General features: G+C 31.9%; 2 protein-coding genes and 2 pseudogenes across 4 annotated transcripts; 2 read left to right on the forward strand and 2 right to left on the reverse strand.

Annotated features, from left to right (window-relative positions):
- Positions 1-24,937: 24,937 nt before the first annotated feature.
- LOC129944226 (uncharacterized) lies at positions 24,938-118,906 on the forward strand. Of its 3 annotated transcripts, XM_056053525.1 has the most exons (7): positions 24,938-25,894; positions 60,811-60,846; positions 78,220-78,278; positions 110,739-110,947; positions 111,066-111,292; positions 116,198-116,685; positions 116,834-118,906. In XM_056053525.1, exons 4-7 carry the CDS (start codon positions 110,753-110,755, stop codon positions 118,561-118,563), a joined length of 2,640 nt encoding a protein of 879 aa, XP_055909500.1. In that variant the 5' UTR covers positions 24,938-25,894; positions 60,811-60,846; positions 78,220-78,278; positions 110,739-110,752; the 3' UTR covers positions 118,564-118,906. The 3 variants fall into 3 exon arrangements, with proteins under 3 accessions (XP_055909500.1, XP_055909501.1, XP_055909502.1); XM_056053526.1 differs by lacking the exon at positions 78,220-78,278; XM_056053527.1 differs by lacking the exon at positions 60,811-60,846.
- On the reverse strand, positions 83,138-88,486 carry LOC129944975 (uncharacterized). The gene is made up of 2 exons (XM_056054634.1): positions 87,368-88,486; positions 83,138-87,199 (listed from the first exon to the last, which is right to left on the reverse strand). The coding sequence occupies exons 1-2, from the start codon at positions 88,484-88,486 to the stop codon at positions 83,138-83,140; spliced, it is 5,181 nt and encodes a 1,726-aa protein (XP_055910609.1).
- Positions 114,659-114,831, reverse strand: LOC129948631 (U2 spliceosomal RNA; annotated as a pseudogene).
- On the forward strand, positions 115,551-115,661 carry LOC129948653 (U5 spliceosomal RNA; annotated as a pseudogene).
- Positions 118,907-122,915: the final 4,009 nt, after the last annotated feature.

The following is a 122,915-nucleotide window of genomic DNA, read 5'->3' on the forward strand; positions in this document are numbered from 1 at the left end:
TCGTTTTACAAAATTCTACTAACGGTGAGTTATTTGAAAAATAAAACACTTTGAAAATTCAAAATTTTTAATAACAGCAGATATTTAAAAGAAACTGAATTTTCATAAATAAAATTTAAAAAATTGAAAATTGTAAACATTGTTAATAAACCTTTGCTAAACTTTTGTACAAAAGGGAAATTGAAAATTGGTTCATTTATACAATTTTGCAATATATAAGTTAATAAAAATTCAGAATACTTTTTAACAATTCTGGTGAAATTCTCAGTTGAATTTGTGAATGGTTCTTTTGAAATGAATAAAATGACGTTATCCAGCCAACATCACCTCTTTCTGAAACCGCCTACACACTTCACTGTTCCTCCTCTCTATATCCGAGGACCTACCTGTGATGATGTGATGAAGTGATAAACGTATTAGCACAACTTGGTCTTAATTCTCAAATCTCCAATCGGTCAAAACATGTAAATCTCCTCGATTGCAAAAACAGATGTTACCGTGCTAATGCTAAAGCAGGAAAAAGGATTTAAGACAACGGCTACGACAACGACGACGTACGCAGTGTATACCGTTGTTTTGCGGAGGATTTATTTAGTTGCAACTGACTGCGACAACGAAGTATCAAGTATATACCTTACATACATACCTTCATACATAAATACATACATATAAGATTGAAAGCAAGAGAGAGATTTGTCATATCCTATTACGGTGTCGGGTTTTATGGGGGATTTGTTGTCAGCTATCTTAAGAAGATACAATTATTTTTAATTATGAATAGGTGCCACAAACTTAGGAACAGGTATATGTATATGCATAGGTAGGAAAATAGTAGGTAAGTATAATATAAGCATAGGTATTTACCAACTCAAAACATACATATATGAATCAAAGAGTGTGATGATGATAGATGTTTTGAGTCGATACACTTTCGCACCTGAACAGTTGTGGACATTCTGCTTTCTGCATCTTAAGGATTACACCTGAATTAATTGAAATTCATAATCTTCATCAAGTAAAGGCCAGACGAGTGACATCTAGTATTGGTGGAGGGTGGTAATAGTAAGCATTTATAGGACAAAAACCAGAAGAAAATATGGAGATTGTTTTTGAAATCTTGGTAAATATTTTGAAATCTTAACCGTGAAAACAAGTTATTTAGTGGAGTAATACAAATATCCAATAGAACGCTATATTCACTATAGTATAACTCACTTTAATTATTATATTTGGTATCTCTATCAATATGAACACAACAAATGTTAGCTCAAACGTCAATTTTGTAGGGAAGTTTCGGAAGTTTTTTAAGTGACCCTTGCATAACCAAGCATACATGAGTGTTTGTGAAAATAGAATTGCACACATTTGATACATTTTTATTGAAGAAAGTCAAACCACTTTCGATTTAGCTTGACGATTGATCACTAGTCTTAACGAGTGAAATGACCTTTTTGACATTTATTCTTAAGTAGAGATAGATAGATAGTTTCTTTATTTTAAGATATAAATTATAAACAAAAGTTTTTCTTTGAGAATAAAATGAACATGGCAATACTGGCGTCTGCCTGATCGATATTTCATAACAGAAACACAATTTATGTAAAGAAGTTAAGATTCAAATAAATAAACATAAGTTCAACTAATTATATAAAAAAAAGAAATAATAATAGTTAAGGCATCAAGTGCGAATTCAACAATTTTGAGATTATTTTAAAATAAATAATATATCAATTTTTATAGAATTTTAAACATAAAATAATAAACTTTGTTTGAAGCTTCAATTGTAATTATTGGTTCTAGAGTTATGGAAAAGTATTGCGGTAATTTAGAGCATGTTTGCAGTATCTATAGACAGTTGACCATCCAAAGTCTCCATTAAGGATTTCATATAGCCGAGTTGGGGAAGAAAACTCAGTTCGAAATACAACCCTCGAATCTCTTGGATTAGATGAAACGATGCAAAGAAGGGCTTAATGTCTTCTTGTTCTCCGGTATTACAACCGCTACAGATTTTACAGAAGTTCGATGCGGCAAAGAGTTAAGATTCAGTATTTTAATTTGGGCTCTAAATATGTAACTAACAGCCTCAGAAGAAAAGTCGCTACATGAAATAATTAGCCTGTAATGTTATTTGGTGGTTGAGGTTTCTATACACACTTCTTGATAATGTTGTTGAGGCTCTTGAAAGATGTTCACTGAAGATATGTTCATCAGTTCTGCCGATCATATCATTGAACAAGTTGCGCCATTGATTCAAATTGGAGCCCAAAAAGAATAGATTACTGCCATTTGAAGAAGCTATCTGGTGCCATTTTTTAAACGGTTAGGCATTTGTTTGCATCATAAGCCTTGTCATAATAGATTTGTGAAGGCTTCTTTGTTGCCTCCTCATAACTTTTAATACTTTTAACCTAGTGATTTTTTATTTGATAGTTGATGTAAACACATACTTTTTATTTCCTTAAGTCTTACAATTGGTATTTCACTTTCATCTATCTTATCAACAAACTGTAAGCTCTTTTCAGCCGCGTTTGATGAGTATGGCTTAAAACATTCGCAAGATGTTCATCAAAAAGGTTAGCTTTTTCTTTCCGGTTACCGATCCATTTCCCATCTTGAGATTTCAAGGGCGGGTTTTGTAACTGCTGTCTTTTCAGGCGCTTGGCTGCTTTTCATTGCGAAAAATCGGTTGAAGCATCAGACGTTAAATTCCTTAGGAATGTACTGAGTGAATCATTTTTGAATTTGTAAATTTGTTTTTAAGATTGTTGCTTATACGGTTGAACGTTGTTTTATTATCTGGAAATCTAGTGTTTTGCCATTTTCTTCGAGCTCTTCTTTTCTCTATTATCAACTCTCTTATCTCTAAAGGATATTTTATTTCATTTTGTCTTCTATTAGAAAATGTTGGAGTACTTTCTTCAGCGGCCTGTTGCATATCAGCAATAAATTGTTCCACTTCATGGTCAATTTGCTCGATTGTATCCATGGAAGACCTTAAATTTATAAGACCTAAAAGCCTTTCTCTAAAATCACTATAGTTTGTTTTCTTATTTACAAGCTTTGGATTACTTTTTTCTATTACTTTCGATTCACTAAGTGATAGAATCACTGGAGTATGATCTGATAACAGGTCATAATTACCTTCGACACTAATGTGATTTCGTTTGATTGCTTTAGCTTCGAAAAAGTCAAAAAGGTCTTGTATTTTGTTAGTATCGGAAGGCCAGTAAGTTGGCGACCTGGAGGAATAGAATTCGAAATTGTATTTAGGGCCTGCTTGGAAAAGTGTTTGCCTTTTGTTGATATAAGTCTTGAACCCCAATGGGTGTGTTTCGCATTGAAGTCTCCACCAATAAGAAAGTTATGCCCAAGAAGATTAAATAGATCTGTATAGTCATCTTCTGTCGGGGAGCGCCTTGGTGGGCAGTATATAGCTGCTATCTTAAACTCTTTCCTTTTTTATACCAATACTAATAGTTGTTACTTGGATATTTTCGCTAGTAAATTTGGTTACTTCATAATGTTTTAAGCTTTCTTTGCCTTATCAGCTGGATGTGGAGCGTGGTAACATGAATAGTTTTCTATTACATTATCTAGACTTTGCCCATTGGAGAAATGAGTTTCGGACACCAGGCAAGTATCGATATGGTCTAGGTCTAAAAAGATTTTTAGTTCGGATGAATGTTGTATAAGACCGTTTGCATTCCATGTAGAGATTTTAAGTGTTCTCTCCATCATTGTTTTTTAAGAGCGACTTTTTCCCTTAGCTGTTTGATATTCAAATCCTGTTTATCAATTCTTTGATGAATAAGTTGGAGCATTTCTTTTATGGAAGTCTGTTCATTTTTCCGCATATTTTTAACAATCTGAGAATAGGCTTTCTATTCATCGCTTTAACTTTGAACAGCCTTTTTAGGCGGTTCCTTCTTAGTATTGTTTTCAGCAGTTAAATTTCAATTTGTAGTCTGAGTTGGTTTTAAGGTTTGTAATAAAAAGAGGTGTTATGTCAGATTCTACATACGAGTATATAGCATGTTGGCGTTGAAGAATGAAGAAAGAGTAAAACTAAGGCAACATCAAGTTTAAAGCTACTTGACATCCTGGCTTTTTTCCTTAACGTATTTCGAAAAATTTAGATTGTAAGACAGCAAAACCCCAAGATATTGGAAATAATGAACGACCTCATTATGCGCGGGGTTTTTATAAACCAGTTTTCTTCTGCGAGTCTTCTTCTCTGACGCTGTTCATTCATTACTTTTGTCTTGTTCGTCTTGAAGCAGACACTTCCGGGATTCACAAGATATACTAAGTTTGTTGATTTGTAGCTGAAAGGTAGATGGATTGTCAGCCAATAAAGCTAAATCGTCGGCGTAGAGCCCCGGAAGTGCATCACAAACTACATCAATAAACAAGACGAATAATCCCCGTGTTTTTTGTAAAATCTATCCACAGTATAGTAGGATTTTACACGTATAACAACAACAATATCCATAGTATGAATAACACCGATAAAAGTTAGAGTAGAATCTTACTACGGATGGGTTTTTGACATTAATACGATTCTCGAATGAACCTTAAGTGATTTCGTTCTCAAATGTTGTTACGATTGATATTGCATTTGTATATCGATGGCTGTGTTCATTGAGCAGTTGGGCATTTGGAATCATGTTTGTATTCCATTGGGGAAAAGAATCAATCTATTACTGTTTATATTATTTGGTTTTGTTAGTGAAAATGTACTAACTGGGCTTATTTTGCAAGTGAAAACAGTAGAAAAGATATTTATGTTGTTCTAATTTTCCACTAAAGGTTTACCTCAGTTTAAATTAAAATGATTAAGTTTGACAGCAATTTTTAAAATGCAAATGGTGTTTCGATGTTTCTTATGAAGTGCAATTGCGATAGTTTGATTCGTGTTAAACAATGAAAAACTGAATAGATTAGCACTATATAAGAATATGCTACCTACACCATTTGCATTTTTTTTAATTTGATTAAACCAAAACGATATTTTATGTACACAAACATGCAAATAAACATGCCATAAAGAATTATCTGTAAAACCCACTCTTTCACACAGGTTTTTCTTCAAAAATTTTGACGCGACTCCGATCCCCGACAGGAATCGAGGCTAATCAAGAATTGAGGCACGCTTTCTTCTTAAAAATTGTCTATTTTATTAATTTTATTTAGCTTTTTTTTGTTGAGTTAATTTTAATTTTTGATTTCCACAAAACTTTCTTGTATTTGTGTTTTTGCATTATTATTGTGACAGATCTTCTTTCAGTTGTACCAATTTTTAAATACAAAAATCTGGCTGATGCGGATCGTTTTGTTGGTAATTTCTCACTGTACTATACGAGTATATGGAATACCGAAAAAGTGATAAAGTGGTAAAATTTTGTTTGTATTTATTTTTAACATTGATTCAAAATATATGCTATAAATTAATGTGAAAATAAGGAAAATGTCTTGGGCACACGAAACACAAAGTAGAATAGCCGTGTTTTTCTGGTATTCCGTATATAGTACAGTGAGAAATTGCCAAAAAAAAAACAATCCACAGTAGTGCAGTTTTTATATTTGAAAGTTGATACAATTAAATATTTGCAAGTATAATTTATCAAAAAATTACAAAAAATAGCAAAATTCAGACCAAGGATTGAAATCAGGTAAGTTGCTTTTTAATAGTTTACTATCAAAATTAAGAAAATACATCTGGGGAGTCATTCCGTAATTTCTGAAACTATAATCTTCAAAACTATTATCATTAACGATGTCGCCAATAATTGGCTTCACGTAACTTTATCACTATTGTCTCGTTCAATCGTTTTCAGTGTAAGATCGTTGAGTACATTCAAAATGTCAAAATAAACTCAACGAAAGTCAATAACTTGAAAATGTTATTAAACTTGGTTTTTCTCTATGGGAAATTTTAAAAATTTGCAAAATATATATTGTTAATAAACATGCCAACTATTTTGTGATGTTTATTGTTATTGTCACTTTTTGTGTTTTCATTTGTTGCCGCCGAAGACAAAACTATAATATCAAAATGTCTGATATTTTTGTAAATCAGCTGGGAATCCATAGGGAACATAACTTAGCTTCAAAAATATTTTTTGTTTTCAAAACTACTTTGGATTAGTGCTTTGTGCAAGAGCGATACTAACATCGTTACATTATGTTTGTAGAACGACAACCGTCTTGCAAATTTATTGTTTATAATATAATCAATTGTTGTTTTTATTTATTTAACAACAATTAAGTCAGATTACTAATGTTTTGTATATACAAAAATGATTACATATGGGTTTAAATAGATAGAAGGTACCATTTATTTCTTAATTTTCTTCGTAACCGAATTCATTGTATTTTTTTGAGTTTTATTTTCATTTTGTAAAAAAAATGTATACATGAATCGAGTTGATGATGAATCGAGTTGAAATGAGCTTGAATCCCCGATCGGGATCGAGTGTTTTAATCAAATAAAAAAAAAAATCACATGTCATCAGTAGGTAGCAAATTCTTACATGGTGCTGAACTATTCAGTTCTTCATTGTTTAACACGAATCAAGCTATCTCACTTGCACTTCATAAGAAACATTGAAACACCATTTGCACTCTAAAAAGTGCTATCAAACTTAATCATTTTTCAATCTTCTTGTTCGGTGGACACATCAAAAAGATTTATTTAATCTTTAACTGAGAAAAACCTTTAGTGGAAACATAGCAAAACTTAATTATCTTTTCTATAGTTTTCTCTTGCAAAATAAGCATAGTTTGTCTGTTTTCATTAACAAAACTAAAAAACAGTTACAGATTAATTTGTTTCCCAATGGAAAACACATGATTCTAAATGCACAACTACTCAACGAACACTGCCATCGAGATACGAATGCAATATCAATCGTACCAACATTTGAGAACGAAATCACCCATCCGTAGTAAGATTCGCCTTTAACTTTTTATCAGTAGTATTAGTACTACGGAATTTGTTTTTGTTATTCGTGTAAAATTCTACTATACTATTAACAGATTTTCCAACAAAACACGGTTAATATGTCCAGGAAAAACGTCACTTACTCAAGAAACCGTTGTGTAAAAGTGATGGTTCTGAGCTTAAAAATGTACTTAAGTTTATATCAATATCGAGTGATTGGAAATGTATATGTAGTAATTTATAAATGTTTATAAAACGTTTAAAATAATGTAAATGTATATGATGACTTAATTAAAACATTTTTATACACAAAATCATTGGATGTTTCTGATTTGTTTTATTTACATTTTTTTAAATTTTTGACTTAAAAAGGTTTCTATGTTTTTAAGTGCTATTGAATATCAAAAATGCATTCATCATATTTAATGATTTCTGACATAACCAACTTGAAACATAAATATCTAGAAAATATCACCAACACCATTTTACAAATATTTGACATTGCTATATATCTTTATTTTTGAAGCGGATGGTGACTTACGACGAAGAATGGATCACATACGACAGTATCAGGGATAAACGGTCGTAGTCGAAGACCATAAAATAGTCTCAAACATTGGCCAATCCGGGATTGACGACCAGGAAGATTTTGCTGTGTGTTTGGTGAAATTTTAAGGGAATTATCCACTATGAGCTGCTCCCATGGCCAGATGCTTAATTCTACCATCTATTGCGACCTACTGCACCGCTTGTGCCAGGGAATCCACCAAAATCGTCCAGAATTCGGCAGCACCAATGGTGTAGTGTTCCACCAGGACAACGCCAGGCCACACAACGTTGAATAACTCGTCAGAAGCTACGGGAGCTTTGATGGGAGGTTTTATCGCATCCACCATAAAACCCGGACATAGCGCCAAGTGCAAACCGCCTGTTCCTGTCCATGGCGAAAAACAATATTTGAACTCAAAAGAGGCTTGTGAAAATTGACGGTCTGAGTTCTTCGCAAATAAGCAGGCAGATTCAAAAAAGGGGGTATTATGAAGATGGAAACAGATTATCCAACAAAACGGCGTATTTTTGAACTAAATCCGATCACTGTAACACTTCTTATAAAGCATTAAATAAAGAGCAAGTGTAACTTTTATAAAGCATCGAATAAAGAGCAAAAAACCGGAGGGGGGATATTTTCCAACCTTTTATTGAAATGTATCGAAAAACAACTGGTTCCTGCTTCTTTTGTTCATGTTTTTTAATTTTTGTTATGAAAGTTTTTTTTGTTTTTTCTTCTAAAAATTTTTGTATTCCAATTTTTAGAATTTATTTCAAAAATACGAACAAAAACCTTCTTAAAAGTTCTTCCAACTTGAAAAAATTTCCAATAACATTAGAAATTTGATGAAAAAAACATGTTTTATATTGGTAGCCAAAATAAATTTTCTTAAATATTTATCACAATCTAATATTGTATTTAATTAATATTATTCCGATGGATAATAGATAATAAATATAAATGCTACTAACATGTTAAAAAAACATTTAATTTGCATAATTTTATGTTAAAATTATAGCTGAGAGAAAATAATTGTATTTACTTATCGAATACCGTGAAAATAAAAGAAGACTATCGTCTATGATCCTTTTTTCTTAAAATAATTAACATTTAAATTAATATTTGTTAATTGACAATTGCTTGCTATGGAGACTATAATTTGATGAAGCATACGTAAAAGCTGCAACATCTATTAGAATTTTTCTCAATCCGACATGGAACATGCAACATTTCCATGTCTAGGGCTGTTTTTGTATCTTTGATGATTAAATCTGTCTATATTAGCAAAAATTATGTTAATTATATAATTTTCTTATTTTACACTTCAAAATTAACCAATTTGTTTCGCCAAAATGGAACAAATGGCTATTGTGTAGTAATTTGTATACAGGTATGTTATTTGGTCAAAATATGAATAAACATTGTTAAGGAATAAAAAAAAGAAAACAAATTAAAACAAAAACGAACGAGACTAATGATTTATGAATGACGTTTAACATTTTTGTTTTTTTTTTCACAGTAGTGCCGCCAATAAGTTGTTTCTTTATGCACAGGATCTCTTCTTTTGGAGATGCATTTTATATATTTTTCGGTTTCGGCTCATTATTCAAGTGGAACGAATGTATAGGCTTATCGCCTCATTGTTTGAATTTTATATTTTTAAAATCTGTGCGTGGATGGCTCATCCTTTTGTCTACTGCCACATAAAAGAAGATCAAGAAGATGAGAATGAAAAGTTATAGATATAAGATATGTAGATATACCTTAACAACCGGATGCTATACAACATGTACGTATGCTCCCAAAAGTAACCCCATCAGAATCCCAAGGGAGAAGATACACCTTCTTTTTGTTACTAAAAGCGGTTGCGATCGATTTAATGAATGAATATCCCTCTTTTAGGGATCCATCTAATTTTTTGTTTTTGTATTTTTGAACTTAAGCTTTTTCGTTTTTATCCCAAGACAACCAGAAGGGCTTAACAAAAAAAACACATCAGCAGACCTTAACTGGTTGGAGCTCACAGGTTGTTCATTCATAGTTGATGTTAACCATCATACCATGAGCCAAAGAGCAACAAATAAAAATAAAACTAAATTTGTTTTTTTTTATAAACGAATTAAAGGATGGCATCCGTTGATTTGGCTTTTGATTACATTTCATACAAACAAACAAACGTACATATTATTATGTGTTATCGTTTCTTCACCATAAGCGTGCTGATGAGAGCAATACAAGACATCAAAACACCAACATATGAATTCTGGAACAGCCAAAAGAAGAATATTCAGAGACATAGGTACTCCACATCATCAGAACGTGAACGAACAGCAGGAAATCACAAATCAAAAGCGATTTTGATTAATTTTTAATATTTCGCATAGCACAAGCGAAATGAATGCAAATCGAAATCTTAAAACATTCAGACCGATATTATGCCGATGAGGTGCTGAGATTGTTTTGCATTTGTGTATATTTTTGTTTTGTATTTATTTTTTTTTAATTTGAAAATGAAAACGATATGTAATGCTGACAATATGCCTCGGGAAAATAAAAATAATCCTTTAAAGGAAATTAAAAATAACTAATTGCAAATGCGGTCAAGTGTAAGATAGGTAGGTGTGTTTTTGGAATCAATCAGATTTTTTTTAGTTAATCGCATACGTTCGTTCTCTGTTGAAAAGCATTGGCTTTGAATTCCTGAATATTGCAATGACAACTAAAAACAGAGTGTGTAAGGCATTCCACATTCGCGTAGTTTAGCTAAAGAACGAATCTCTGTACTTTACAGTACGACCGAAGTTGGGCTCGAGAGTATACTGATGAGAATTACTTGAAGCGCGAGTATTACGGTTAAACTGTTTAAGGGGAAGGATGCAACTGGCTAGTTCTCTAAACCAAAAACAGTTCAAAAAACGATCAAAAGGAGCTAGGGATAATGTCAAATGGGGTACGAGTATACTCGTATCATTAAAGCATTAAATTTCAGGCGGTTTTTTATTCCTTATTGTACAATGCTGTTTACGTCGGAATTAAATGAGCTTTTCATATTTTGTCGACGCAGTTCCTCATCGGAGGAAGAGGGATGTGAGTCTCAAAACGAATATGAAAAGCTAAGAGTACTATCGTCAGCAAAAAAATGTATTGGATTAGAAGTTGCAGACAAGAGATCATTGATAAAAATAAGAAACAGTGGTGGAGATAGAACAGGGTCCTGGGGCACATCAGCATTTAACTTGTGGCTTCCAGACTAGAACGCATCCAATACTTTTTGTATTGAACGAACCGAAAGATTAATTGAAAAATTCATGGAGACTGGATCCGTTGGAGACGCCAAACACACTGGTCGTCCAAAAACAAGCCGTTCAAATGTGAATGTCGAATGCTGACAATCCAGGAACCTCAATTCGACGTCGTGGACAAGAATTGCAAATTTCAAGAACCTCTCTACAGCGTATACTCACCAAAGATCTGTGTCTTCATGCTTACAAAATTGCATTAACACAACAATTGAAGCCTAATGACCATGGACAGAGAAGAGAGTTCGTTGAATGGATTATTGAACATTAACAAATGGACCCTGATTTTTCGAGCGAAATCATCATAAGTGATGAAGCACATTTTCATCTTGATGGCTTTGTCAATCGCCAAAATTGCCGCATTTGGGGTTCGAAGAACCCACATGTGATTGTCGAAAAACAAATGCATCCACAACGCGTGACTGTATGGTGTGGATTTTAAGCTGGAGGCATAATTGGGCCATATTTTTTTGAAAATGATGCTGGTAAAGCAGTGACTGTTACTGGTGCTCGATATCACGACATGATTACACAGTACTTTCTGCCAAAATTGGATGATATTGAAATGTCCAATATGTGGTTTCAACAAGACGGTGCCACATGTCATACAGCCCGTGAAACAATTCAATTACTGCATGCGACATTTCCAGGTCGTGTACTCTCTCGTTTCGGTGATCAAAATTGGCCTCCTAGATCGTGTGATTTAACACCATTAGACTTCTTTTTATGGGATTATTTGAAATCACAAGTCTATGTCAACAAGCCCACAACCACCCGTGCATTAAAGGAGGAGATTCAACGCTGCATCAACGAAATTCAGCCACATTTATGCAGAATGGTCATGGAAAATTTTAACAAAAGAGTGCGCTGCGCATGTGCATGCAAAGCCGTGGAGGCCATTTGTCCGATTGTTATTCCATACATAAACTTATCCTATGTACTTTACGAGTCAATAAAAATATAACTATCAAAAGACTAAAAACGGCGTTTTCTATTTAATTCAAATCTTGCGTTAATTTTGGGACACCTTTTATAAGTGTTAAGAATTTTTTAAGCGCTCTTGCCACAGTACGAGCGCGAAAAAAAAATCACTTAAGTACAGGCGAAGTCTTAACACTCACTGGCAGCGTAGAATTTGAGGAAAAGTGCCTACAATGACCAATAAAAAAATTTGAACAAATTTGGTGAGTGAAATATGGGCGTTGCAGGCCTTCCTGGCTTTCCTCAGTAGGGCTGGCTTTATATCAACGAAAAATTACTTCTTTGGCCCTAATAACCTCTTTACATCTCGCATCGAACCATGTGTTCTTCCTAGTTGTCAAACGGTTCTCTTAGGAGCTCTATCTTTAACTGAAGAGTTTTTACACGAGAAATTTGCAGATATAGCACAATGGTCAGATGCGCATAGAGGAGATAGAACACTACACAAGAGTGTTTTCTACTCGACCTTCCACGTCCGATATTCGAGTGGGTACTTTGAGCAGCTGAGCTAGGTGGTTCAACTCAGCAAAGATCTCAGCACAAACACCTTCAAGTGTTGTCTGCCCCGAATGTTGAAGCTATGAAGAATTGTGTACATTTAAATCGCTCGTATGACGAAGCAATTGAAGTTGATAATCTGTACCTTCCGAAAATTCATTGCTGGTTTGAGACTAATTTTTCGTCCCTTGTTAAAAAGAAGAAGAACTTATTTATACAAAATTAAAGATTGGAAACGGCAACACCTACATATATGCACATACATTATTGTGCTCAAAGCTAGAAATCCATTTTCAGGAACTTTTTAAAAACTGTTGCTTTTGTTTATAGTATTAGACATAAATAATTTTATGTCTCCAATTGAAAAACAACAGAAAAACTATTTTAACAAACAAATATTTTATGTCACTTTTCATGTTATTGGCAAATAAATGTCAAAAAACCAATTCTAAAAACATATTATTGTTTTGAAAACATTGGAAACAATTACACCTACTACACTATTTTTTAGTCAAGTTGTTTTTTTTTTCCTGTAGATCCTATTTGTGTCTAGGTATTTTTGTCGTTGACCTTACAAAAAAGTTTTCGACTTCAATACAATATGGCAAAAAATCGACGAAACCGCAAAAAATGTAAATTTTTCTCAGGTATTGCCGATTTTAACCCTGATGGGTTAGTTTCTTTAATTTTAAGCTAAATTCATTTTCTTCATTTTGGGGCCAATTCCGTCTCTGCGTACACAACACTTTCCCAAATAAAAATAAGGAATGAAATTGTTTTTAATATAATAATAATTTTATTTATTTTCAAGATAATCGGTTCGAAAATGTGTATTTTTTAGTTTTTCAAGTCTACTCCTTGTAATGAGTGAGAAATATATGAGCCTGGTAAATCATTCCACATTTGTGTAGGGTGGTTAAAGAAAGAATTCATGTGTTTAAAGGAACCTTCGAAATTGGGATGGGCATTCCTGGCAGTAAGAGTATTATGGTTGAATTGTTTAAGGGGAGGTATGCAACTGGCTATTTTACTAGAGCATTGTTTATACAAATAACAATAAAACAATGATAGACTTTGCGGCGGTGTTTAAGAGAAGCAAATGTTTCGCTAAGAAAACGATGTTATATAATTTTAAAAGTGCTCTTTTCAATTCTATCCAGTAGATTTAATATCGTTATAGGGGCTAATCACAAATATGAGAATTATACTCGGGTTTTAGAAGAATAAAAGCTTTGTAAATTATAGCCAGATCAGAAGAGGTAAAAACTTCTTGCATCGTCTGAGAAAAACTTAGCAACATTTTTGGCAATGTCGAATATGTGATCACTCCACAAAAGATTGTTTATAAAAATAAGAAAGAGCTTCGGAGACAAAACGGAGCCCTGGGCACACCAGCGTTTATTTTGTGCATATCAGATATTTACCTATCTCAAAAACATATTTCTAACAACATTTGATTTAGAATCTAGGAAATTAAAAAGTCGAGAAATTTTCAATTTGGGAATTCAAATGATTACAATATAACTTTCTATGGAAAGTAAAAGTAACACAAAACAAAGGAAAAGCTCAGTTATATTTCTGGTTTTAGTCTAAGTAAAATAAAAAAGGTTTCGAAAGGGCGGAATACAGTTATTAACTTCCCATAGGAAGTTATTGTATGGGTCCAATTTTTCAAATTGAAAACTTTGACATTTCTCGACGTTTTAAGGTCCCTAGAGTCGAAATAAAAGATTTTTAGAAAGATGTCCGTACATCCGTACGTCAGATAATAAGGCAAAAAGATGCAGAAAGGGCTCTCAAGAAAATTGCGTGGGTAGTTTTTTTACCATAGCAGTTTGAAAAAAGGTGAACATTATATCTAAATATCTTACGAACCAAAAATGCTAGAGACTTGAATTAGATTTTATATGATAAATAGCGTGATACCAAAAAAGTATATTTTTTGGAACAACTCCATTTAACGTTTTTTTTATAAATCAAAAAAACTGAAAAAAAATGTGTCACCTCCAAAATTTTAAGACTAAAATATGATTTCATCTCCAAAACAATTTCATGCAATGAAGAATAATTTTTTTTAAATCTGATAAAATTTTGAGAAAAATCGAATTGACAGTTTTTTTATAAAAAATAAAAATAAAAAAAAAACATCACTCAAAATTGGTAAAAATTGAATATCGATTCAAATATCTTTTCGAAAACTTGAAATTTGGGCTTCAAACTTATTTTATCTTATAATAAATATTGTTTTCAACATTCAGTAAAATTTTGAAAAAAAATCGAATTGACAGTTTTTGTACAAAAAATTAAAAACCTAAAAAAATGTAACAAAAGTTGGTAAAAATTGATTTTCGACTCAAACATCTTTTCAAAACTTTAAGATATTTGCTTTAATTTACTTTTTTCTTTCAAAAAATATTGTTGTCAACATTCAGTAACATTTTGAAAAAAATCGAATTGACAGTTTTTGTACAAAAAATTAAAAACCTAAAAAAAAATTTAACAAAAGTTGGTAAAAATAATTGATTTTCGACTCTTTTCAAAAAATTTAAATATTGGCTTCAAACTAATTTTATCTTATAAGAAATATTGTTCTCAACATTCGATAAATTTTGAAAATGAAAATCGAATTGACAGTTTTTTACAAAAAATAAAACTAAAAAAAAAAACAATACTAAAACTTGGTAAAAATTTACTTTCGACCCAAATAACTTTACAAAAATTAAAAATATTGGCTTCAAACTTATTTTATTTCACAGAAAATATTGTTTTCGATATTCAGTAATTTTTATATAAAAATCCAACAGTCCGTTTTTTCATAAAAAATAAAATCTACAAAAATAGTACGCAAATTTGGTAAAAATTGTAACCAGTACATGTGGACAAACTTTTAAGCAAGACAAATCGACAGACGAGATGGGAAGTTATCAGTGTGGGTCGCATCCCAGCCTCTATTTATATATAAAACAAACGTCCATTACAGACTTCGTACAATATTAACATGAAATCAATAATTGATCAAAACAAAGAAGGTACATTGTGTACCATTGTAAACCATTGTGGTTTATAAAACCTTGACGTTTCCAATGACAGAAATAAGTATAAACATATAATAATATGTTGCACTAAACTTTACTGCAATTTTTGCTCAAAATATTGCCTAAGTATAACCTAGCGTAGAACTTATTTATTCAGTACATTTCAACGAATTATTAGTGTACTTTTCACCGTCAATAATGTTTTAAGAAAATAAAGCTTTAAGAAAATGTTCTTGTTTTTGAGTGAGCAACGCTTACTATCCCCCAAATAATTTGCCATAATCTGTCATTTTTAACATTTGACAGATCAAAACTACACAGTTTCTAATTTTGTATTTCCGGAATTGGAAGATATTGATGTTAGACGAATTTTATTTTCAACAAGATGGCGCTACGTGGCACATTAATATCGAAACAATCGCAATTTTTCAGAAAAAAAGTATCCTGAACGTGTTGTTTTGTTATTTAACACCTTAACACTATTTTTTATAGAGCCTCTTGAACGATAAAAGGTCAAGTCCTTAAAGATTTATGTTATGAAGCTATCGAGTCCATATACCCACAAATGTACGAATAAGTCAACGAGATTTTTCTTTAAACAATGCAGAGCTGTAACGTAGCCGTGACAGCCATTTGACTGACATTTTTTTCATTGTTTGTGGCATGGAAGTAATGGAATCCTCTTAAAAATACTGGTTTCATTATTATCAAAATCTTATTGGAAAACCCTAATATCCTATACAAAAACAGAAACTAGTTACAACTTTTAATTGATTGTACCTATCTTTTTTTGAAAATAGTCAGTGATTGATCTTTTAATATAAACTACATTAAAATAAAACAAAATTTGTTTGAACATTTTATGTGTTCGATTGTGATTTTTTGAATTTAACAGATTTTGGAAAGGTTATTTTCATTGAGACGAGAATGTTTACGTACATTACATGTCCTATGTATATAGAAGAATGTTGCTAGCTTAACACGACAAACAAACATCTCTTTAACCATACAAATATTTTATGGTAACTAATTTCTATGAGTTTTGTACACAATTATGGGATTGTGAAGATGTGTAAGCCCAGCATATTATTCATCTTTATACATTTTTCAACGAAAATCATAAAAATATTTTATAAATCGTGCAGTTTTTTCGTTAAAATGTTGATTCTTGTACATGATTTTTCGTAAATTTTAAGGTTTGTGTATTTGCTTATTTTTAAAAGGATTTTATTTTTATCTGCAAGAATAAAAAATTTCCTAAGGTTTATTTTTCTGATTTCGAATATGAATTAATTCGAAAAAAAAATGATTTTGCATTGTCGAACTAAAGTTCCAGTCAAAAGATGTCGCTATAATTCTATGTAGCTAATCCTCAAACCATTTTTTGAACTTTAGTATTATAGCTTTGTATACATAGATTATAGCTTACAGTTTCACTTCTTTATTAAACTGTGTAATTTAATGCAAAAACAGGTGTATTTATTTTTTCGCCATTTGGTACGGAATAAGATGGTTGATGAAACAAATCATGAAACATAATTATAATTGAGAAACTGAAATCTCAACCCTAGCTAAGCTTAGTATAGTTCTTCATAAATTGCTAATCTAACTAACAAAAAATGCAACTGACAGTCACAAGGCTTAAATGTAAAATTCAACTACAATTTTTTTTATAAATACTTAAAATTGTTTTATAATAATTCTATAAGACTGTAGGAGTTTCCATTGCCTTAAAAGGGACAAGTAGGAAATTAAAAGGAAAAGCAGAATTGTTATTTGTTTATTAATTTCAGAGAACTAATGTCACAAAACATAATAAAATAAAAAAAGTAAATGTATTTAATTTATTTATTCATCCCTACTATGATTTTTAGGCCTATTGAAAAATAAAATAAATCGAGTCTAACTAACTGACATAGTCAAAAAAAAAGTATATATTGTAAGTGAGTTTTTATCCCACATAATACAGAGTTATCCATTTTGCGGTTTCAAAAGTAAGCGTAAATACAAAACATAAAATATTTGTTTTCATAATATTTCTTTTTTTATTATAAAGTTTGAACGTTGCCATTATGTGTGAAATGCTACATCAACTAAATGACTACCACGCGAATTGTTGCAATCATCGATTCTTTTGAGGTAATTTCCGACCACTTCTTAACACATATTTGGCTGTATCTCAGCTATAACTTGACGAATGTTATTTTTAATCAGTGTTTTTCGCGTTGCCCTACAAAAAAAGGCCAGTCAGTGGTGTCAAATTGGTGGTGGTGTGGCATGTGGCACCGTCTTGATGAAACCACATATTCTCCAAGTCGTGTTCTCCAATAGCAAGCAAAAAAAGTCGGTTACCATATAACCATAACGCTCTGGACTGAAGGTGACAGTCGTTCAATCTTCGTCGTTTTCGAAGAAGTAATGGCCTCACTTCAATAACTTGAGGATTCTCGGAACCCCAAATACCAAAATTTTGTTTATTAACATTTCGGCGGAGCAAAATCGCATCGTCACCTCCAAGTGGTGCCCGCTGGATAACCGTAAGGTGAACTAACGACGAGCGTTGGATCTATTGAATCCAAGAGCTGAGACACCTGAGCTACCTTCTCAGGAATTAGGAGCAAAAGATAAGATAATCGCTCTGAAGAACCAGTTCTGCAAGAAACCTAAATAGAAGAGGTAACTGAGCTATTTATGGAACTAAACAAAAGTTACAAAAATAAAAACAAATATGGCAATGAGTAAAACAAATAGATATAATACCCCAGGTGGCAATCCAGATAAACTGGTAAATCCACTCTCTTCGGAGATCGGTCCTATGGATTCTGGGGAGGACCAATTATTGCTTCTAGGAAATAGACGGAGTTCAAAAACACTAAGAACTCCACCAAAAATATCACCAAGGGTTACTCCATCGAAACCCCCAACGCAAAAATCAAATGACATAGAAGTCATTAACGAAAAAGGAACCATCCATGAAAAGATCGAAACAAAAGATCAGCAGTGTTTCACAAAAAACAACGAGATCCACCAAGTTGAATCCGAAAATTATTTCGATAAATGGCAAATAGAAATCTTAGCCAGAAAACAACTTGAAGCCCTTGTTGAAAGTCTTCAGCAACAAGTGAAGAGACTCGAAGAAAAAGTCAGCTTGCTCGATAAAAAGTCCGTGAAAGACAATATATCAAGTCAAAAGTCACCAGTAGTGAAAAGCCCACAAAAAACTGCTAATGAGTTTCATACTGATGAGGAAGAGCTCCTCCTTGAAACTGAAGGAAACCGAAATAAACGTAAGTCAAAGAAACGAAAAGCAGAGAGTAGCCCAGAGGCTGTTATAAAATGTCAGCAAACAGGTTCAAAATCAGATACTGCTACAAAAATGAGAGCATCCAATAAAGAAATAAGAGATTTACCCCAAAATAAGTCTCACGTTAAAGGTACCAGGCAAACTGCCCCACCCCCAATTATGATCTCCGGATTGGCAATGTTTGGCGAGCTAAAGGGCATAGTAGAAAAATGCACGAATAAGGCATGTAAATATACATCATACAATAAAGACAATTGGAAAGTCATTGTTGAAGACGCCGATGCGTATAGATCTGTCACTGAAGAATTGAACAAAAAGAAAATTCAGTGGCACTCGTACGAAAATAAAGCTACAAGATCGATAAAAGTAGTAGCAAGAGGCCTTCACTCTTCATGTGTTGCCAAAGAAATTGTCGAAGACCTTATACAAAAAGGCTTTCAAGCTCTCGATGCCAATAACCTTATTAAAAATGAGATAGTAAAAGACTCCACTGGGGTATCAACGACAAAAAAGAGATCTCTACCTTTATTTATGCTCACGTTTGAAAATAAAGAAAGTCTCGATAAGATTTATAGTATTAAATCAATTATTAGCATAGTTGTCAAAATTGAACCACTGCGAAAGTCGAAAAGTGTTCCACAATGTAAGCGCTGTCAAGCCTTTGGGCATACACAAAAATACTGCAATCGCGAGTTCGCTTGTGTTAAATGTGAAGGCAGACATGCAACCAAAAACTGTCCCATGGGCAGAGAACAGAAAGCGAAATGTGTTAATTGTCAAGGCAATCATCCTGCAAGTTACAGAGGATGTCCAGTAGCAAAAAAGTTCCAAGACACAAAAAGAAAAAACAAAACTGGGAACAAGTTTAGAAACTCAACCAACACAAAACCAGTAGTTGAAAGCAAAAAAGTAACGGTCGATAACATTACTAAAAAATCAACCGGGAAAAGCAATTGCACTAAGCAAAAGTGATGAAAATAAATCTTATTCCCAGATTGTAAAAAAATGTGCGGAAGAATGAGGAAACTTCTATAAAAGAAATGCTGGAACTCATCCTGAAAAGGATTGACCAACAAGATTTAAACATAAAACAGCTAAGCGAAGAAGTCGCTCTTAAAAAACAATGATGGACAGAACACTCAAAATCGCAACATGGAATGCAAACGGTCTCTTACAGCATGTATCAGAACTAAACATCTTTTTAGACATAGAGCATATAGACATTTGTTTGGTGTCCGAAACCCACCTCGCTATTGAACAAAATCTTGATAATAAATTACCAAACTATACATGTTATCACGCTCCGCACCCAGCTGACAAAGCTAGGGGAGGATCAGCAATACTTATAAAAAAGTGCTTAACACACTTTGAAGAACCAAAGTTTACTAAAGAAAACATGCAAGTAACAACAATTAGTATTGGTATAAAAAAGAAAGAATTCAAAATAGCAGCTATATACTGCCCTCCGAGGCGCTCTCCAACTGAAGAAGACTATGCAGAACTCCTACATTTGTTAGGACATAACTTCCTTGTTGGTGGCGACTTCAATGCTAAACACACCCAATGGGGATCTAGGCTCATAACAACAAAAGGTAAACGGCTATACCAAGCAGGCCGAAAATACAACTGCGAATTTTATTCTTCTGGTTCGCCAACATATTGGCCATCTGATACTAACAAAATACCAGACCTTATAGACTTTTTCGTAGTTAAAGGTATTAAACGAAATCATATAAGTGTCGAAGGTAATTATGATTTATCATCAGATCATACTCCAGTAATTTTATCACTGAGCGAAACAGAAATAATAGAAAAAAGTAATCCCAAGCTCGTGAATAACAGAACAAACTGGAACGAATTCAGAGACAAACTTGAAAATTTTATAAACCTAAGATCCCCTATGCAAACAATTGAACAAATTGATCATGAAGTAGAACAATTTATTGCTGATGTGCAGCAGGCTGCAGAAGAAAGTACTCCAACTATTTCGAATGCGAGAGAAAAAGAAATAAAATATCCTATCGAAATAAAGGAGTTGATATTGGAAAAAAGAAGAGCTAGAAGAAAATGGCAATCCACGAGATTCCCAGATGATAAGGTAGTTTTTAACCGTCTTAACAACGAATTAAAAAAAAGAATCTGTGAGTTTAAAAATGATTCACTAAGTAGATTCCTGAAAAGTCTGACGACGGATGCTTCTACAGAATACTCCTTATGGAAAGCAACTAAGCGTCTAAAAAGACCTCAGACACAAAACCCGCCGATAAAATCTCAAGATGGTAAATGGATCGGAAACCCGAAACAAAAGGCTGATCTCTTTGCTGAACATCTCGCGAATGTTTTCAAGCCATTCCCAGCAAGCACAGCTACAGATCCCTTACAGTTTGTTGACAGAAACGACGAATGTGAAATACCTTTTGTCACGCTCAAAGAAGTAAGAAGCATGTGTCAACATAAGCTGTCAAACAAAAAATCACCAGGGTACGATCTTATAACTGCTCAGGTTCTGAAAGAAATGCCTCTTATAGCCTTCAAGAAACTCCAATTTATAATAAACGCATGCCTTAAACTAAGATATGTGCCACATCATTGGAAAATTGCGGAAGTCATTGTTATACCTAAACAAGGTAAGCCACCAACAGAAGTTACATCTTACAGACCAATATCGCTTATACCAATCATGGCAAAAGTTTTTGAAAAACTGCTACTTAAAAGGCTTAACAAAATAATTGAAGAAAGAAGACTAATTCCGACCCATCAGTTTGGATTTAGAAATAAACATTCCACGATAGACCAAGTGCATCGAATTACGGATGTTGTGGAAAAGGCACTTGAAGAAAAACAAGTATGCTCGTCTGTATTCTTAGATGTTGCTCAAGCTTTTGACAAGGTTTGGCACTTGGGACTTGAGTACAAACTGCATAGGGACTTCCCCAGGCAGTACTACGAAATACTGAAATCCTATATTACGAACCGACTCTTTAGAGTACGGTACGACCAAAATTACTCGGAACTTAAGAAAATTGAAGCCGGTGTACCACAAGGAAGTGTCCTAGGACCAACCCTGTATCTGTTATATACAAGGGATATTCCAGTGGACATCAACGCTATCATGGCCACCTTTGCTGATGATACTGCAATATTGGTGCCAGATAAATCCGTTACGAAGGCTACACAAAAATTGCAAAATGCAGTCGATAAAGTTAGTGATTGGACGCACAAATGGCGTATCAAATTAAACGAAACAAAATCGACGCATATAAACTTTACAAACAAAAACATAAACAATGTTCCAATTTTTATAAACAGTACAGAAGTACCTTACTCCAATACCGCCAAATACCTTGGAATGAATTTGGATGCAAAGCTTAAATGGAAAGAACACATCAAAAAGAAAAGAGAAGAACTAAACTTGAAGTACAGAAAAATGTACTGGTTAATAGGAAAGAACTCTGACCTTTCTATCCAGAACAAACTAATGTTATATAAGCAAGTATTGAAACCCGTTTGGACATATGGCATCCAACTATGGGGCTGTACAAAGAAAACAAATGCTGAACCCATCCAAAAATTCCAAAGCAAGGTCCTTCGTGGAATAATAAATGACCCTTGGTATATAAGAAATAGCGATCTACATCGTGACCTTCAAATTGAAATGGTTACAGAAGTGGTTAAGAAACACGCTGTATCACACAATAAGCGGCTGCAAAGTCATACTAACTCTGAAATGGAGACCGTATTAAATGTACGAGACAATGTTCGGAGATTAAGAAGAACCAAGCCTCATGAGCTGATGGGCTAAAAGCTACGGGAAAGTGTTATAACCTTAAACTTCCCCCAATGCGATTTTAAAAATTAAGAAATAAAAATCATTTGTCGATCTTTCATAGATTGGTCCTGATTCACCGGTGGTTTTAGTGCGGTAAGAGTCCCACACTACTCGGTACCGATTCTTACCGAGTGTCTTTTGAAGATTTCCATCGGATATAAAAAAAAAAAAAAAAAAAAAAAATTAACATTTCGACCTAGTGAGAAATATGCTTCGATGCTGAAGAAAATATTGTTCTAAAAATCGCCGTCCACTGCCTGTTATTCAAGCACCCATTCGACGTATCTACGACGATGAGAATGGTCAGCTGTATTCAATTGTTGTGCGAGCTGAACTTTATATGGATGTAGGTATAGATATAAATGCATAGTTTAGTTTATTTGTTGACCAATTTGTGTAATAATTGTGATTAGAGGAAGTATAGTTTTCTGTCGGCTTTTTTGGTCACTGTAATTTTCGCAATGAAACAATTACGTTACATAAACTTTCCCAACGTTTCGGCAGGAGTTGCTGCCTTCTTCAGGTTAACTTTATTAACGCAAAAAATATACAAATGATCTTAGTTATTTCAATGGGAAACAAATACAATAAAGCTTACTCACTCAAGAAAAACTATTTAATATTAGTTATATTAATTAAAATAAATTAAAAATAAAACTATGAATGTAATTAACACTTCTAAAAATGAAGTTAAGTCAAAATTGAATAAGGCACAAATTACATTTAAGAAGAAAGAAGAGAGCAATATACAGCAGAAATGTTTTGTGTGCCTTGTTTTCGGTTCATGTTGTTCTTGTTATTGAGAATATGTAATGTTTCTACGCCTTCAAAGTTTGGAGAATGACAGCTTTCAATTTTCTGAATTTTTTAGTTTTGTGTCTAAGCAGTTGTTTTGATGTTCCAATATAAAACAGGTTACACGGTTTGATTTACCATTGCATTTTGTAATTTTGTAGATAACATCTGTTTATTTGTTCTTATCAGGTTTGGTCTTGAGTTTAGTAAAACAATGGTCAAGTGTTTTGTTTGGTTCGAAAGCAAGACGAACCTCTGTCAATTTTTGGGAATTGTATTTTTTGAAGTTTTCAGATAGAATTGGGACGTAAATCATGGTTTTGTGGTGCGTTCTAACGGGTTCATCAATATTTTCTCGTGGAATTTGCATTTTGTATTTTAAAAGAAGACTTCGAATTATGGTAGAAGGATAACCATTATCACTTAGAATTTTGATGACTTTTTTCTCGTTGGCCACGTGGAATCGTACATCACTTATTTAGAAAATTTTATTCACGAGATTGAACGCAGTATTGATGATAATATGCCTTGCTTGGTTTGATCGGAAATTAATTAATGTTGGTTTTTGATACCAGTCGAAAAGCAAACCATTTTCTTCACGGTAGATTTTTATATCTAAAAAAGATATTGTTTTGTTAAACTCATTTTCGATTGTGAATTGAATTTTTGGGTGGAATCCGTTTAGAATTTTTAGTACTTTGTCTATGTTTCTTTTATCCATTATTTATAATATGTCGTCAACATATTTTGCTATGAACGTAGGTTTTTCTTCGATGTTATTTAAAAATTCATCTAAAACGTGTCCAAAACCAGAACTGCAATGGTTGGAGATAGTGGGTTGCCCATTGGCATCCATAATACGCTATTATGTTCCGTAAGACAGTTCTAATTCCTGAGAACGACGAGAAATCGACACATTCGTGCTTTCCGCATCACTTTTACTTTACAATATCTGTAACCAATCCACTCTTTTCAAATTTCTTCACAATTTTGAAAACTGCTTGGGATTATGTAAACCATAATCTCTCTTAAAGCACGACATGTGGCTGTGGCAGGATCAACATTTTTGGAGTTTTAAAAATAGTTAAGCGGCAGACGGCAGAAGCCATGTTTTAATGATTTATGTATAAAAATAACAAAAATGTTTGTATCATAATGAAGAAAAAAATAAAATCATCTATCTATCTATCAATAGTTAAGCGATCCATTTTCGTAAATGTCAGACTTTTAACTAAAAAATTGGTCTAACAACTTAGTTTGACAGACGTCGAATTTCAGCCTTATAGTTCTAAAACCGAAAAATTGATAACCCGTTTTAATATTTTAGTAAGTATACAACTGGAAAAATCTTACATCTGTTATTTAAACATTTACTCCTATGTTATTATATATTATATTATTAATACAAATTATTAAAAAGAATATCTATTGAAAAACAAGTCATAATGAATTAAAAACAAAAAATGATGTGAGAAAAAGACAAATAAAGTTGAGTCTTGCAGTACACATCTAACATGCGCACAGAAAGCAGGTTTCCTATCATCAACAATATAAATACACCAACCCCAACGAACCACATTTGCTGCGCTATCTTAAATCTAATATAACGATACATACATATAGAAATATATACAAAACCTACGAAGTAACCATGGCATCGGCAAAATGCTAAAGGTAGTCGAGGTGTAACGTTAGCCAGCCAGCCTGACTCTGCTTAATGCCTGAATCGCAAAACCGAGTGCACCCACCATACCACCACTGCTCCCAATGTTGTCTACAAACTTAATAATCTTCATTGCTGTTGTCGTCGTCGTCGTCCGTGTGGTACGAGTATTTTCTTGATGATATTGTATCGTACAAAGTTCGTACCTCAACTCTTTCGTTTTTAGTACAATTTCAATGGTCGACTGTTGCGGTTGTGTTTTCTTTTGTAAAGTATTTCAACGATTGTTTGTTATTTGAATTTATTTTCTCCTTACCGTTGGACTATAAACAATCTTCGTGTGTTTCACCTTACGAATAATAATAGTTGGTGTTTGTTCTATTTTAATGTTGCCGATTATTTTGAAGGAAACATAATTATAACGAGAAGATAAGGATACAAACTTGTTCTGTTTTTATGTTAATTTTAAGTTTATATTGCATTTGGGATAATTTAATCGAAACAATTTATTAAATTGACACTAAAAATAATCAGTTCATTCAAAAGGTAACCCTATTAATAGCCTTGCAGAGCCACACAGCAAATAATTTGCCAACGTAGTATTTAAACTGGGCAAAGAGAAAGAGAGAAATCATCGTAGATTCTTCTTTGATGCCATCTTACAACCTAAATGTGTTTTGTTCTTCTTCTTTGCGGTTAGAGAAAAATATTCTAATATTGTGAATTGCTTGTTATTCGAGTGTGTGTGAAAATTCTATTGTATTCGTGTGGTACTATTCGACCATTGCCTCAAGTGTTGTTTCTTTTTTTTTTGTTGATAAAAAAAAATAAAACTAAAAAGGGGGAACTGCTAAAATAACAAAAAAAAAATATAAAAATAATAAGAAAAACAACAACATACATTCCAATTAAAGGGATACTTTGTGGGTTTCATCATCTTTTCTGTCTTCTTCGTCTTTGACTTTGGATTATTAAACAAAAATTACATATCTTGGTAAGTGTATACGCAGCTATTTAAAAAATACTTTAAAACAAAAATGTATAGCTATGAATATTATGATTTATTATTCTTATCGAGTTAATTGACACTAAATGCATGTTTCTATGACCTGATGCACTTTGCAATCATGAGAATTATCGTACTAAGTGAAAGCAATTAAAAAATATACTTAACTGTGGTGTCTGAGCACATTTAAGATCTTTAATAGTTTTGAAGATCAGTATTATAGTTGACACTTTAGCATATTTTCACATAATTCATGCCGGAAAAAAAAACAAAAGAGAAACAAATAATATATCACAAAAGTAGAAAGTCATTAAAAAATATATATACTAATCTTTTCCCAGACTTGTGTAGCTCTGTGACTTAAAATAAGATTCTTTCACAGATTTCTCTAAAATTATAATTCAGAAGACTATACAAACATTAGACATTTTTGATTAACTCTTCTTCTTCGTTTGAATGGGGATTTTTGTTTGAATTCAAAAAAATAATAAAAAAAAAAACTAACGGTTGATGATTTGTTCGCTTCCGTTTATTTAGTTCGAGGAGTGATAGTGTTAGATGTTGGGCGTTTTTTAATTAATCAATTTTAATATAATACAAAGATTTGGAAACAAATTACTTGGAATTTATTCATGATATACATAAATTATATATTCTTTGTAGATTTGAACTGACAACATGAACTAACTTTTGCTTTTAACAATCGTATTTTTGGCAAATTTTCAAATTAAAAAAAAAAAATTCAATAATAATAAGATATGTTTACAAAATTGTTTAAATTTTGTTCAAACTCTATGCATGCAAATATTGTTCTTGCTCTTTCTTGGATAACCAATTTTATTCCAATACCCGCTGTTTTTTTTTGAATTTTTAACACACCACAATCTAATAAATTTAATTCATATTTTCACTTTAACAATTTAGAGAAAATATTGAATTGGAGATTTCGTACTTGTATAAAGAAATGTGTATTGTCAATTGGATTATTTTAAAACATCACGTAAATAATTAATGATTATTAAATTTACTAGATTTGCCAAATTGCAAATTTAATTTTTAAAATAATTTTAAATTTAATATTTAATATTCTTTTTAAAAAATTATTAATTAAGGTTAACATTTTACGTCAAAATAATTATTATTATTATAATTATTGATTTCTAAAAATTCTTTAATTTTGTATCAGTTAATAAAAAACAAGTAACACGGATGAAAAAAAGTAGGCAAGACTTAAAACATAAACACTCAACTCTTCACAATTTTAAACAGACAAAATTCAATAAAACCGGAGGGAGCATAGAATTTCTCTTAATCAGTTAAGAACAGCATTTGATCTTTTTTTTAAAAAAAAGGAGTTGAATGAGTACAACTGGTCCTTAGAGTTATAAATAAAATATCCTTACGAAATTTAATTTGTACCAGAAGGTACAACTCTTTGAAACTACAAAGTTTGACCAGGTTCACTGATTTAATCACCTGATAGATAATATTAATAAGACAATGTTAAACAGAAGAGTTTGTAAACTCTATGTTTCCAATAGATTCATTCATTTTACTTAAATAATTAATAAATGTATTCTATTCTTTAACAACTTTTTAAAAATCTTCATATTAAAGAACTGGCTATATTTTGCACAAATTTAAAAACAAAACTTTTGTTTAAATATGGACATTTAATAACCCTGAAGAATTCGAATGTTTTTTTATGACTCACTTATAGGCTTTTAAATTGAAATTATGTTTTATATTAATTTAAAAAGATACCAAACAGGCTTGCTTACTAACCTGTAAGTTAACTGTTTTCGACGTATTGGTATGGAAAATAGTATAAATAATTTTTTCTCTTAAATATGTATTTTTGTTCAGCATAAAGAAGAATACATTTTACATTTATTAAAAAAATGGAATTTTTGAATTTAAAATGAAATTAGCATCGATTTAGTTTTAGAAATTTGATCGTATTAAGGCGCCAAAAAAACAACCTGAAAGAATTTTTCATTCCATTGAATTTATAAGTAAAAAATGTGTTGTCAAGTACAAATAAATAAATTCAATAAAACTTTTAAACTTAATTTACATCCGAAATTTTCTATTCGCTTTTAAATTGTTGTTAATTATGGTCATTGAATAAGGTATTTGTTCGTTTACGATTACATTTCGTCATTTTGGGATGCAATTTTCGATATCCCAAGATTCACAAATGAAACAACAATTGTAGCAGACTTTAAGTCCTGAATTCTTTAGATTAGACATTGAAAGAGTTGGTTTTTAATCCTGATATAAAGTGTATTCTTAAGGTATACCTCAAATACAACACTTGCTTGCAAATTTTTTTCTCTCCTAAATTTTGAATAGCTAATATAACTTTAAACAATTTAAATTCTTTTCGTTAAAAAACAGTGAAATCCAATAAATGAAATTCTTTTTTTTTTATAAGATTTAATATATACACTAGGTGCAGCATTAAACCTGCTTCCTTGGCGGACTTTTGATCTTCAGCACTCGTGAGTTCTTCTCTTTTCATGTTAACCATAAACCATTGGGCTGGTATAGCATAACCCACTATCGTCTCTCTTTTTATACATTTACCTGTTTGCAACTAAAATAAAGCTCTCGATCCTACGAAGTGTGGATATGTTGTATATTTTACTTTTCTTTGACTATGGAAGAAAGTTTATAAGGCCGAGACTATGTTGCCGTTTTTTACCTACTTAAGTTTTAAGTGTGTATAGTGAGTAAAATTACAAGATTCGGAAAATTCACAATTCACGTCTTTGGTAGGAGACACAAAAAAACACACTAAAATACAAAATATCCAAACCAATCTCAATGTCCATTAATACTTGTTATAGGGTTACCAATTTTCTTTTATCTATTTATTAGGAGTCCTTAAAGAGTATATGGATTTTTAATTGAAAATGCCAAATATATGCATTCAAAATTTAAGTTCCCCTTAATTTTTCATAAAGTTACTAAGACGTTTGGATATGATAACCAATGTTGAGTAACCAATGTTAAAGTAAGCTTTTTACATTATCAAATTTTATTTTGAAGAGTTTGGTTTTAATTAATTATCTGATAAAAAGTTCCTTCTTTACCAGAACAAATTACAATAGCTCAATTTTCGTATAAGGCTATATGCAGCATAATGGCAACCCTAGATACTATAAGAATAACTAGTTCCACATGATTTATCTGCAATGTTTGCCTGATGTTGATGTTACTGTTTTGCTGCCTTTCAGAACATGCTGCCAAACTCGTTCTGCCAGAGCAATAGCAGTCTTCTATCTGCATCTGTATGGTCTATGCACTTAAGTCGATAGTATAATAATATTTTACTATTGGTCACTATATCCACCAAATCTATAGGCAGCGGCTTAGGCTAAGGCTAAGGCACTAGACGGCAACAACTAACAATAAATTCTCCTCTCTTTGCGAAATCATTCACAGGGACCGATGATGCTGATGCTGATGCAAAAAGTGTTCCCACTTAATAAATTCTAATAAAAATAAAAATAACAGTGAAAAGGCACTTAAAATAGATGAAAGACATTAGATTGTTGAATGTTGATAGGTGCATGATGCGTGCGGTTCTTCACATGGAAAAAGGATACGCGCAGAAAAAAACATTGATGGACCAACTTTTTTTTTAAATTTTTAAATAAAATACAAGATATAATTTGCATCCATCCTGCGTGGACAAAGATGATAATGTTTATACTTAATCACATCAAGGGGAAGGATTAATGTGTGAAGTTAAATATCATCATATAGCTGCTGAGACCTGTATTAAGGCGGACTTGTTGTTTTAGTGTAGGTTTGCTTATGAGGTTTTATTAATAACAATACGAGTAGGAAGGTTTATATGGACGTATCTACTGATTTGTTGGCAAAATAAAATTAATGTTTAATACAACTTTTGTACAGTGTTTACATTTTTGACTTAACCACCCACGGTTTTTCATGCAAAAAATAAAAAAAAATAAGTTTGCTCTATTTGCAAATACATATGAACAAGACTAGGTTCATTGAAACAATCGGTTTTTGTCGATGATTTTGATGATGTGATCAACGGAGGGTCAAGGTTCGCATATTATATAATACATATAACTTAATTTATGTACTTTAATCTCAGTTTAGTATCTCTTAACTTCAATAAAACTAAACAAAAATAGATTCCAGACCAATCTCTATATGCAATAGGCTTATAACCTTTATAAAATAAACATGCTTTAAAAAAACAAAGGAATTATAATTAAAATTCAATTAATATTTTTTAACAAAAAATAAGTGTTAGACTTAAGTTTGCACTTAAATCAAAACTCTTTTAAGCTCTTTTTACCTTCAAAATTTCTAGACGAGTGTGCAGACCTTGTCTTTAAATATGTTGTAATGTGCAGCCGGGTGACAAATGAAGCCCTATGGAATCTCAGTTATGGTGAATTTCCATCTTTCATTATTTGCGATCACTTTCAGCTCAGAATTATTGCTCTCCCTCTGATCTGGCTGTTATCTACAAGACTTATATACGTCCAAAGCTTTAGGGTAACTTAAATCTCTGGACTGGTGTTCCCGCAGCTTACTTAAGCCTCTTGAACAGTGTCGAACGTTAAGTATTTAGATTGATTGGTTATATCACGATCATTGGACCATTTACGTTGCTTCAACATGGTCGTAAAGTGTGTTGCGTCACCTTATTTTACCGTTATTTTAGTTCTTTAGCCGTACTACCAGTCATTGCAATATTCAGGAATTCAAAATCTCAAAATCAATGTTCAACGACACCCCCTATCAAACCCTTTCTTCGGTTCCTAATGCGTTCACTGTATCTTTGCATAATAAAGGTAGTAATTATATGGAAAACAAGACATTTATCATAAGTCTAGTTAACATTTCGTTAACCCAACATATGTTTACCCCAATTGATAAGACTATAAACTAAAGGTCTATAAAATGACTTAGAAATAAATAATAATTTTTTGATTAAGACCCTGTTGCTGATTCATATCATAGATCTTGTTAATAGCTTATTCAAACATAACTTTAAAGTTATGTTTTTTTTTTATAATAAGCGCACACTCAAGGGGATATATTACCCTTATTATGTAGACACAGTGTGAGCACTAGGAAAGGGAGAGAGGGGTTGAAAGGAGATGTCGGTGCACATTGGTTTTGAATTCCTGAATATTGCAATAAATGGGAAAGACAGAGTGTGGTAAGGCATTCCACATTCGCATAGTACGGCTAAAGAACGAATCTCTATACTTGACAGTACGACCGAAGATGGGCTCGAGGGTATATTGATGAGCATTCCTAGAAGCGCGAGTATTACGGTTGAACTGTTTAAGGGGAGGAATGCAGCTGGCTATTTCTCTAGAGCATAAACCATTAAAATAACGGTAAAACAGGGTGAGACAAGAAACATTTCGACGATGTTCAAGTGACGTAAATGATCTTATGATGGTAATATCACCAATCAATCTAAATGCTCTACGTTCAATACTATCCAAGAGGCTTAAGTAAGTTGCAGGAGCACCAGCCCAGATATGGGAGTTATACTCAAGCTTTGGACGTATATAAGACTTGTAAATAACAGCCAGATCAGAGGGGGAGAAAAACTTCTTGCATCGCCTTAGAAAACCCAAACATCTTGCGGCATCTTTGGCGACATCGCGTATGTGATCGTTCCACAAAAGGTGGTTGGTGATACACATACCAAGAATATCCAGATGTTCAGTTTCTTCGATGCAAGTGCCATTTATGGATAATGGCAGCGGGGGTATATTTCGCTTTAACGATACAAGACAGCATTGCGTTTTCGAAGCATTAAATTCCACGCGGTTTCTTATTCCCCATTGTACAATGCTGTTTAGGTCGGAATTTAATGAGCTTATCATATTTTGTCGTTGCAGTTCCACATCCGAAGAAGAGGGGTGTGAATCTGAAAACGAATATGAAAAGTTAAGAGTACTATCGTCAGCGAAACAATGTATTGGATTAGATGTTGCAGACAGGAGATCATTAATAAAAATGAGAAAGAGTGTTGGAGATAGAACAGAGCCCTGGGGCACACCAGCATTTATTTTGTGGTTTTCAGACTTGAATCCATCCAATACAACTTGTATTGAACGATTCGAAAGGTAATTACTAATCCAATGAAGGAGGGATTCATGCAAACCGAAAGCACGCATTTTCGATAAGAAAGCCTGATGCCAAACCCTATCAAACGCTTTTGAAATATCTAGTGCAATAATCTTACTTTCTCCAAAGCTATGTAAAGATTTGTTCCACTGTTCGGTGAGATGAACCATGAGATCACCAGTGGACCTATTGCTACGAAAGCCATACTGTCGGTCATTAAGAAGCTTCCGTTCTTCAAGATATTTCTTGAGCTGATAATTAATCAGCGTTTCCATGACCTTGGAAAGAAGGGACGTAAGTGCAGTCAGTCGATAACTAGACGGTGAGGAAGATTCGCCTTTTTTGGGAAAAGGCTCGGAACGAGACCTGAGGAGTAGGACAGATGAAAAAGCTTACGAAGTGGTTTTGCCAGCGATGAAGAACACATCTTCAGAACAATAGCGGGGATACCATCCGGACTAGCAGATTTGTGTATGTTAAGATCTTTTAGGACCCTCACTACGGTACGAGTGCGAAAAAAGATTTGCCCCATAGAATCATTAACTCGCTCAAGTACAGGCGGAGTCATAACACTCACTGGCAGAGTTGAATTGGTGGCGAACTTCCTAGCAAAGAGATTTGCTTTCTCTAAGGAGCTAACAAATGGAGTGTCATTCACAACGAGCGTAGGAACCGAGGAAGAGGAAGAATTCCTCATATTTTTTACAAATGACCAAACATTTTTACTGCCTTTGGGACATTGCAGTATTTTTTGCCGTAATTTTTGGTCATGTAAAAATTTGGTCCGTCGAATATGGGCGTTGCAGGCCTTCCTGGCTTGCTTGAACTTATTCCGGTTTTCCTCAGTTGGATTGGCTTTAAAACAACGGAAACTTACCTTCTTAACCCTAATAACCTCTTTACAGCTCGCATCGAGTGGGCTCGTTGACCAGCTGAGTTAGGTGTTTTAAGTCAGCGAACACTCCTTCTGGTGTTGACTGGTCCGAATGTTGAAGCCATGAAGAATTGTGTACATGGAAATCGCCCGTAACAACGATTTCAGTCAGGATAGGACGAAACAATTCTTTGGATGGAATCAGACAAAGCATCAAATTCACGAGAAGTTGATACTCTGTCTAGATTTGGGCTTCGATAAAGGAAGCAATAGTGAATGAATGTTGCACTTAAGAACTTATGTATGTGGAACTAAGGCCGGCCATTCAAGACACAAAATAACTGTCCGAATTGATATTTTACACAAGTCAGTTTTTGCAAAACACGATACAAGTTATCTGTACAGTTTTCAGTTTAAAAAAAGTTTTGTTTCAGAGAACATGTCAAAAAAGTTTTGGACAGCTGAAAAGAAATAGTCATGGAAACATGGGAAAGCATGTTTATATCGTCCGTTCCAAAACCAGGCTTATGACCGCTTTTGATTTTCTTGAGCTGTTTTCGTTAATTTGCAATATTTTTGTTCCGTGCAGTTGCATAGATTTTGATATTCAAGTCACAAAATATCTGCACAAGTTGACGAATCTGAAAAAACCACAAAGCGCAGTTAATTGTACAAACTGCACAAACAATCTGTACAAACCCCAATTTGAGAAGTTATTTTGTGTCATGAATGCCCGGCCTAAGTCAAAATTTAAAAATGTATGTATTTATACAAACTAAGTTAAAAAACTTGAAAGTTTTATGAAGTCATTCAAACTGCAGAGACATGCGTTCGTCTAAAGTCAGCTACGCTGAAAACATATTTAAAGTTTCAAAAAATCATATGGCAACCAAAAAATTATTGATATAGTGATGGAGGTGCCAAATTTAAGTTGTATGCCGATTTGTAAGCAATTACTCTTCACCTGTATGATGGACATTTATAACCATGAGGTTTCAATTTTCGTTTAACCAAAAATTGTTATTTCTTGTGTTAATCGAAATCTTTAGTAAAACGCATAGGTTAGTAATTGAAGAAAAATATTTAATTTTATAGCACAATTAAGTAGAAATATTAGTTTCTATAATTTTAAGGATTTCCATGTCATCGTTAAGCACATCCATTTTTATTTATTTTTCGACATATATTAAATGCGTTCCACACCACAAACGCTTAAAATTCATAAAAAAATTGTTAACGAGTGTTGCGAAATTTTGTGCTACTTTTTGTAAATCATAAATACTTAAGGAAGTTTATGTTTAAATGTTAGTTTAGTGCTAAGCTCTATGTGTTACTCAAGCGTTTATGTGAGCCATAAAATTAAAATGTTAAGTATCGTATCAGCAAACGGACATATTTCTCTTAAACATAGCGAATCATTTTTTATTTTGAATATGTGACTAGGAGAAAAAGTATTCTACACATACAAATTTTAGATAGTATGCTAAATAAGCCTTCCTATTTCGTACTTTTATCACATTACTTTTGCGATTTTCAGATTTAGTTGAGAGTTGTAAAATATTAAATTCAGCCTTTTAAAAACGATTTTTAATTGATATTTAAAAATATTATGTTAATCACAAACGTCTGGAACATTCAAAAACTCTTATAAATTAGCTTTACATTAAACAATGATATTTATCAACTATTAATTTGTAGTTAACATAAGCAATATTGTGCCTACTTCTTGCTTATATTTTGCAAATCATTATGATTAGATAAAAAGCATTCTTCAAACCAGCGAATAAAAAATTCGTTAGTGTTTTATTGTGATATAAATAATTCGTATTATTTATACGTAGAAGTAGCTCGCAGCTGTCAGCGTATATGCATTTGCACTTAAATACGAACATTGCAAAATTCAAAACCATTTGTTCATATTAAAATTGAAAACGTTTGCATTTTGTAACTGGAAGTACTGCATATTGTCCAATATTGGGCGCCATTTTTGAATACAATTCTCACATTTCTTGTATTGAATAAATTAAGTAAAAATAAATTTTATTGCGCTATAGCTCGCAGAAAACTAGTTACAAGTGACTTACAACTCTCGACCATTCTTGTGTGCAAGTAACCTCAGGGATGGAGGTGACCTACAGTTTTTATGCCAAATCCGATCGGCTTCATTGAAAAATCACTTTTTATTACAACAATTATTACTCTGGAAAGACTTTCCAATTCCTCGCAAGTGGCATGAAAAAATCTTTAGTAACAGATAAATAGCACAGGCAGGGATAAAACTTCAGACCTTTGGGTGTGACAGTCTAAAGCCCTTAGAATTACGCCTCGGATACATTTATTAACTACTCCATAAAAAACTTAGTACTTTAATAATGAGGAAAGCTAAAGTAGTTGATATTAATTTACTTTCTTCGTGACAAACCTCTAAAATATTAAATAGATTATTTTTAAAACTTATTCAATTGTCAATGTTATCTCGTTATTTTCGACTTCAAACATACATATAAACCATTGCATGCATATAGTTAAATTAAAGGAAACAAATTTCAAAGCAACCATAAGCTTATATTGTTTTTCTTAATCTACTAAAAGATTAACTCTATGTGGTTGAACACGAATAAATAAATAATAATTAAATAGAAGCTTGAAGTAGTTTGAATCTACTTCTTTTTTCTTTTTAAGCTAGTAGTCAGTATAAAGTACTTCACTTCCTCATTTAGAGTATATGGTAGGTAAGGTAAATTTCTCATGACCCATAACTAAAGCGAAATGCATTTGACAGGCTTCATTTGTCTGTTTCTTTGTTAAACAATATGTACTACTTGTCTGTTCGTCTTTTTAGCACCACTATCCACTACTGGAAAAGATATGAGGTGCAGGCAACAACTAAGGAAAAACGTTTCCTTGTGGAAGGTACTTTTAAAGTATGCGAAGTAATGTTGCAAAAATTTCAATTAAAGTTAAATATTTCAATTAAAATTACCGAAACGAATATAATTGAAAGTTTTCGTGTTCATTTTCAACTAAAATTCAGAATATATTTTTAAACCTTCCAGAAACATCTCTTGACACAACGGAAGTGATATGCAATATTCAGTAATAAAACTCAATACATCATTTACAACTCTGCCTTCATCGACTATAAGTAATAATAAAGTATAAGTTGATTTTATTGCATGTTTTATGTCACTCTGTAAATTAAATTTCCGATATTTGGAATTGGAAACTACAAACACTATGAACAACATTTTTGTAAATTAATACTCTTTGAAGGAAGGCGCTCACTCTAGAGATACCCATCATCAAAGTAAGACTTCCCATGGCGCAGCACATCGATTCTTCCTCTATTTGATATGAAATTGTGTAGGAAAAATTAAATAAATTTACAAAAAAAAGTACTATTAAAATGATTGAACGCTGATGTAATCATAAACAATTAAATTAAAAAAAAATATTATGATGGCATAAATATCTCTTACATAATGCTAAGCTAAAAAAAAAAAAAAAACAAGAAAAAAATATTCGCCAATCAGAGTCTGAGCGATGATAGTATTTCACTGTGGCAAATATTTTTACTGCCGGAAAAGTTAATTTATTCAAATGGACAAGTTATTTGCACTAATGGCTGACCGAATGACTGACGAAATTTTCGCCTTCACTTAACTTAGCGTATAGGTATATAAATATAGTCAGAGATAGCATATCTAAGTATAAATTGGTCACTTTAAAATGATGGCTAATTTTGGTCTTACGAAAGAACTTAAGATTTTCTTTAGTCGCAAATTACTTGTTAGATACGAGTTATTATCTATAGTTGATTTTTTCTCATCATAAAAACAAAACTTGATTATCTCTTCTCTCCGTTACTGATGGACTGATGGACTTTGAAATTTATATTTTTAAAAATATCTATACATTCGCAGTATATTAATGTTAACTCTTAAATAGTTTGTTAAATAATACATAAATTAATTGTAGAACAGGTTTAATTTTTAATTTGTTTTTATGCTAATATTTTTTTCAATGCTTGAGAAGAAATTTATAAAGTCTTATACAGTGGATTGAAAAAGAACAATGTATAAACGATATAATAGTTATTTTTTCGATGAATCAACATTAAAGTAAATTAAAAATATATGATTGTTCTTATGGTTAGCAATAATTGAATTGGTATTCAAATTTGTATTCGTTTTTAATTTTTAAATAATAACTTAATTGAAGTAGAGCTGGTAGCTAAATATAAATATCCCTTAACTATCGCGATGTGTCTACTGTATCTTTTGAAAAATTGGTTAGTCCCTCAAATATTAAGAAAAAATAATAATGTTTGTTCAAAATATCTTCTCCTATTGAGATTAAGTAATTTTCTGACATCATTTTGAGAACGGATTAGTTTCTGTTTTAGTTTCAGTTTATTTATTTATAACGCTTACACAGTAAGATAATAGATATCTTATAAATTTCACCAATCATTTTACGAATGTGTGCATTGGCTGTTCTTTTAAAAATTATTTTTAATCGTTCACTTACAAATGGCGAGTTTCTAAATACTTGGAAACGTTCAACAATCACATCTATTCACAAATCAGGTGGTAGGCAAGATGTTTCAAACTATCGTCCAATTTGTAAAATTGCTACGCTTCCCAAATTTTTTGAAAAGTTAGTCTACGACAAATTAACTCCTTCTCTTAAAGCAATGATATCACCATACCAACATGGTTTTTTAGCTGGTATATACACTGCAACTAACTTCACTATTTTTAGTAATTTAGCCTTGAATGCACTTGAGAAAGGTTATCAGTATGATGTGGTCTATACTGACTTTTCTATAGCTTTTGACAGAGTCAATCTTTTTATTTACTTATGAACATAAATAAAGTAGGTTTTCACTCAAACTTTTTAAAATGGCTTAGTTCACACTTAAGGGATCGTATTCAGTACGTTCGTATAAATAACATTATTTCTGCACAGGTATATGTTACGTCAGGTGTCCCGCAAGGAAGCCATCTTGGTCCTCTTCTTTTTTTGTTGTTTATAAATGACATTCCTGATATGTTTTTAAATTCAAAGTGCTTGATGTACGCAGATGATCTTAAGGTCTTCATCTTTTATCGAACTGTTTACATTTGAACATTTCTAAATGACAACGCCTAACGTTTTAATTGTATCTATAAAATCAATATTATGTCATTGTCCTTTATAACCTTTAGAAAAGATATTGGTGTGATTTTTGGTAAAAAAAACTCGACTTTGTAAAGCATACAGATTTTTTAGTTGCTAAAGGCAGTTCAATGTTAGGTTTCATATTGCGAAACTCAAAGGAGTTTTCCGATCCACACACCTAAAAGAGTTTATATTTTGCGTTTGTAAGTTCTAATCTTGAAAACTGCAGTGTAAGCTGGAATCCTTCATATTTTCTTCATTAATTTAGAATCGAAAAGATCCAAAAACGATTTACGACAGTTGTAGTGAAAAATCTTCAATGGGACATAGATGTTCCTGCATATGAAACGAGGTGTAAACTACTTGGTATTTTGCCTCTTAACATTCGTAGAAAGTATACAAAGGTTATGTTCATTCGTGACACAGTAGCAAATCATATTGATTGTTCACAAATTTTAGTTCTAATTGGGATAAAAACTTAACTTTAAAAACAAAAGTACGGGTTGATGGAGGTGTGTACTCTGAACGACTGAAATTAAGTCTCCCATTCATTGTAGTGTGTTCCAGGCAGAACTTTTGGCGATAAAAGAAGTCTTATCCTGGCTTGAAGAAAACGTGATATCAACATCTGATATCCGTATCTTCTCAGATAGTCAATCCGCTATCAAATCTCTGAAGTCTGTCTCTACAAACTCTATAACAGATCATCACTGTCGATCATCTATAATGGAGATGGCACAACAGTTTTATATTTACCTTTGCTGGGTACCGGGCCATAGAGACATTCCAGTTAACTGTAAGGCAGATGAACTCGCCAGGAACAGTACAGTACAACCCGTTCTACCACGTTCGGCAAATGCTGGCATACCAATCGCTTCTTGTAAACTATTGAATGCAGGACGCTTTGAAAGAGGCATATACCAGGTGGATCAATATCACCACGTGTCAGGTCACAAAAAACATCTAGCCAACACTAGATTTAAAGCGATCAAGGTGTTTGCTATCTGTAAGAGGATAGCCGGACACTGTCTTATTGGAAAGCAAGCCATGTGGCTAGGCGTATTCTTAAATGACTTTAGCAGAAGCTGTATTTACATGTCCTGCTCTAGCTCAAAATCGCCAGAATTACCTAGAAGAATTCTTCTATAACGATCTTAACGATCAGCCCCTCACGTTTCGTAAGGGATTCAAACTGGTTTCTTTGAGCTTAAGAGGAAGCCTTGAGATTTAGGCCACTAAACTGGCCTAAGAGTGTCCTATTTCATCATGGACAGCACTGAAAGGATGCTTTTTGCCAAAGAAAACATGTCAATTAAATGTGAGATCAACCAATATAATGAAAAAAATTGTAATTAATCGTAGGAAAAATCTCTGCACATTTTTCAATTACTTTAAAATGTAACTGAAGAAATTGAATTACTAAAGAAATTTATAATAAAATCGTCAATTACTTGCAAAAAAAAGTGCATTAAAATAGCAGTATTAAAGATCGATCTTTGTAATTAGAAATTCCACAAAGGAATATTTTGCATTAAGAATTTTTTCTCTCAGTTAACATAAGAATTTATCAATCGAACATTAGCAACGTCGTATGTTTATTAATTATGTTTTTGAAATGCATCCAAATAATTTAGATTTTCATCAATAAATATCTTCAGTGATAAGGCCCATTTTTATATCGGAGGCTACATTTAATGTTAATAAGCAGAATTGTCGGACTTGGGGCCAAAGCTCCATCACAATCAATTCCATAACATAAATATAGAATTCATGATGTATGGTGCTACAATCATAACCGTTGCTACCATCAACATAGATTTCTCTTAAAAAATTCTCAGTATTTTCTTGGGTAGAAATATAAAATCAAAATTTAAAAGCAAAGTATCAACTTTCAAGCGAGATCAAAAGATCGGCATCATTTATTATATTTACTAAACTAAAATTTAGTTATATCACAATTAAAAATAACAAAATCTTCAAAATATTTTACTTTTTTTATCCCACCATTTGCATAGTAATTAGAACACACTCCAAAAGAAAAAATTTAAATAATTCAACCATTATTGTTAAAACCCGAGACTTAGCTCTTTTATTTTCGGTTTGTCTCTAAAGCGATATCCACTAAGTATAATCTTCAAATATTAAATAATTTTGTTTTGTTCATTATTCTGGCACAAATCCAACTTTATTTTATTTCACTATGTTGGTGATATGTTAATATAACAAACTTTAAATAATAATGTACCTATATTTATCAGACCTGTTTGTTTAAAAAAGAATAATTTACCACTTTAGTTTATCGTTCGTTATAATCTATAAAATATTTAAGCATAATATTTTTTTTGTATTTAAACTCTGAAACCTTAAAATTTCGCCTTAAGCTTTTTTGTGTGTATATAAATGTGTTTAGGTTGCATTATTAAATTATTGTGGATTATTGATGGAATTTTATATAATACAAAAGAAAATAGAGAAAATACAATTAATCAGAATCCGAAATATTTAGATATGTACATATTTATGTATTTATGTATATGGTACAGAAAAAAGGAAAAGTCAATTCTGAGAATGTGAAACAATGTCACATATTTTATATAAACTCATTCAATTATTTTATTAATTTTTACGAAGGTAGTCAGATACATATTAATTTTTCCTATGTCCATTGTATATAAATATAATAAGTACATTTTTACATTTTTAATGTTTGGCACACGTTCCAGAAATATTTTCACACAACTAAGATATCTATTCGTAAAATGAAGGGTTTGGAGCCGCATAAGTCGTAAGACTCTTGGATCTTGGATATTAAATATGCTTCACGCGGCTTGTATTGTGTATCTATATACGATGTGATGTATGCAACTAGTTGTAGTTTCAAGGTTTACCTTTATGAATTGTAATGCAATTTTTTGTTTGGTTTACTGTTTGGCTTTTCTTTATAACGTAGTTGATTACTGGCACAGAAAAAATACCTACAGTCACACCTTCGGATGCCGACAGACACCAAGTCAGGCCAATTTATTAGGTATTCATAAAGAGATGGAAAGTATTTACATGCCAAACTCTTGTTGCTTTCTCCCTCACCGGTACCATCATACAACATTTTCACTTTTAATTGCCAATTGGCGTGGAAAAATACCTGCATCAAAAACAAAAAACAAACACTAAAATAAATCATAAATAATAAAAAAATGTAGGTATGGCAAAATGTGCTAAATACCATTCGACACCATGTACAAAAATAAAATCCAATCTTATTCATTTGAAAACCTCGAGCTCAACTTAAAAGTATCTATGTACAGCAATGACCAAAATAATAGGAACAAAACTCAACTTTTGGTAATTATATCTCTCAGACTTGTATAAGGCAACAAATTTTACAGCTTAAACATTATATTTTTGTGGGAAATATTTTATTAATGTTTCTTGATTTGTGATTTTTAAAGAGTTGTATTGGTTGTGAAAAATTGTCAGTCTATTTGCTGCTCTCTTCGTAAAAAGACTGGTCAACAATTAGTTAAAACAAATTTGATATAAACTTCAAAAACGAAAACATTACATTACATTAAGGTTAGATTGTACTTTATATATTTTGATGAAAATTTATTGTTTTATTTTAACTTAAATTCTTCTTTTTATAGAACTAACTTGATATTGACATATTTCTTGATACAATACAATTGTGCAAACGCTTTTTACAGTCGTCAAAAAACTTCTGAAATAAACTTTTGGGTATTCCCTTAAGCTGATTCAGCGATGCAGTCTTAATCTCCTCAATCGTCGCAAATTTTGGCACTTTTCAATTTCGGAAAGAGGAAAAAGTCGCAGGGGACAGTTCTGGTGAATACGGTGGGTGAGGCATGATGGAAGTATTGTGTTTGGTCAAAAAACTTATCACTAATAACGACTTGTGTGCAGGTTCATGATAATGGTGCAAAATCCATGAATTTTCTCTCCACATTTCCAGCCGTTTTTTTCTTACTGATTCACGCAACCGCAGCATAATTTCAAGGTAATACTCCTTGTTTACCGTATGCCCTTGCGGTAGGAGTTCTTGATGCACAACGCCATCAAAGAAAACTGTGAGCAAAACCTTCGCATTTGAACGAACTGGGTATGTCTTTTTCGGCCTTGGAGAGGTTCATTGTTAACATTTTCTCGACCATTTTTGAATAGCTTATATCACTTATGAACATTTTTTTGCTCATAATTGACTCACCGCATGCCACTGTCAATATTTCAAAAGTTTTTGAGCACTTAATACCTTTTTTACACACAAATTAATACAAACTCCCTGCTCCAATATTTTCAAATAGAAAAAATCGTCGAGTACGCAAACACAAGTCTAACCTTTATGCCTCTTACATAAAAAGAAGACATTCTATATTCGTATAGTCAAAACTCTGAAGTCTGAACTTATGATCATCACATGTCTGCTAACACAAAAAAAAATCAAATTGGAGTGTAAAGAGCGCGCAAAATTCAAAAAGTCGCTTGGTTTTTGATCACACCATACACCAAGGATTCGTTTTATTAGAAGGGTTTTGTCTTATCTCTTTAATGTTGCTATCAATATATTATTTATCAATTATATTCAGTTCAAATTACTAAAAATGTCACTAAAACAATACATTTTGTCACTTAAAAGTCCATCCCTGACATGACTCGCACACACAATTGGTTGAGAGTTGCAAGCCACTAGGCTTTGTTTAAACCAAAAAAACAAGGCTGTTGAAGCTTGTCAAAGCTTTTTAAATCTTAAAAACTTTTCATAACTTCTAAGTTGCTGATAAACATGACGATTATTTCATCAGTACTCACATGTTTATCCAAAACCGAGAAAAGTCTTACGGAGAATTTTTGGCCAATCATGCGAAGTCCTTTGTAATACATTTTACATGTAGATCAAGGTTACGCTGGAGACATGGCGTAAATCAGGACATCCACAGCTTTCGGTTGTGCAACTAAACTGTAGTTTTTTTAAGAACTGTTGGAAAAAAAATATAAGGCTTATTCATAGTCATATTTTAAAACCGGGTCTATATTGAACTGGAGTCTTAATTCAACATCTAGGTTAGACACAGCTGCTATTCATAAAGAAATTGGCAGCTCTGTTTAGTTAGAATCATTTTTAAAGTGTATTCCTCTATGGTTCTAGTACAATTTTACTTAAACCTTTACAAATTGGCTTGTAGAGGGAATCAAATAAAGATACGTTAGCTGAAGAGCCAAAATCTATAAAATCCGTTCAATTATTCTGTTGGCTGTTAGTTGAGTAATCGTATGTAAGATGCGCTGGTGCTGTTAGAACTTGGAAACAAACAGATATTGCCTAACTTTAAAAGATTAATCATTAATTTGACAGTTTTTTTCTCGAATCGATACCTTTCATACAAATCGTAGAGCTTTTGTTTTACTTGTGGTGGTAGCATTCTAACATACAGTAAAATATCAAAATTTGGATACGTATGTATATGATTAAGTGTTTTGACATTTTAATGTTTGTTTTTAAATGTTCAAATAAAATGTCTTGCAACTTAATTTTCTCAATTAGTTTGTTTATTTTTGACGTTTTATAGATTTAAAAACAGCCTAAACATAGGTTCCGTCGGATTTATTGTTAGGCTCCAGGTTATGGTTTTAAAATTAGTTTAGTAAAGACAAAATCAGAACTTATCAAAAAACTATGAATATGGCGCATACGATTTAGAAAAACTCATACAATTTTAATTTTAATCGATTGAAGATTTATATAATTCAATGTTAGAAGATTATTTTAACTAAATGTTGCCTCGTAATTCTTTTTCTAACGTTTCTCAAGAATAAATGCTTTAACGTTGTTTTCCACAGTGTCAATCGAAACGCACTTTTCGAAAAAGACATGAACCATTACATAGCCCCACAAAAATTAGTTTATATACGTTAAATCACAAAATCAGCCTTAAACATGAAATTGAGTATTCACTGAGCTAGCCCCTTAATTGTTACTTGCTATATGTGGTATGTGGCCTCGTTATTTTTGGAACCACATGTTATGCAAGCCAAGTTCTTCCATCTTGTGACAAAAAGTTTTTATCATTACACAGTAACGTTGTAATTCGCGTCATCTTTGAAGAAATACAGAACAATTACTCCGCCAACTCATAATCCGCACCAAACAGTGACTTTTTCTGGATGGATTAGAAGCTCTTGCAATGATTCTGTCTGTTCTTCACTTCAAATACGGCAATTATTCTTATTCAAATATCCATTAATTCATAAATGAGCTTCGTTTCTAATTTTCACAATTTTTTAATAAACAAAGTGGATCTTCGGCCAACTTTTTATGATCCCATTCACCATAAATTCGGAGTTTTGAAGGATCATTCATCTACAATTCTTGAATTAGATTTATTTTAAAAAGCTTCACCTCTAAAACCTTCAACTAAATTGTTCACATATTGAGGTAACACAGGCAAAATTACCGACGAACACTTAATATCAACAACAAAGTAAATTTGGTTAGAAATTTGGTCACAATAGACCAAAATCTGCCTCAGTTGGTGTTTTAACTGACCATCAAGTGGAAGAAAAGCACCATGGACCTTCTAAACATAACACGCAACCATCACTTTATGACGTGTTAGCATTTCTTAAATGAAAACTCAAATGTAAAAAATGGTCCTATTATTTTGGCCATAGCTTTACACACAAATCTCAAGTCTGAACCTACTTGCTTATATCTGAAAACAGAATGATATAAAATAAATCACTACTAAAAAAAACCAGTTCGCCATACCAATCGTTTAACATTTGGCCAGGTTAAAGAATTTATAAAAATAACGATGAAGACATCAGTTAACTATTGAGTATCATTATCAAGTCATTCTTAAAGTTGTCCTTCACCTTTATACATGCATATATATACATATATGTACAAAAGTATAGACAGATGGATAGATTAATGTTCTTCTGAGTTAAAGATTAAGTAATCAAATATTGTATGAAGATGTTTTTTTGTTTTTGCTTGTAATAATGTTGGTTTGTCATTTTAATAAATAAATAAACGTTTTAAAAAGTCATAAAACCCATTAAGATGTTTTTATTTCTGCCAATATAAAAAGATATACCTTTGTATCTTCTTACTGTACATTAAAAAGCTTGTACTTATAGGAGTATTTGTAAGCTTGCGTGATTCTTTTCGCTGCCCGTTTGGAAATAATAAGAAATGTACATATTTATATAAAAAGATTGTAGTAAGAGTTACAATGTGTTTTTGCTTGTATCTTTATTGAGGTTATGAGGTAATTGTAAATTGTTTCTTTTTCCGCTACTTCTAATGTGGTATTATAGAACTCCGGAGAAAGGTAAGCAAATTATCTACAAAGCAAGATTAGTATAAATTTATTAAGGGAAATGAAGGAAATCTGTTACCAATCCGGCATTTTGATCATCAAACGTTTTAAATTTGACTCAAAAAATATATGTAATGCAAGGATTAATACTACGTTTTCATTGAAGCTAAATTGAGATAATTTCATAAATTACCGGAATATGAAGGCTTTTCTTTTGAAACACCAATTTGAACTTGACTATCTTTCTATTTTTGTTTTGATTGATTGATTCAAATTGATAGCGTTTTAAAACCGTTCACTTTGATTGATTTTGTGTTTTTCGTTTTAAATTTGTTTTTATGGAAATTGTTATTATTTGGACTTAAATTCTATAAATGTTATTGTAAGACTTTTTTCCTATAAAAAAATATTTTACGGTGGTATAGAAAACAAATAAAAATAACTTTATTTAGAATGCCATTTAAAGTTATTTTTTTAAGTTTCTAAAAGTCAATTCTTTGAGAAAGTTCTAGTCTCTTCAACTCAATTTATTGAAAAATTGCAACTCGGTTGAGTTCTAGCTAATTTCTTCATCAAGTTCTAGAGCGTTGGAACTCTGCCTTATATCTCAGTCTAAGATAATACTTGGATTTTTCAGACCCTCAAATTTAAGGATCTAATATATTATATCTTGGTTTAACAATGTTTTTAATTCTTTGAATGATTTAGTGAACAGGCAATATTACTTTATTAAATCTGAACTCACCGTAAATAATCTTCATTTAGTTATAACTTGTGTTGAAAATGATATACAAGTGTCAATGAAAACTATATTGCAGAGTGTTATTCTCATATGTAAATGTTTTTCTACTCATTCTATGAATGTTCCAAGATAGGCATATTACAATTTCAAAAACCTTAAGTTCCATGAACATTTTAACCAAAGATATTGTGTAAATCATTAATGCCATAGATCGTCTAGTCACAGCGAGTACTTCGAAAATTTATTAGCACCAACTTTGAAAAATATTTTAAAAGCAAACAATACAAAATAATATTGAAAATACAAACAAAACTTCTAAGCGGCATTGGTTCATACAAAAATAAAAATGTAAATTAATTTAAATCAAAAAATGTATTTAATAAACTAGAATCAATGAAAACATTGTTTGCCGTTTAACCTTAATTGACAAACATTCAATATTATCACTTTATAGAATGTCAGAAACGTATTTTAAAAAACAATATCGGTGCTATGAAAGTAGTTTATTATTCGTAAGAAGTAAGAAGTTTATTTTACTAAACTAAGATCTAGAGGAGTTATAGAAAGTGAAGGAAGACTCAAATTCTAGATATTTTTAAGACCAAACTTTAAAGATATACCGAGAATTATTAGACCGAGTCTTAAATTAATTTTATAACTTTGTCAAGAAATTGGCTATAATATTTTCATAACGTTTGTAAGATTTCAGAATTTTAAAACTTTCTTCTTTCTAATTAAAAAATGAGAACCTAAACATTTTCTTTGATTTGAACATTAAAATATAATAAATCTTTATCTATTAATGTACAATATTTTATATAAATTTTAGTTCTGCAAACTGTAAGAATAGTGTTTTTTAAAACTACTTTTCACGCTTGTTGTCTTAGAGATTACATTGCTTTTTAAATTAAAACTAAGTATGAAATCATCACCGTTATAATGTTACAATTTTTTTCTGTGTCACCATAAATTGATTTTATTTTTATTTTAGTTAAATAGAAACCTATTCCTGCAGAGTCTATAACTCACGAAATCGATAAGAAAATAATAGCACAAACATGAATACTCTGTCGTCCTGAAATGTTTAACTTTTTCACAACTTACCTAACCTATACCTGCTAATTCACGACAACAAACTTAGAGGGAAAGTATTTTTAAAGATCGATCAACAACATTTTTGTTTGTTCTCTTAAACAACCATTATTCGAAAAGTTGATAAATTAAGGCAATGATGAATTTATGATGGGAGGGATTTTCGGTTTACTCACTTCTGAGAAAAATAATAATTAATCTTTTTTGTTTATAGACTTAACATTACATTCATAATAATAAGGCTTCAATTTGTGTGAATTTATTTATTATGTAGTCTTCAAGTATGACGTCTGTGTTAAAGTATTAAAAATATACGTTATGGAATTTGGTTTACATGTTTTATGTAAAAAAGGCAAGTATACGCCCCATTTATTCTACTAATTTTCTTTTTAAGCTATCGATGTTCAGTTTTGACGAATTCTGTTAGCTCAAAATAAAATTCACATTTGTTTTAGATTTAAATTAAATTTGATAAGTTACGTTTGCTAACCTACCATGGGAACAACAATCTCGTTTCGTAGAGATTATTTAAATATGTTTAAATTGTTAGGGCAGAAATAAGACATTTTTTGAACCATCTTTTCCAGCCGTAACCTTTCATTATTCCAGAACTTGAATATATATCACATATTTGTCTTTTAGTCAGATACCAAAAAGGGCTTTGAAAATGAAAGGCGATAGATCTTTAACCGAAACTTTTAGATGGTTGAAAACTGTCGCAACTTTTCACGTGTTAAATTATTTTATAGTTGTTTGCATAACCTATGTTCTATCAAACTATTTAGGTGCATTCGAGCCCTCAAACAGTTTTGATGTAATTCTCGAAATTTCAGTAAGACCAATCAATTTCAAAAGTGCTATAAACTAAAGAGATTCCACTTCAGCCGCATATTAAGAATTTGGAATGCACAAACATTGATTTTTTGATTGTCGACTCTTGGTTTATCATTCATCGAAATGCGGCAATTCTGCTTATTAAAGAATCCACTGAGGTGAAAATGTTCCTCGAAATTAATCATCCACTGTTGCTATATCTTGCCACCATTGTGATCATTGATGACGCTAGGTCAAGAGCCTTAAGTTCTACAGTTAATTGCACCATCTATGCGTATAAATGCCAGTCTTCATGCATAGCCATTATCAACGACGATTAGGAGTAAAAGTTTTAATTGTTGGGCACAACTGCGAAGACGAGTTTAGGTGGACTGCTCTTCAGCCACACTATCGCAAACAGCAGCAATATTTTCTGTACGACCTTTACTGGTGTTTTCACATTTCCATAGACCTCCAACTTCAAGAAACCTCACAGGAAAAAGTCTAACGGGGTCAAATCGCATGACTTCGGTAGCCCATTCACATCACCCCTGCGATAACCTTACCCTCAAATCGTTTATGCAAAATGTCACTCGTGCCGTTTTCTGTTTGGCAAGTAGCGCCGCAGTCCTGCTGGAACCACATGTCGTCTAGGTCCATATGGTACAATTTGGGATATAAGAAATTTTATCATCGTTCTGTACATTAAGCGCTCGCTGTTGACGGTGACCACCTCACTAACATTGTTTTCAAAAAAGTACTGACCAATTACGCCGCCGGACCAAAATCCACACCAAACACTAACTTTTTGTCATTTCGATTGTTGACACAGCCATTTATCCAAAAATATGCCTCGTCACTAAAGATTATTTTTCGGAAAAAATTGGGGTCCTTTTTCAAACAATTGGAAGCCCACTCAGCGAACAAACGGTGTTGTCTATGGTCATGAACTTTGTGCTCCTGAGTCAGTTGTATGGGTGCAGGCCCAAGTCACGACGCAAATTTGCCAAGTTGAAGTGAAAGACCGAGTTCTTGTGCATGGCGAAGAATAGACTTCTCCGGGTTCTGCTGTACACTTTCACGGACCTCGGCGATATTCTAGGACGATCTTTTGTTCCTTGAACGTACGGTTGTTGGCTGATTGTTTACTGAACCGTTCGTCCCAAAATTGAATACCAACCGTGAAAGAGTTCACTGTGAAGGGCCACCACGTCTACCGTAGGTAGGTAGGTAGAAATGGCGATCTCAAGGCAACCCAGCGCCTGAGATCCAATTAGCGCTGTAGTGCGCGCGCCGTTTTGATACCAAAAACTCGTTTGACCTTAGATTGAAAGGGATAGATTTATAGAGAAGCTTCATAGGGCTTATGTTAGAGCCATTTTGTCGCATTGAGAAAAAAGATTAGGTCTCTAAACTTTGTCTCAGATAGCTCATCAATTTCGTGAAAGAATGCTTTTCCAAAGTATTTCATTCTAGTGTTTGCCAAAGCAGGACATTTGCAGAGGAAATGGATTATCGTTCCACTTTCTCTTTGGTCACTACAGTTACGGCAAAAGGTGTTGTAAGAGATACCCAACTTCTCTGCATGAACTCCTATAGGCCAATGTCCGGTACAAACCGCAACAATTTTGGCTATGTCTTGCCTTGGCCTGCATAGGAGATCGTTTGTACGGGTTTTATTATAGGTGGGCCATATCTTCCTAGATTGCTCCACCTTCTGTTTGATTCAGTTTGGTAGATAGAAAATATTTTACCCTTCATAGCACCAATGAGATGAATGTTAACCATTTCCGCAAGTGAGCTATGAAGGGCCGATCGTTGCCTGGCTAGCTCGTCAGCCCGTTCATTTCCTACGATTCCACTATGGGCCGGAACCCAGATCAGGGTGACACTGAGGTTAATATTCAGGATCGCAAGCTCATCGCGACATTCCTGGACCAATTTAGATGAGGATATGCCCGAGTTAATGGCTTTGACAGCTGCCTGACTGTCTGTAAAGATAGTTGTATTTCGGTTTTGGTTTGGGATTTGCTCAAGTATCTTACATGTCTCCCTTATTGCCAGCAGTTCGCCCTGAAAAACGCTAGTAAAGTCAGGAAGCCTAAAGAATTTGGCTACATTTAAGGACTCAGAAAAGATCCCAGAACCAACTCCGCACTCCATCTTTGAATCGTCAGTAAAGATGGTTGTGTCAAAGCCTATCGATACGATGTCATCCTCCCAATCTTCTCTCGTTGGGAAAATAACCTTAAAATCCTTACTAAGGCTCAAAGTAGGAGTGCAGTAGTCAGTGTCTACCGAGATAATATCTGAGGGAATCAATTTCGTTGTGTTGCTGTGACAATAAAGTTTTGACAACCAGCTGTTTGGTTCCTTCAGCCTAAAAGCGCTGCAGGAAACTATGTATTTTTACGTTTACCGTAAAATGGGCGCAATTCGCGAAACAATTGTGTTAACGAACCCTCATTTTAACAATAAAGTTTTATCATTTGATCGTGCTGTTCAATCGTGTAACTTGCCATCATGATTTGGCATAAGCAATTGAATAATAAACAAAAGATTTGACAAATGTCAGTAAAACAAAATGGCCGCCAAAACAATGTACTCGCGCTAATTGAAAAACCCTTTAAATTTGCAAATAAAAAAATATGATTGAATTTACAAAAAGCTTGATGAGGAAATAGAAGCCACATTTAACTTAGTAGGAAAAGGTATCAAAATATAAGAAGTAAAGGAATCGAAATTCTGGTCTTTTTAATTTTACGGCCTTGACTTGTAGAAATTATTTAACATAATTAACAAATTTTGAACAAATAAAAAAAACAATGGAACACATTTCATTTTCCCAAAAACCAATTCAAAAAGGAACTAAACTATTATAGGCTTACTTCATCTTGTTAGCATGAAAGCTCAAATGAATGGAATTGGCTTACTTTTAGTTTTAATATTTTTTTTCTCATTAATCAAAAATATCTCATGTTTATATCGTACCATTAGTATATTAAATATGACCTAATATCGCGAAACAAAAGTATTTTATTTGTGTTTGTCTATGCGTACCCACAGTCTACGCCACCACCTTAACACATACCTACCTTAGGTATGCTGTGCATGGTTTTACTTTTGTTAAAATTATTATTTATTATTGTTCAATGTCACATCAATCAGTGCCATTGCCATTTCGAATACAAGAAACCAATTCCTGAATCTGAACTAGTTTCATTTTTTCTCTTCTATCTTGGTCAAAAGAAGTTCATCTATTGTCTTCAATACATTTCCTTAAACATGTCTAAAGTTTTATTACTTTGAGTAACAAATCGCATTAAGACTGACGGATGCTAATTGTACCACTCAAATGAGTTTTTCATTTTCGAAATGAATTTTTGAAGGTCATTTTTGTTGTACCACCAAGTATCAAGCAAAGGTTTTTATAATTTTCATGATTAGGCGTTGTTTGAAGTGGTGATGTGGTCTTGTTTGTTCATTGAAAACAACAACAACAAAACTTAAAAAAAATAATGCAACTTCAACCGATTATATTCCAATTATACTCTCACTGTGAAGCCTTCGTCCATCGTCGCGTCGTTGGTCCCATGAATTTCGTTGAAAGACTCCAAATTGTCTTCACCTTGTTTCACTTTGTGTATAGCATGAGCAGAAGTAACCAATGGAGCAACCTCCAATAAAAGTGGACGACAACTCTTAATTTCGGTCAAACGAAAACGAAAAGGTTCCGGTTTTCATAACTCAACTGAAAACATGATTTATCCACTTAAATTTTTGTTGCTGTTGTTGTTGTAATGTTCATAGCACGAGTATCTTTTTATGTATCGTCACCTTAAACTTTCCTCTCAGTCTTTTCGAATTCCATTTTTAAACAACACAAAAAATAACAACAACAACAACGACAAAAGGCACTGACTCCACCTGTAAAGATCTTTTTCGTCGACGAAAGTTGTTTTTCAACAAACGAAAAAATAAATGCACAGAGTGCGCGGCTTCTTCTTAAATTCCAACTGGTCTTCAGCTCAAGATGACCTAAATGTCAATGGGCAATAGAATTGATTATTCGAAAGTTTCTTAAATCTTTTCAACTCTTATTGAATGCAGACGATTAGCGAAATAAATCAATTGGGTTTCAAGTTTTTTTTTAGGTTTATTTTGTGTTCTTATTTTTATTTGGAGGCAACATTCTTATTCTTCAATTTAGCTGTCACAGAATTTGTGCTTGTTTTATATTAAATTTTATTTTATCGCTCGCTGAACTTACTTGTTTAATATTCACTCACCTTGGCATTTTTGTGTGGTTTTATCGAAAATAGCTGCAGGTAAGTTTTTATAAGATAAAAATCATTTTATTTTTATTATAAACTGGTAAGAAATCAAGGTGCTTGCATCCAGTTTGCAGTAAATGATGTTCTACTGAGAAAATGATGTGACTCAAGTACAAGTAGATTTTATATTTAAGTATTTGAATGACCTTGAATATACTCATTTTGACCTATTTGCATACTTATATTATATGAAGATTCATTAAAAGCTGGTATTCTTTTAAATTATTTTTTATTATAAATTCGCATCGACATTTAAATTGGGAAGTTTTGTATTTGATTTGTCATATTTTCTGAACATATTATATCAAGGGTTGAATTTATATTTGCTAGCAGAAAAAATGACAATAAATAAATAAAATATTATAGATTTTTACGAGTTTTTCAAGGATAAACAAATATTTCGCACTTTTAACAGAAATAAAAAGATATATATTCGTTTACTGTTAAGAAATCTTTTATAATCAATGTCAGAATATTTTTCAAGTTTTTTAATCTTGTCACAAGTGACATTAGTTTAAAAAAAATTGATATTAGCCAAAGGGACATCTCATTACCATCCATAACCAAATACTCTGCTAAATGCATCAATTCAATTATCAGGCAAAATTGTATGAACTTAAAACTACATTACATTACATTTTACACTACTCAGCACATAAATGTGCAAAGTAGAGGACACAGTACCTTGGGCGACTTGAGGTGCTTAACGTGATAACAACACAAGACATTAATACAAGACAGAAGGACAGAAGAGAAAGAACAACAGACAGAAAGAACACATGACAACAGCGCGAGGTAGGTTTCGAGACGGTCCGCCATCTGTCTACTAACTACGCTCACTGATGCTTGATTTCGATGATCGATGGGAACCGAAGATTTATCAGTGCCTAGGCCGTTGCCAAATAATTAAGGCGTTATCATTTTGCACAAAAGAATTTTGAATTTGGATTTTATGACAAAGGAGTTGGGCATTGTTTGGGCCTTACGACGATTATGGTTTCTACCGTTTTTTGTGTCTTATCCCTTAACGACATTCAAATCCTTGAATGACAATAAAAAACAAAAATAGAAATGTTGTGAAAAATATCACTAGGAAAACGCAACAAAGCCTAAATAAAATATTTTATAACCCATACCGACTTTCAATGCTGTAACTCCTAAATTTTGAAATATAATAAATATCATATTTGAGACGTGTAAACATTAAGGTATGTTGTATGTAGGGGGGAAAAATCTACCCACTGCGACGCCCTCCTCTATCGTATCACTGCACTGTAGGTTTGCGGTTGGTATAAAGTTTGGTGTATGCAAAGTTTTTTTGCACTTATAGAAATTAATTTAAAGAGTCTGGGGTTTGTGTTTCCCCATACGCATTTCACTGTTTATATGCCATTAATATGAGTGCTTTTTCCGAAACGAGAGCTCGCAGAAGCTTTCGGTCTACAGTTGGGGGTAGAGCATTAAAATACCTTTCTTTTGATGGTATCTCGACTGGGTCGGAAATAGTTTTAAAAATACTACTAGCCCCCGATTGTTTTCGAAAAACTGATACAAATCATGTTTGAGATTTATGCATTAATTTGAAGGTGGGTTGATGCTCTATATTATAGTGAAACCCGCATCTTGTTTCAAAGCTTAGTTGAGGAAATACACCAATTGAAAGATAAATTGTGATGGACTATTTATGTCGAAATTCTATAACTTTACTATTTTAACCAATATTTCCGAAACGAGCTCTTGCAGGAGCTTTCAGTTTGCAGTTAGGTGTAGAGCATTTAAATACCATTCTTTGGATACACATATATCTGGATTGCATCTAAAATAGTTTTGAAAATACTACTTTTTTCAGCAAGGGGTTAGTAAGCCCACGATTATTTCATTTCTGAGTTTTATGCATCGGTTGACAGATTCCTCGATGATCTGTACTATAGTGAAATGAGTGCTAGCAAACAAACCATTTTATTTTATTTCACTTTGAAAATTGTCTTTTTTCGCTTTCTGAAAGTGAAATAAAGCCAAACATATTTGTTACGTTTTCTTGACGTTTTGATTTTTAGGGCGCTCTGACATTTTTGTTGGTTAATAAAATATCGTTGTGCCCGAAATAAACAAAATTCGCATGTTGAAACAAATGACATCTTTTGGGCGATATGTCGATACATATAATATTTTAAAACTGATTTGGGCAATATGATATTAATTTTGTGCTTTGTGAAATGTTCTTCTTGTTAATATCTTGGCGTTATTTTATAGAGTAATTAGTCTGAACGGTTTTATTTTAATTTGGAATGCCAAAAAACCGAAAAAAAAGTTTTAACACCCAAAGGAAATTCTGTCCAAATTGTACAATTAATAATAATTGTTTCAAGCGATATGAAATTTTTAATTTGGTTTATGGTTTTGGGCGGAAAAGTCTTAACGCCAATTACTAACTATCAATTGAGATGATTTCAGAAAAGAAGTGTTAAAGAAAACTCATTTCACGCAATGCCAAAAAAAGTTCTATCGCATTTCAAATCAAACAACACCAAAAAACTACCATAGCAGAAATTGTATCCGACCAAAATGTTTGTTCATTTCCTAGTTTAGGGATTTGCAACTTCATTTCATTTTTGTAAATAGTTTTACTAATTTTATTTCATCGAAAGACAATTGGTGTTGTATTAACCGAATTCTTAAAAAAAAAGTTAATACCTTCTCTCTGACTTCGTGATTAAAAAAATTGTAAGCTAACACGGGTAGATTGGAACTGTTTAGTAAATTTTGAAATGTATTTTATTTCACTATGTTTATTGAAAAACCATTTCGAGTAGAATCGATCCACAAAATTCTGCCTGAATTCCCAAAATCATGATAAAAATGATAACTGCTCTCTGGGCGTATACGTACTTTCTTTATTTTTGTGCACAGAATAAAAACATTTGATAATCAGAATATATGCAGAAAGACAACCTTTTAAAGAGATCATAGAAACGTTTTTCGGACCAGCTAGTATCTATACGATATACAAAAAAAATTATAAATAATATATTCATTTTTTGTTAACTATATTTCTTCTCTAATGCAAATCGAAAGCATAAATATTAATATGACAAAACTAGGCCAAATCTCTTTATCACCACAAGAACTCCAACATAGAAAAAAAAACCAAAAACAGTCACTAAAAAGTTGTAAATAAACACATAATGTTAACAGTCACTTAATAATAAATTTCTCCAAACTAAATTAAAGAAAAAAATACATAATAAAAAAAATCATTTTATGAATTTTATCTCAAATAAATTTTCTAATTGGTTAGGTACATGATACATGATACATTTTACAGCTTACCGATCTGAATTAATCCGTCTCTAATCCATGAACCTGTTTGAGCTTAACATTAAAATAAAAATTAGATCAAACAACTTCTTATTTTGCTTGTTTTTTTTTTTGTATTGCTCACGCCAACCAACATAAAAGTTATGTACGAGTTTACATTCCTTTAATTAAATTTTTGCTCACTCACCGGCCTGGCCAACAAAAAATAATGAAACAGACCAAGTTATAAGATAACAAGCAAAAGTGGTTATAGTTAAAGCTGTCACTTTCCTTTCTGACCTGTTCATATGGCATTAAGTGTTGACAGAAGAAATGTACACTCGATTTGACATAAAACAACAATAAATGTCTTTGTAAACCTTGCAACTTTAAGTAGGGTTGCCAGCCTTCTTTCAAGCTGTCAGTTTCAGATAAGGGACATGGTTTAAAGCAATTTCCAAAACAAAGCATGAATGCGTTTCCTCATTTCTCTTAAATTTTGAAAACTATAAGAAATTTTTCAAACCTATATTTCCGATACGAGACACGGAAAGGCAACTCAGATCACAATACCATTTTTGGCAATGTGAACCTTTTGGGGGTAATAAGTGATTTTATTTGTTTAAACCAGTTTTTAATGTTTGTTTTTTAAATAAAACAATAGCATTTGTTTTCGTTTTTATTTTGTTGTTAGTCAGATGAGTAATTTTTGCAGGTTCATACAAACATTGTATAATGCATCTTCAAATCTAGTTTTGTCTGATATTATTATTGTTGGTGATGTGAATCTAAAGGAGAAACTAATAAATTTTATTTTATTTGTCATAGACACAGCTTTACATATATGTATGTACAACTTTCAAAATGTCAATGATGATGAGGTGGTCTTTTGTCAGCTACATTAGCTTTATTTTTCTTTATTTTTGTTCAACTTTAACTCTCTATAATTAATCATATACCTACAGAAGAAGACGGTTTTATTTCACATGTCATTTATGTTCGAGTAGACTTCATGTTGCTGTACAATTATATTATTGAAAAATCTTCCATCCATCAGAGAAATGGCAAAAAGGAAGATGCTTACTTACAATTATGGTGAATGTAACTTTCAAAATACAATAATGATTTTCCCACACCAGGTTAAGTGGCTTTTTTTAAAAACTAAGTAATTCTTTTTTCTGCATAATATTTATAAGCCTTACCTGTGTGGTAGGTAATATATAGCTAATGCAAAATCCTAGGAAATTATAACAAAATTATTCACTTGGGTTATTTTATTAAACAGATAGAATTAGCATAAACGAGTAAGTATTTTATATGAGCCGCGGCCGTTTTTCGAATCCATTTTAATTTTAATTTAAATAGCAAAAAAAATTGTTGTTAAAAATGAACACTTCATCCAAGGTTCTTTTTGGTCTAACAACAAATTAAAACAAAACTTTATTTACGCTTGGTTTGTTTATCCCAGTTTAAGGCATTTCCAGCGGATTTTACTCATTAGCTTATTCGATTTCTTAATTTGAATTTAACTGAAGGATTTTATTGTAATACAGGGTCCGTATTTTTAGACGTTTATATTTAAAGCTATTTTTAGATAAATGGTAATGTTTAAAACTAAGTAATTATTTTATTAAATTTAAATTGGCATAGTATTTAATTTAAAAAATTCAATACAATTTTTCTGTTAAATTGTTTATTTATTTGTCATTGCCTTTTAAAATATGGGAGACCTTTTGCCGTACAATGTACCCACTAATAATTTGAAAAACAAAATGTTTTTGGCTTAGAGATACTATAAGAATATTTATGGCATATAGTTTTTTTTATTTGAATTGTGCTTAAAAAAAAAGATTTAAATATAAAAGATTAAAATATGATTTGATATAATACATTTTTTTAAATTGGCTAAAATAACAAAGTTTTTGTATAGATGTATCATATCTAAAAATGATAAACAAAGAAAGAAGCTAGGGTAATTTAATGTCAATATCTGTCTTTGTTGTCCTTATACTTGAGTCGAAAACTACTTTCTTGTTTTTTGTTGTGATTGTTTTTTTTTGCTAATTTTTGTTCGGAAGTTTCTAAAAAAACAAAAAAATAAAAATTAAAAACAATATTTTGCATATGATGAAATAGTTAGATTTCAAAATCTATTTTTTAACGATTTCTTCAGTCCAATACCAATTTTACCAATTTTAGCGTTTTTGAAATTTTGTATATCGTATACAAGCAAATACATATTAGATTTTACTAAGAACAATATTTTATATTAACAACCAAATTTAGCACAGGATGAAATAATTTTAAAGTCAATGTCTTCATTTATTCAAGAGATAGTATCAAGAATCAAATATTCATTTTTACCAATTTTGTATTTAACTGAATATCGAAAAAAATATTTCCTATTAGATGAAATTAGTTCAAAGGCCATGTTTTTAATTTTTTAAAAGATATTTGAGTCGAAAATCAATTTTTACCAATTTTTAGTAATGTTTTATTTAGGTTTTCATTTTTTAAATAATTTCAATTTGATTTTTCTCTTTATTTTACTGCATGTTGAAAACAATATTTTTTGTTTAAATTAACATATTTTGTGGCCAGTATCTTAAATTTTTAAAAAGATAAAAAAGTCTAAAAGCAATTTTTACCATTTTTTAGTCATATTTTTTGAGGTTTTTATTGTTTGTGAAAAAAACTGTCAATTCGGTCTTTTCCAAAATTGTACTTAATGTTGAGAACAATATTTTTTGTAAGATTTTAAAAATATGTTTCATTTAAGTCACTTGCGTCCGTGGGATATTTTGATTTTTTTTTTTTTAAAAGTCCTTTCAGTATCTAACAAATTTATTTGAAGTCTATATCTCCACTGGTTCTTAAGATATGGACGGCGAAAAAAGCTTCCCGAACGAACCGTATCCGTCCGTCCGTTACGTAGTAACATTCGTACACACGCACGCTCATGCATATCTCTATAAATCTTTTATTTATATATTCTAAAGACCTTGAATTGTCGAGAAATGTTAACATTTTCAAAATTCGAAAAATTGGAGCGATTACAATAAATTTCTATGGGAAATTAAAAATTAAATTCTATTAAATCCGTTATAAGAAAAATCCATTCTAATCAAATACACAAAATAAAAAATATTCATTTTAACACATTTAGCTCACTATCTCAATATAACATCAAAAAAGTCACTTGGATCTATTGTGTTCTTAGCTAGTGATTAATTAAACTTAAATTAATATTAATATGTATTTAAGAAATTGATTTATTTGAAACATTCATTTTACATTTAGTTAAGATTGATTGACTGATTAACGAATGTAATATTTTTCAATATTTTTTTCGGCGAAAGCTGTTGTATTCGATCCGACTTGTGTATTTGAAAATTTTAAATAACCTTAGGGTTCAATGGTAAATAGAATCTTAGATCCTGAAATCTTTTTTAGAATATTTTGGAACGCAAATAAACTGAAACTGAAAAAATGCCGACAAACTCGACTACCTAAGATTTAAAAAAAAATTTAATAATCTAATATCTTACGTCATTGGATCTTTAAGATAATTGATCTTTAAGTTACACTGCGAAATTTAAAAACTACTTGATTTCGAGAAAAAAAAATTGAGGAGTTCATTCAGGCAGAAGAGGCATTTCATACCTGTGAGTCTTTTTTAGAATGCTGCGATTTGGGGAAAATTATATAGACGGCCCTGAAATTTTCTTAAAATTTTAACACTGGTAATCCCTTTTATGAATTTTATATTTAATTTCTAATAAAATTTCGTGTGCAATGGTGTAACAAGATGTTTTGGATGCAGGGATTCGCTGTGGTAATATATTTTCAACTCTTAATTTGCCATTTAGAATTGTGGAATAGCATTATTCATTAATTTTTAATTACGAATAGAGTGCCGTTGCACAACTGTGGTGAGTTCTAATTACGAAACAAATATACCGAAGATCCAACCTTTAGTTGTAAATTATGCGGTGGCATGCCTGATAAATCAAATGAGTTCAAAAACTCAGTTGGATTATTTACAGCTTTGGTGTCAACCAAAGTCTCCTAGTAACAAATTTTGTATCTTGAGATTTAATTCGTTGGCATCCACATTTTTTGCTTTTATTGCTCTTTCTGCCAGCCACTCATAATTTGTATATTGTCTAAGTACATCAGGAAATATCTGGTCAATAAGAGCATCTTGCGAATCAATTATCGTGCAGAAATCGACCAGTAATTTTATCCATCCAGTTTCATCTGTAGTAATTTTTCTGTCATCTTACCTAATAGTTGTTTTGAAAATGTTTCAGCTGTTCTGTCGCCATCCAATAAAGTTGCCGCAGTGCCAGAAGATGCAACAGCCATTATTTGGTCGTATTTAGCAAGAATTTGCGAAATAAAGGATGTTTTGCCTGTGCCACCAGATGCATACAATAAAGAATCCAACTTGCCGAAACTGCGAGCATCATGTGTTCATAAATATTTCTTTGTTCTTCATTCATTAGTTCATGATTCTATTCAGTATCTTATTAATCAGATGCATTTCGATTTGGTGAATGCATACCGAAACGACTGAGTGGTAATTTGGCAATGATAATGCAAAGATCCTTAATAGCAATCAATGCTTCATTGTATATAACGTCACTCAATTCTATCGTAAGATCATTGCACCGTGTAAGATGTTGATGCAATTAAATCATACCACTTAGGAATATAAAAAATAGATAAAAACCTGTTTTCATGCCTTCCGAATATATATACAAAAATTCATTGCAATTGGTTAAGCCGTTTCGGAGCAGTATGGCAACTAACACTGTGAAAGGAGAATCTTATATATTGAATTAAAAAAATACTACTTAAACAAATATTATAATAAAATATTTCTAGTCAATAATTAAATGTTATTTCAATTAATCGTATTATTTTTTAAGTTATTTCATAGGTTTTTTTTATTACTTATTAGTATTATTATTAAAGTTCTTAAAGGCACCAACTCAATAGTCTCTTTTTTGTTGAAATATCTTAGAACTTTCGATTAAAAAAAAAAAAATTAATAATTTTTGCGTTTTTTATGTTGACTAACTTCATTTTTATTTTTATGTTTCCAGGATAACGTTTACTCAATAAGATTGAAAAAGAAATATGTAAGTTAACTTCTTCATTTCGTTTAGTATTCATATTAAAACACAAAACTTTATTTAATGTTTAAAAGGTAAGAGCTCTAAAGTCAATTTTTATAGTTTTCTTTTCAAAAAGTGGAAAATACAAACTTTATTTAAAACAAATTAAGAAGGTTATGAATATACAATTTTCAATTATTTTGACTTTTGAAAAGTGAAGTATTTAATACATTTATTAAAGTTTTTTCTCTTAAGTACTTTCACCAAAATAATTTTCATAGTTTAACTTTGTCCTAAGATTGTTTAAGTCGGTTCAACAGTTATTGTTTTTATTTATTTTCGTCCTTTTTTACCTAATAAAAGAAATGTAAATGCAAGAAAAGTTTTGTGGTAAAATATCTTAAGTTGATATATGCGACTTTACTTTTTTGATCAATATGGAGCCAAAAAAAAACAACTTAAGATATAATACCAAAAACATTTCTGCTTATTATTTCTAAATACAAAAAATTGATACACAAGACGAATCAAACTTTTCTTAGTTTTTCAACATTTTAAAAAATTCTACTTATTAAGCTGAATGTATTTTACAAAAGGTCATAACATTCTTGTTTTAAAAGATTTATCAAACATAAAAATGGTTTGTAAAAAGAATGTATAAAAAAAATAAAATAAATAGCTAAAACCACTTAAGTCCACTTATGATTCCTCAGGTTTGGAGCAAAATTATTACAAATAAAATATGAAGCAACGTTTCTTTTTTGAATCGATTAAATTTAGTATAAAAAAAACTAGGTACGAATATTTGTCCTTCCTTCCCTCACTCTTGAACAATCAATGGTTATAGCGATGTTTGTGTATTTTTACATTTATGATATTTTTATTTGTATTTTTACATTTATGATATTTTTATTACATTTTAAAATATTGTTCGAGAAAAATTGAAAGTAAAGATTATGATTATAGAAATTTCTTTTAAAATTTCAAAGTAAGTGTTTTGTATTTTATTTCAAAATGCAGATTATTACATTAATTTTTATTGCATTTAATGACCTTCAGAAGTTAATTTTTAATTGAAAAGCATTAACCACTGATTATTAACCGAAAAGAAAACTTATATGCCATCGTTTCTTCACGGATTTCTAATTAATATAATTTTCTCTGTAGATGGTGTAAATTTCTGAAGCATATCAATATTTATGTTTTTTTTATTATTCTCAGTAAGAAACCAAATTATTTTCATTTAATAACCAACATCGAACTCATCATGAAACGTACTTAAAGTAGAAAAATTCATTTTCGCCAATGATTATTTACTACCATAATACCTCTTTCTCCAGCAATTTAATCTTAGGAGATAAGAAAACACCTTACTGTCTCGTCGATCGTCATCATCGCAAAAGAAGAAAGAATCGAGTCTTTCATTCACCTGATGTATATGAACAGGTAGGTAACGTAATCCTCCAGTAAGATGGAAGATGGAAACTTCCACACCGTCTCGTTGTGGTCCGCCTTAATTTATTCCGAATGGAAACCGAAAAAATAACCCAACAGAATTTCTGCTGTCATCATCCAACTTCAGAGTTATCTTGTGCGGTTCCATTGGTGCCCCAGGGCGAAATCTGAACTTTCTGTCGAACAAGTTGTTCAACATTTCAGTGTCGTTTCGTTGGTGAGCCAAAGCCATATCCAGAGCCACATGCGTGCAGTATATCTCCTGTGTCTTCAGTATGGACCATTTGATAATGATGTTGGTCTCACAGGTACTCGTATATATGAGGAATGTGCTTGTGGATGCTATGTCGCATCTTTTAGGCACCCCCCTCTCCCTTCTGCCTGGACATCCAGTGAAAGTTGTATTTATTTTTGTTGTTGGCTGACAAGGTTTGTGTTTGTGTCGAGTTTGTAGCTTTTTTTGCGCCTCGTCTGATGCTAAATCGTTAAATTATTTTCTATCAATTAGTGGAGTCAAGAGTTTTCATTTCACTTGGTAAATGTGAGTGAGTGCCTAAGTTACTTAAAACTCGTGTGTCGTGTATAATGGGTGATTTCATTCATGCAAATAATTTAATGTCGATGCTTCTCAACGAACTTTTTCGTGAAAATAAAAATAGTAATTATTATTATTTATATCCAAAGTATCGAGTCTTGATCTTTAAGCTGTTTTGCATAGGAGTCAGTCATGATGATTTATGCATAATTATGGTATGTGCGTGATGTTAGCTTCAAGGCAGGTATCAGGCCAAAAAACCCACAAAGCTTTGACATGCTTCGAATAATAGGATAGGCTTTAGATAGATATATTATTCATAAATACTAGTTTGGATGCTGATGTCTTGTTGTTTGATTTTGATTTTTTGTATTCATATTTGTCTGGTTTTTTATTGACAATAACGAGACGCTAACATAACAAAACAAAAAATGTGTTTTTTCTAATAAGGCTATACGATAAATGTATGAAGAGGCGATATGAAGATTTAGTTTGGTATTTAAATTACAATTACGGTTTCTTTTGTATAAATAATATTTTTTTCGGAGAGAGAAAATGTGTCACACTATACAAGTCACTGCATAAACATACCATAGACATTATGAAGTTTATACATATATTTTCTTTTTCTATAAAAATTGCTAAATACAATTTTATTTGTAGAGCGATTCATGTCTCATTGAAGTGCGTTATAAATCCGCTTACTTCGGAAATATCAAAGTTAATTTCACAATCGCCGTCATTTGCAAGAAATGTTTGACTTTTCTGCAATCTTAAGGTGCAAATGAAGGAAAAGGTTATTCTAAGGATTTAGCTCATGCAAAATGTGCAGGAAGGAAGTAGTACCCGTGGCTTGATAGTTAGTGCGTTGAACTGTAGAGGTCTCGGGTTAAATCCCCGGCTTTACCATCTTAAGATTTGTTCACTAGTACTGCCTTTTGCGAGAAATTGACAAATCCTCCAAGAGTTATTCTTGTCATGAAAAGTGTTTTTCCAAACTAGCCGCACACAGAAATGGTTGAGAGTTGTAAGTAACTAGGCCCTAGTTTTCAACGGTCTGTTGCGCCACCCAATTTATTTGCATTTATTTAAATCGAAGGATTACTGTTCCACTTGCACTACAAGTTAGACCTTAATTGAAATAGGAATAATTATAGCTGAACACCAGGGCGTATACGCACTTTTTATTTTATTAGTTTTGTTTTACCCTTGGCATAATGGTCGAAGATCTTTCGGAGGCCTTCCATGTAACATGATTGGTTTTAATCTTTTATGTCTGTATGACCTAACAAATTTTTAGAGGCATTGGTAAATCTACCAAGATTAAAACTGCTTCTTAAAAAGCACAAGAAAAATTGAGATTTCTAAAAGTTTTTACACGAACTATATTTAATATATTATAATATATTTAATATTTAAAATTAAATTTTAAAATTTTCTCAACAAAACTTTTATCTCCAAAACTCCATAAGGAAATAAGACAAAATGTATGAAATGTGGACCAAGAGTTTGTCGAACTTTAATTAATTAATTTAATTATCTGGAAGTATCCTACTCTTTCAATATCTTGAAACAAACATTACGGGAACTTTTATAAACAACGACACATTTATTGAATTAAAAACTAAGTTTATGTAAGCAATGTAATTAGTACAAAATTAAATAAGAGTTGCACACAATTTTTTAGGTTAAAATTCTGCCCTTCTTATGTAAAAATTATTCCAATAAGGGCTTTACTACTTTTTCTTTAAATAAAACGCAAACCATTTGAAATATTTCAAAACTTTATAATAGGCTTAAGGCAACATCCAAACATTTATAAATGGAACCCTACGTTCAATTCGTTTTACCACATTTCAAAATTAATGCATGCTCAGAGCGCTTCAAACCTCGTCGGCTTCTTAGTATATACCATTGACTTAACGTAGCTCCAAAGAAAATAGTATAGAGGTATAAAATCTCATGAAATAGGCAGCCAATCAACTGGCCCATTTCTTGAGATAACACGTTCATCAAACTTACTCTTCAAATACTCGATTTTAAGGTCTGTTGTGTGCTACCATTTTGTTGAAACCACATATCGTCTAAATACACATCTTCTAATTCAGATCCTTATGGTCAACGAAAAAATATGGTCCAATAAGGCCGCCGGCAGCAAACTCTATCAAATTGATATTTTGGTAAAGTGGTAATTTATGAAGCAAGTGTTTATTTTTTCCCGATCAAAAAATCTTATTTTGTTCATTGACAAATCCACCGATCCCCGAATTTCAGTTTATAATTTCCAAAATTTGCTTATTCGCCTACTTCACCATAATGAAAATGTTGAGTTTGCTGAATAAATTGACAATAACAGAATAAAGATTAGCGAACGAGTGCGTTCACAAATTATATTCAAATGCAACTTTTTTCAACAATAATTCACTTTTTTGAATGAAAGTTACTATTTACATCAGACCAAGCGTTGAAGCCGGTATTTCTGATTTGTAGCTTATGGTGCTGACCTGATTAATAATCCAGCTTCCTGACCTCATGCCAACCCAAAATGTCAAAAATCAGAAAAAACTAGCTTTTCCCCTTAAAATTAGTTTTCCAGACTTATTTACTTAAGGTCGCGCTTCTCCACATAGCTAGATGTCTCCAGTTTCGTGCTCCAAGTTGGGTGAGGCCACTTTCCGGTCTTCCTTTACTGCGCTGTTCTGTGAGTATGGATTTGAAGACTTTCCGGGCCAGAGCATTGGTTCCAATGCGCTCTACGTGACCCAGCCATTTTAGTCGTTAGACTTTTACCCTTCTGGCTAAGTTTATATCGCTGTACAGCTCGTCGTTCCATCTTCTCCTCCACTCCCCTTCGATGCATACGGGACCGTAGATCACACGAAGAACTTTTCTCTGTAACCAACCCAAGGTGCTTTCATCCGCTTTTTCATAGTCCATGCTTCTGCACAATATAGAAGGACGGGGATGATAAGGGTCTTATATAGCGACACTTTGGTCTTTCGAGAGCGGGCTTTACCACTCAATTCCTTTCTTAGCCCAAAGAAACAGCGGTTAGTAAGAGTTTTTCTTCGTTTGGCCTCAGCGCTGGTGTTGTTTTCTGCGTTTACAGCGGAGCCTAGGTAGACAAAGTCCTTGAATACCTCAAAGTTACGTCTGTCGAGGGTGACGTTTTGACCAAGACGACGGTGTTGCAGGTCCTGAAACTATGGACAAAAACAACCTTGTTTTAAAAGTTACTCCAAGCATGGAATTCTCACTCTGAGAAAATGTATAACGTAATAATATAGGTTTTGCTGTTGTTTTTCAATCTTTGATTTTGTTTATCAAATTACTTTTCCGAAAAATTAAATTAGAGAAAAAGGAAATTTGTGTTCCATAAAATCAACAACTAAGTTTTCGAAAATGGTCTATCTTAGAATTATACTTTGTTCATTTCACAAACTATAACCAATCAACTGATTCGGCGGAAAATGATTAGAAAATAACATTTTAAAACTCAATGGTTTATGACTCCAGGTGGTTTCTTTTAATAATATGGTACATAAAACACGACACTTTTTGAAATATGTATGTATTCAACTTGATTAAAACGTCTCTACATCTGGCATTACACCTCCGTAAATTCATACATATTCATTGCCGGCGCTAACTTGTTTGCTACTTTCCACTAATAAAAACTTTGACAGCTTCCTTATTACCACCACTTGGCTTCCTCATGGCTAATAATGAGATTCTAAACAATCCTTCTGCTTAAAAAAAAAAAACATTCAAACATACCTACTCGCTCTGATATGCATTAAAACTAATAATTACTTTCGATATAAATTACCTTAAGGCCACAAGAATTTTATTCCATATAATAATTATAAAACAAAAAAAAAAACAAAAACAAAAAATCACGATTCTTAGAAATATCTACCAGCTTGATGGTGATATATATAAAGTCGCATGCCATGCAACGCTATGGTGCAGCATTTTGTGCAATGTGTGTGTCCAATTCCGAATCTTAAACAGCTTTCCCAAGGCTCCCGCGCACCGTCAATTCTTTTCTTTTATTTTTTTAAGTACTCCTTTACAGTTGTATACTTACCTATACCTAACTAATGTATACTTATAGATACTTTTGTATACTTAGATACTGTTGTGCAGTTGCATGCAACTATGTAGGTATATACTGAAAATCAGGAAATTATTTCTATCATCGCATTGGCTAACAGCACCACCATAACTGCTCGCACCATTAGTTGCAGAATAGAAGTGAATTTTCAGCAAGATTGCTCCGAGGGAGTGGATTGCATATAGGTGTACAAAACGTATGTACAAATCTAAATATATGTATGTACATAGACGTAAGTAAAAATATGTAGTAAGTTTATAGAAAAAGGTAAAACCTGTTGAACTACTTTTGGTCTATTACATTTTTCTACCTTGAGTTCGAGTGCAATGTGCAGCAAAGCTATACCAACTTATTTCATTCCTTTCTTCCCTCAACTGCTGCTGCTAGCTGGCTGACTTTAATCTATCGAAGCTTAATGAAACAAAATCGAATAGCCTAATAGAAACTTACTAAATAAAACGGCCATAACATGGTTGCAGGTACTAGCTTTTGGTTAACTTTAATATCAAGAAATTGATTTCATATTGAGTGATGGAGAAATACATAACAACAATGCATGAAAGTAGCAAATACTAGAAAAATTTGATTCCTTAAATTTGTTCCTCTTTTATTGCAATCACAAGTTAAATTTTTTTTAAGGATCCAAAATATGACCTCTTGAACAGCTTGTTTTGAAAATATAAAAAAATGATTTTACATTTTTCTTCAGTTGCCACTCTGTGTTGAAAGTTCTAATCTCATCTGAAGTTGGAGCCACCCGTTAAGTCAATTGTGCACTAGCACACTCCGACACCCAACAATTTCACGATGTACAGTGGAGTTTTTGTTAATTTTAAAGTTCTAAACAAAAATTAATATCCGAAGAAAGCCTTCAAAGCAAACAGAATAAAAATCGGTACCAAGTAGTATGAGACTTTTACTACCACTCAATTAGGACCAATCTATTTAAGGTCGTCAAATGGTTTTTCATCAGCTTATGAGGCTTGGTTCGTAAAAATAAATACTAAATTGGGTGGCACAACAGTCAGTAGAGAACCAGGGCCTACTGACTTACATTACAACTTTCAAACATTTCTGTGTGTGAGTAATTGCAGGGATGGAGGGGACCTACAGTTTATATGCCGAATCCGAACGGATAATTTGAGAAAGCACTTTTCATGACAAGAATAATACTCTTAGAGAATCTGTCAAGAGGCAGTACCCATGAAAGAAACTTTAGGTGGCACAGGCAGGGATTGAACCCAAGATCTCTGGTATGACAGTCCAACGCACAAACCATCAGGTTTTTTAACCACCTCTGTAAACAATTCATTTCGAAGATCATGCTGTGGATCGGTTTTTCTTACATACCGAGGAACATTTTTGTTATTCCACAAAGGACATTGTCCTGCAGACGTTGTGAGAAGTTCTGCATTCTCGTTTGAAGCGACGTGGAACTTCTCGAATGTCTTGGATTATTGCCTCACTTACTAAGTATACGCGTTACTTTCAGATAGCCCAATAAAACCAATCACATTTTGCCAAATCCGGTGATCGAGGGGGCCATTCCACATCTCCTCGCAATGAAATCAAACGTCTAGGGAATGTTTCATCAAGCATCATTAAGTAACATTCTGTGTTGACAGAGATATTCCGACTATTTTCACAAAAAAAAGATATACCAGTAATTAATTTTCGACAAAGAGTGACCTTGAGTTTGAGGAAAGGTCAATCATGGAGCTTTCGTGGTTTTCCGGAAGTCCAAAAATGGAAATTTTGTTTATTAACCACTCCTGATAAATGAAAGTGGGCTTCGTTGCTCATTATCAAAACAGTAGTAGTCATTTTAACGCAATTCTTGGACAACTCTCATCTTGCATGGATAAAAATGCAAATTGCAAGTGGCGACAAATATTAAAATGATTTTGGACTCGTCTCTGCGTTTCAATAACCAAACGGCCCGTTTCAATGAACATCTTGTAAGCAAACACACGATAGCTACTGAAATTTCATCTCGCAATGATACCACCCATACTCATAACAATATGGTTTCTTCCCGTACACGGCTTGACGCCCAATTCAAATCCTGCATACCTTGTACCGACCAATAATATTTATGTTTTTGTTTGTAAAACTCATAAGTGTTGAACAAACAAGTTATTTTTCGAATACGTTTTGCAATTTGTATAAAGCCTTTGCAATGAATCTATCTGAAAGCATTATTTCAGTATCATCAGCAAAAATTGACATGATAGTTGATAATAACTCAAAATAAGACTTAAAAATAAAATAAATAAGATCGGTCCTACGACACTTCCTTGCGGTACGCCGGTTTCTATTATATTTAGTTCCACTTGGTTTTGCTGAAACCATAATCGAAACCGTCAGTTTGCATTCAAGTCTCAAGCGCCAAGCTTTTTTAAAGGCTTAAACAGCAGCTAAGAATATATATTTAAGTCATAAAGAAGTAATAAAAGAGTTAATGGACTTACAATAAAAAGAAAGCATAGTGTGCCAGCCTTCTTTCGTTTGTAGTTATCATCTCAAAAACTTAGAGTATTAACCAATCTAGTTCCAAAATTTGATTTAGCTTGTTGTTTTAGAAAAATATTTTATTTATATAAAACAATTATTCAAGTTATTAAAAACCTTTGCATAAAATTTGGAATCAAAATTAGAAAAATTTTAAACAAAACTTAAATGAAAAACAAGTTTAAAATCGGAAATTTCTTCAAATAATTTGCTCTTATTTACATTTCATATTTTTAAGAGAAATAATAAAAAGAATCCACTGTTCGAAAATATCTTAAGACCTCTGGCAAAGATTTTATAGCCTCAACTCTTTTCTTTAATGGCAACCAGAAGAACATATTTTGGTACGAACATTAAACTACTCTTGTCTTGTACGGTATACACGCAAGTATTTAGCCAAAAGGCATTAACGTCTCGAACGATATACCCCTTGGCTGACATTTTGAAAGATTATAGCAGCACAACATGATTTTTGTACATTTTAAATTTAATATACCCACAATGAAGGTATTTACCAACTTTTTGTTGTAGTTCTTTTGATCATTGAACTTTTATATCTTTATACAATATCTAACTCATAGTAACGGACGGGACGTTGAGGTGATTTTATTAGTACATCTTATTTGAATTTTAATGTGACTTAAATGGTACTTGGATTATTTGAGGTCTTATAATAATAAAAAAAATATAAACAATTTTGTGGTATTTATTTGTTCATCAAAAATAATTAATTTCATTTCAATTTTGCCGCACATTCACCAGATGTTGATGGTTTTATGTTTAGATTGATTGTGTCTTTTCTTTCATTATTTGTGTTTTTGGTGGTTTTCTACATAGGTACCTCCATAAATGAAATGTTTGACTTTCATTTGACCAAAGGCATTGTAATTAAGATCACTTTCTAAAGTAACTTTGGTCGCATTTCGTTTAATTTATAATAATGATGATGAATTGAAAGGTTGAAAGTGTAAATTGTATAAATGTATTTTGATTTAATTGATTTCATACCATACGTACTATTGAATAGTTGTTTATGTTCAAATACCTTCCAAATCTTTTCAATCTTGATTTTGCTCTAAAGCAGGATATATTAACATAGTCTCTAAGTAAACTTAAAAAACAACTCAATTCCTTATTTGTACAACAACACAAAGTCATTTAAGGAGAAACTTAATTTACTTTTCTCATTTTCACGACATCATTTGTGAAAAATCTCTAAATTGCAATGCCTGTCCGAGTTAAAACAAAATATATCAACACCATCAACATATTAGAGATAGTTTAAGTGATCGATGAGCTGTGTTCAGTTGATAAAAGTGTCGGAGTCTCCTAATTAAGATAAAAACAACTCGTCACTCTAAAAACTAATTAAAAAAAACATGCATGACTTGTAACGTTGTGTATGCCGATAGTTTTGTTTACTTTTTTGTATTTAAATTTGATTAGTAAATACGTTTTTTTGTATTTAAATTTTTATTAGAAAACACGTTAGCGTATTTTGTTTTCTTATACGTGTCTTTGTAAGGCTGTCTCAAACTCTTAACTTTTAAGTTCAAACTAAACTTTTATACTAAATTATTAACCTAAAGACTCCCTTTTCTAATTTTGAAACATTTTAGAAAAACAATTAAACTTTTGTTTGGTTTTAAAATAAAAAGGAGGCTATAATACGAACCACACTGATATCTTCCCATCCCGTGTGTCAATTTATTTTGCTTACAACTTTACCGAAATATTGATAACAATAAGAAAGTCTTTCTTTGTTGTTCCATTTTTTAATGGTAAAAGTTGTCACTTGAATTTTTCTAAAAAATTACAAGGAATATTTTCCATATAATGAAAAAGTTTGGTTTTAAAATTAATTTTTGTTAACGAAATTTTTATCCCAAAAATTATATTTACTTATTTTAGTTGCTTTTTTTGAAAGTTTTTATTTCTTATAAAAACAATCACAAGTACAGATTGCATTTTGTGTTTGAAAATTTTGCAGAGAATGAAACCAATAAGTCAATACCTTTTTTTATTTACAAGATTGAATTTTTATCAAATTTGTGTACTATTTTTTTTTAATTTTAATTTTGATAAAAAAAATTACTCTTTTACCTCTATAAAAAAGTTGAATGTTGAAAACAATATTTTCTATTACATGAAATTAGTTTAAAGCCAATTTTGTTATTTTTTGAGAAGATATTTGAGTCGAAAATCAATTTTTACCAAGTTTAAGTAATTTTTTTTATATTTTTTGTAAAAATAACTTTTAGTTTATTCTTTCCCAAGGTTTTATTGAATGTGCCCCAGGGCTCTGTTTTATCTACAACACTCTTTCTCATTTTTATTAATGATCTCCTGCATAAAAGGACGAAAGCTGCTCATGAGCTCTATGGGCAGAAGAGGCGAAAGGAACGCCGACTTCTCAGAAGGAAAAAGAGAGGCCATGAGAAGCGTGCGGTCAAAGATGTTGAGAGGTTTAAAAGCAGGAATGAAGTTCGAAAGTTTTATGAACAGGTGAAACGAAATTCCCAGGTATACATAAACCTAGAACCGAAGGCTGCAAAGACGAAAGTGGAAACATCATAGTGGAACCGCAGTCAATGCTGAGGATATGGAAGGACCACTTCTGCAGACTGTATACGGCGACGACGAACTGAATTCCGCTGTCAGGCAGGATGATCCATTCAACATAGACGTCGGAAGCCAACAATCCCGTCCTCTCGACTTAGACGACATCTTATCCAAAACATTGTTTCACTGACGATAGTACTTTTAGCTTTTCATATTTGTTTTCAGACTCACATCCCTCTTCTTCGGATGTGGAACTGCAAAGACAAAATATGATAAGCTCATTAAATTCCGACCTAAACAGCATTGTATAATGGGGATTAAAAAACGCGTGGAATTGAATGCTTTGAAAACCCAATACTGTCTTGTATCGTCAAAGCGAGATATACCCCCATTGCCATTATCCATGGATGGCACTTGCACCAATGAGACTGAACACCTCGATATTCTCGGTATGTGTGTCACCAACCACCTCTTGTGGAATGATCACATACGCGATGTCACCAAAAATGCCGCAAGGTGTTTGGGTTTCTTTAGGCGTTGCAAGAAATATTTCACCCCTTCTTATCTGGATGTTATCTACAAGACTTACATACGTCCAAAGCTTGAGTATAACTCCCATCTCTGGGCTGGTGCTCCTGCAACTTACTTAAGCCTCTTGAATAGTATTGAACATAGAGCATTTAAATTGATAGATGATAATATCATCAGAAGTTCATTTACTTCGCTTGAACATCGTTGTAAGGTCTCTTGTCTGACCCTTTTTTTCCGTGATTTTAACGGCTTATGCTCTAGAAATAGCCAGTTAAATTCCTCCCCTTGAACAGTTCAACAGCAATACTCGTGCTTCTAAGAATGCTCATCAATATACCCTCGAGCCCATCTTCGGTCGTACTGTCAAATACAGAGATTCGTTCTTTAGCCGTACTACGAGAATGTGGAATGCCTTACCTAACTCTGTCTTTCCCAGTTATTGCAATATTCAGGAATTCAAAACCAATGTGCACCGACATCTCCTTTTAAACCCTCTCTCCTCTTCCTAGGGCTCACACTGTGCCTCTGCATAATAAGGGTAGTAATATCACCTTGAGTGTGTACTTATTATAAAAAAAAATTCTATAAGATGAAATTAGTTTAGAGAAAATATATAAATCTAAAATTAACTTTTACCAACTTAGGTAATTTTTTTAGGTTTTTATTTTTTGTAGAAAATGTAAATTTGATTTTTCTCAAAATTTTAGCAGATGTTAAAAACGTTATTTTTCGTTGCATACAATTTTTTTGGAGATGAAATCATTTTTTCTTCATATACTATTCTAGGTGACAGTTATTTTTTTGTTTCAGTTTTTGAAATTTTTGAATCACCCTCTCAATTTTGTTGAGAGTCCTAAGAAAATTCTTTTAAAGTCGATATTTCTTGATATATGGACAACGAAAAGAGCTTCCCGAAAATATGGACGTACGGACGTAAAAATTTTCAATTTGACAAATCGAATCGAATACAATAACTTCCTACGGGAAGTGAAGGAATAAAAATTAAATATGTTTTTAAGGTATGCAACTAGAAGAACAACATCAGCCTTTTATCCCTTTCAAAAAATTTTCCAGGACCTATTCGCAAACTTATGGCAGTATGTCCTCAAAAATTGTATAAATTCCGTCTTCAATGTACTGAACTGAAAAAGGCGTTTTGATCGTCTAGAAACTCTTTTTATAGAAAACTTATTTTAATCACTTGATAAGCCGAAAGCTTAAAACAGAATATTGTTAAAAGGTTTGAAATTTCAAGATCTCGAAGGCCAACTGTGGTCACTGTGAGAAGTAACACGGTAAAGAATTTTTTTTGCAAAATTACCATTGTTTTGTTGCTTGTGCGGCACGAAAGCCCACCTCCTTCTTTTTAAAGATAAATGTCGTCAATATTAATAACTTTCAAACCCGTAAACAAAAAATTATTAATCATAGTTCAGTAACTCATTGTATTAACCGATGCAGTAGCGCCATTTTCAAATAAGTAAGATCCAATCCAATGTTTCTAGAAATCAAAAAATCCCCCAAGAGTAATTCTTGTCATGAAAAGTGCTTTCTCAAATTTGGCGTTCGGGTTTGGCTTAAAACTGTAGATCAACTCGATCCCTGACATCATTACTCGCACACAGGAATGGTTGAAAGTTGTGAGTCACTAGGCCCTATTTCTCAATGGACTGTTACGCCACCTGATTTATTTTTTAAGATCCAATCCCACAGCGAGTGGGCTTGGGCTTGGAGCGGCTTGTTCGGCTTATTCGGCGCCTCAAATGTGACAATTGTGCATATTAAGCTTCCGAGTTGAGAATTGGCTTCATCACTGAAATGAAAATCTAAATAATTTTGATTCGTTTCAAGGATACATAAAATACGTATGGTGTAATGTCGTTTGATGAATGCATAATTCTAAAACTGAGCAAGTAATCAACACTACGGGCTACAGCAGCTATATTTTCAGTTATATTTGAGCTACAATGTAGATTCCCTATCAAAGCGATCTGTCCCAACAGATCAAATTTTCCACTGTTGACGCTCTAGAAGGTGCTCTATTCAGTATTTGTATAGTTTTATGTGATTGAAATTATTCATTATTTTTTAGGTCTGCCTCCAAAGTGACAGCTGACCAAATATCAGGCTGCTAAAACTCTCTTATTGGAAAGTCTTCTATTTTATATAATGCGTTTTTTTTTTTTAAACAAAATAAGGTTCAATCCGAAATAATACTTTTGAAAATGTTCTTTTGACACATAAATTAGATACACAAGTACTTTTAGCATAAAAATATGTCAAAAACTTGCATCAATTCTTCTTCAAACTAAAAAATTCAAAATTTTGTCAAAATTAGAGGTACATATTTTTTTTTTGTTGACAGGAGGAAATCTTCAAAACACACTTGGCAGTATTTGACACCAAGTAATGTAGGACTCTTAACCATCAAAACCATCTCTTCAATCTTGAAGGATCGACCACAGATTTTTCTTTCTTAACTTTGTACAATCACTCTGGGGGAAGTTTAAACTTTTAATACTTTCCCATGTTTTTTTATACCATAAGCTTATGAGGCTTGGTTCTTCTTAATCCACGAACAGGGTTTCTTATATTCAAGATGGACTCCATTTGAGAATTAGAATGACTTTGCAGTATCTGGTTGTGCGATACAGCGTACTTTTTAACAACTTCTGTAACCATTTCTATTTGTAAGTCACGATAAAGATCGGTATTTCTTATGTACCAAGATGCATTAACTATTCCACGAAGGACTTTGTTCTGGAATTTTTGGATGATTTCGGTATTTGTTTTCTTTGTACAGCATTATTTTGTTTTGGATTGATAAATCAGAATTGTAACCAAGCAACCAGTACATTTTTCTATATTTCAAGTTTAGTTCTTCTCTTTTCTTTTTGATGTGCTCTTTCCACTTCAGCTTTGGATCTAAAGTCATTCCAAGGTATTTAGCCGTATTGGCGTAAGGTACAGCTTGATTATTAATGAATATGGGAATATTGTTTATCTTTTTATTTGTAAAGTTTATACGAGTATGTGAAGATTTTGTTTCATTTTTCGGTCCAAGCTCTCACTGTGTCGACGGCATTTTGTAGTTTTACTGCTGCCTTCGAGACACATTTGTCGGGTACCAAAATTGCTGTATCATCTGCAAAAGTAACCATTATGGTGTGATTACCAACTGGAATATCCCTTGTGTAAAGTAAATACAGAGTAGGACCTAGGACACATCCTTGTGGTACACCAGCTTCTATTTTTTTCAATTCCTAGTATTCTTGATCGTACCTTATTCTAAAAAATCGGACTGAATTGAACGATTTTAATATTTCAAAGCATTGCCTGGGAAGATCCCTTTGCAGTTTGTACTTAAGTCCCTCATGCCAAACCTTGTCAAAAGCTTGAGCAACATCTAAGAAAATAGCTGAACATAATTGTTTTTCTTCTAATGTTTTTTCTATTACGAGTACATCCGATATTCTATGAACTTGGTCTATCGTGGAATGTTTATTTCTAAAGCCGGTTTGGGATTAACCTTCTTTCTTCTATTTTTTTTTTAAATTTGAGTCACATATTGAATGTGGAAAAAAATCAGAACAACTGTTATATATAAAAAAGAAAACAAACAAAAACTACCTCATAATAACCTCAAGACCTTAGACCTCAAGAACTGTGAGATCTCCCGTACAGTATAACAATTCCATCAGTGTCGCACATCGACTACGAAAATATGATATTTTCTACTAAAAACAGACCTCAATTTGATTTATGTTAAATTTGTTTTCTTAGGCTTGATTTATGGTTTAAATAAAAGCCAATGAAGAATAAAACCCAACTTTTTCAACTTACTTAAGCTTTTATCATAGAAGTTGCATAAACAATTTTACACCATATTTTCTTTATTCACACCTCAAAGAAACTAAAGGCCAAATGAATAAAACTCAACTTAAGACTAGGAAGTGTATGAAAGTGTTTTATATACAAATTTTAACCTGTTTTAAAGCTGCATCTCCAAGATTTTCCAAAACGACATTATTTTTCTTAACATCAAAATAATAAATAAACTATTAACCATTAATATGTTAAATAATCAAACCATCATAATAAAAACTTTCCCAAATACAAGCATTCCAAAAGCTGTAGTCTATAATTTAATCATTCAAATTATCACTTTTAGTGTCTAGTCGTGTGTATTTTTATTTTATTTTTTTCAAAATGTTTATTTTTCTTTGTTCACACGCACTTTTGAAATTTTGTTATTATGTTTTTCTTATCGATTACATAAAAACTCTCCTATTTGACTATGCGTACATTCCAATAAATTTGTTAATTTAATTATAACATTATTCCAACATGATCTAATGGATTTCAAACGCAAGTCCCCTAATAACTTACGTGAAGCATCATTTGTGCGACACACACAATAATAATTATACCAATTGGATTGTAATTAAAAAAGAAAAAGTATCTTCGTCATTCGATACGGTTTGTCGCTTTTAACATAATTAAATAAAAAAGTCAACTAACATTGTATCTTGACTTAGCGATCGTCATCAACTTGAATCTTCAGCTAAATATCTTATACCTATGTACAAGCTACAAAAAGGCACACGATTGGATTATGTCATGGGAAGCGATTTAGATGATACTCCATGGTCAATTATTTCTCCCGTGGCTATTGTTTTGTAAACAATTGCAAATTACACCAAGACCTTACATTCAAGAAATATGAACAAATAGTTAAAAGAAGGAAAACTTAAAAGCTTGGCTAACAGATAAAAAATATGAACAAATCATGATGCACTCTATTATTCATAAGAAATATGACAGCTGACAGTTAGATAATTATGATTTGGGAGGAACCAGTTTTTAATTTGAAAATATTGAAGAAATGATGCGAAGATTGTTAAAACTCAATGATTATGGAAGTTACAGTTCTTCTATTTCGACAGATCTTTTTTTTTTGACATGAATGTTGAAAATATCGAATATTATAGTTTAACAATACAATGCTGCCAAATTACTGAGAAATATTTTATAGGGGATACGTTCGTCGACTCTATGTCAAAAACATATAATGACAGGCTGTTCAATAGATTATTTGGAAACGCTATTTTGCAAACCACATTCGTGTTATCATTTGCAGAATTCACTGAGCATTATTTTCCTTCTTAATGCAATTTGCGTGTACTCCTCCTATAGATGACCCGATTAAGACCGTAAAGTTTGAGGAAGACAATGCTCTTCTTATTTCGGAATCGTCAAAGCAAAACATAACCTATAATTTTCTTAGTATATACGACTGTGGCATGGGTATGGGTAAATGAAGCCTGCCACAATGCCAATGCACCACTCTTAGCTTAGAGCGACGCTTTAATGTGCAACAATGGTGCACCTTCATCAGATTATACGAATACTGTTTGTGATTATAGTAGGTACAAAAAATAATGTAAGTAGGTTGATAAAAAAAGATACTTATTAAGATTTAATACACAAAAGATACAAACTCATAGCATTTTTACGAAATGCTATTGTTTTATTTTACTTCTTCTTTGTCTGCAGAGTGATTTTGTAATATTTAGTTCATTAAAAAAAAATAATGGTTTTATTTATGGCTTTAACAGTTAAGTGTAAAATATGAAACGAAGAATTAATTAACAGTGGATATTATTTTTTGTTTCTTTGCTTACAGAACAAGGACGTTGCCTAGGAAAGTTTAATTTAATTAACACAGCACTTATTAATAAACTTGTAAGTTAATTTTATTGCTTAGATTTTGTATACAAAATACTTACCTACTCCCTTGAATTTAATTGGGTATCCCATTTTTGACTTTTTTAAAGTAGATACCTATTTTGTTTAAAAATAAGTGTGTATTAATTCAAAATATTTAGCTGAAAAAGTTATTTATTGTTTTGAAATTTTAAAATACCCATTCAAGAAGTTTGTATACTTTTTATATGTAGATAGTCAAAAAATTATAAAACAGCAACAATTAATTATCGAATTATCAAAATAAAAATACATTCTTGGAAAATGTTGAAGTCTCGTTCAATAACAATTTGGATTAAAATCTATGGAGTAGTTAACGAGGCAAATGAAAATCGCTAGAAATGTTTAAATCTTGTGATATGTTAGGTATCATATTTATATTGATTTAAGAGCCTTCATTTCAAATTATGTCAAGAATTACCTTCTGTAGATTAGGCTATAGGAGATGTACGTATAGACAGACAAAATTGTGGAATCGCCTTTTTATGGTCTATATACTAGTAATCTAAGATATTTAATCTGAGTATTATTCTAAAGTACCTATTAAAAACAAGAGCCTAGGATGCGACCCACACTGATAACTTCCCATTGCGTCTGTCGATTTGTCTTGCTTAAAAGTTTGTAGGGTTGGGTTAAAAAAGTTGTTAATTGAATTATTCTTAAATATTTTAAAATTACCAAATATATTTTTTTTTAGTTTGGAAATCTAGTTTTATGAAATAGTTTTTTATTCGAAAACCAATTAGCATTTCTTCCTTTTGAAAATTGGATCAATTAAATTAATTTGAGAGATATCAAGAACCGAACATCAATTTTTACCAAATTTGCGTACTATTTCTTGTAGATTTTATTTTTTTATGAAAAAAACGAACTGTTGGATTTCTGAAAAAAGCTACTGAATATCAAAAACAATATTTTCTGTGAAATAAAAAAGGTTTGAAGAAAATATTTTTAATTTTTGAAAATCCATTTGAGTCGAAATTAAATTTTTAACAAGTTTTAGTATTGTTTTTTTGTTAAGTTTTATTTTTTGTAAAAAAACTGTCAATTCGATTTTTCTCAAAATTTTTCAGAATGTTGAAAACAATATTTTTATAACCGTAAATTAGCTGGAAGCTATAATCTAAAGTTTTTGGAAAGATATTTAAATCGAAAATCACTTTTTACGAACTTTTGTTAAATTTTCGGTTAAGTTTTTATTTTTTGTAAAAAATAAAAACTGTCAATTCGATTTTTCTCAAAATTTTTCAGAATGTTGAAAACAATATTTTTTATAAGCTTAAATCAGCTGGAAGCCTTTATCTTAAATTTCTGAAAAGATATTTGAATCGAAAATCACTTTTTGCGAACTTTTGTTAAATTTTCTTTTAAGTTTTTATTTTTTGTAAGAAAAAAATGTCAATTCGATTTTTCTCAAAATTTTTCAGAATGTTGAAAACAATATTTTTTATAAGCTTAAATTAGCTGGAAGCCATAATCTCAAATTTTTAAAAAAATGATTTGAGTCGAAAATCACTTTTTACGAACTTTTGTTAAATTTTATTTTAAGTTTTTATTTCTTGTAAAAAAATTGTCAGTTCGATTTTTCTCAAAATGTTTACCAACGTTAAAAACAATGTTTTTCATAAGTTTAATTTAACTAGAAGCGATAATCTCAAAGTTTTGAGAAGATATTTCAGTAGAAAATCACTTTTTGCGAACTTTTGTTAAATTTTCTTTTAAGTTTTTATTTTTTTGTAAGGAAAACTGTCAATTTGATTTTTGTCAAAATTTAACTAAATGTTAACAATAATGGTTTTTAAAAGATTAAAGTAGTTTGAACTCAATATCTTAAAGTTTTGAAAAGATATTTCAGTCGAAAATCAATTATTACCAACCTTTATTAATTTGTTTGTTTAAGTTTTTATTTTTTGTAAAAAAAAATTTCAGTTCGATTTTTCTCAAAATTTTTACGAATGTTAAAAACAATATTTTTTATAAGCTTAAATTAGCTGGAAGACATAATCTCAAAGTTTTAAAAAGATATTTGAGTCGAAAATAACTTTTTACGAACTTTTGTTAAATGTTCTTTTAAGTTATTATTTTTTGTAAAAAATTGTCTTTTCGATTTTTCTCAAAATTAAACTGAATGTTGACAACAATAGTTTTTTAAAAGATAAAACAAATTAAAAGCCAATATCTCAAAGTTTTGAAAAGATATTTGAGTCGAAAATCAATTTTAGTAATTTTTTTTTTGTAAAAAAATTGTCAGTTAGATTTTTCTCAAAATTTGTACGAATGTTAAAAACAATATTTTTTATAACCTAAAAATAATAAGAAGCCATAATCTCAAATTTTTGAAAAGATATTTCAGTAGAAAATCAATTTTTGCGAACTTTTGTTAGCTTTTCTTTTAAGTTTTTATTTTTTGTAAGAAAAACTGTCAAAAAAAACTGTCGATGTTTGTCAAAATTTTATTGAATGTTGGCGATAATATATTTTAAAAGATAAATCAAGTTTAAAGCCAATATATCTGTTATGTCTAAGTTTTTGTTATAAAAAATTAGTAAAAAAAGAACAAAGAAATAAAACATCAACCACTTTGTAGAAATCAATTTTGAATTATATTTTTAGTCACAAGACAAAGTATATTCGATTATACAACAATTCCATTAATTATTTGACATGTAGCTCATTTGTGGACTGTATTTGATAATTTTTAGAAGGTTTGTTTCCTTCAAATGTTGAACTGTATTCTCTCCGTAAATTTGTTCTCATTTGTAATTGTACTTTCGTACATTCTCCCGCCTCGCAACAAGAAAATGCTACCTTCATCCTTAAAGTTTGAATTTGTAAGTTTACACACAGCATTACGAAAAAAGGCAGCTTGGCATCACTGTTGCAGTTTAAATATTTGAACACTGCAATACCGGCATGATCGGCTAATGGCTCGGAATCTGTTTATGTCATCTCCTTTGGTCAGCTTCTTCTTATCTCATTCACAATGTACATGAAAAGAGACAAATTATTAATAAATGTTATTTGACATATAAGACAAACACAACAGACAAGGTCAACAATATATTGTAACACATGAGAATGGTGGTTGAGTTTCTCATAACTATGTTTTATATATCTCTCGTTCCAGCTTTTCGTATTGTATCAATGAACAGATGATAGTAAAACAATAGTAGGTACAGTCTGTAGATATACATATGTAGTTATTATTGCTTGTTAATCTTGTTGTCGTAGGTTCGTGTTCGTTCAGTGCGTGGTAATTTTCTTTCATTTAGTTTTCGATTGTGCGGTTTATTTTATTAATAATTATTAAATTCAGTGAATTAAATCAGGTGAGTTCTTTTATTAATGTTGAATGTTTTGTGAGAAAATTATGTTTATATGTGAGTTTACGGAGTGAGCGCGCGCGCATTCGGTTCCCGAATTAATTTTACGCGATCGCGGTATGTGCTGAGTTGTGTGAGTGCATTTTTTTTGTTTGGTTGATATTTAAAATATATTTTGATTAATATTTGGCTGTCGATGCCTATTTTATTAATATAAAATCAAATTAATTTTCTTTATTATATACCTATAGGAAGTATATGGTGTGAATTTTAATCCCTTGGCGTCTATATAAAAGTTATGTATTAGTATATAACAGCCAAGAAATGAAGTTTCCAGTTGGAATGTGTTCGGTTTCCAATTGTAATTATCGGGAAGTTTGTTTACATTTAGTTTGAGTGACAGTAAACAGTGACAATAATACTCAAAACAAAAACAAAAAAATATTGAGTATTTTTAATTTGAAATAATTCAAAGTGGTTTTTAAATAGTTTAATTGCGTTAAAGTTTGTGATGATGAAATAATTATTAATTAATTAAATCGATGTGACAAATGTGATTAATATTATTATTTGTTGTTGTGAAATTCGTAATACAAATAATAGTTTCAATTAAACCGGTCCGGTGTATAAATTGAATATTTTTTTTTTTTGTTAAATTCGTGAATTGACTTCGGCGAATTATTTCGATTTTCGTTCGATAGTGATTATGATTAGTTTGTTTTGAATTATTGTGATTCGTAATAATTTTGATTAATTTTAAAATCGTTGATTTGTGTTGATTAATTTGTTTTTTAATATTAAATTATTTGTTTACTATTTTCTTCGGAATTTTTTGCCGACGCGTTTTGACATTTTGATGTGATTTGTTTTTTATTTATTTTAAATTTCATCCAAATATGTAAATACATTTTGACAAGTTTTGTGGATTGTGTTTTTAGCTCAGTTAGACGCTGAAATATTAAATTTGTCAAAATAATAAATTAATTTTAATAATTTGATTCCTTTTATGAATTGTTTTATCATGCTTTGTCGCGATTTTATTTTGTTAAAAATTCGAAATTTTTCTGCATACTGTGATGTGGCATTACAGTTTTTGTATTAATATGTTTCGAATTTCTTAAATTTTTGTTGTATGTGAATATTTGTTTTTTTTTTGATAAATAAATGCAATTTGAACAAATTTGATGTGTTTTATTTATTGTAGAATTATGTGAATCGAATTATTTATTTGTTGTCTGCAAATTTATGTGTTATGATTTTAAGAATTTTTAAATAAATATGTATGTTAATAAATGATTATGATTTTTTGATTTTATTTTATTTTCATTTGATGTGGTTTTATATTATAATTTTCTGCAGGTTTTGTTCCTGTACATGAAGAATAAATTGTAAATAAATTGTTGAAAATTTAAATTTGTGCGTTTCATTTAATCCGAGAATGATCTGCTATGATTATAAATATGAAGTATCTGATGAAAATGTTTTGGTTTTATTTTTCGATGGATTACTTTTAATTTAAACGATGGCTGTATGTTCTGGTGATTCGTTTGACGGTAATAGACAAATTTTCGCGATCGGTCGTTTAATGTGTCCAGTTTGTGTCTTGACGGTAACTACACGTACTAGTCCGTCCGATCCTGCATGAGTACCTTCAATTCTAGCGAGATTCCAGTAGGTCGGTGGAAGTCGTTCGTCTTTTAACAAAACTAAATCTCCGATTTTTGGCATTGCTTGAATTTTCATCCATTTTGGGCGCTGTTGAAGCCTTGCCAGGTATTCGGAGTTCCATTTTCGCCAAAATCCTTCCGCCAGCGCTTGGACACGTTTCCACCGGTCGATGTGTGTTACGTTTTCGTTAGTTTCGCCTTGAGGTACTGCATATAATGATTCGCCGACTAAGAAGTGCGCAGGAGTGAGCGCGTTTAAATCGTCAAGACTGTCGGAGAGAGGGCATAGGGGCCTCGAATTCAGACACGCTTCTATTTGTGTTAGAAGCGTCGCGAGCTCCTCAAAAGTTAACCTTTCAGTTCCGACTACTCTTTTTAGATGGTACTTGACTGATTTCACACCTGCTTCCCATAATCCACCAAAGTGTGGAGAAGCAGGAGGAATAAAGTGCCAATCGGTACCGTGATTTGCTAAGGTTTTTGCGATTTCCTTCCAGTCATGGCTTGCCTCTTTTAACATCTTGGTTAGTTCGTTATTCGCGCCAACGAAATTAGTTCCGCAATCGCTGTATATTTTCTTGCAGCTTCCTCTTCTTGCAGTAAAGCGTTTGAATGCTGCTAAAAAAGCTGATGTTGTCAGATCTGATACCACTTCCAAATGAATTGCCTTCGTGGCTAAACAGATAAATACTGCAAAGTACCCTTTTAGGATTTTTGCTCCTCGTGCCTTCCAGGATTTTATCTCGATTGGTCCGGCGTAGTCGACACCTGTATGGCTGAATGGTCGAGACATCCTAACTCTAGGAGCGGGTAAATTTGCCATTAGCTGCTGCATTTCGGATGCCTTTTGCCGGAAGCAAGAAGAACATCTATGCAGCTGATACTTGACACTTCTTCTTATTTGTCCAATCCAATATTTTTGACGAATGTACATTATCATTTGTTGGATGCCCCCATGAAAAGTGTTCTTGTGGGCATCTCTGACAACTAAGGTTGTAAAATGATGGTTATTTTGCAACAAAATCGGATGTTGAGCATCATAAGAAAGGAGGGAGTTCTCCAACCGTCCCCCTACACGTAAGATCCCATTAACATCGATGAATGCGTTTAACGATCGTAAGGTTTTGGGAATCTTGTTTTCTAAAATTTGTTGAATCTCGTTCTTGAACATATCCTTTTGTGCTGTTTTGACGACGATCAGTAGCGCTGCTTCTAATTCTCTGGGACTTAGTGGACCTTTAATAGGCCCCAACTTCGGTTGACAGTTGATGGTAAAGCGATAACAGTAAGCGATGACTCGTACAACTTTGAGTAGACTCGAACAGTTGTAAATCGCTTGCAAGAAACAGTCGTTGTGGTCTACCTGTATGGTAAGTACGTTTACAGTGCGCTTCTCTTCTTCGGTGTCGATTTCAATGGGTTGACGCGGGACCTCGAAATCCCAATGTAGCCGTAAGTATTCCGGACCGGTCCACCAAACTTCTAATGACTCCAATTCAGATGGAAACACACCCCTGGACGCCAGATCGGCTGGGTTATGAAGCGTTGCGACATGTCCCCAGCAATCGATCCCCACTAATCGCTGGATTTCCGACACACGGTTGGAAACAAATGTGGTCCATTTTGCGGGAGTGGCGCGTATCCAGGCAAGTGCAATTGTAGAGTCCGTCCAAGCATACATTTTTACATCGGGAATGGCCAAAACGTCCTTTGTGTATTGCATCAACTGGGCTAAGACAACAGTACCACACAGTTCAAGACGTGGAAGAGTGATAGTTCGTTGACTTGGTGCTACTTTCGTCTTTGACAAAAGCAAATGTACATGGATGTTGTCATCGCTGTCCAGTACACGGATGTAGACTGCTGCACCATAAGCTTTCATCGAAGCGTCGCAAAACCCGTGCAATTCGATGGCCTTGTTGGTCTTGCTCATGTGGGTCCACCGCGGGATGCGAAGTCGTTCGATGATTGGAAGTTCTCGTAGAAAAGCATTCCAATCTTTTTCCAAGGCTGGTGGAATCGGTTCGTCCCAGTCACAACCGAGCTCCCACAATCGCTGCATCATGATTTTTGCGGTTATGATGCACGGCGAGATCCAACCAAGAGGATCGAAAAGTTTGGCTATAGTCGACAGCATGGATCTTTTGGTGGTAGCATCAGTTGTAGGTTGAAGATTTTGGTACGAAAAGTAGTCGTCGACAGGAAACCATTTGATGCCGAGAGTCTTAACATGGTTCGACAAATTGAACGGAAGTTCAAAGTCGAGCTCTCGATCTTGAACTGGTATGTCTTCGATGAGTTCTTTTGTGTTACTCGTCCATTTTCTCAAATTAAGCCCCGCAGATGCCAATAGTTTCCTTGCTTCGTCACGCTTCGTCCGTGCCTCTATTATTGAATCTGCTCCACTTATAAGGTCGTCGACATACATGTCCTCACGGACAACCTTCGCCCCTTCCGGAAAATTGGCTTGTTCATCATCCGCTACTCTTTTCAATATCTTGATGGCAAGATACGGCGCACTTGCTGTGCCAAAAGTAACTGTATTCATTTTGTAAATTCTTACAGGTGACGTCTTTTGCTCTCTCCACATGATCAGCTGATAGTATCGGTCTGGGAAACTAACCAAAATTTGTCTGTACATTTTTTCGATGTCGGCCGTAAATGTGACTCGGTGAGTCCGCCATTTTAGAACGAGATCTATGATGCTCGACTGCAATTTTGGACCCACAAGTAGCCGGTCGTTGAGGGATTTCCCGTCCGAAGCTTTCGCTGCTGCATCAAATACTACTCTCAGCTTCGTAGTGGAGCTAGCTTCTTTAAAAACCGCATGATGGGGCAAAAAGTAGTGAAATGGGGTTTGTAAAACCGCATCATTTACATCAATTTCCTCCATGTGATGGAGTTCTTCATACTCTTTTAAACATTTGTTATAGTCTGCACGAAGCTTCGGATTGCTCTCAAGCTTCTTTTCTAAGTGCAGAAATCGTCTATAAGCGCTTTGTCGACTGGACCCCATCGCTGGACAGACTTCACCTTTGAAGGGTAGCTTAACCTCATAACGCCCGTCAGGTAGGCGCTTTGTGTGCATCGAAAAGTGTTTGTCACATGCAATGTCATCTTCAGTCTGATGTGGCTGGAACGGCGTTTCTTCAATATCCCAAAATTTCTCAAGTTGTGAGCTCAAGTCAGCAATTTGGGCAAAACTGCGAACTTGCCGAGGAGAATCTGGTGAGACTTGTCCAAAAACAATCCATCCCAATTCGGTTTTTTGTGCGACCGGACCGATGCCATCCTCTGGACGCCTTATCTCAGGAAGGAGAATCTGAGCGCAAACGTCACTTCCGAGTAAAAGATCGATTGGTGCAGGCTCACAGAGATGGGGGTCTGCCATGGAAAGACCTTTGAGGTGGTCCCAATTGCCGGGTGTCACTCGTTGGGTCGGGAGATGCCCAGTCAGCGACTTGAATACCAAAGCTTGTACAGCTGTCTCAAACGTCGAGTGTCGGGACGCAAAACGTACTTCGACGGAGTGTTGCGTTATGCCGCTGCTGACCAACCCTAACCCAGACACCTCGGCAATGGTACGTCGCTTTTCTAACTTCAGCAGTTGTGCGGCAGCTTCTGTGATGAAGGACGTTTCTGAGCCTGTGTCGATCAGAGCACGTAGAAGGCGTAGCTTCCCATCTGCTGCTCGCGCCTTCACAACTGCTGTCGCTAAAAGCACCTGGTGTGTTTGTCGACGATCACCATGCGACGTGTGGTAATTTAAAGTGTATCCGTTTGATTGGAGTTGTTGTCCCGTCATCGGCTGGAATTCAGGCGCGTGAGGGTTCACAGACGCCTGAAGAGTATTTGTACGGTTATTCCTCGCCTGAGCAGATGTATTCGACGTTGTTGGTTGCTGTTGTTGCTGTGGTTGTTGGTATTGTTGTTGTTGGTATTGTTGTTGTTGTGGTTGTTGTTGGTATTGTTGTTGTTGGTGCAACAGCGAATGATGCCTTTGTTGGCAAAAGAAGCAACTGCTGAAACTTAGACAATCTTGAACGATGTGCCCATAAGACAGACAGTTTTCGCATACTTTTAGTCTGCGTACTGTCTCCTTTCGCCCCATGATGTCCATGTTGAGGAATCGTTGACATCTTCTCAGCGTGTGCTTGTTTTGGTTGCACAATTTGCATAACAACTGCTCAACGGGAACTGTCTTCGCAATTGGTTTGACCGGCTGCTTAACGACCTGTTTAGCATGCAACACCTTTGCTTTGGCTGGCTGGAAACGAGGCCTTGGATTGACGGGTGGCTCATCTTTGTTTCTGCCTGCCGCTCTAGTTTCCTGCTGGCCAACAACTTCCAAAGTCCGGAAACGAGTTTCCAAAAAATCGGTAAATTCTTTGAAATTTGGTAAGTCTTTTCTGTTTCCTAACCTCTCTTCCCATAGTTTTTGGCTCGTACCAGGAAGTTTTTGGTTAAGGAACCAAATGAGAACCGTATCCCACTTAGATACCGGAACGTCCATGTTTTCCAACGCCAGACAACATTCTCTTGTTGTGTAGAGAAGATCTCGAAGACCAGCAGCAGTTTCACAAGACACGGAGGGTTGGCCAAAAAGCTTCTGCATTTGGATGTGGACCAGAATGCGCTTATGGTCATACCTTTCCTTCAAAAGCTCCCAAGCCTTATCATAATTCGCTGCCTCCACTGACAAATTTTGCAAAAATCGATTTGCGTCACCAATTAGACATGATTGTAAAAAGTGCAGTTTGTCAATGTCGTCTATGCTCTTATTATTGTGGACGAGAGCCTGGAACCTATCTTGAAAAGCACGCCAGGTGGTATATGAACCGTCGAATTTTGGCAGATCGATTCGAGGTAGTCGAATCCCCGTATGCGATGATGATGCAGCTGTAGAAAGGGGTGGAGCACCCGTATCTGACAAAGCCGCAATCATTGGCGAAGATTTCTCGATTGCCTCTACTAACTCTGCACGATATTCAAGGTATATATCATTTATTTGTTCATATACCACCTCTAACTCTTCTGTTTTTAAATTCTCTTCCAGCATACCTGCCCCAATGATGGCTTCGTGGTAATATTTTGACGTGGACAAATCGTCTTCCAATTTACTGAGGCGACCTGTGGCATAAGATTTCACCCTACGCTCTTTTGGAGCCTTTTTAAAGTTGGTAAGATCCTTTATCATCTTACTTAAAATACCTTTCTGCAGCTCACCGTATTTATAATTTTTAGTTTCAGCCATTTTAATCATTTATTTTTCTTTTAATTTAACAGAATAAAACAGTTGTTAAATGTAGACAAGTTTACGACACTTAAAAAGGCAAACTTACTGCTTTGTGTGTTACTGCTGCTGTAGCTGATATTTAAGAATGATTTTTTTTTGGTGACTCCGCTGATGTCCTCAATGTAAAAAAATTAGTTTTAAATTAGTTTTTAAGTTAAGTTTAAGTTAAATTAAGTTATTATTTAAGAAAATTTGTATAAATCACTTGATTAAACTGATTATTGTCTATGCAAATTTAATTCACGTGATTATTTTTGATCAATCGTTGATTGGATCTTTTAATTAATTTTTTGTTCGTAGAAGTTAATAGCACTCACTGCACACACTTCTTGAAAAGTTTATTGTTCAAATAATTGTTTAAAATGTATTGTTCAAATAATTGTTTAATGTTCATAAAAAACGGTTCGAAAAGGACCAAATGTTATGTCTAAGTTTTTGTTATAAAAAATTAGTAAAAAAAGAACAAAGAAATAAAACATCAACCACTTTGTAGAAATCAATTTTGAATTATATTTTTAGTCACAAGACAAAGTATATTCGATTATACAACAATTCCATTAATTATTTGACATGTAGCTCATTTGTGGACTGTATTTGATAATTTTTAGAAGGTTTGTTTCCTTCAAATGTTGAACTGTATTCTCTCCGTAAATTTGTTCTCATTTGTAATTGTACTTTCGTACAATATCAAAGTTTTTAAAAGATATTTGAGTCAAAAACCAATTTTATTAATTTTTTTGTTTAGGTTTTTATTTTTTGTAAGAAAAACTGTCAATTCGATTTTTCTTAAAATTTTTCAGAATGTTGAAACAATTTTTTTATAAGCTTAAATTGGCTGGAAGCCATAATCTTAAATTTTTAAAAAGATATTTGAGTCGAAAATCACTTTTTACGTACTTTTGTAAATTTTCTTTTAAGTCGTCAGTTCCATTTTTCTCAAAATGTTACAATATGTATGAAAAGTTATTTTTCGTTGCACAAAATTATTTTGGGATGAAATCATTTTGTATTCGTTAAATTTATGAGGTGACAATTTTTTTTAAGTTTTTCTGATTTATAAAAATAACCGTTAATCGGATTTTCTTCAAAAAATATATAATATTTAATTCAAGTCTCTAGTGTTATTGGTTCGCAAGATATTTAGGGTTAACCAAAATTTTTAACTGCTATGGTAAAAAAACCACAAACGAAATTGTCCTGAGAGCCTTTTCTGCATTTCTCTGCCTCATTATCTGTATAACAAAATTTATTTGAAGTCGATACCTCTTCTGGTTCTTGAGCTATGGACGACGAAAATAACGTCGCGAACGTACGGACGTCCGAAAGTACGTACACACGCACGCACAGACATCTTTTTTAAAAAAAAATTATTTCGACTCTAAGGATCTTGAAACGTCGAGAAATGTCAAAATTTTCAATTTGACAAATCGGACCCATTACAATAACTTTCTAAGGGAAGTTAATGAGTTTGTTGAAAATCCAATACAATAAAATTAAGGACTGGGTCGCACGAACTTGCCTTTTTATTCTGCAAGTGGTCTGTTGTTGAGAATCCTTCTCTAAATCCTCATTGTTGTCTTAGTTACATTATTACAGTGTACTTTGATGACCCTGTAAATCGTTTGGAGAAGAGCTTGTAAATTGTCGAATTGTTAGTTATGGGTCTATAGTTATTGATATCGTCCTTCTTCGTAAAAAAATGATAACACGTTTTTGAGATATCGAATATTTTTAAAGATCCAACATAAAATATTATTATGACAAGTATAAGAACAAGAGCAAACAAAATATTATTGAAATCGGGTGATTTGTTCTTTAGAAAACTTAAAAACAAAAAACTGTCTTTTGGGGGGTAACCTTCTAGAAATACAATAATGTGTTTTTTTTTGTTGAAAGAACGCAAGTCAAAAAAACATTTTTGGAGAAATTCGATTTTCGATTTTGTTAAAAAAAGATCTCCAAGTTTGAATTCAATCAACAGAATGGTTCTTAGGGGCAAGGACAAATAAACAGACAGACAGACGGTCGGAATCGGAGGACTCACTTTTGTCTATTATTCGATCTGAAAATTCAAATTCGAAATTTTAACGAATGCAATACGTCCTAAGTGAACCTTCTATGTGTTCAGCCCTAACCAAAACACAACCACTGCAAGGAATTGCACAAAATATGTTATCCCACCATGAACCCATGAATATGAGTGATTTGAAAGTAAAATCTTTTCTATAAAAAGAAATACATAAACAGTAATGGACAAAATTAAAGACACAGATGCTCTTTTATTTTACGAATAAATAAATGAATGCGTTCAAATATCCATTTCATTCTTGCAAGTCTAAAAATTTAACTAAACTTAGCATTTTATTTCGAATAAGCTTATATTTTGATTTTTGTAAAATATTTGCTGAAATATGTTTTAGTGAGATCCCTAGCTGTACTTTAAAGTTAACCTCGTTTTTTAAATGAACTACATATAAAATAAAACTTATAATGCGTACAGAAACCTAAATAAAAAATATATACTCCTCACACAAACATAATTGGATTAGGTATTTATTTTATTTCTGTCATCTAGGTAAACAACTTTATGCACCTTCCATAAAGCCAACAAAAAAAAAAGAAAATATAAACTAAAAGAAACATGAATGATTGCACCGCTGGCTCCCGCCGAAGTACGAGTATAATTTATTATTCTGATTAAAATATTGCAAAAAATTCACATGAAAGTTGTTGTTAGCGAAAAATATAATAAAAACAAAACAAAAACATTCTCAAGCCTTTTGGCTCTGTGAATCTGAACCGAACGCCTTACAAGTGTGAAGCTAGCTATTGTATACATACAGTTGGTATAGGATAGATATTTAAAATTCAAGCTCAGTCACCGTTAGTGGAACAAACCATCCAACACACAAAAAGAACTTATCACTTTCGTTATCGTGATTGAAGTTGACTTGGCGCAGAGGTTACCAACCATTTTACATGTACATTATGTATGTCGCCTTCGTCTTGGTCTTGGTCGTCGTCATCGTCGTCGAGTCGTTTGGAGGAACATTACAAGCGAATTTCGTATTCGGAAATTGTTTTCTATTTTCCCGTTGAACACGACTCAAACTCAAAGTTTTGAAAAGCAGCAGAGGGATTGGGAACTGCATTTGGAGGGTTTCACTGATGATGATGGTTTCACATCTATTTGTACAATGTACACAGTACATACCTAGCATAATAAGAATAACTAAACCTAGGTACCAAGACCAACCGAACCAAACCAACCAACATACATATTGAAAAGAAAAACTGAATTAAAATGCACGGAAGCACCTACATAGCCATTCTTCTACACATGGTGGCTTTAATTTTAATGGTGATGCACGCATTCATTGAGTTTTTTTTTCGATTTAACTTTGGTAAATGAGTTTAGATAGAGGTAATGGAATAGACAGACAGACAGACGAAACTAGGTTAAGAATAAGGCTTTTTTAAACAGTTTAAATTAAAAACGGGAAAATCAGAGGGCTTAGTAAAAGAAAAGAACCAAAATGGTGGAATTAGTTGAGATTATATCAATTGTTTTATTCTTTTAATTCTAACCTACTTAGTCTCGTAAATTGTTAGTTTAGCAAACTTTATAAGACGAATATGTTAATTCTCTTAGACAGGATGGATTTTTTTTTTAAACTGGAATCAGGTTTGGTTTGGTAGATTTGGGGTTAAAATAGGTCGTATTTTGTATTTCTAACAAAGCTTATCAAGTAAAGTTAATTTAAATTGCATACAGACAGTGTAAGACTATACAAGTTGTTCTCGAGAATTAATGGTGCATTTTATAATTTTTTACTTATGAAAGTCGATTACAAACCTTAAGTACAAAATGAGGTATTTAAGACCCACACTCATAACTTCCCTTTTTATTAAGTCCGTCAATATTTAGTAAAATTGACAGAGATTTGAAGTCAATATCTTTCTTTGTTCTCAAGATGCTTAAATCGGAAACTATTGTAAATTAGTTTTCGGTTTTTTTTTTAAATAGTTGTGTATCGGATTTTTCTATATAATAACTTTTAAACTTTTTATTAATACAAATATTTCGTTTATGAGAAAAAGATTTTAATTTCAATATTTTTATTCGTTCCAAAGATAATTTAGTCAAAAAGCTATGCTTACCAGGTTTTGGAAAATTTGTCGATTTTGTAAGAAAATTTTCTTATTTTAAAAAATGCAATTATATATTCTCGAGATATACGAGTCAAAAATCAGCCTGTCAATTGAATTTTTCTAAAAATGTTACCAAATGTTAAAAACAATTTTTTTTTATAATACAAAAAAATAGTTTAATGCCAACAACTTTGAATTTTACCAACATACTCGGTAAAACTTTTCGTAGAATTTTGTTAAAGAGGTTTTTTTTTGTGAGAAAACTGCATTTGTCGTGTATTGACTTTGGCACGTCGTGAAATACAAACATTTTCGATACGAAAAATCGGACCGATTACAAAAAGTTTCTTTGGGAAGACTAAAAAATTTATATAGAAACATTTTTCATAATTATACTTTGTGTGTTTTATTAACCCAGAGGAATCAAAAATAACCAAAATAGATACACACAATGTTATGTGAAAATCATATACATTTCAAATATGTTTGAAATAATCTAAGTTTCTTGGTGACCTGCACGCTTAGCCCATATGAATTAAGATTTATTTTAAAAATGTACTCAAGGAATTACCTGTTTAATGCTTTAACCAGCTTTTATGCGCGGGCTATGCCAAATAAGACATTTTTATTTCCCATAATTAGTAAGACAGTGTGTACAGTCGCTCTATCTTGTTGGAATTACAAACTGGGATGTCAGATGTTAATACTCGAAGGCTTATTGAGCCCACATTTATTACTATTTCAATACACATTTTAACACGTATGTATGTAAGCTTGTCTATAAAATATATGTTATCGTAAAAATGCTTATTAAGTAAAGCTTCAATTTTCCTCCAAGCATCAATTACCAAAGATACCGATTGACCTCAGTCTCTTGATGAAAATAATCAAAAAATAACACACTTTCACAACTTTTTAAACATTCTTCGCCTGCCAAGCCCCGAACACAAGTCATAATCTTGTTTTACAACTACTGTAGTTTACTTTTTATTTGAATTTGATGGATACATAATTGCTGCAATTTTATTAAAATTAGGTTGTTGCAGCACTGTAAATGAATCAATAGTTACGCCTTACAATAGATGTGGTAAATAAGCAACCCCTCCCCTTAAATCAATTCCACATTGCAATGACAGAATTATAACAAAAATAGAACTGAGATAAGGTAAGTTCCACTTATCTAAATAAGCAGCCCATCAGTGGATTTCAACTCTCAGACATTCTTGTTTGGTGTATAAAATGTTAGAAATGGTATAAACCTGTCAAAATTGACAGAATAATTTATCATATTTCTGAGTACTTTCCTGAATTTACTTATGAATACAGGCATTTTACATTTGTAAAAGTCAAAGTGTATGCTACTGTTTTTTTATATTTTTTTTATTAAAACCCTTAACATTTCAAAAACAAAGTACAAGTATGAACTTCTATCTTAAAAAATACATATCGAAAAATAATTTTTTTAACCTTTTAATAAATGGATTTAAGTCACTTAATAATAATTTCGTAATGGTTATTATTATATTGTATTCTTATTGTTGAAGTAAAATGTAAACTGGCGAAAAATACAAAAAAGCACTTAGAGAAAAAAAATATTTACTGTAATCTTTCTAATTTGTCAAATTGAACATTTTAACATGTTACATCGTTGAATCGATTTTATGACTCCAAAAACCTCACTTAAATTTTGCTTCACATATTATGACATCAAAAAACATAAAATGTGTGAACAAAAAATAACTGAACTATTTAAGCAACCCATTTTTTTAACTTACTTACTAACGTAAGGTTGTGCAACAGTCCCGTGTGAACTAGGGCCTCACCCAACAAACTTCTCCATCTAGATCGGTCCCTAGCTAGATGTCTCCAGTTTCGCGCTCCAAGTTGGATGAGGTCACTTTCCACTTGTGCGCTTCACCTGATCTGCGGCCTTCCTCTGCTACGCTGTCCTGTGGGTGTGGTTTCAAAGACTTTCCGGGCCGGAGCATTGGTTTCCATGCGCTATACGTGACCCAGACTGTACTTCACAGGATCATTTCTGTATTCATTCTTATCTTACTTTTGAAGAAAGTAAGATTTTTTTTTAACTAAAAGTGTAATATAAAATTTTCGTTCTTGAAACTTGGGGACTATTTGACCAAAACTTTTTGCTTTGCAACTTTGCAAAATATGCAAAAAGACGTTTATCTTTTCAATTTTTCAGACATTATTTGAAAAGTGAAAAGTGAAACTGTTTAACCCATTTTAAATACAACTGTAGTTCGTATTTTGAAATGCAAAATTAGTTGATCGAACAAAGCAATACAAATTTAACTAGTTTTTGAGTTGTATTAAAAATGCTTATTCCGTACATAGATGCAACATCGTGATATTGGTCTCCATTCCCTGCTAAATGAAGTGTAGACTCATGTTTTTGCAAGGGACTTAAACACATATTTCTTTGTCTATTGAATTGTAGTTTTTGTCCACATTTAGACAAAACAAATCCGATGCTACTTTCGCAAACTCTTTTCGGTCAAAAAAACATTTAAGATATATTTGGTCATTTCTGTTAACTTCTTCATTTTCAAAATATTCTTCAAAACCATTAATTCAAAAGAATCGGCTGTTGCTATGAACTTCGATGTCAATGGGTTAAAAAACTTGTACAACATGTGAAATTTTGAAATTGAGATGAATGAACGCTTTAACCTTAAAATTAAATATTCATGTAGTTTGGAAAACTCGCCAAAATTAAATAAAAAAGCCTATGTAAGTTGTCTTGTTAACTTCGTCTTCATTTTTAAAACCTTTGATTTATTAACTCGAAATAGGAAGTTATTGTAATGGGTAGGATTTGTCGAATTGAAAATTTTGACGACGTTTCAAGGTCACTAGACTCAAAATGAAAGATTTTTAGAAAGATGTCACTGCGTTCGTGTGACTTTTTTTCGTCGTCCATAGCTCAAGAACCAGTAAAGATGTCGACTTCAATAAATTTTGTCATACAGATAATAATGCAGAAAGATGCAGAAAGGGCTCTCAGGAAAATTGCGTTTGTGGTTTGTTTACCATAGCAGTGTTACAAAAGGTGACAATTTTGGGTAACCCTTAATATCACACGAACCAATGACGCTAGAGGCCTGAATTCAATCTTATATCACATATTGTAACGTGATCCAAACCAATATATTTTCGGAAAAAAAATCCAATTAACGGTAAAACCAAAAATCTACATTACTCAAAGTTTATAAGTATTGAATTTCGATTCAAATATCTTTTCAATTATTTGAGAAAATGGTTTAGATCTTTTTTAAATATTGTTTTCAGCATTTGGTAAAATTTTGGGAAAAATCGAATTGACAGTTTTTTTTACAATAAATAAAAACTTAAACACAAAACTTAATAAAAGTTAGCTAAAATTGATAACTTTTCAAAAATTTGAGAAACTGCCTTTAAACTAATTTTATTGTTGGCAACATTTAAAATTTAAGAAAAATCGAATAGACAGTTTTTTTTTACAAAAAATTAAAGACCTACAAAATAATTAACAAAACTTGGTGAAAATTGATTTTCGACTTAAATATCTTTTCAAAACTTTGAGATTTTGTCTAAAAACTAATTTAATCTTACAAGAAATATTGTTTCGAACATTCGATACAATTTTTTGAAAATCGATTTGAAAGTTTTTTTTGACAAAAAATAAAAACCTAAAAAATCATTTCTAAAAGTTCGTAAAAATTAATTTTCGTCTCAAATGTCTTTTTAAAAATTAAAAATATTGGTTTCAAACTTATTTTATCTCACGTAAAATAATGTTTTTGACTTTCTGTCAATTTTTGATAAAAATCCAAAAGTTCGTTTTTTTACGAAAAACAGTACGAACATTTGGTAAAAATGATGTTCGGTTGTCGATATTACGTGAACAAAAGAAGGTGTCGACTTTCATTTATCTAATTTCCATTTGTTTATATAAGAAATACAAACTTTTAATCAACGCTACTAAAATTGGTAAAATTTGGTTAACGACTAAAAATCTCGTTAGCAAAAATAGATGTTGAAATCAAACTATTGCATCATATGCAAAATACTGCTGGGTATTTTTAATTTTTATAGAATAATTTAACTGATAACTTTTTAACAAAACACGAAAACCTACAAACCTTTGAACCAAGACAAATCGACAGACGGGATGGGAATTTATCAGTGTGGGTCGAATTCCAGCCTCTTTTTTTGTTATTAGTTTTCGACAAATTTTCAACTTAATCTTATTTGCAAATGAAAATTTCTCTGTATATTACTGAAAAGCTTTTTAAAATTCTTAATATAAAAATACGAAAAGAACAAATACTTTGCAAAATAACACACTTTTTGCACTTTGCAAATTTGAAATTGGTGAAACGTAAATTGCGAAATAAAGCTTTCAAAGTGGTAAATTGATAAGTTTTTCTTGAAACATGGTGAAAACTGATATTTTGCTTTAGAAAAATCAAATTTGAAATCCTATCAATTTCTCGATTTGCACGATTGCAAATTGTTCGAAGTGCTTAACTTACAATTTTGCTGATTTCAAAAAAAAAAGAAAATTGTATAGAAACCAATGGATAGTTATCCATGTGAATCACTAACTTACCAAACTATTTTTTAATATTTTATCATTATTGAATTCACCTTTATTTTCGCGTAAATAACTACGAGATTCATATGAACACACTTATTTCAAAATCGATTTATGTATCTATTATGTGAGAATGTTATTATTGTATAAACAGTGAAATAATTTTTGACAAGAGTCTGCTGCTGAAAAGATGATTTGATTTTATTTTACTTTCTAACGTGTTAAATTGTATCTTATGTTTGCATTAAACCTTATTACATATTTTTTGTATTTTGATGTTAAATTATTACACCAATATTATAACGAAATAAAAATCGTGCAGATTTTTTCGTGTGGCAACAATTTTAGGTTTCGTAAATTAAATTTTAAAAAAAAGAACCACAACACAACAAAACTAAGCAAGCCAACATAGGTAACCATCAAGACTCTGTCCTTGGCCGATGTATATTTACTAGGTTCAAAATCTGTGTACACGAATTGAATTCAAATATAACAATGAAGAGAATGCCATTTAATGACAACATTTCATGTTTAAAAAGGTGATTAACTGGAAATTCATGTTGTCGATAAAAGACACTCCTCATATTGGCTCATTTACCACCTGTCAGGGAAAAAATGTTGCAATTTGTATCTATACAAAAAATATACAACAGTTTGTTTGATAAAGTAGAAAAGAAAAAAACCTTAAAGTGCATCATAATATTAAGATTGCACTTTAATCAAGCCAATTTAAGTTAGTCAAAACAATGCTTTGCCAAAAATGTCTTCAAATGCATAAAGTTAAACAACATACCTAGTTTTTGCAATGGGTTTTGAGTGAGCAAGTGATATTTAGTTTCATAAGTGTAGGTGCTTTGAAACTTTGCTAAATTGAACTTGAAGTGTAGTGTGTTACAAAAATAATGAACAACATTAGCATTAATAAATAATAATAACACCAGATATTTTAAAGTCAATGAGTTGTTGCAGTTATTTTAGTTTAATTATTCATGATTTTCTTAGATATTGAGTTCGAGATTGTTAAATTGAACACATAACTTTAAGGAATAATAACTTGATTAACAAAAATTGAACTTGGAAAAAACAGCAGGATCAACCAAGCCTATTATTGTCCATGGATAGTCATTGTAATAATATGCTTGTAAAAAATTTAAGATCTTGCTTATATAAATTTATAATTTCTCATAAAGAGAACTATACTATTTTTTATTGGTTATTACACACAAAAGTGGATCAAAAGTCCACACGAAACTCTAGTGCCTTTAAGGCTTTCCAATTGTGCACATTCGACTCATTTTCTATAAAAGAAGTTTTTTTTAATGCAATTGAAGAAACTGAAAGCAAGATAATAAACCCTTAACGTAGGAAAATATTAATTTCATTAGATCCCTCAAAATTGATCGAGAAATTTGATGAAATTGTGGTCCGCCTAACAAAGTTGTCAGATATCTCGAAGTGAGCACAAGTAATTTACTTAAAAAAAAGTCTATCGGATCACATCGCTTTATATTGGTAGTCAATTCATGTAAGGTCTTAGGCATCATACAGAACCAATCTGTGTTAACGATAAAATTGGCTCAAAATGGACGTTTAACCTCGAAACAATTCGCATCCTTAAAAATCCCGAGTGAACATACAAAGTTTTTGGCTGAAAATTTTGAACGGTAAATGCTACAAGCGTAGCTAAAAGCGTTTCAGGTTTTAGTTTCTCTATAAGAAAACACACGTTTTTTTTCTAAGATTACTTTTTTTTAATTTATGCATACATTTTCTTCAGAAAATGGAAAAAGTTAAAAAAAATCTATTGTTTTATCTTAACTCTCAAATGTTGTTGAAAAATATTTTAGATCTTGTTTCATAGAAAATGTTTTCTGGGCAATTTTTTAAGATTATGTTTACTTACTGATTGGAAAAATATTCGTGTTTGTCAACACACAAAAAAAGTCTTTTTCTTATTTCGAAATTTTCGACATAAAATTAAATTCTAGATTCAAATAATTCTTTAAAAAACAAATAATTTCAACCCATAAACATATTAAAAAATACAACCACTTCAAAAAAACTAAGTTTTATTAAAAAAACTAAGTTTCAGAATCACTGTTCATAGCGCAACGAAAAACATATAAACAATAATGCGACCTTGTACGAAAAGGAAGTTCTAAAATTTGAATATGTTGAGTGTAAGCTCACGATTAAACATACCATTTTATTTTTGTATTATACATATAATATTATATTGATGGATATAAAATAAATTTTGAAAAATATCAATGTATTCAAATTGAAATAACTTGCACATGTGTCCAAAGAGTCTGTTTAAAAATATTTCCTTTGAAAAAAAAAATTAAAAATATACCTGAAAAAAAATGTTGCTTCAAAAATTTAAACACATTTCTAATAAAAAAAACCTTCTGAAAATTTTTGGAGCGTTTTTATTTATACAATTTTTTTAATTTTATTTTAAAGATATTTTTGGTACGCATTTAAATTTTGCATACAAATAATGACATTTTTTCAGAAATCGAATTTCAAAAAAAATTTTTAATATTTTTTTTTTAATTCAAATATATAAACAATGAAATTTTTGATCATCAAATATTATTGAGATAGTAGAGAGGTTGTGTAGAAAATTGGTTGATTAATTCTTGAAAGAAACTTAAAACCAAAATAACGGTTCTATGGGGGAAACCCTTTCGAGGAAATACAAATTCTTCTTTTTTTTAATACAAGGAGCCGAATTAAGAAAAAAAGTAAAGAGTATTTCGAAAATAACCTTTGGTTCCTATTTGAGAAAAGTCGAATTCTTTGATTTTTGAGCAAAAAATGTATATTGGGACTACTGTTATTTTGTCTTAAACAATCAATGAAAACGCCTAAGGTGATTCGGCTCAAAATTAAGTCAATTAACCCAATGCAATCGGCTGTAGGAGCAAGGACAGACAAGCAGACGGACGGAATCGGGGCACCCACTTTTTTCAACTTCTCTACCATCGTGATGTCATGTCTGATTAAAATTTCGAGTTCGACTTTTTTATGAATGCTAAACTTGCCATACACTAGTTCCTATATGTCGAAAATTGATTTCTAGAGCCACAAAGTTTAAAATTTAAATTGTAACTAATATGCCAAATAAAATTTAAAAAAAAAAACTTTCTGTGGTCACTTGAGATGTTAAGGGAATTTTTGTTTATTTTCCTTAACGTTACCTCGTAGACCATCCTATACAAAGCGGTTGGAAATGTATAATTCAAAAAAAGAGGCTGTTATGTGACCCACAATGATAACTTCCCATCTTTTTTGTCTTGCTTAAAAGTTTGTAGCATTGGGTTAAAAAAGTTATTAGTTGAATTACTCTTAAAAATTTTAAAATTACCAACAATATTTTTCATATAAAGAAATAGTTTAGTTTGAAAATCTAGTTTTGTTAAATAGATTTTCAGTCGAAAACAAATGTTTACCAATTTTAGTAGCATTGCTAAATTTTTACAAATTGGATGAATGAAATTAATTTTACTAAATTTGCGTGCTATTTTTTGTAGATTTTATTTTTTTTCTTTGAATAAAAAGGACTGTTGAATAAAAAAAAAAACTACTGAATATCAAAAACAATATTTTCTGTAAAATTAAAAAAATGTTTACCAAGTTTTAGTATTAGGTTTCTATTTTTTGTAAAAAAACTGTCAATTAGATTTTTCTCAAAATTTTACCGAATGTTGAAATTAATATTTCTTATAAGTTATTAATTATTATCTTATTAATTGAAAGCCATAATCTCAATTTTTTGAAAAGATATTTGAGTCTTTTCATAACCTTGACTAATGTTTTTTCAGGTTTTTATTTTTTATAAGAAAAACTGTCGATTTGATTTTTCTCAAAATCTTACCAGATGTTAAAAAAGTTATTTTTTGTTGCACAAAATTGTTTTGTTTTGAAAAAATCATTTTATATTCGTAAATTTTTCGAGATGACAATTTTTTTCAGTTTTTTTGATTTGTAAAAAACACCGCTAATTGGGTTTCTTTCAAAAAATATTCTTGTTTGGTGTCACGTTACAATATATTATATAAAACTTAATTCAAGTCTCTAGCATTATTCGTTCGTTCACCTTTTTTTAAACTGCTATAGTAAAAAAACCACTCACGCAATTTTCTTTCTTTTTGCATTATTATCTGTTTAGAATTAGAATTTTTTTATTTTACGTACGTACACACGAACGCATAGACATCTTTCTAAAAATCTTTTATTTTGAGTCTAGGGACCTTCAAACGTCGAGAAATGTCAACATTTTTAATTTGACAAATCGGATCCATTAAAATAACTTCCTCTATAAAGTTATTAAATAAAGATCAACTAAATTATACTCTAGCTTTTATATGCATTATTGGAAATCTTGAAACTTTCAAGTTTGTTTGAATCAATAATCGAATAAATAATTTGATAGCCTTTAAAAAATTTCGCTTCTATGATAAAATATGGGTAATTAGACTTTAACAGTTTACTATCTGACAATCCCAATAACGGAAACATTATTTTTTAATTATCTTTAAATCTTTATCTTTAAATTAAAAACAAATCAGAAGCAAAACTCAACTAGAAAAGTTAATTTTCAATCTTTAATAGACGAACTCTATATATAGAGTATCTTTGGCTCCAAGCAATTGTCTAAATCTTTAACTTTTAATAAAACCAAAAACAAAGCAAATAAACTTCAACAATATAAAATGAAACTAATGCAAACAAAAACAAAACAAAAATATTATTTACCATCATTATTTGATGGTGATTCTTTTGTGTTAGAGGAATTTAAGAAGAATAAAACAGTAATACCATTACGTATTCTTTGCAGCATTTTACCAAGTGTAAAATAAATTGCCTTATAACTGGTGACCCCATTATTTTATCAAGAATTATGTATTTCAGTAACATTTTTATTTTCTGTCTTCATCTGTTCTCGTTCTATTCTGTTTCTCTGGGGTTTGCCTAGAATGACTTTTCGCATCACAATTTATTTTATTTTTATTTCATAGCTAATGAGCCCAAAAAGAATGAGTTTTTCAAAAAAAAAAAAGAATTGCGATTATTTCTTCTCGCAATTTCTACGTTTTTACAACAAAATAAAAATACGAACAAATAAAACATTAAGAAACAAATGTGGGAGTAGTAGGTATGTGTTTTATTATTCGAACTATCTTATTCTGAAATAAGCTCACATCAGACCCACTGTGGCTACATAATTAGCAATTTAAAGCAATAAAAGGTAAAATAAATGAGTCTTAAACGTTACAATATACTTAGGCTCTTCGCAATTTAGATTTTGAAAAGGTTTGTTTGCTTTTTGGCTAAACCGTAAAACAACGCAGTTATTTTTATTATATCCATCACGGTTTGTTGCACTCAAGGTTGTGGGCAATGAATTGATAAATAGTGTGAACGAATTCCAGTTCAAGTTTAATCAAAACGAAGACACAGGCATGTGTTGCGAACACATGCAACATAATAAATTAATTTTATTGCTGTCCTAATAGTTTTTTGATGAGAGGAGCAATATATAAAATTGGTAAAATTAACATTCCCTATAGAAATAATGCAAGATGTCTCTTTTTTGTATAAATAGCCTTGAAAAGTGTTAACTATCTGAATTCTATTTACATTTAGTCAGTGAGTTGTACTACACTTCTTTAATATTAAATTGAATCTAGGATCGGATACTTGAAGAGAGGATTAGGTAAAATCGCTCCATAAATGAACTGCGCAACATTAAGAAGCTACTTGCTATTTACTTGTAGCCAAAACAGAAACTTTTGAAAATGAAACAATTTAAAAGTTGAATTTATGAAATTGTTTAGTCCAGATATTTGTTCCAAAATTAGAAAAATGGTACCGTGCAATCCTGTGACTATCAACTCTGCTAAATTACACTATAAAATATTGATAGGTGGTAAAAATGCCCTTTCTACACCTAAAAGTGAATATTTCTAATACCAGAAATTTTTCTTTGGGTTTCGTCCGAAAAAAAATGTCTGCCCTCTGCGAAAAAGGAATTAAAGACTATTCCCACGAAAGCCAATTATCACCAATTTCAGTAGCATTTTTTATTAATTGGATGACTGAAATTAATTTGAAGTCAACTTCAACTTTTCACGAAATATCGAGAACAGAACATCAAAACTTACAATATTACGTACTACGTACTATTTTTTGTAGATTTTATTTATGTATAAGAAACGGATGTTGGATTTTTATAAAAAATGTAATGAATGTCGAAAACAATATTTTCTATGAGATAAAATAAGTTTGAAGCCAATATTTTAAATTTTTAAAAGATATTCGAGTCGAAACAAAATTTTTACCAAGTTTTGGTATTGTTTTTTTATAAGTTTTTTTTTTTTGTAAGAAAAATGTCAATTCGATTTTTCTCACAATTTTGTCGAATGTTGAGAATAATATTTTTTATAAAATAAAACTAATTAAACCTATACTTTAAATTTTTGAAAAGATATTTTAAGTCGAATATAAATTTTGCCAAACTTTTAGTAATGCCTTTTTTAGTTTCATATTTTTTGTTCGAAAAGTGTCAATTTAAATTTTCTCAAAATGTTACCGAATGTCGAAAACAATATTTCTTATAAGTAAAAATTAGTTTGAAGCCAATACTTTTAATTTTTGAATTTTGAAATTGAATTTGAATTTTTGAGATAAAATTAGTTGGAAGCCATAAGATCAATTTTTGGAAAAGATAATTGAGTCAAAAATCAATTTTTAACTAACTTTGAGTATTGTTTTTTTTAGGTTTTTATTTTTATAAAAAGAATTGCCGATTCAATTTTTCTTAAAATTGTACTAAATGGTAAGGACGTTATTCTTCGTTTCACACATTTTTTTTGGAGATAAATCATTTTTTTTTTTGATCTATAATAAAAATGTTAGTTGGATTTTTCCAAAAGTATTCTTATTTGGTATCTCTTTAGAATATGTAATATAAAATTTAATTCAAGCTTCTGGCGTTATTGGTTCGTGAGATCCGTTTATCGTTAATCAAAAATTTCACATTTTTTTTAAAACTGTTATGCTAAAACATACCTTCTGTTCAAATTTTTTTGAAATCCTTTCTGCATTTTTTTTGGGAACTTTTTGAGTTTGAGAACTAGGGCCTAGTGACTGACAACTCTCAACCATTCCTGTGTGCGAGTACTGTTGTCGGGGATGGAAGCATGTCATTATTATCTGTATAAAAAAAATTATTTGAAGTCGATAAATCTACTGGTTCTTGAGCTATGGACGACGAAGAAAAACAAGGAATATCAAAATTTTAAATTCGACAAACCCGATTACAATAACGACCTATTTGAAGTTAATAAGTAAAGATTGTTGGATCTATACAAAATCAAAGCTTTACTAATGGGTGGTTAAATTTTAAGGGCCGATATTGATTTTGAAAAAAACACAAATTATTTAAAAAATTATTGGCAATTCATTGAATTGTGATAGTATTGGTATGGTTCAATTATTATGTATGGAACAAATTATCGTCTAAATTCCCTCTGCGACCTCGGCGACATACCTCCATTCGATGGTCCAAATTTTGGATGACGCTGAGGCATAATTGAGGTTCTATGACCTTAATGTGCCGAATCTCATTCTTTAGCTCTTGAATTGTTGCTGGTTTATCGACGTACATCTTTTCTTTCAAATAACCCCAAAGATGTCAAATCACATGATCATCATTTTGTAAGCTGTGTGGCAAGTGACAACGTCCTGTTGAAACCACATATCGTCCACATCCATATCTTCCAATTCGGGAAATAAAAAGTACGTAACCATCTCATGATAGCGAACACCAATCACAGAAACTGCCTTTTGGTAAAAATAAAGTCCGGTAATGTCGCCAGCCCAAACCATTCACTCTCATTGGTTTTTCGACAATCACTCTTGGATTATCATTCGGCCAAATGCGGCAATTCTGATAATTGACAAATCAACTGAGGTGAAAATTTGCTTTGTCACTGAAGATGACTTTCTTCGAAAATTTTCCATTTCTTGCCACCATCCTGATAATTAACGACGCTTAAAATGGTAAAGAGGCTTAAGTGTTCGAGTAGTTCACATTAATTCGGCCCTTAAAACTTTACCCCACCCCCTAAGTTCTTAGCATTTCCTGACAAAAACTTAATTTAATTTTACAACTTTGCAAGCTGCAATTGAATTTATAATTTATGTTTATAATTTGCATAACACACTTAAACTGTGTATTTAAAATCTAGATCATGGCTCGCTAAATGAATAAAACACGAAACAAACTTCCTATACAAAAAGTTATGCATTTTATTATCAATTTCAAACGTGTTATTCTCCAATATAATCATCTACGAGTACTATCAAACAAAACTTCTGTCATGTTGCATTAGCATTAATTTTAAAGTGGTCCAAGAGTACATTTGAAATTCGGAAATGGTCTTAAGATCTTTGGAAAAAAGCATATGCTTTGACATACGAGTATGTGTTTGTATCGATTTACATTGAATTATGATTCTCTGCATTTCCATTCAAATCGAATAAATTTTCAAAAAGATTGAAACATTCATTAAATGTTAAAATCTTCAAAGAGGTTTTCAATTATTTGTTTATGTTAAAACTTTTATGGCACTGAGTGGAGTATATTTGATATCCATATTCTTTTTATTGTCATTATGCACTTATTTTAAAACTCTCAATTTTCACTTTCTCTAATAAATTCCTATCAATAAAGATAAATAATTCCAATTTATTTAATTGGTATAATTTTTTTTTGTAATATAGTCACGGGCATTTGTTATATGGCAAACATCAAACCCACTATATATAAAAACCAGATACGTGCATATTTATTTTAAGTCGTATAACTTTCATAGTCATTTATATTTAATTTGTTTGTATTCATTTTAGGCGAACATATTTATTGCAGAGGTTTTGATATTTGAGGTTATTAATAGTTTTGTGTTGATTATCTGAAAATGTTTAAAACAGAGAAGTTATCCATAAACTATTGCATTTTTATTTTTTTAGTAATGCGCGTGTTTGCTTATTAATGGTTTAACATATTTAAGCTTAAGTTAAAGCTCCAAACTTCACCCACAAATAAATAATTAGCGACAAAGTTAGTTTGATCAATTATTAACTTTTTTTAAATAATATTTCTATAGTTTAATAATAATGTATGTCTTTTCAGTACATGAATTAAATGAATTTAAAGCTTACAACTCTTTTGTATTTTTGTACTATTGAAAGTCGTTCTTCTAACTTTAACTTTTAGAAAATGACAGTGACTGAAATAAAACAGGCCAGTGTGTTACCATTTTCAATTCAAATAACTTACCTCAGTATAAATGGACTTTAGAATATTCACTATTCGTACATGTGTAGAGGTTCTTTAAGATGTTATAAGATGAACTTTGTTTTGAAACAATTCACGTAATAGTTTGATAATAGCACTAACTCGATGCTATTATAAAGAAGTTTTTTAAACTAACTAATGCATTAAACTAACCTTCGCATTTCTTCATAGAAACCATACAAATTCTCCAATTATTTAAGGAAATTAATCATAGCAGATAAATTGTCTATTGAATTTATATTTAACAAAATTTTTGAAAGACCCAACTTTCCAAAACAATGCCTTATATGAAGAACAATTTTTTGACAGCTGGTACTAGAAACTTGCCTTACTTTTAATTCCCTTGTACTGCCTGAACCTGCCCGTAGCTGGTGTGATTACAAATTGAATATAATATGTCTGAAAATGTCCAATACTCCTCAAATTGTATTTGAAATAAAATATACTAAAACTGCACGTTGCACTATTTCTTGAAGTTGTAGTGAAGGGATCTAGCAACAGCAATAAAACAAACCGAACACAAACAAAAAAGAAAAGCAACTCAAGTCCACTGACTTGACTGATGATCATAAAAGGCCATCAAGGTGCAGCAAGCGCGAATTTTCTTGAAGGACGTGATTCGTCGATGTTAACTATATATGTATAACATGGTATAACAAAACAGTTGTTGTTGCACCAAGATAGTCTTTTTGTTGTAGTTTCTTAACTTAAATTTAGTATGGAACTCATGTGTGGGTCTGTGTTTGTTTGGTGCCTCATGGCACTCTCTGTAACGTTGAAGTGGTTTTCACTTTTAGTTTTCATTCGATACGTAACCTCAATAAATTATGAATTGTTGAAAGAGCCTTAAAGCGTGTTTTTGTATTTAGCTTCGCTAGTTGTTGATGTACGTCTATACCTTACCTTTATTCTTCTATCTATAAATGTAGACATTTTGATTTCCCACTTAGTTGTTATATTTTTCTTTGACCATAACGGAAATTACTTTAACCAGGTATACCTAACTTCATTGTATTTTGATTTATTTTCATTTCTAAATTTTATGTTGATATTTATAAAAACCTCTCAAAGGTCCAAGGCCAAATTGTATTATTTAATGTTTGTTTTTATTTTAGGGTACCTGTCTAATCTTGCAATATGATTGATTGTCTTAAGCAAACACAGCGGGTATGTTTTGATACTGAAAGCTTAAGAAAGGTTAAGTTGTTGATGATAGGTGGTGATAACAATTACATTAATGTTAGACATAAGGTCAAAAAAACGTTGTTTGGTAGTAATCACTATATGGAATCATCCATTATTATTTTCAATAAATTGGCAGAGTTATAGTTCATTTTTGGAATTGCCATAACCACTTCTTCCATAGAATCAATTTAATTGTATTTTACAACTTTATGATTAGTTACTTAGTTTTTAAATTTTTATTCATATAGTTTGAAACTAAGAACAAATCAATTTATTGACTTAAATTTGACTTGTTATTTTAAATCTGTTAACTAAAATTTTTCTTTCATTTCCTCAAACACACAAAATTTAACATTTTGAATACTTTTGAATGATATGTGATATAGCTTTCTTTTTTTTAAGTTTGATTGTCAGCTGTTTTGTTTCAAAAGCTTTGACAAAAGCATTGAATTTCACAAAAACGAGTTTTCTTGCCAGCTCTTTTGTTTTACAAACTTGAAATGCAATTGGCGTGCCAGTAAGAAAACTTTTACAATTTGACAAATCAAAACTTGCACTTTACGATGTGAAATAATTTTGTTTAAGCTTATTCTTGACTATTTTATAGCTGTATATTAAATCCAAGTAAGTTTTTTAGATATAGCTTAGATATAGTTTATAGCAAAATATGTCAAACAAACAAACTATTTTGTTTGTATTGCAACAACTTTGCAAACAGACCTTTGAGTTCAACAAAGAAATCTTTTTTAGGGCAAACTAACAGGTTAATCTATTTTTAAAATAATACATAAACTTATGCACTCAAGAAGTGTGTGCACAGAAATGAAAAACTATCAGTCTGCAAAGATGATAGTTTGTAGACAGTAAAGCACTCAACAGTAAAATACATCCCAACATATATTTTTATTTCTTCTCGGTTTACTTTCTTCTTCTGAATGAAATAAGTCAACAGAATAAATCAAATAAAGAGAGAAATATATATGTATGTATGTATTCAGTTTATGTATTTCAAAGATGATGTCTTTAGATGTCTGCTATTTCGTAAAGCCACATCAGACAAATCATCGCTTTATACACTTTAAGTGATGTCGTTTAGAACGAGGCGAATGGTATAAGACTACTGAACTTGATCTAGAATTTCAAGCTGTGCCAAGGTGATGATAGAGTGCACACTGCACATAAACTTTGTATAGGTAGATATAAAAAAGTCCATAAAGTTGCTGATTGGATAATTTCCTTGAAGATACTTTTATACCTTTCTTCTAGCTAGACTTTATACACTGAGAACAAAATTTTGAGTCATGAAACATTTCAAAACAAGTTTAAATTAAAAGCAATTTTAATTCCTATTTACCTTAATCTTAAAAAGAAGAAGGTTGAAGAGGAGATTGGTTATTAAAAGGTATAATCTGAGAATATTTACAAGATCAAGAAACGACTAAAATATTTAGGTTTATATAACAATGCAGACTTATTAAATTATTTTTATTCAATGCAAATCCAAGAACGTTTTTGGAAAGTCAAATTATAGGTTTTTCTATCAGTGTATTTAACAACTTAAATCAATGTTTCCATTCACATGGGTGTTGAAGGCAACAACGAAAAGAAATGAACCACACCAGCCAACATTACTGATCTCTTTCAATGGGAGGCACATCCGATTTCTAGACAAACAAGATACCCAACAACAACACAAAACTGCTGCGTGCGGATACATTTTGATGATAAGTCAACCTACTGAAGTTGTAATATTTATTGTAGATTGCCCAGTTTTCTAGTGAACGACTTTTTTTTTGTTTTTATACCCCCAGACGGATAATAATTACAAATCGAACAACTCTTTTTATATAGACTATCAGACTATCGAACGCGACAACGACGACCATGATGAAGATCTGAAGGAGAAAAAACTCATGTTAAACCTGATGATTTGGTCCACTTATTGCAGACCAATGAACACACTTTAATCAATGCAGCTATATATACGTGCATATAAATGCACAATATTACTGATTGCAGTAATGTTGTATATCATAGAGGAAAGAAAATAAAATGACGAAAATTTCACCAAAACTTAGAAAATGATGCGTTTGAAAATTGTATTTTTAAATTAAATTAAAAGAGAAATTAAGTTCCGAAAGCGTTACTTATTTATACGCTTATATTTTTTTACTACCGGTTAAGCCGGACGCCCCTTTCCGATCAGAGTTTTAGATTTTAATATAACTTTGGTCGTATATAAGATATACAAACCAATTGGCGATGGTAGATTGCGGCAGTTTTTCGTGATCAATTTGGTGAATCGACACGCAACGAATGCGTAGAGAGATACAAGTTTTATTTTTCATGTTTTGAAAACATAAAATTGATTTTGTGAAAGGTGTTATTTTATGTGGACGATATATTTTGAGAGTTGATGTTTAATATTACAAAATATTATAGTGAGTGATTTTAGTATACAAACTTATAAGTTTTCAATGCTTTAACTTATTAGGGACCAATGACACAACCAGCACACTTAGGGCTAGGAAGGAGGTATCAGTTTACATTACAGACATTCTAAGACATATCTTTATAAGCAATTCCACATTCGTGTAGTACGGCTAAAAAACGATTCTCTCTTCTTCACAATAGAGCTTAGGGTAATCTGATGAGTGAATGGTAAGGTTTAACTATGTATGGGGTGGAAAGCAGCTAATATTTCAATGAGAACTTTTTGTCGTTTTTTTTCTTCTGGATTCTTTAGTTTTACAATATTGTTAAATTATATTTGAGACTTACAAGTCTTTTTATTTAAAAGAGAGCAGTTGATAATTATAATTTATATTTGAATTTCATTATATTTATAGATGTAACTGCACAAATGGCTCTACGACTGCGTCGTGATGTACAAAAGGCATCATATTATGTTTGGTTTTTGGGTGCTGATGAAGCCAAAGGCTTACGAGGTCCAAGAGTTATAAATTCCGTTCTCCCATACCTAATCGATAGATCACGTGATCAAGAACCATTAAAGGTCACATTACAGGTGTCACATAAGGGAATCAAAATTTTACAGGTATGTACACAGAACTGTCATCACATAAACTAACCTATCTTCTCTTTTATTTCCGAGTTTACCTTTTTGTTTTCTTTATTTCTTTTCATCTTTAATTCGATACAACAACCAAAAAAAGGGTTCATCAAAACACTTCATTCCGCATAGTGCCATAACCAGTTCCGTACAATCTGAAGACATTGTTGCATGTGTCCTATTACTTTATAATCCGGCAACAAAATGTCCCCTACATGTGCATGCTTACAGATGTGATTCAGAAACAACAGCCGAAGCATTACATCAGCAATTGCAGATCCTAATAAATCGGCCTGAGAATCAAAAACGTTTCGAGGAATTGGAATCCAGGTGAGTTACGTCTAACACATATGTCTATACGAATAAATGCAACCAAATGCATCTTTTATGGTTTAGACTTCTTGTAAAAAAGTTGTGTATAGTTGTAATCCATTGAGTGAAAGTGATAAAAACATATCAACGAAATTAAAATGCAGAAAATATAATGTAAGAAAAATAAAAACAACAAACCTTAGAGCTATCATACGACTTGCTTAAAAGGAGGAAGCTATAACAAGCACAAGCTCCATCAGCTATGGAGCATAAATAAATCGAACGCCATAAAGTGTGACAAGCAATAATGCATTTTTTGTCAATTAATTATTTTTTGTTTTTTTGAATGCTTTTTTACTGTATGCCGTTAGTAGTCTTGAAATGGAGATAACTTTGTTGAAATGCATCTGAGTGATGCTGTGTTGATCTGTGAAGATAGATTAAGTCTTGCAATATTCTACACTGAGAGAAAAAAACTGATATTAAAATTAACACCATGGAAATGACCTTGAATAGGTGGTAACTTTCAACAAACTATTTTATAAAGTTTTGCACATAAATTAAATTTGAATAATCATAAAAGAAAGAAGAAGTAACACTACAGACACTAAAAGACTTTAATTTTCTGAAGTGCACCTATTCTCAGTATTGGTACTTTTATCAGGCGGATTTTAGCATATTTACTTGAAAAAGTATCAAGTATAAAAGTACTATTTAGAATTATTAAGTTTATCAGATACTTAATCGCACCTTCAAGTATTTGATAAACACTTTCAAGAACTTTCAATTTATAACTTATTTATAGGAAAATTGTTGTAATCAACTACTGGAAAAACTGCTGAATACTTTGATACTTACTTGCGAATGCTTGCTAAGTATTCGGAATATGGCAGTTCTAAGCAGTTTTAAGTACCCATGCCTAATTTCTAAAGCTTTAAAAGTTCTTATTTTAACATTCAAAATAATATTGTCGAAGTCTCTCTAAAATTTCTCTGGATGTAACCCCAGAGCTATATGGTTACTTGCTGCTTCGACCAAGTTTAGGAAGCAAAGATTTGAATGTGATGTAATGGCACGTTGCAGGAGCTCAGCTTAGTTCAACTCAACTACTCCGTAATACAAGATATGTATGCATGAATGTGTTACACTGAGCTGCACTCGACGACTGTTGAGGCACAGATGCACAAAGATAAATGGAAACAGATACAGGTCCATTGAATAATGGAAAAAAAAAACAGAGTAATTCAATCTTCCGTCTTTATTTTTTAAACCCAGCTATTGCTTATAATCAACCACAAATATTCAAAGTGCGGTGTATAAAAGGCTGTATTAGGAAGAATAAGGCGCCTTGTCTAACTTTTAACCAGAACAAACACTTTAAGGAAGGCTTTATTTAGGAAAAATTGATTTCATTGAATATATAGTTAAATTTGTCGTCATAATTCTGTGTATGTCAACAAATGAGGACCATTTGGCTTTAGTTCCTTTTTCAAAACTACTGAAAAAATTTGCACAGCATTGTTTAGCTTTATTTTTGTGTTATTTACAATTCCGCAAATAGTTGGTTACGATTTGAGACGATATAGCAAGATTATTTTTTTTTCATTTTTATTTGTTCATTAAACCATCTCAACGTGATGCTGCGATTTGATGAACACACAGCCAGAAGATGGGGGAACCATTGGTGAAAGGGATGAACTCTATACAAAATGCCAAATGATTTTTTTAAAGTAAAGTCAGATTCAATCCGATGACATACATTTAGCCAAAACATAAACATCACTGGCGGTATGCGGCGGCGGGGGAGTAGGGGAAAAATGATGATGCAACCGATTAAGGCGCAGCCGTACAACACACAGAGTCGTATCTTTCATAACAAAATAAAAATGTCAGTTCAAATATTTTTGGTATTTTTTTCAAGAGGCAAACATTTAAAATAGAAAGATTGATGTGATGATGCTTGAGTGTACTTAACTTTATACTTGTACTTATACCCTTTACTTTACCTATTCGTAAAAGTATATACATAGACAGAGGTACTTGAGATTTGTTTATTTTGTTTTTATCTTATTTTTTTGTTTTATCGAGGCCAACAACGTCTGCATACCGGTATAATGATCTTTATAAAACATTCTGTTAAAGGTTTATTTCTTAGACCTAAAAAACAAGCTTGTTAACATTTAAGCAATTGAATATCAATGATGAAATGATAAAATGTGGTGAACACGTTTCCAAATACATATCGATACAAAAATACTGCAAGTGATATAATTCCATAATTGTGTAGCTATTTTCATACACCTACATACATCCTAAACATTCAAATCACTCTCAAAATGTTTTCAGCTTAGATTAATTTTTTTCTTTAAATTAGGTTAAGGCTAAATGAATTTTAGTAATGAGGGAACCTAAACCAGGTTACTGCAAAATGATCTGGTTAGATGAAGTTCAAATTAAAAGTATGTACTTGGGCACAAGACTGATAAGAATTAAACTGGATCCTTCTTCTATATTTAAGTATTTCCTTTAACCTAAGGGGAAAACTAGGCTATTGTTTAAGCTTACAAAATTGTCAAATTTGTCAGTAATCTGAAAAAGCTAACAATGAGCTCACAATAAAAATAAAAAAAATATGATACAAAATATTATAACGAATGGGAATTACTCCAAAAGCAAATTTATTTTGCTTGTTGACTTTTTTACAGCTTAATTGTGATTGCATACATTGAATTCCTATGGCTGAACTTGTAAACGTCTATCAAAGCCGAAGCCTGTTTATGTTTCAGCCATTATTGCTTTTAATGCGTTAAACGTCGAAATGACAGCTTTTAAGACTTAAAATAAAAGAAAGAAATATTAATTTTGTTGACAAATTTCAATAATTATGTAATTTTAAAAAATTAAAAGCTCTCGAAAATCTCAAAAGAAAAGTCTCTGCTTACTGAGTTAAGTTTAATAATAGGTCTATTTTAAGTCAAATGGGGTCCAGTGGTTACTCTTGCAGTGATATTTTCTTTTTTTAAAAGATTACCGAATCATATGAATATCGTAGTGATCCCGTCTTAGACACATGTCAAGTACATATACAATTGAATTCTCACATTAACGCAAAACAAAAGAGTTGAGGTCAAAACCTTAGTTTTAAAATGATTCTTTAGTTGCATTGCAATTTTCAAAACTTCTACGTTTTTTTTAAATCATTTATTGGGCTGATCCTGGCAGTACTGCAATACAAGGACGACCCGTGACAGAGGTGGAAAATTGTAGTAATCAACTACTGGAAAAACTGCTGAATTCTTTGATATTTAAGTACTTACTTGCTAAGCATTCGGAAAATGGCAGTACTAAGCAGTTTGAAGTACCCATGCCTAATTTCTAAAGCCTTAAAAGTTCTTATTTTAACATTCAAAATAATATTGTCGAAGTCTCTCTAAAATTCCGTCTAATTCCAAAAATCAGTTTAACATTTGTTGTCCCCCGATGGAGGATCTATCAGATGTTAAGCTGATAACAACAGATACTACACTTTGATCTTAGCAATTAAGCCGAGAAGCGATAAGTTAACGGTAAAAACTGTGATCTATATGTTATATATTTTGAAGAAAGAAACTGTAAATTATATTCTAGGATATGAAAATCCACCTAAATAATCCTACCCGTAGTAACAAAACAAAAGAAGGGTGAACAAAAGAACAAATACCTACAATTTGCAACCCTTAAAGCGAATTATGTTTCGATCTTTTACGAAAGAATCGATGGTAGGTAGAATCCCTTACTGTGATCATCAATGAAAATAAAATGATATCAAAACTAGCATTTTTTCTAAAAGCAATTTAATTTGTGGGTTAATATTTATTCAACTGCGGTTTTAACAAAATATTTAAAATACATACATTTGACGTTCCTTATTTGGGTAATACCTAAAGAAACATTTTTGTAACTATCCTGTAGATTATTTTTCATAAGATTTTCTTTAAAAACTTACTACACATAGTTTTTGAAAAAATGTATGTTAAAGTTTAAGCTCAGTATGGACTTCTAACTTACCAACGAGGAAACTATCGTTTTATTAAAGATCTTGCATGATCTTACCAGACCCTAAAACCGGCAACTCATTTCTAACTGCAGAGAAATAAGCGTTAGCAAATTATAACAAAAAAGGATATTTTCCTTACATTTTTAAGAATCTTTTTTTTTTTTAAGTTTATTTGTGTTACAATTCACATTCATTTCCTTCTTCTCATTCATTTTAAGAGAGTCAATCATTCTAGCTAAATCACTCTGGCTTCGCTTCAATCTTTCGCCTTTTACTAAAGATTTCCGTGGAGCGGAGCACTCTAATGAGTCTAATATACAATTTTTGAAAGGCCTGACGAAAGTTGGACCTTATAATCATATCCATATCACAAATATTAATATTATTCTCAATTTACTTCGATCTAATTTTGAATACATTCTTCTTTGATATTTCATGGTGTTAGACACTGTTAATGCAACCATTTTAAGGCCTCACAATTATATCCCCTTTAAAGTTGATAGCTTAAATGAGACAAGAAAATAAAACAGACATTTTTAATGTTTTTTAAAAATGATTTAAACTTAATCGTTAAAAAGACAACATTACTCGCACACAGGAATAGTTGAGAGTTGTAAGTCACTAAGCCCTAGTTCTCAATGGACTGTTCTGCCAAAAAATTTGTAGGAGCGAGATAAAATGTCAAAAAGAGTCCAGTGTCAATACAGCCTTTGAAAGGCTCTATTTTTAAAAGCTACTGAATATAATGCAATCGTGTTGCAACAAAAAACTATGCATAATAGTTTTTTAAGCTACTTCCATGAAACAAAAATCTTAGAGCACAATTTTTAATGCAACCATTATTTTGGCCTTTTATACTAAACATCATAATTTTCTTTTTTTTCTAGACTTGGTATCGTTCCTATCTCCAATGGTGGTTCACATAAATCGTCACAACAATTTGACCAGCAGCAGAAACATGGCCAACGAAGACATGAAGCTTCTCCGAAACGATTTAGTTCATCACTTGGTAGTGATACGGGCAATAGTACTCGAGAATCAGAAGGTAGCGAGGATCGCAACGGTTCTCCAATGTCACGTTCTCCACCGATAATCAAACAGAAAGGAGACCTTTTCGATTCGTTGGCAGCCGAATTACGTGCAAAATTAAATGGCAACGGTCCACCATTGTTGCTGCCACCAAGAGATTACGATACCGTTCACAGATCAAAGGGTAATCTAGCTGCAATAGAGTTGCGTCGTTGTAGAAATTCATTGATTGTGGGTGCATCTACGCCAGCGGGTGCGAAGCAGCAAATGTCATCGCGAGGATCTTCGGGAATCGGTTCGGATCTGGCTCCTAGTCCAGAACGGCAAGACATAAATAGCTCGAGTGGTAAGTCTGTTAGGCAAACTTATTCTTTTATTGTACAAACTATATAATCATCGTCTTCTTCTTATTTATGTTCTTCGGCAATTCTTCAACTCTCTGCTTTGTTTATTCTTTATTTTAATTTCGTGTTGTTTTGTTTTTTTTTTTATAGAAGATGAACACTGGTCAAACGAAGCAGATAACTCAGTCATAGCCTTGAAGCCATCACAAATTCAAATGGAACGCAAACAGCCGCTGAATCGTAAAAGTGCAGTCCAACCGCCAGAAGATAATTACCTTCGTGATCTTCCATCGAAACCTTACAACCCATCTTTAACTGGTGGTAGTAGTGGCGGAGGTGCAGGCAGCGGCAGTCGCGAAAAGGAACTCCGACCGATTGCCAGGCCAACACAGTCATGGAACAAAGAGGATGAAATAAAGCCAATAATCATGCGACCATCCGACTACGATGCAAAGTTCAATCGAGTGCTCATGGATAAGCACCACGATGACGCCGCATACAAGGAACGCAGCCATAACTATACACCACCAGAAGATACCGGTTTCTGTAAATATAAGGAAGACCCAGCAGCAACAACAGCAGCACAAAAATCGTCATATGACGCTCACGATGGTGGATTCCACAATCATATAGACAAGATGTTGAAGAAGAAGCTGTCACTGGAGCGGAAGCCAAGCTACAAGGTCGAAGAGGAAGAAGATGACTACGATTCTGATGTTGACCACCACATCCCAGTTCAGCCAGCTGTGTCCGTACCAATGGGTTACCGGAAAGAAAATCTAACTGACAAGCAAAAGTTTCAAGAGTACAATGGCAAAAAGGTCAAAAGTTACCCAGAGCCAGATCGTTTTGGAAGACATCGTTACGTGGATCCTGCTGATCTGCCATTTACACAACCAAAAACGGTGTCGCATCAGTATCCAAGCCATTCACCAGAGCGTGAACGTGAGGTTCAACGGCCAGTCGAAAGGCATAGGGATCGTCAGAGACCTACCGAATCTAGGCCCCGAGAGCGAGAGTTATTCTCTCACAGTAACGAGCGGAATCCGTACAGGGAACCAAGTAGCATTCCATACATCGAAAGCATGGAAAAGATGATGAAGTCGCAGGCTATGCGATACAAATCCTTCGAAAATGATCCGAAAGCAGAGTACCAGCCAGAGATGGAAAAACATCTTAGAATTAGTCCCCGTAAGTCACTGCCAAGGAGCGAAAAGTCATCACACGTCCCCGAAGAACTTGATGTTGAAAAGGAATTCTCCTACAGTCGAAAGACACAGTCACGGGATCCCAGAGAATTTGTCAACTCAAATGTCACACCCAAGGACAGATTCAAGGATGCCAAGGAGAAATTTAGAGCAATGGAACGAACAAGATACATCAGTGAAGAAAAAGAAGCACAAGTCCACGCCCCATCGCGTATTGCACCAACTTCCAGGAATCTCCAACGGCGATCATCGATCGAGCATGCCGACAGTGGAATCCGATATGATGACTGGAGCGACGAAGAAGAATGCCCCGCTCCACATCCGAGGTCGAGCAGCCGTGAGCAATGGGAACCAGCACGAGATGCGAATGACCTTCCCCGAGAATACCATGAAATGAGGAGTCGCGATATTCCCGACTCACGCACCGATCATCGGGAGTATCATCATCACCGCGAAGTCCGGGAACACATCAGAGATCCACAGCCACAGCGTGAATATCGTGAAAGACCGAATGAAAAGCGATCCGATGGATACGGTCCTGGTGCCCCTTTGCCGATATCGAATTCGAAGAGCCTCTCCAACTTAACCAAGGGCTACCGACACAGCTATGCAGAACCAGCATTTGCTAGATCAGGCGGCCGAGTTGGACTTGCTGCTGTTAATCCGTATTGAAAATATTCTAGAACGTAATGTTAAACTAACGTTTTGCAGTAATAATTTCAATATCGTTCGAATAATCTTGTTTAAAAAGAAGAATACCAGTTGTTGGTTTTTCTCTTTAGATTTTTGTTTCAAATAAAATCCACATGTGCCTTAGATAAATTGACATAACATGAATAACAGTATAAATAATAAAATTTTAAAATTGTGTTTTTATATAAATAAAATAATCAAAAGTTGTATAACAAAACAAAAATGTTATATGGTATAATTTTCTTAGCGATAAATATAAAACTAAAACGTTGTTGGTTTCATATGATAATTTTTGATTAATAAAGAAAAATGTATCCAATTATTTTTGTTTACTTTTTTAATATTTTATAATTGTTAATATTTCAAAAGACAAGGAGACCAATCCTTTTTTAAAGGAATTAATTGTACATTAGGTTTTTTGAAATATTCTTTATATAAATCCTAAAACCTTAAGGCTTAGGTAAATCACAACGTAGGTAGCTTGAATTTAACACTTTCGTGGTTTTGAAATAAATATTTATTACTGATTTTGAATATTCGAAAAACATGCCCCAAACATTATTTTTATATTTTTGCAATGTACGTATGTTTTTCGAAAAATTATATTGTAACCTTGCTTGGAGGACAGATTACAAAAAAATACTTTCAAACCCTTTTAACACAAATGTTTCAGAGATTCTCTAAGATATATGTGCGACAGGTGAAATCTAACAACTTAAATATTTTAACTGAATATTGAAGGTAGATTATAAAAATGGAAAACCATCACGAATTTTGTTGGGAAAAAAAACTACTTCCTGAATTTAAGTAGTCTCAAAAACCCTTAAATACGAGACTGTGTTTTTTCGAATTTCAAAACGTAATATCCCAAAACCAGATACAATATATTAATGTAATTTTGGAGCCGAAATTCCCATCAGAAGTGCCATTTGATTTCAAGGAACAAAACCTTGTCAACCAGTGATCCTCTTGCGATCCACATTAAGTAAAATTTAAAAAAAATGCTTGGTGTAAGCTTAAAGCCGCTAATGCTAAATATAGTAAACAAATAGTAAGAAGCAGCGTCTTTTTAAGGTTATTTTAAAGCAAACTGTTAAGTGTTTTTTATCTTTTAAAAATTTGTGGTATAATTTTCATAGGTCTTTACTTGTTGGTAAAGTGAAATATTATTTTTTTTTTAGGGAATTTGTAGCTGACACTTGACTTCAATGAATCATAAGCTTAACTTAACCCATTTTTAAGGTAAAATTGTATTATATCCTTCACAATCTGAGGTATCAAGACTCACCCCAAACTCAGAATTTTAAAATATTTCGAACCCTAAAATAACTTGTATTCATATTATTGGCATCCATTTTTAAATCTAGGTTTTAACAATGTATAACTTCGCGTTTAGTTTAGGCGTTTTCAGGAATATTATTTGAACACTATATATGATACAAATCTTGCAAAACTAAGATCTGCTGAATTTGATTTCAAATCAGCAGTAACCTAAACAAATTGAACAAATAATCAATTTGGACTATAGCTAAAGAAAATTAAAGTTCTGACAAATTCAAAAAATTTGGCAAGACTGTTTTAACTGGCGGCCATTTTTTCAGCTTTCAAATGATTTATTTTTAGTTTTGACATTTAAACACAAATGGACTGAAGGAAACTTCTATATTATTTTAAAAAATTATGATTGTGTTCGAAATAGGTATCACGCGAATTTTGTTGACCGATGAAGATAACTTTTTATTGAATTATACGTCAATAACAAAAAATGACGTATTTGCAATAATGATTCGGTTCTTTCTTAACAATGATGCTGGCCAGACCGTTACAGTAATAACCTTGTAACCACTATATAGCAGTGATTACTGACTTTTTCGTTCATCAATTGAAGAACTATGGAATAAGGAATTGCAATTTTGGTTTCAATAAGACGGCGGCGCAATCTGTCACACAGCTCATGCCACAATTGATTTATTGAAGGAAACGTTTGGTACCCGCATAGTGTCACGTTAAGGATCCGTGAATTGGACTACAAGTCGTGTGTTTTACCGGCGCTTGACTATTTTCCGTAAGGATAAGCGATATCGCTATGGTCTACGATTAGCCTGAAACGAGTAATTCCCGATACATAGCCACTGGGAAAATGCGCAATCAGGGAGTCTAAGGTTTCGGATAAGACCAATTTCAAGTGGATTCCCCAAAAGTCTAAAGACGTCGAACAAAAACACCTCTTTCGGTAAACCTTCGTAATACAAATGTGACCACTTACACGTTTGACAAAATCTTTTTTGAGATCAGCAAGTCGTAGGCCTCAGGATGAAATGCATTTGGAGTGGTTTCCGTGCCTAATTCAATTCTCGGAAAAGTTGTACTTTTATAACATTTTTTCTCAGAAACACGTCCACTGCATGTGCCGGCAGATGAATGTTTCTATTATCACCTTTACTAAGGGTACCTACAACTCTAATATCAACAGGTTTACTTTCATGTCAAAAAAGAGCCTTCATCTCTAACACTATTCAATTTCTTTAAAAAAAAAAGCAGGGCCCTTCGGTTTCCAGGTTTAAGATCAAAAGACCTTTAGTTGAAGCAACTTTTCCATCTAAATAAAATATCAACTGACTTGGCACCCAAATATTTTTCTTTAAAGAAATGTTGGCATGAAATGGGCTTGGATAAACCGGGTTAAAACATTTAAATTTACAAGCCATTTGCTCTTACTCGTTGTCAAAAAATGTATTTAATGGTATCACTTAAAAAAAATGTATATCGAAATGAACTAAACTTTAGCCGAGAAAAGACGAATGTATCTTTTTTAGATTTTGAAAACACTTCCGTCAAAATGGCTGTCATTTTATTCGACGACAGTTTTCGTCTTACGCAACCATATCCAGATTTAGTATATATTTCAAGTGTGTTTTATTTATTGCTGTATAACTAGCACATCATAATTTTCTTTAACAAACAAAAACTAATTTTATTTGTGTTGAAAGCGGAATCTGTAAGAAAAACAAAATGAGATCGAATTTTGAATTATACATTTATTTTAAAAATACTGCTCTTTTAGTAATGTTGACAATTGATCATATTTGAAACTTTAATCAGCAAAGTTCTGCTTTAAAAAACATTTTTTTACTTGAAATTCGTTCATTTTACTTTTTATTTGACAGACGCAACTGAGTTTTGACAACAGATTTTGACATTTTATGCTACGTTAAGATCTGTTTGTTTTCATTTTTTTTTAATTATTGTTAATATGTCAAAAAAAATATAATGTGTCATTGGCCGCATTCACAAAGCTAGTGGCTACGTAGTCAAAATTCAACCAGCTTTGTGAATGCAAAATTGCACTACAAAGCTAGTCAATCCGGAACTGTCATATTAATGACAAATACAAATATATAAAAAAGAAACTTTTAAGTTTTCAGAACTTTAAATAGTTTTTTTTTCTTTTTAAATTCAATAAAACCAAATAGAAGATATAACATGATTGATTTATATTTGTATTTAAAAACCGAAAGATTCATTTCATTTTGAATTCATGTGTCCTTACCGAGCAGTTGATTGTGAAACGTCAAAACCAGTGTGCACTAGATTTAGCCAATCAAAATCCCTTGATTACGTAGCCACTAGCTTTGTGAATGTGACCATTGTAAGGAATTGTTGGAATTCGTAAACATCATTTAGGAACGACTAGTATTGGAAATTATTGATCTGTCAAACTTCCAACATTCAAAAATGGAAAAAATGGTTTTATAATTTTAAATCGTTAAATGTAAAGAGAAAGACAAATGGAAACTGCTCAAAACTTGATTCAGAAATTCAATAAGAATGAATGAGGTAAATAATGAATGTTTCATTATGAATCAAATATTCAGGCTTTATTTTTAAAAAAGATGAAAATCGAAATTGGGGGAGACGACAACCAATTACCTATTGTAAAATTAATTCTTGAAATTCAAGTTGATGAATAATATTCATTGCTTTCTCCCCAGCCAAAAAGAAAACGATTGCTTGATTGTAAACAAATCATTTACTTTGACAGTTCAACACTTTCAAATCATCTCTTGAACTGAGTTGTGGATTTTACATTCGGAACTATTCGACACTTCAACTATGAGCTTAGGAACGATGTGATGACTTCATAGTTTTGAAAAAGGCAACAATCTCAACGTTTAGAAACGAGAAAAGTTAGAAGAAGAACAAACCAAACAAATTGACATAATAGAATGACAGACGTCGTGCCTACTACACAGTAATGAATAAAACACACATATTCTGCGTGCAGCAATAGTATCGTACCCATTTCAGTGTTTCAATGTTTTTTGTATTCC

The sequence above is a fragment of the Eupeodes corollae genome, chromosome 2 (assembly GCF_945859685.1).
Source record: "Eupeodes corollae chromosome 2, idEupCoro1.1, whole genome shotgun sequence".
Classification (NCBI taxonomy): domain Eukaryota; kingdom Metazoa; phylum Arthropoda; class Insecta; order Diptera; family Syrphidae; genus Eupeodes; species Eupeodes corollae.

Excerpts from the sequence above, each read along its gene's own strand:
- LOC129944975 (XM_056054634.1), bottom strand. The coding sequence starts at position 88,486 with ATGATAAAGGATCTTACCAACTTTAAAAAGGCTCCAAAAGAGCGTAGG. Across the intron at positions 87,200-87,367 it reads AGACAGTACGCAGACTAAAA|CAACAACAGCAACCAACAAC; the intron begins GTATGCGAAAAC and ends CAACAACCACAG.
- LOC129944226 (XM_056053525.1), top strand. The coding sequence starts at position 110,753 with ATGGCTCTACGACTGCGTCGTGATGTACAAAAGGCATCATATTATGTT. Across the intron at positions 110,948-111,065 it reads AGGGAATCAAAATTTTACAG|GGTTCATCAAAACACTTCAT; the intron begins GTATGTACACAG and ends AACCAAAAAAAG. Across the intron at positions 111,293-116,197 it reads TTCGAGGAATTGGAATCCAG|ACTTGGTATCGTTCCTATCT; the intron begins GTGAGTTACGTC and ends TTTTTTTTCTAG.